Source organism: Bos taurus, chromosome 10 (assembly GCF_002263795.3).
Source record: "Bos taurus isolate L1 Dominette 01449 registration number 42190680 breed Hereford chromosome 10, ARS-UCD2.0, whole genome shotgun sequence".
Taxonomy (NCBI): Eukaryota; Metazoa; Chordata; class Mammalia; order Artiodactyla; family Bovidae; genus Bos; species Bos taurus.
Window position 1 is genome coordinate 16873633 of NC_037337.1, and position 142752 is coordinate 17016384.

General features: G+C 51.3%; 1 protein-coding gene across 12 annotated transcripts; it reads right to left on the minus strand.

The window, feature by feature from the left end:
* Positions 1 to 49089: 49089 nt before the first annotated feature.
* On the minus strand, positions 49090 to 98252 carry TLE3 (TLE family member 3, transcriptional corepressor). Of its 12 annotated transcripts, none has more exons than NM_001193206.2 (20): positions 97127 to 97150; positions 96460 to 96560; positions 95853 to 95916; positions 94884 to 94928; positions 74597 to 74659; positions 73019 to 73093; positions 65550 to 65754; positions 63959 to 63975; positions 59987 to 60106; positions 59026 to 59076; positions 58273 to 58425; positions 57745 to 57877; positions 56983 to 57182; positions 56331 to 56407; positions 55302 to 55551; positions 54694 to 54941; positions 54033 to 54180; positions 53031 to 53181; positions 52103 to 52179; positions 49090 to 51111 (listed from the first exon to the last, which is right to left on the minus strand). In NM_001193206.2, the coding sequence occupies exons 1-20, from the start codon at positions 97148 to 97150 to the stop codon at positions 51004 to 51006; spliced, it is 2310 nt and encodes a 769-aa protein (NP_001180135.2). In that variant the 3' UTR covers positions 49090 to 51003. The 12 variants fall into 12 exon arrangements, with proteins under 12 accessions (NP_001180135.2, XP_005211374.1, XP_010807220.1 ...); XM_005211317.5 differs by having other exon boundaries at positions 49091 to 51111; positions 56998 to 57182; positions 97127 to 98252; XM_010808918.4 differs by having other exon boundaries at positions 49091 to 51111; positions 56998 to 57182; positions 57736 to 57877; positions 97127 to 98252.
* Between the last annotated feature and the right edge of the window lie 44500 nt (positions 98253 to 142752).

Sequence of the window (142752 nt, forward strand, 5' to 3'; positions counted from 1 at the left end):
AATGCTAAAGGAAATCAATCCAGAACATTCATTAGAAGGACTGATGCTGAACCTGAAGCTCCAATACTTTGGCCACCTGATGCGAAGAGCCGACTCATTGGAAAAGACCCTGATGCTGGGAAAGATTGAAGGCAAAAGGAGAAGGGGGCGACAGAGGATGAGATGGTTAGGTGGCATCACTGATTCAGTGGACGTGAATTTGAGCAAACTCTGGGATATAGCAGAGGACAGAGGAGCCTATGTGCTGCAGTCCATGGGGTCACAAAGAGTTGGACGTGATTGAGCAACTGGACAACAACCCCACCAAGCATCAGCCTCCTTGTGAGAGCTGAAGGATACGGAGTGAGGAAAGGAACCAATTCCTCTCCATCCCTGGTCCCTGCTCCTCCTGCTACCCGTGAGTGACGGTCTGAAATGTTCGATTTCACCTCACCAAAAGTCTTCTTCTCACAGGGAGTCCTTCAGGGCCCCCAATAACTTTACAACAAAACAAACCCAGCCAGGGTGGGTGCAAACTAGTTCTATTGATTTGCAATTAGAAGAATCAATTCGGAAAAATATTACAGCAGTATCTAATCCCTGCCATTAAAAAAAATCACTCCACTTGGAAGGTTCTGAGTGGTCACAACCTTCCCTGGGCTTCAGAACTACTCTGTGTGCGGCTGTACTCAGAGACACTGCCTGGGAGACCTCAGCTTCCCCCTGGAGCACTTCCTCTGGTCATCTAGAACGATAATAAAAGCTCAGAGACACTGCCTGGGAGACCTCAGCTTCCCCCTGGAGCACTTCCTCTGGTCATCTAGAACGATAATAAAAGCCCGACTGTCTAGGTCTTGCTCCCACCTGGTCCTCAGGCATGTCCCTTCATGCTTGCAAGGTGCCTGCTACAGCTCCAAGCATGAGAGGTGTCCTGAACAATTCTTGCATTCTCAGAACACTCTGGGCCAGAGTGTCCAGAGGCAGGAAGCAAGAAGCCACTTCTTGGCACAGGTTTTTACCAACAAGGTATCCACTTTCAGAAGGCTCCGCAGAGTCTCTGCCCTGTGGCCAGAACTATCACAGGGCCCCTTCTTATCCACCACTGGCAGTGGGCTTGAGCAAAGCTCTCTACTCTGTGGGCCCGAGAGGGACCCATACCACCCCTCAGGGCAGAGGCTCCCACTTGGCTCTGCCAGCAAGGACTGAGCAGAAGGGATGGGTACCGGTAGGCCACTGGTGGGTGGTCCTCTGACTTCTGTGCCCCAGTGGGAAGAGCCTGTGACTGTTTATTTTCCCCAGGCCAAAAGTTGCTTGGGGAAGCCCACAGTCACACCCAGAGGCAGGCCAGAGTGGGCTCTTGGTCTCTGATCAGATCTCCTTCTCTTACATGATGGAGCACAGCACTTTCAGGGTATAAGAGCAGGGGCAGGAAGTAAGCAATCCCCCACCCCCGCCACTGCCCATCACACCTGACCCCCTGGATGGCAGGAACCATAAAGTAGAGAGGGTTACCCCAGATACGAACACACTTCACCCAGACACCGTTGACAGGTGGAAAATACTTTTTTGAGGAGCACTGAAAATTCCTATTGTCCTAATGAAACAGCCTAACTTCCTTGCATGGATGCCCTGCCCACCCTGCCTCCAGGCTCCGCCCACCCTGCTTCCAGGCCCCACCCACCCTGCATCCAGTCCTCTCATGCCCTCCCAGGGAATGTGTCTCTGCTTTGGCTCCAGCAAGCCGGACAGTGCAAACTGTCCCCTGGTACATTAACGTCCGCCCAAGCAGTCATTAACAGAGTCACAATCAATTTCTCCAGAATGATTGCTACTGCACAGGGAACTTAATGGAATCTCAGGGTCATTTGTCACTTAAGAAAAAAAAGATGGGGAGGCGGGGTGGGTAAAGGGAAAGGAAGGAAAGCACGCCCATAGCCAGCACAGGGCTGCTCCAACCACCCCTCCCATGGCGATCTCCAAGAACCTGTGACGGGAGTGCATGGTATTCTAGCTGGTTAATCACCCAGCAGAATGGAGACAGAGGCTTATTAGGCAAATGAAGCATGATGGATGTTTTATTTCTACAGTGGAATTGGGAGAAGAAGGGAGGCAAGGGGGGTTCCTGCAGCAACAGCTGGATAAAGTGAGTCAGGAGGGCCCAGGTTCCAGTGTCTGGGCAAAGGGAGGGGGCACTGGGGACCCTAGCACCTGGGAACAGCAGAATTGGGAAGGTGTAAACAGCAGGAATTCTAGGTCCAGCTCACAGCAGTACCAGATCTTCTTTACTGAACAGGAAACCTTCCAGTGATACTTTGGGCCCATTATATACCTGTCCCAGGAGGTAAGACCTAAACCAGACCAGGGACAACACATGCTGAATACCCCTTGTTCCCCAAGAAAACCCCAATGGAGTTATCCCCTCCAAGGAAGGAGCCCTGCCCTGCCAGAGAACCCTTCTCTTCAGGAAGTGGGACAGCTCTGGGTTGCAGTGAGCTGCGGGGCAGACATGGAGGTTGTGGCCGTGGTCTTGGGCCAGCCAGGCTCCCCGCCAACTGCCTGGACTGCGGTGACTGAAGTCTGCGAGAGGCGAGCCCTCAGTAGCATCTTGGGATGGCCTCTACTGGGTGCTGGGGGTTGCTCACAGATGGCTGGAGGAGCCTGTTTCCCAAGGGCGCAGAGAGGCTGGCAGGAAGTCCTCTGGGGAAGGAAGCAGGTCAGTTCCAGCTGTCCCTGAGCACCAATCAGGCCCTATGTCACCTCACTGAGTATGCCCCAACCCCCTGCCAAGTACCATGGCCATCTGAAAGATATCATTATCCTCATTGCACAGATGAGGAAACCAGGGCTCTGAAAGGTCAAGGGACTTGCTCAGAGTTCCTTGGCAAGTGAGTCTGGGCAGAGGCAGTCATGGGCCCATGACTCTATCCTGGGCACAGATGGCAGGGCAACCTTAGCAAGCCCCTGGCAGCAGTTCTTAATGAGTTCATCTTTTCCTTCCATGTCTCCTTTGGGAGATGTTGGCCCATCCAAGAGAAGGATCCTGTGGCTTCTGCTCTCGTGCGTCTTTGTTCATTCAGTAAACTTGAACTGGCCGAGTCCAAATGCCTGGAGTGTGCACTTAAAGTTGAATCAGACACAGGCTCTCAGGGGCCTCTGGGGTCTGACAGCCTAGGAGGGCTTCAGAGGGGACTGGTGTGGGATCTTCGATCGGAGGCGAGGACTTGAGGCTTGGCTCTGCCACTGAAGATCTGTGGCATCCAGGACAAATTCTCTAACTCCTTGGAACCTCGATCCCTCTGTCTGTACAATGGGAATAAAGTTCACCTACTTCCCAGGACTATTGGAAGAATTGGAAAAGAGCTCAGGGCCACAATCCCTTATCTGAATTCCTTGGGGCCAGATGTATTTCTGGATCCAGAATATTCTTTTTGGAATTTAAAAAGGGAAGATGGTGGAAGTATCACATACTTCATATCACTCCAGCATGATCTGGGACAAGGCTCCGTAATCAAATGCATTAGCATTTCTTCAGGAAAGCTAATGAATATTCACAGTCCATAGGTAAATAAAGACTAAAAATAGTTGCCAGATGAATCTTTAAAAAGCTTTTGGTGTTCAGAGTGTTTGGGATCTTAGGCCCGTGGATGAAGGGTCTGGATAGTAATGATAGTAATAGTTATTATTTACTGAGCATTTTCTGATTAACATGGATTAACTCATTGAATCCTCACAGAACTCCATGAGAGAAGGGACCATGATTATCCCTGTTTTGCGGTCAAGTCTGACAGACCAGATAGGTTGAATCACTTGCTGTTAAATACACAGATGTGAAAGGGTAGGGCCAAGTTGGACCCAGGCAGTCAGGCTTCTGCATCTGTGTCTTTGCTCAGGTTAGAAATGAGCAACTAATTACAACGGATTACTAAGGGTAATCCACCAGGAATTCCTTGGCAGTCTAGTGGTTCAGACTCTGAGCTTTCACTGCAGAGGATGTGGGTTCAATCCCTGCTCAGGGAACTAACATGGCACAAGCCATGTAGCATGGCCAAAAAATATAAATAAATAATTGTTTTTTTAATTGAGAACTGTGGAGGAGCTGCTGGAGGACTTCAGACAGCACCTGACTGATCTCCCTGATGTAACAGGCTCTCCTGCCCTCCTTCTATCTGAGCTGGGAATAGACCCATGTTTCCAGAGCACCTGTCCACTGTGCTTCACGCACGTACACACACGCTCCCTCTCTCGCGCCCTCTTTCTCTGTCTCTGTCTCTCTCTCTGATCCCATTCTTTCAGTCTCCACGTTTCCAACAACCACGCCCCGTGCTCCCCCCCAGCGCCCCCGCAAAACATGCTCACCCAGACTAAGGTGTTAGGAAGGTAAGCAAGCATGTGACATGCACAGCACCTGACCTCCTTTCTGCCTCTTCTCTCCCCCTCTGTGACACGCCGCTGTCTCCTGAGACACCCACCTGCATTCCCCAGGGATCAAAAGCGGGCGTTGGCTATAAGGTGACCCCAGGCAGCAAAGGCCTCCCTGGCTCCTGACCCATGCAGCCTCACTTCCGCCAAACCACATATACACAGATTGAGGTGCTGGAGGCCCAAAGATCAGACCTTGACTCACACAGGCCTGAGTTTAAGTGATAGCTCCTCTCACAAGGCTGCTGACTGCTGACAGCCCCCTGAGGCCTTGAAAGAGTGACAAATACCTCTCGGAAGTTGGAGCACATTCATGAGGTGGTGCTTGTGGTAAAGAACTCTCCTGCCAATGCAAGAGACCTAAGAGATACGAGTTTGATCCCTGGGTTGGGAGGATCTCCTGAAGGAGGGCATGACAACCCACTCCAGTATTCTTGCCTGGACAATCCCATGGACAGAGGAGCCTGGCAAGCTACAGTCCCAGGAGTCACAAAGAGTTGGACATAACTGAGCATACACACACACACACACACACACACACACACACACACACACACACAGAAGTTAACACGGTCAGCTGGAGCCTCAGTGTCCAGATTTTTCCCCAAGGAGACTTCCTGCCAGCTCCTGTGAGTGCTGGGGAAACAGGCTCCCCTAGCCTGAGCAACCCTTGGAGCTCAGCCCAGGTCTTCACAGGATGTTGCTCAGGCTCCCCTCTCAAAGCCTCAATCACTGTTGTCCCCCAGCCTGCAGGGGGTGCCTAGCCAGCCACAGTCCCCTTCCCTTCCAGCTCACTGCCACCCAGAGCTGTCCCTCCTCCTGAAGTGAAGGCCACCACAGGAAGGCAGGGCTCCCCGCCCCTGGAGGAAATAACCCCAGGGGGGATTTCTCTGGGGAATGAGGGGTGTCATTCAGCAGGTGATGTCCCAATTTGGTCTGTATCATCCAAGTGATGGTTTTCTCCAGTAATTATGTACAGATGTGACAGATGGACCGTAAAAAAGGCTGAGCACCAAAGAATTGATGCTTTTGAACTGTGGTGCTGGAGAAGACTCTTGAGAGTCCCCTTGGACTGCAAGGAGATCCAATCAGTCAATCCTAAAGGAAATCAACCCAGAATATTCATTAGAAGGACCGATGCTGAAGCTGAAGCTCCAATACTTTGGCCACCTGATATGAAGAGCCGACTCATTGGAAAACACCCTGGTGCTGGGAAAGATTGAAGGCAGGAGGAGAAGGGGGTGACAGAGAATGAGATGGTTGGATGGCATCACTGATTCAATGGACATGAGTCTGAGCAAACTCTGGAGATAGTGAAGAATAGGGAAGCCTGGCATACTACAGTCTGTGGGGTCATAGAGTCGGACACAACTTAGCGACTGAACAACCAGCACCACCTGAGACACGTACGAGGTAGGCTCGGTGGTTCCCCAAGTCCGTGACCTGTCAGCCCAGGGCCTCTTGGTCATTGGCTCAGTGGTGCTCCTCAGAAAGCTGTGAGGCTGGCTTTGGGGACCAGCCCTCACCCTCTCAAGTATGGTGGAGTGAGCGCAGGGCCGTGAGCCTGAGAGCTGTGGTCCCAGCCTTCTGTCTGCCACAGGAAATAGCTCTCTGGCAGGATGGTTGATGGTTCACAGTCCACAGTCAGGAGCCTGAGTGTGAACTCCAGTTCCACCACTTCCTTGCTGCATAACCTCGTTCCTCGCTCTGAACCTCTGTTTCTTATCTGTAAAATGGGGATGATGAGTTCTCTTACTTCAAAGAGCTATTGTGAGGATTAAACAAGATCAACGATTGAACAGCAAAGATACATTGAGCCGCTACCATGTGTCAGCGCTGAATGTTTTGAGTGGAGGGTTCAGCAAACAGACACGGCTCTGGCCTCCCGTGAAGCTTTTAGCCTGGTCAGTGAGTGGATAGTCAGGGTGCAGTATAACAAAATATGATGAAAAGAACTTGGCTTCATAAGTAAGAGCTCGTATTATCTGCCTTTGGGGGTGTGGCTGTGCTTATTTCACATTCATTTATTAAAAGCATTGCTATATATCAGTATTCATTATTTATTTGTGGGCTGTTAGGAAAGTTAAATGAATCCAAGGTGGCCCTAGTGATAAAGAACCCCTGCCTGCCAATGCAGGAGATGTAAGAGATGCAGGTTCAATCCCTGGGTTGGGAAGATGCCCTGGCAGAGGGCATGGCAATCCACCCCAGGATTCTTGCCTGGAGAATTCCATAGACAGAGGAACCTGGCAGGCTACAGTCCATGAGGTCACAGAAAGTTGGACACGACTGAAGTGACTTAGCATTCATGAGAGTAAAATGAGATTTTATATATAAATACATAACCATGTATTTTGTGTATGCAGAATCTCAATGAACCTTCATAAAAACCTCATGCATTAATATTTTCTCCATATCTCAGGTAAGGACACTGAAGCTTAGAGAGGTAGAGAGACTTTAGGAAGGTCACACAGCATGTAAAGAGTGGGACAGAGACTCCAGCCCAGGTCAAAAGTGTGCCCCAGAGTTCGTGTTATTAGTCTGTAGGGATGCTGCCTCCTCTTAGCTCCAAGGCCATGATGATGTGAAAGGGTTCTCTGCAAATTACAGAGTCTTGGACAAGTGTAAGGGGTTGTTATGGCTTCATTCCCTGAGTCACATCTGATCCCTTGAACACCAGGCAGATGAGCCCAGGGTGGGAGCCAGGAAGATGAGTCACATGGGGATTCTAGTGGAGGCATTGGTTTCTCTTGCCAGTGGGGGTCACTTGGCATATAGAGGTGCCACCCTCCTAGCTGGAGCTTCTTTAGGGTTCCTTAAAGCTGCTCAGCCTCAGAAGAGCCATCCCCAGAGAAATTCATGTTGTCCACTGAATAGCCTTCAGTTGGTCACTCTCTCCATCATTGCAAAGCCAGTTCCAATCCCAAAGAAGTCCCTAAACCCTAACTCTGCCATCTGGGAGGATGTGTGAGCTTTAGTGAGAGACCCACCTGGTTCTGAATCCCTGCTTAGCATTTCCCAGCTCTGTGACCTCAGGCAAGTCACCTAACCTCTCTGAGCGTCAGCTTCCTGGTCTGCCAGGTGGTGAAAATGTTGTGTCTGCAGGGCTGTTGTCAGGATTGAAGGTTATGTCCCCCAAGCACCCAGGATGGTACCTCGCACCATCAAGACTCAATAGATGGTAGGAGATAAAGTGGCTTGTGGTGGGGTGCCACCAGATAGAAGCAGTGCCCCTCCTGGCTTATCTGCTATGCATACTTGGAAGAGATGGGGATGACATTGAATCCAGCCAATTAGGAGGATTTCTCATAAAATTTTAATTCTTCAATAAAAAAAGTGCAAAATGACATAGGTGAAGTATTTTTAAACTGTAAATTAATGATCTATGGTTATAGCCATAATAATAATAATAATAGCTACCAATTATGGAATACAGAATCTGGACCAGGAGCTACATACACAGTGCCCAGACCCACCCTCCTTCCGACACAGGGACTCAGGCATTTTGTAGGCCAGGGGAGCAGAGCTTAGTGAGGTCAGTGGTTTGCCCACCACCCCACTGACACCCTATGGCAAAGCTTCTCTCTCTCTCCAATGACCAGGCATCTTCAAATACACTTACAACAAAAATCCAAAGAGCAAATAGAACAAGAACCATCTCTCATTCAGTTTAACTCTCTCCAGTCTCAGTTTAAATGGAATTGAATCTTTCCTCTCCAGACCTCTCTTTCCTCAAATCAGTCCTGCTTCTGTAGCCTCAGGCTCCTCCCTGCAGCCCCTGAAGAAGGTCAGTAAAAGCTGTTGAGGTTTTTCTCCTGCATCTTTGTGAAGTCAGAAATCAATAGCCCAACTTCGCATGTATTCCCCTCAAGATCCCCCCTGACCCAGATAAATGTGCTCTCAGGGCACCCTTTAGAGTCTTCTCCAGTCTCTTGTCCTCATGACTCCTCTTCAGGGTCTAAAACAGACAGGACACTGCAGCTGGGAAGCACCTGAATTCATGCATGCTGGAGACAGGCTAGAGGTTCACTCTTTGACTTGGTACTTACTGTGTGACTGCAGGAGGGTTACTCAGGCTCTTTGTGCCTCTGCATCTCATCTCATCTATAATATGAGGTTGATAATAATAGCACTACCTCCCTGGATTTTTGTGAGATTAAACAAATGCAAAGCACATAGAACAGCGCCTGGCACTTAGGAAGCACTTAATTATTTCCCACACCTTAAGTGTTTATTGTCACCCATGGCTACAGTGATTTCCTTCCAATACCAAAGATGAGAGGCCGGAGAGCTCCCCTTGACAAAGCCAAGGACTTCCATGGTGGCCTAGTGGATAGAAATCCACCTGCCAGTGCAGGGGCCATGGGTTCGATCCCTGGTCCAGGAGGACTCCACACACCACAGAGCAACTAAGCCCATGCCCCATAACTGCTGAAGCCCACACACCTAGAGCCCACGCTCTGCAACGAGAGGCCACTGCAATGAGAAGCCTGCGTGCCACAGCTAGAGAGTATCCCCCATTCCCCACAACTAGAGAAAGCCTGCATGTAGCAATGAAGACCCGGTGCAGCCAAACATGTTTTTTAAAAGCTCAAATCTAAAAAAAATATAAAAAGCCAGACACATTACAAAGCTCTTTAAATGCATCAGCTCCTAAACGTGCCAAGCACAGTGAATGGGCTGTTGTAGGTTCTCAGTAAATGTCAGGCTCTCTGAGACCCAAGTTACTTTCTCACTCAATTAACTTAGAGCCCTTTTCCTTTTTTAAAAAAAACATAATTCAATTAGAAACAGATTATATCCTAGAAGAGAACATAGACAAAACATCCTCTGACATAAATCGTACCAATGTTTTCTTGGGTCAGTCCCCCATGGCAATAGAAATAAAAGCAAAAGTAAACAAACTTATAAGCTTTTGCACAGAAAAAAAAAAAAAAAATGAAAAGACAACCTATGGACTAGGAGAAATACTTGCAATTGATGCAACTGACAAGGGATTAATTTACAAAATATATAAACAGTTCATACCACTTAATAACAAAAAAACAAATAATCCAACCAAAAAATAAAAAATGAGCAGAAGACCTGGATAGACATTTCTTCAAAGAAGACCTATAGATGGTCAAGAGGCACATGAAAAGATACTCAATGTCTCTAGTTATTGCTGCTGCTACTGCTAAGTCGCTTCAGTCATGTCCGACTCTGTGCGACCCCAGAGACAGCAGCCCACCAGGCTCCCCCGTCCCTGGGATTCTCCAGGCAAGAACACTGGAGTGGGCTGCCATTTCCTTCTCCAATGCATGAAAGTGAAAAGTGAAAAGTGAAAGTGAAGTCGCTCAGTCGTGTGACTCTTAGCGACCCCATGGACTACAGCCTACCAGGCTCCTCCATCCATGGGATTTTCCAGGCAAGAGTACTGGAGTGGGGTGCCATTGCCTTCTCCCTATAGTTATTAGAGAAATACAAATCAAAACTACAAAGAGATGCCATCTCACACCAGTCAGAAGGGCCAACATTTAAAAAAATCTATGAATAAAAAATGCCAGAGAGGGTGTGGAGAAAAAAAGAGCCCTCCTGCACCACTGGTGGGAATGTAAATTGGTGCAGCCACTATGGAAAACAGTATGGAGGTTCCTCAAAAAACTAAAAGCAGAATTGCCATAGGATCCAGCAATCCCACTTCTGGCCATATGTCCAGATAAAACTATAGTTCTAAAAGATGCATGTACCTCTATGTTCATAGTAGTACTGTGGAAGCAACCTAAATGACCATCCAGAGATGAATGGATAAGAAGATGTGGTGCATATATGTGGTGCACATATGTGGTGCAGCTGTGGATGGAAGCAACCACCCAGAGATGAATGGATAAGAAGATGTGGTGCATATATACAGTGGGGTATTACTCAGCCATGAAAAAGAACAGAGCAATGCCATATGCAGCAACATGGATGGACCCAGAGATTATGACACTAAGTGCAGTCAAAAAGAGAAAGACAAATACCATATGGTACTACTTATATGTGGAGTCTGAAATGCACCACAAATAAGCCTATCCATGAAGCAGAAACAAACACACACACAGGGAGCAGACTTGCGGTTGCCAAGCGGACTTGAGGTTGTTGGGGAGAGATGGAGCGGGGGTTTTGGATTAGCAGATGCAAACGATTATACACATGTATAACTGAATCACCCTGCTGTGTACCAGAAATTAACAAAACACTGTAAATCAACTGTACTTCAATAAAATATTTTTTAAAAAGAAGCAAATTACTCAATGTTTGAATCACAGTCTTTTGTTATCACCAAATCCTTCTCCTGGAACTTCAACAAGGTCTTTTTGCTCTGCACAGCTTTGAGACTATTTAGCTGGTAAGATTTAGATCACATTTGCTATGTGCGTCCAGCTATTTTTCTTTACAGCTTGTTTCTTGAATTTACCCTTCGGATGCATCTTTATCTACAGTGACTTCTGTTCAGGAATTGAGTGTTATGAATTTCAAGGATATGATTAAAGAAATTCTTCCTTAAAAATAGGTCATTTTTTAAAAAGCAAATTACATTTTGATTGCCTTCAACAATGTGTTTCTTAAAGAAAACAAAACTTTACATTTTGGGGGATGTATTTTTAAATGGATAGAATCATTTTACAAGTCATCCAACGACTGACTCACCCAATGATCTCCCAGGGTAGCCTTTCTTTGGGGGACTTCCTTTCTCCTAAATGTTGCTGCCCACAAATCCAGTATCCAGCCAGCTTCCAAGGCCTATTGATTTCTCTTTAAATGTCCCTCCTTCCCAGGTTTTGTCCAGGCTTCCCCTTATCTTGAACTGTGACAAGTCCCTCCAGGACTTCCCCTTCCCAACTGACCCCACATAATCAGTCTCCCGTGTCTGGGGATCAGTTCCCTCCACAGAAACCATGGGTGGCTCTCCAGCCTGCTCCACCCCATCCTTAGCCCTCTAAGGTCTGTTTTCTGCGCAATCTCATTCTGGGTAGTTCTTCTTGCTTTCCCGAGCCCGCTGAAAACTCATGGAGGTGCCACTGTGTTTTAGGTGCCACGTGGACCCTCCAGCTCCGGCAACCAGCACAGGGTGAGCACACTCCTGGTGATCCACAGAGCGATGGAGTCCAGGCTTCCAGATTCAGTTCAGCTGGCTCTGTTTCTAGTTTGAGAAATATTCTGGGACCTGAGTTGCCAGTGTGAGTAACTAGGTGTGGTACCAAATGTCAGCAGCTAATTACTTTTAACCATTATTAATGGGTCTGCACTAATTATCCCCTGCATCTAGGCAAGATTTTACAGATGAGACTGAGCGCGAAGGAGGCGCGAAGGACTGTGCTTGAGGCCACAAGGTGAGTGGGTTGTCAGAATGGGGCTGAAACCCCTGGGGTCTTATGCAGGGACCTTGCCCCCAGAAGAGGGAATGGGGCAGAGAGACGTGGCATTCAGACTGCAGGGCTGAGAAAACGGGACACGGTTCCGCCTGGGGAGATGGAACCACTGTCTCGCCTGTCTCCTCCCCCACTCCCAGAATGCAATCTACCGAAACCTCTTATTAAAAGTATTCTGGAGGTGATAAAAGTGTCACCAAAGATTTGCTCATTTTCTAAACTGTCATTAAAACAAAATTTATTGTCAGGGGAAATATAGGCAGTGGAGGAGGAAGGGTGGGCAGGGAGAGGGGGAGGATGATTTAAAATCAGTCCCCTAATAAATTAAAGACATTCACTCGCAAGACGGGGGCTTGGAGAGGGAAATTGCTAAAAGGTCATTGCTTTCTCCATGCCAGCTGGCCGGGTCCTCACAGGCTGTCATATCCTGCAGTCTCTTCATCCCTCCCTATGCTCCATCCTGCTCCTAACCCATCTACAGGGCCAAATCCTCGCTCCCTTCAGGCCTGCCCCATCCCTCTCTCTCCTACAGGGGTCTTCTCCAACACCCCACCGCAGAGCTTCCATTGCTCGACTATCTGACTACTAACTGGAACCCAAATTGGCCTGGAAGTTTACATGGCTGCTTCTCACCCACACTGGACTGTAAGGTCTTTGAAGGCAGGAGATTGGCCTCTAAGTGTCACTAGATTCTGATTCCTCGGGATGTCCTCAGGGGGAGGGGAGAGAGGGGTGTGACCTAATTCCCTTAGAATGAGGACATGTCAGCCGCGAAAGGGAACACAGAACCCAAAGAGTTCAAACCCTCATTATAGAGACCAGGAGCCCACACCTCAGGGGGAGATGGGACTCACCCAAGGTCACATAGAGAGGTCGCCAGCCACTTCTCTGGCTTCCAACTCAGGGGCCCAGGAGCCTGCTCAAGAGCTGGGACCCTGGTTATAGTCCACCTGAATCCAACGGAAGCCCCCTGCACTCGCTAGTGGGGTGACCTCGAACCAGTCCCTGAGCTCCAGTGCCCCAGGCACCTGTCTGGGTTGTTATCAAGACCAGTTGGGAGAATGTATGTGCTTTGCTCAGTGATGTTGGCATTTATCATCTTCTTTGTCATCATCACTCTCATGATGAGGGGAGGGCAGAGCACTTCCAAGCTGTCAGGGTTTCTGCCTTTTGTCTGGGTCCATGCCACCTGCTCAACAAGTACCCCTGCATCCACTGTGCCAGCATTTCAGGGAGATAAATAGGCATGGCCCCAGCCCTGAAGATCCTTCAGCCTGTCAGGGGGAGATCGAGGCTCTGAACGTGGCAGTCACTGGGGCTGCTCAGAGATGTCCAGCCCTTGCTGCTTCGGGCCGGTGGCCGGCTTGCACTGCCCCACCCTCTGAAGTCAAATGGCCATGTGTCTTGCTTCGGCCAAGCAGGACCAGCCCAGAAGGAGGTCTCTGGGGAAAGGAAGAGGGTGTGGCTGGCAAGGGTGGGAGCGAGGGTGTGGGGTGCGCCGCAGGTGCTGACCCACTGAGAAAGGGAAGTGAGAGCAGGTCAGGGCCAAGTTGCAGGCCCTGGGATGCGCTTTTGGGTCTGGGCCAGGCCAGGAGGGGCCGTGCCCCCGTACCCCTTCCCATCCCCACCCCCCGCAATGAGGCCCCTCAGCACTTGTCTGGAGCGAGGCTCAGGAAGAGGAGCTCGGGGCAGGGGAGAGCCTGTGGTGTAAACGCGTTCTAGGACTGGATGCGCTCGCTGCACACCAGCTCCGGGAGCTTGGCACACTGTCAGCCTGAGCCTCCACTCCCCTCTGCCCACGGTCACGCTGTCCTCTGATTCCGGCGCTCCACACTGAGGACCAAGTGCCAGCATCCACAGGAAAATAGCCAGCGCAGCAGGAATCCAAGTATAATAGCATACATTTCAGAACCTCTGGGGCATCTCTCTGTGCACACGCCCGGGTGGGAAGAGGGGAGGAGATGATGGGGAAGAGGATTTTCACATCCAGGAGGGATGGGAATAGAGAATTTACATGCAGGGCAGGCCAAACAAGTCCAGAGAATCCCCTGGGGCTGTTGACTCCTGTGGGCTTCTTGGAGGAAGAGGAGCCTGGCTTGGGCTTTGAAGCCATGGTGAGCACAGGATGAGCGGAGAAAGGAAAGTGGGGGTGGGGTGCAGGAGGAGCCTGGGCACATGGGGACCGTGGCCTCTGCAGGCTGAACTTGCCCTCTCTGAGGCCTGAGGAACAGACCCTGCGGGCCTCCCAGCCTGGGGAGCCCCCTCCAGCCTCAGTGGGGGCTTGGTTCTCAGCCTCTGCAGGAAGAGTCCTTTCCCTCCAAAGACCACAGCTGAGGAAGAGAACAGCAGGGCCAGCAGGCTGGGCACTTCATCTAGAAAGCGGGTCAGCGTCCACATGGAGAGAAGGAGGCCAGGTCAAGGGGCCGTGCCAGCTCCACAGGGGGTCCTGCCCCAGTGCCAGACCCTTAGTGGCGGTCCTGCTACTCCAGGCTCTCCCTGTGCCCCCCTCATTCTCTGTTTCGGCGTCTGTTCCCTGTCGACACTCTCTTTGCACGCCTCAGTGCCTCTCTACCTCCTAGGGCTCTGTCTTTGTTTTGCTTTCTGTTGTTGTTTTTATCTCTGTTTCTCTCTCTCTGTCTCTCTCTATCTCCTCTCTCTCTCTGTGTCTCTGCCCTGCCTGCCTCTCTGGATCTTGCTCCCTCTGCCCCTCTCTTCACTGTCAGCCCTTCTCTTTACCTCTTTCAGACTCCCCTGCCCTGCTCCACATGTCTCTGTCCAACTGTCTGTCTCTGATTCACTCTCTGTCCCACAGCTCTCTATCTGAAAGACACTGGGATTCCCAGCTACAGAGCTTTGCCGAGGTTGGGCAGGCCTCCTGCAGACTCCCACCTGCGGGGAGCTGGCTCCTCTTGCTTTAATCCAGGGCTGATCTGACTTTGGCTTCTTTTACCTCCTTTGCTTTTGATCTTTATCTTTCTTTGAAACCCTATGTTGTGTTAGAAACCTCTTGACTTCAGATGTCCTCGTCCTTTCCGGGTAGCCGCCGAGGAGACACTGAGGGAGGGGATCTGACTGGGTTATTCCCCAGAAATCACGAGGGAGAATCCTTTCAGAGCTTGTGTTGCAGCTGGATGCCTCCACCAGATTGAATGAGAGGTGGCTCAGGAAGCCTGCAGCCCTGGGGTCCTGGAAGACTGTGTGGTTGGTGGAGGTAGATGGAGTGCTACGCTGGGGACAAGATGAGAGAGGGCGACAGCATGGGACAGAGGGGTTTGCATGATCTGGGGAGCTGGAGGGTACAAGGGGCACAGAGGGGGGTTAGAGGAGCACTGTGGCATCAGAAGACAGACCTCCCTGAGCTCTGCCATCCCTTCCTGAGTGCCTTTGGATAGATCATAACTCTGGGTTTCTGTTCTTTCTTCTGGAGTTTTCATCGCTCTCCTCTCTTGGGGATAACACCGAGTATGAGAATTCTGCATAGCAATATGTGTGAGATACATGTACCCAGTGGATTACTTGGTGCATAGCAAGTGCTGTGCTTGGCTTCTATCTTGCCCTCCCTAAGCAGGCCTTCATGCAGGACCAGGCTCATGGCTGCCACATGACATCCCCGCCACAAAGACAAGGACTCACTCACTGCCCCACTGAAGAGATGAGCCGACTGGGCACAAGGATGGTAATGTTCGCAGGCTCATCCCCACACCCCTGCCCTATGCATGGGGACCTCAAGACTGTTCTCCCAGCTGCTCCAGGGCTCTCACATCTGCAGGTTTATTAACCAGAGGCACCAGCAGAAGTAAAGGACAAGTACAAAAGCAACAAGCACCATAATCACCACCACCTCTACCTCGTGGAGAGCCTTGGAGCCGCTCCTGGACATCCCTGTGCTCACTTCCCATGAGACCCTCAAGGTGAGAAGGTCCCAGATGAGCGGCCAGACTGACTCAGGTGACCTAGCAGGTCAGGACCAGAGCTGGGTCTGAACCCTGGTCTGTTGAAGCACGGACCAGCCCCCGGTGGGTATACCAGGAGACCCCAAGCACAATCCTCAGAGACTGGGACTCAGCTTGGGGGGCTGGCGCCTGGGACTCTGAATATCAGTAAGCCCCGGGGTGCTGTGACACAGGTGGGTTCCCCCAGTCTGAGAACACCCTTCCCCAACATCTGCATGGAAGGCAGTAACCCTCGCTCAGCTATCTCCCCAAAGAGGCAGAAGCTTGGTTAACAGTTACTCACCCTGCCACTTACTGGGGGCAATTTGGGGTCAAGAGCTTATTAGACAAGCTAGAGGGAGACCAGATGGGCCTGGAAACATGGGCTGTGTATCTGATGCTGGGGTGCCCCCTGTAATTCACTCTGGGGCTTCCTTGCGTGGTGATGAAATGAACTGAGAGCTACTAGTTGTCAATCCTGAGTGTACACTGAAGTAATCTGGGGACTGTTAAAAATATGATGCCTAGAAGGACTTCTGACAGTCCAGTGGTTAAGACTCCACAATTCCTCTGCAAAGGATGTGGGTTTGATCCCTGGTCAGGGAGCTAAGATCTCACGTGTGGCACAGTGCAGCCAAAAAATTGGAGGGGAAAAAAAAAATTACGCCTGGAGCCAGCCTGCAGAGAAGGCGATGTGATTCTTCTAGGGTGTGGCCATGGCTCTTGGCATTTGTTAAAAGCTCCCCAGAGGATTCTAATGTGCAGCTAAGTTTGAGAAGCAGGCCACGGGGGTCAGCTCTATAAGGTCAGAGCCTGGAACTGAGGGGAGAGCAGGTGTGATGCAAGAAGTATTGTTTGTATGTGGGTGAGTCTATGTTTGTGAATGTGAGTCTGTGCGTGGGCTGGGGTGTGTCCATGTTTCAGTGCATGCATGCACGCTAAGTTGTTCAGCTGTGTTCGACTCTTTGCGACCCTATGGACTGGCTTCTCTGCCCATGGGATCCTCCAGGCAAGATTACTGGAGTGGGCTGCCCTGCCCTCCTCCAGGGGATCTTCCTGACCCACAGATCTGAACCTGTGTCTCTTAGGTCTCCGGCAGGTTCTTTACCATGGGCCACCTGGGAAGCCTGTGTCCCTGTTTATGTGTTTGTAAACCCACGTGTGCGTGTCTATGTACCTGCATCTGTGTGCATGTCTGTGTTGACGTGTGTCTTGTGTGTGTGTGTCTACGTTTCTGTGTGTCAAGTGGGCAGCTCGTGGGGGAACAGGAGGGGCTGTAGAAGTAAGGAAGGATCCCTGGGATATGTTTCCTCACGTTACAGACAGGACCTAGTGAGAATAAATGGCTATTCCAGGTCACAGGCCCAGGCCTCCACACCACCATATCCACACCCCCAGACTGAAAGACGAGGAAAATTCAATCTGGTCTGTGGCTCCATGTCTTGGCTCAAGCGAACCTTTGTGTTGCTTCTTTACCTGCTGCAAATCGCTAGGCCCAACCTAACAGAGCCTGTTTGGCTGACCTGGGAGGGCTGGACCAGCCTTTCTCAGAACTCTGCAGCTGCTTCGCCACCAGCGACTGCTTCCCACCGCCCACGCCCAGCAAGACTCCCAGGCCAGCCAGGGCCTCCTCCTCCCCTCTGGGTATTTCGTCATGTGCAGGATTCAAGCGTGAGGAGCAAGCATAGCCCCCCACATTCCAGGTGACCTCCCCAACATCTTGGCGCTGAGGGTTGAGATCCAGAGCTCACCCCATGGTTACCTGGAGAGACCCTGGGAGCTGAGAGTGCTCTGGGTCAGGGCCTGGAGGCACTGCCTCTTGCCAGCTGTGCCAACGGGGCACAGGTGAGCCCTGCTTTCCTCATCTGGCAAATGGGCCGGCAGGACCTGCCACGCCTCGGGGAGCAGGTTGGCTGGAGCACAGACAGAAATGCAGGTGAAAGTACTCAGCAGTCGACAGCATTGGCACCCAAGCCAGATGATTCGGGCACCATGGGAGGCGGGTTCAACCCCTCCCGCCCCCAGATGTCTTCCACACTCGCCGCAGATACTGTTGTTGCCACCATTGGGTCCTACCTCCTGTGTGAGGGGTATTCAGAAGGTTTCTGCTTGGAGGGGCAGGGGCATGACACACCCACGGTCCATCCTCCACACCCGTGTGACTGGCTGTTGGTGCTGCAGCAGCAAGTGACGCCTAGGAGGCAGTGGCTCCTGCAGGCACAGGGACCTGGAGGCCTCGGGAGCAAAGGCCAAGGGAGGGGGCGGCTGGTCTCCCGGAGGCTTTCTGGACAGCAGGGGTGGGGTGCTGGCTTGAGTGCCCTAGGCACCTGGGAGTGACTGGTGGGGAAAGGAATCTTGAGGGATCAGATTCCTTTCTGGGGGGACCCTGTGAGTCCAGGGCTTGCTTGACCTATGGCAGCTGTCTCAGTGGAAATAATCCAGGATCTGGAGCCTGACAGATCAGCACACACTTCTTAACCTCTCTGAACATCATGTTGTCATTAGTAAAAGGGAGATAAAGAACAATTTGATTTTGGAATCATTTAAGGATTAAAATTCTTCCCACGTTGCTCAGTGGTAAATGAATCTGCCTGCCAATGCAGGAGGCGTAAATTCTATCCCTGGGTCAGGAAAATCCCCTGTAGAAGGGAATGGCAATCCACTCCTGTATTCTTGCCTGGAGAACCTCATGAACAGAGGAGCCTGGTTGGCTACAGTCCATACGGTTGCAAACAGTTGGACACAACTGAAGCAACTTAGCATGCACGCACAATTTTGTTGGGGCCTTCGCACAGGCAGACTATATATTCTCCCCCATATTGGGGTATTCACTGCATCCTTGCTGTGTTATCTCCTCCAGATTGGAATGCAGTGCGGCAGACGGGATGTGGGGTTGGTGGTCAGAAGATCTGGATTCAAATTCCGCCCTTGTGCTTGCTGGCTAAAGGACCTTGAACAAGTCCTCTGGCCACTCAGAGCCTCACTTGTAAAATGAAGGTAAGGAATGGGACAATAGTCACTAATTCATTAAGTTGTTGTTGAGAATGACACATAAAACAATATATCAACAATAGTACCCACCTGTCCAGCACTTACAGATGTGCCAGACATTAGTTCAATGGACCCTTGCTACAATCTTATAATTATCTCTGCATCTATGGGTGAAAAAAACTGAGGCTCAGTGTGACTAAGCAACATGGCCAAGGTCACCCAACTTGCAAATGAAGGAGCTTGAACTTGAACCCAGGCAGCCGCTACTTCCCTACTTTACCAGGCACAGGGTCTAAGCACATTCGAGCTGGAAGAAACCTTAAAGCACACACGGCCAAACCACATGTTTATTGCCTAGGAATTGCCCCTTGACCTTGACGTGCATCATAACATCACTGATGAGTCCCTGTATCTGACAGGTCTTTATCAGCCTTACGGCATCTACAAAGCAAGTTATGGTTCCCTTTCGAGGGCATTGAAACCCAGAGAAACCAAGTGACCCGCCCAGGGCACATAGCATGTGTGAGGCCAAGCCAGGGGTCTCACACCTTCTGCAGGCTCTGGCTGCAATGCATTATGCCGTGTGTTCTTGGTGGTCTTTGGGGCTTTTGATGCTGGGCGAGGGGTGGTTAGTGTTTCTGAGACCTCTCTGCCTTTCTAAAAGCATGACACTTTGTGGTCTATGTTCTGATGAGATGTGGGCAGGACTTCACCCTCCTCTTTCAAGAGCTGGCCCGATGTGGGGCTCTGCATAATAACGGCAGCATTCCTGCTGCGTCCATCCCAGTGCTACACACAGCCAAGATAGCACAGGGGTATAGCACACACTGTTGATTGCCCACTCAATACTCATTCAGATTTGTGCTCAGATATAGGCATCCCCAGCCCCAAGTGGCAAATCAGTTATGGTAATCCTTTCCTTCTGCCAGTGATTGGCTGGGCAGTGGCAAATGACCCACTTCCAACCAACACAAAGGAAGGGAAAATCTACTGGGAAATTTCCCTCCCTAAATAAGGAGGGAACCTAAGCAAAGAGCCCTTCTGCTCTCCCTGTCTCAGCTTCACCTCCCTTTCCGCTGACAATGCTCTTGGATGAATATATGATGCCTGGAACCATGGTAACTCTTTTGTGACTATGAGGCAGCATCTGCTGAAGGTGGTAGCGCAGGCGGATAAAGAGAACCCAGATGCACTGATGACGCCATTACCTGATACCTTGTTACTTGCAACCAGGATCATCCCAACTGCAGACAAGCAAGCTGGCCAGGGGCATACAGGAAGACAGAGATACATCCTGACTGATGATAATGATAATGGTAACAATAGGATCCAGTGTGTGACATGGACACTCTGAGATCTGTTTTATAGGTGAGGAAGCTGAAGTTTAGAGAAAACACTGAGTTTTCCCACTGTATATAACCACCACTACTCGCAAGTAGAAGAAACAGGATTCAGACCAAGGTTCATCTGACGCCTACACCCGTGCACCAAATCACCTCACAATCCTACCTCAGAAAGAACTGGGTTCCACGGGAAGGACGTCAGAGAAAAAGGTGATATCTACTCCTCTCCTAGAGCTGTCTCTAAATAGCCCCATTTCCAAGGATTCAGTGAGCACTCATGTTGAAATGTGGCCTGTCAGACCAACGACGTGTTTCAGAGCTGGAAAGAATTGAGACAGTGGAATTGGGTGTCTGTAGAATGAAACCACGGAGAAGGCGATGGCACCCCACTCCAGTACTCTTGCCTGGAGAATCTCAGGGACAGAGGAGCCTGGTGGGCTGCCATCTATGGGGTTGCACAGAGTCGGACATGACTGAAGCAACTTAGCAGCAGCAGCAGAATGTAACCAAGCAGGCCCTTCAAAGACTTGTGTTGTCTTTAAAGATCTGGGATGGTCATCCCATCCCATGAAAAAGAACACATCTTCTGCTTCTTCCAGTTGGGGTCCTTCAAGGCCAGTTCAAGTGCCCCTTCATCCAGGAAGCCTGCTCTGACTGTCCTGAGCAGACCTGTGAGATAGTGAGGGACAGGGAAGGCTTCCTGTTGTTGTTCAGTCACTATGTCGTGTCCGACTCTTTGCGACCCTACATAGACTGTAGCACACTAGGCTCCCCTGTCCCTCACTATCTCCCAGAGTTTGCCCAGATTCACATCCACTGAGTTGATGATACTATCTAACCATCTCATCCTCTGCCACCTTCTTCTCCTTTTGCCTTGTTTGCCCAATTCTTGTTATGAGCAAAGTTTCCAAAGCTAATTATGTATACACATACCCTTCCTGCCAACTGAATATGAGCACTTGGGGAGCAAGACTGCATCTTACACACAGGTGACCACCCTGTGCCTAACACAGTCTGGAGTGCCCAGGAGGCGTTGAGGAAAGGCTTGCTGGATTGACATGACTTCATTTAGTGCCAACTACCTGCTCTGTAAGGACAGCCCCCCAGGTCAGTTTCCCACATGGTTGCAAACCCACTCCACGCTCAGCTAAGTCTTTGTCCACCAAAGGGAGCTTCTTTCACCAAAATCTGGGGTATTCACTGTGGGGCGCGCCAAGGAGTGTGATGGTCATGTGACCCTCAGCGGGACCCCACAACATCAAACAGTCCAAAAAAGTCTGCCTGGAGGGACAGGGACTTGACCTTGCCTGGAAGGGTGGGCAAGGGCATTCCTTGAAGGGAGCCCTGCATGAACAAAGGTGCAGAAGTGACCCCATAAGGAGAGCATAAGGGACCATCGGGGTGGGTCCAGAGAGCTGCCAGGCACGTAGAAATGGCAGCTTTCTTCTCTACTCCTGCCGGGTGACACCACCTTGTTGATCCAGGCCTGAGGAATGTTCTAGAAGCTGACAATGTCTGTTCCCTCTGGCCTCACTACTCCCTGGAACATAATGGCTTGTGCTTGAAGAGCTTTGCAGGGGTGGGGTGGGTTAGTGGGCAGGGGGGTTGGGGTGGAGGGGGTTGGATTTCTTAAGTCAGCTGAGAATCAAGAGCTTCTGGGGGCTGCCCTGAAGCGGCCCCTCTCCATGGGTATTTTTAGTCACATTTAATTTGGCAGCACTGAGCACTTTTGATTTCACAATGATTAGTTAGAGCTTGTGTGTGCGCTGTTTTTCTTCTTCCCGCCCGCCTGTCTCCCCCAAGGGGACTGGGTGTTGTTTTGACTTTTATGTGCTACAATAAAAACTTTCATTGTAGCAAAATGTTTGCTCGTCAAAATTAGCTTGGTTAATTCCAAGGAATTGTTTCATCTTGGCTCCATAGGCACCGGGGATCTTTTTTACAAGACGAATTGGCCACCAGCCAGCTATCTCCGGGACAATTCCTCTGTAGTGTTCTTCCCCCTGGAATTTACCTTTAAAGAGGAAAAACCTGCCTTTGCTTTCCAGCAGCTCCTGCGAACACGTTACCAAGTTCATGTGCTAGGCACCAGGGCAGGGAAAGGAGGCCAGGAGTGTGGGTTGGGTGGTGTTGATTTTAAAGTCACGGACAAGAAAGAAAACACATCCCCCACACCACCATCCCACCCCGACCCGGGCACAGAGACAGACACTCATGGGTGTAATCCAGGCATGAATGCATGTACAGACACACACACACACACACACACACACACACACACACACACACACTCAGATATGCCAGGTCCAAGCCTCCACCCAGAGATGTTACATGCTGGGCACACTCACAAATGTACAGACACACCAGGCACAGACACTGCAGACAAGCAAGCTGGCTAGGGGCACACAGGAAGACAGAGATGCAGAGAGACGCACAGACCCCACTCGGTGGGTCCAGATGGGGGACTCTGGAGCCATCCTCTCTACACGCTGGCAGGGGTCAGCAGGCAGGCTGGGCCCAGAGATGACCTGCATCAGGGAGGGGACTGTAGGTGCCACCTCTACACGGCGATGGTTATCCTGGGCCCGGGGTCAAGGCCCTCCTCCTTCTGGAGGAGATGAAGTCCTGCACCAGAGAAAAACGGCTCTCTTGAACCGAGAACCCAGGTCAAGCCAACTCCCTGGGGCAGCTCTCCCACCCACCTCTCCCCTGCTCCCATTGAAGTCTGTTAGCAGAGGGGGTGGAGGCCTGTGAGGTCAGCTGCCCACCGTTAGGCAGGAATCTGCTCAAATTGTCAGGAAAACAAACTCCTGAGAGGTAATGGGAGAGGTGAATGTGCAGTCTGAGCAGGGAAGAGGGAAGGGGACAAGAGCTGGTGGGTGGGAAGGTGATTCTGGAAGACCCTCTGCAAATGGACCATTTCACCTTGGCTGACCTTAGGATGGTTATTAAATGACACAGCCCCTTCCTCCCCTCTCCTCTCTACACTGATTGGGTTTACAGACAAACAGTTCTGGGAGACAGGCAAAGTTACTATTATCTGAACACCCCCATGTGCCAGGCCCTGTGCCTGGCATTTTGAACAGTTGAGCTTCATTTACTCCTTCAACAATCCTACAAGGTTGGCATCTTTATCCCCATTTTGCAGAGTCAGGGTAATGAGGATGGGGCTCAGTGTGGGCTCGGAGATAACTGCTGTCTCGCTCCTGCACTGGATGGGTGAACCGTGAAGCTCAGAGAGGTTCAGAGACTTGCCCAAGGCCACCAAGCTGGTACTGAACAAGCAGGATTTGAGCTCAGGGCTGACTCCAAAGCCAGTTTGGGGATAGGCCTTTAGGATCTGCTGCCCTGGAAACAAGATGGCATGGTCAGGGCCCCAGATGGCAAGCGCTGGCCACTGTGTGGGTGGCAGACTATAGGGGAAGATTCACTGGGCTTCGGGGTGACCTGGTCTGAGAGCCTGACCTAGCGACACAGCGGCAGCAAGGCGGGTAGGAGGGGCAGGGAGGGTGGCATTCAGTTAGTAAGTTGGAGAAGCTGCGTCTACATGGATTAGACACAAAGGGCGCCCAGACAGGAGCAGCTGCCATGGCCAACAGAGCCCCTGATAATGCCGCTCTGTCACTCTCCCCTTTCTGCCCGAGCCTCCTCTCCACCCTCCCCGTCACATCCTCTCCGTGGAGAAATGACACAGCTGACATCTTAAGCGGAAAGTGGCCTTCAGGCCATGCATTCATTCCATAAATTTTTATCAGCTGCCCATCCTGTTCCAGGCACCGGGACTGCAGCAGAGAACAGAACAGCTTCTGCCATCCAGTGCTTGCAGGGGAGACAGACAACCATGTAACGTCCAGCAAGGAAGGAGATAACAAAGAAGCAGCAAGAGCCAGAAGTGGTGATGAGTGCTGAGGGGAGGGTGGGACCAAGGGGAGAGATGGGGGGCTGAGCCCAGAAGCTGTCTGGGAAGAGCAATTCCAGCCCTGGGATCAGAGCAGATAGTACCACCAAGGCAGGAGCAGACTTGCTCACTGCACTCTATGGAGGCCAGTGAGGCAGAGCGAAGTGAGCAAAGAGAAGAGTGGGGGAAATGAGGCTGGAGAAGCGGCCAGAGGCAGGGCTCATAGGACAGTGTGGGGCACGGTCTGGGCTCTTGAGATCAGCCTTCACCTGTAGGCACCAGGCGCCACCCGGAAGGCGGCTGACAGCATCCCGCGGGGAATCTGGCCTCCTCTGCAGCTGCTGGTGCTCTTCAACCTGGAGTCTCTGTAGCCAGAACTTTGGGTTCCGTTTGGCTTAGAGATTAAGTTCTCCTTCTCGGTCCCCATTGGAGAAGGGGTTTGCAGAAGCTGGCTGGGAAATTCTTGCTACACTGGGGCTTCCCTAGTAGCTCAGTGATAAAGAATCTGCCTGCCAAGGCAGGAGATATGAGTTTGATCCCTGGTCCAGGAAGATCCCACACGCCTCGGAGCAACTAAGCCCATGCGCCACAACTATTGAGCCTGTGCTGTAGAGCCTAGGGGCTGCGACTGCTGAACCCATGCGGGACACCTACTAAAGCTGGCACCCTAGGGCCCATGCTCCTCACCAAAAGAAGCCCCTCAATGAGAAGCTCTGGCATGGAAACTCAAGAGTAGCCCCCACTCACTGCAACTAGAGAAAATCTCACTCAACAACAAAAGCTCAGTGCAGCCAAAAATAAATTAATAAAAAATGTAAAAATTCTTGCTACACTGCTGGATGCCAGCCAGGCCTGAGGACATGGACAGGCATCTGGCCCCAGGACCTAGCTGGGTAGGGAGATAAGAAGAGCAAGACCTAGAGTAAAGTCTGCTGGCGTCCCCTGGCCAGCTGTGTGGCCTCGAGGAAATCACTTACCCTCTCTGAGTCCCAGGTTCCTCCATTGTCGAATAGACAGACATTCCACCCCAGAGCTGTGCAAATCAAGTAAGCAACAGTAGTCAAAGGACACTGCAAAATGTAAGAATTCTGCACACATGGAAGTTTTTACTTAAAATTATTTCTTGCCTGTGTGGGGACAGGGTGGTGACAGCCATGGAAAGGAAGAAGAAGGCTTTGCTGGGAGGGGCTTGGGCCCTCCTCCCTGTCGACCTCGCCATTCTCCCCACCCTCTGGCCAGGCCACTTCCAGAGTCTCTCATCCTGAAAAATGGAGAGGCCTCACCTAGACCTTGAGGCCCAGCTCACATGCAGATTTCTCACCCAGGATTTCTGATCAGGCGGGTCCTTCTTGCTCTCTCCAGAGAGGAAGCTGCAGTCTGAAGAACAAACCCGCCCCAGGAGCCCAGGCCCCTCCTGTGACCAGGATTCAGAGATGGGAGGATCTGCTGACAGGACCCACCAGGGTTCTCCCCAAATGCGCCAAAGCCTGCCTCCACCCCACACCCTGATTTCAGCTTTGGGCCATCTCCTCTCTGCATTCATCAGTTACTTTTTAATAAGTCTGGGAGGAAGCCTCTTATTCTCCAAGTCTCTCCACCTGCCTCACTTACCTGGGCTTGGCCGACCCTGGCATTCACCTGCCCTCCAAGCCTTTTGGTCAGATGTCAGCCCCTATTAGACCCCTGAGTAGTCATATCTCTGGCCAAGGAGCCATCTGCTTTTCAGTGTGAGGACACCCTGGACCCTTTGCATGGGTGCTCAAGGTGGAACTGGGGTTCTTTCTGGGGCTGGTTTTGCACTCTTGCCTTCCTGAGAAAAGAGTTCTTGTCTTCCGGGCCCAGTTCTCCTTTGCTTCTGGACCACCTTTCTCTAGACCCATGCCCACTTTCCTTCACCCACCAGTTTCTCCTAGAGGGTCACCATCATGGCACCCTGGCCTGCCACCGAGTGAAGCTGCCTGTGACACCCAGCAGGCCTGGACAGGCTGTGTGAGATGATGGCCGTCACATCTGCACCGCTGGGCCCAGGCCAGGTGGACCCAGAACAGCACAGCGGCTGAGCTGAGCCCTGCCAGCCAAGGGCACCTGTCGGGGCCAGGAGAGATGAGCTTCCCAGAATCCTTCAGAAGCAGCACAAAGGAGGGACCAGGCAAAGCACTCACTTGGAGTCTTGCTCAGACCCTGCTCTATGACCTGGGATACCTGGTAAATCTGCCAGCCTCAAACGGGAGCGCAGCAGACACCTCCAGGGCAGCCATGCGGATGAAGCCGACACTTAGCAGGGGTAAGGGAATCTCAGAGGTTCCTTTTCAGCTCCAGCAGCGGATGATTCTGTGAAAACCAGGCAGGGAGTCAGGCTGCAGCACATCTCCTGAAAAATCCACAGATTTCTAGTGATCACTCAGCATGTGTCACGAGGCTCTCTTAAAGAGGACTCTCTGACTCCATCCCCAAGCCCCCTCCCCTGTGCAGGAGCCACGGTGCTGGAAATGCCACCATCACAGAGCACCCCTGGGACTTAAGTACTGCCTTCTTTAAGCATCTCTTTTTATTTTTTTAATTAAAAAATTTTTTAAATTTATTTTTAATTGGAGGATAATGGAGGCTTTTAATTTTTAATAGGAGGCTTTACAATGTTGTATTGGTTTCCACCATACAACAACATGCATCAGCCTTAAGTATACATATATCCCCTCCTTCCTGAACCTCCCTTCCACCCCTCACTCCATCAGTGGTTGTCCCGAAGTACAGGGTTGAACTCCATGTGTTATACAACGACTTCCCATTAGCTATCCACTGTACATATGATAACACATGTTTCAATGCTACTCTCTCAGTTTGTCCCACCCTCTCCTTCCCCAACTGTCTGCAAGTCTTTTCTCTGTCTGCATCTCTATTCTTGCCCTGCAAATAGGTTCATCAGCACTATTTTTCTAGATTCCATATATTTGCGTTACTATATGATATTTGTTTTTCTCTTTCTGACTTAATTCACCCTGTAGAACAGGCTCCAGGTTCATCCACCTCACTAGAACTGAATCAAATTCAGTTCTCTTTATGGCTGAGTAATATTTCATTGTACATATGTACCACATCTTCTTTATCTATTCATCTGTCGATGGACACTTAGGTTGCTTCCATGTCCTGCCTGTTGTAAATCGTGCTGCAGTGAACTCCGGGTTACATCTGTCTTTTTCAATTACAGTTTTCTCAGGGTGTATAAGCATCTCTTTTTAAAAGAAAAAGTTTCCAGCTGAGCATCTTCTCTTACAAAAGGCAGCCCCACAGCATCTTGGTCCCTGGGTGGGAGGAAGGCACAGACCTGAAAGCTAAGATGAGATGCAAAAAAGAACCAAGTTCAGAAGACAAACCTCACCAACTACCATTAGCATCGGCAGGTCAGCTTGGGGCGGCTACACACCTTGGAACCTAGGAAGGTTCACAAAGCACTTTTTAGGTACTCTTCTCAAACCTCTTAACCTAGAGAGGTAGGTCTATTTAGACCCACGCCACAGATGAGGAAACCGAGGACCAGAGATACGGACTTCTCCAATGTCTCCAGCGTATCAGCGGCAGGTCTAGGGTCGACCCAGCTCTGGCTCCAAGCCTAGTGCTCTGCCCGTTCCACCACCACCTGAAGCACCAGGAATAAGCCATGGTGAGCAGCCCAGCCCCACCAGTGCCATTGCATCCACTATGGGAAACTTCAGGGGGCTCAAAGCCTAGGCCAGCAACTATCTGGCTAAGTCACAGTAGGTAGGATTCTAACAGGTCCAGGTAAAAGCCCTGATCCCTGGCAGAAGTCTTTGGTACCCAAAGTGAAGGAGCAAAGTCCCCTTTGGGTCAGGACAAAGGGAGGGCAGGCTAGGCCCCCAGAGAGCAGAACCCACCCCTAGCCCTGGAGCAAGCAGCAGAGTCGCTGGTGGGCAGGCCCCAGACCGGGATGGAAGGGGGCCCATCAAGCACTTTGACTGCAGGCAGAGGTCTGTGCAGGCCCCAGGAAGGAGCAGCATCAGAGCAGCTGCCAGCTGAGCATCAGCGGCTCCTATGGGTCACCCGTGTTTTGGGGATGTCTTAGTCCCCAGGAGCCCCACAGCTCAGGGATCCACACGGTCTTCCTAACGAGACAGGAGAATCGCTCCGCTTCAGCTCAGAGGCCTCGCCAGTGAGGTCCAGATGAGCAAGCCCGTCACAAGGCAGTGGGCTTGGAGACGGGGCTGCTATGCTGCCGGGTGGAGAGTGTGTTCACCCATGTGTGCACGTGCAAGGGGGGAGTGTCTGAGGGAGAGATGAGTGGAGAGAGTCCAGCTGTCCATGGGAGCCCTGAGGTATGTCAAGTGTCCGGGCCTGCGGCTGTTCCTGAAAGGCAGAAACTGTGTGTCTCGCTCACCCTGCCCCGTGTCTGTCACAGAGCACCATCACCCAGCTGTGCAGCCCTAGGCAAGATGCTTAACCTCTCTGTGCTTCAGATGCCTCTTCTGTAAGATGGAGCTGGTACCAGGCTGCGGGAAGGACTTAGCATGACAGTGAAAGAGCCTGGTACGCTCCCCGTGCTGGCATCCTTGGTGGCCCCCGAGCCCAGAGCATCTGAGCTCCTCCTGGTTCATCAGCTGTTGGGAGAAGGAACTTCTGATCCTAGAAACTGGAACCACCCTCCAAAGAGAAGGTTTAAGGAGTGGAAAAGGTGAAGCCTGGGGAATGTTGTTTACAGAGCACACTTCACGAAAGTCATCATTGTTTTCTCTGAGAAGCCGTTTTCTAAAGGGCCCTTGAAATACCTTACCAAGAAATACTCCAAGAACAATCCCTGCGACTCACTTGGAGGGCTGCTTCAGACAAGGAGACTCACAAACCTCATTCATCCAGATCCAGAGTGAAGGTGAGTCCAAGAGCAAGGACGAGGCCGGCTCCTTTCCCAGAGCTTGGCTTTAAAGCACAGGGTTTGAGACACCAAGGCATCTGTTTGTGAATGAATTGTATTTTGTCCGTGTAGAAATGTGCCATGCTCAGTCACACACAAAACAAACTAAGCCCAAAGCACAGTGCTTAGCACATGCCAAGTCTCCATAGTGGCAGCTATAGGCATTTGATCACGATTTATGTGTGATAAATATTATTCGTGTGTCGATGCTGCTGCTGTTGCTTAGTTGCTTCACTTGCGTTTGTGCGACCCCATGAACTGCAGCTGACAGGCTCCTCCATCCCTGGGATTCTCTAGGCAAGAGTACTAGAGTGGGTTGCCATGCCCTCCTCCAGGGAATCTTCCCTACCCAGGGACTGAACATAGGTCTCCGGCATTGGCAGGCAGATTTTTTACTGCTGAGCCACCAGGGAAGCCCATATGTGTGTAAATGCATAGATGTAAGTAATATATTTATTTTAATAATAATATTATCATGCAGTAAAAAAAAATGAAAGATGCTACCTGGAAGAGTGGGAGAAGCAATCAGGTGACACCCAAATTCATCACTTGGGAGGTGCTTGGAGGGGAACTTTGGCACAGCTAGACCTGCCAAAGCTATGCAGAAATTCAAGGACAGGTCTAGAGTAAGCTCCTACTTCCAGGGGCTTGTCCGTCACACTCCAGCCCTGCCCACCCCCACTGTGGGGACAGAGCCCTCTGGGGTGGGGGCGGAGCTCAGAAGGACCACTACCCCCATCCTCTGACCTATGCTGTCTCTGAGCTGGTGACCACTAGCAGTCTCACCAGAGCCTATCCTGGCTCAGGGCAGGATACCTGAGAGCGCTGGGAGCCAGGAGACCCCAGGGTCACATCAGCTGCCCACCACCCATCCTGCAGAGAGGGACCCAGAGACCACTTGCCAGAACCAGCAGAACACCCCTGGGAATTCTCCCTTCCCTGCTCACTTACACGTGGGGGCCACGATTTACCTATGGCCTTGGCCTCCAACTTGGAAGAGAGAGCCGTGCACAGGGCCCTGTGAATCTGGGAGGTCACAGGTCCCAAGTGACCCCCACCCGCCCATCGAGGGGCGTGGCGGCTGTTTTTCCAGAAGACGTCTGGTTCCAGCACTCGCTTTCCCCTGCTGAATGCCGTCATGTGGGAATAAGAAAGAGCTTTAAAGTTCCAGAGCCAGTTTTGCTTTTCTCTTGGGCCCCAGGGGTTAGGGAAAGTGTAGAGAGAGGGATGTTTAAAATCCATTCATTTAATTTGCCAGGGATTCCCTGGTAGCTCAGCTGGTAAAGAATCTGCCTGCAATGCAGGAGACCTTGGTTCAATCCCTGGGTCGGGAAGATTTGCTGGAGAAGGGATAGGCTACTCACTCCAGTATCCTGGCCAGGAGAATGCCATGGACTGTATAGCCCATGGAGTCACAAAGAGTGGGACACAACTGAGTGACTTCATTTTATTTGCATATTTAGCAGGGTGCCAACAGAATCAGCCGCACCAGGGTTTGAAACAAGGCAGGCCACTTACTAGCTCCTCGCGTTTGGGAAGTTCTTTGAGTTGTCTGAGCCTCAGCTGCCTCCTCTGTGAAACGGGGTAATAAGGCACTGCCTCTGGGAGCTGCTGGTAGAGGTGAGTGAGGCCAGACTCATAAGGAATCACTCAGCACAGATGTCAACAGCACTGTGATGGGGGAAGCAGGCCACAGCTGTAACTGCTGCTGCTGCTAAGTCACTTCAGTCGTGTCCGACTCTGTGTGACCCCACAGACGGCAGCCCACTAAGCTCCCCCGTCCTTGGGCTTCTCCAGGCAAGAACACTGGAGTGGGTTGCCACTTCCTTCTCCAGTGGATGAAAGTGAAAAGTGAAAAGGGACGCGACTCAGCGACCCCGTGGACTGCAGCCTACCAGGCTCCTCCATCCATGGGATTTTCCAGGCAGGAGTACTGGAGTGGGGTGCCATTGCTTTCTCCAACAGCTGTAACTACTTGCCTGTAAAAGCCTGAAAGAATCTTCACCAAAATTTAAGTGGAGGTAGGGGTGGGGAGGAGAAGGCAATGGCACCCCACTCCAGTATTCTTGCCTGGAAAATCCCAGGGACGGGGGAGCCTGGTGGGCTGCCGTCTATGGGGTTGCACAGAGTCGGACACGACTGAAGTGACTTAGCAGCAGCAGCAGCAGCAGCAGCAGGAGTGGGGAGGTGGAGAGGGGAATGGACTGGGTGCGGCAGGGGAGGTTATCACTGAGGGGCAGGATTTCAGCGACTCCTTTTCTTTCTTTACTTTTCTTCTGGCTTATCCAAGTTTTCCAAATATTCCACAGTGTTTCCTGAATTCATTGTCATTCGAAAATAATAGAGTGAAAAATCAACCTGCTCCCCGCTGTGATGCGTGGCCGCCTCCATGCTAGGGATGGGGGTGGGAGTGCGGTGTGGGAAGGGAGCCCCCGGCAGCGGAGGGGCGAGGTCCCCCCCTCCCCTGTCAGGGAGGAACCCCCCTACCCCGGCAGGCCGGCCCCACGCTTCTGCTCGCTTGGGTTGCGCCTGGCTCAGACAATGCGAACACACAATCATTCATTATAACTCAATTACAGTGATTAAAGCTGGTGGCATGCAGAGGCAGGAGGGAGTGTTGCCAACAGAATTTACACTCCGTGTCATCAGCGAGAGATAACAGCAGCTGACGCGGCCGCTCGCCTCCCCTGCCATCTGCTCGGCGCGGGGGCCGCCCGAGGGGCGAGGTGCTGCCGGCGGACCACGCGGCGGGGCGGCGGCGAACTGCTGACTTGGGCTGCCCCCGGGCTGGGGCCGCGACCGCACCGCGATCGCTGAGGAAGCTGCCCTCCCCGCAGACAACGCGGCCCAGAAAGCCAACATCTGGAATGGGGGATGTGGGGAGGCGACGGTACCGGCTCTTCTGGGTTTGTGCCCGCCCATGGCGGAGGGTGATACTGGAACATCTCACTTTTGCCCCCGTGCTCCTGATGGGTAAACTGAGGCCCAGACCCATGAGAGATGACACACAGGAAGGCAAACCTCATCTGTTTCGCTCTCCTAGGAACTGTGCAGAGAGGAAAGCTGGAAAGTTGGGCCCCTAGCCCTCTGGACTCCGGGGAGGGGGAGAGGCCAGACTTAGGCTTGAGACCTGAAATGGTCAAAGGTGGTGACAGGAGGGGCCCCAGGGGCAATGCAGGGGACACCAGCCACAGGGCAAGGACGCTAGGGGCATGAGGTGGGGCAGTGAAATGGCCATCGGTCAGCAGGCAGAGGATCAGACAGTGGTGGGCTCTGGGCAGGGTGACTCAGAGGGACTAGGAGGATGAGACAGGCCATGGCCTGGGCATGTGTTGCCATAAGGCGGGGGAGGGGGACAGGACAGGGCTGCCTTTTTAGGGGCAGCAGTGTCACCCCAGAACACCAGGCCTCCAGGTCTGTCAGCACCAGGAAACAGGAACCTGTTTATTGGACTTGCAGATGAGTGAGTCCCCTATCTGGAAAAGTCTCCATTCTGAGCCCCTGTGGAGTAGGGGTGGGGTGGGGGAAAGAGAGCTCAGGGCTCTCATGTCCCAGTTACTCTGTTACTTGTTCAGCACGTTTTCCAGCTATGCTAAGCTCTAAGGCCATGGTCACCATGGGTACCACAATACCACAGCTAGAGCTCATGCCTGAATCCCACCACAAGTCTCATTTGCTAAACTGTCAGCAGCTCCTTGGGGGCTTCCCAGATGTCTCAGTGGTAAGGAACCTGCCTGCCATGCAGGGGACACAGGAGGCAGCAGGTTTGATCCCTGGGTCGGGAAGATCCCCTGGAAGAGGGCATGGCAACCCATGTCAGTAATATTGCCTGGAATATTCCATGGACAAAGGAGCCTGGTGGGCTATAGTCCATGGGGTTGCAAAGAGTCGGACATGACTGACTGAGCATGCACATACACAGTGGTTCCTTGCTTCCTCCAGGATACGTCTGACACCCCGAAGGTGTTCTCCCTTGAGCCTCATCTTTCTCCACTGCCCCAGGGCCTTTGTACGTGCTGTTCCACATCTCTGCCCCCTTCCTTTGGCCTTCCTCATCCCACTGGTGCCTCAGAGCCCAGCATAGGCCTCCCAACCTCCAGGAGGCCATCCTGACCTCGGAGCCAGCTGAGTGCCCCTCCTCTGGATTCTCATCCCCCCCCAAGCCCTGTGTTAGTCCCCTTGGAGCACTGACCAGGGAATGCTGGGGTCACCTGGGGACAGGTCTGTTTCCCACCTGCAATCCCAGTAGCAACTGGTGAGCAATGGCCGGGTCCTGTACCTTTCCGGAGTCTCAGGGCTGACTGGATAGAAGCTTGAATGTGGATGAGGGGCCCAAACAGGAGCTGACACGGTGGCTGCCTCACAAAGACTGGCTCAGGAGAGCACACAACCAAGCCCACAGGCTGGGACAGAGGTCACTGTGAGAGTGAAGAGGGAGGGAGGGGAGCTGAAGGGGTAGGAACCCCGCTTCTGCCAGTCCAGACTTCTCCTGCAGCCATGAGGGCCACTCAGTCCATGGCTGACAAGCCCGCTCTGTGCTGCCTCTCTGGCTCCCAGGCGGGTCAGACAGGGCAGGGCTGATGGCCCAGGGTGAGGCTTGAAGCTGCTGACTGCTGAGGCCAGAGACAGAGAAGATGGGGCTGCCGCCTTCCCTCTCCACGTCCCATGTCAGGCCACCTCGACCCTGAGTGGTCAGCCACCAGGGAACCTTGGCGACATGGTACAAGAGCGAGGTCCAGGCAGGACCACATCACCCTACCCGGAAAGCAGTCCCTGGAATTCCCCAAGTAGAACCAAAAGAGGAAGCTGAGGAGAGGTGTTGGAGGTGGGGCACGTGGTCGGGGAGCCTGCGATACAAAAGACACGCAGAGTCAAGAAACCTAGGTTTTAGTTTCAGTCTTGACTGGGGCTGCGTGAGGGACACAGAGAGTCCAGTGTTCTGTGGAACTTCCATTCCAAGTCACTTGTGCTCTTGGGGCCTCAGTTTTTCCATCTGTCATGGGAGTCATGGACTTGATCTGGTTGGGGGAGGATTCTTTTTAAGCAAGGTGAAGACGCATTGAAATTCATTGCCAACGATAGGCAATCTCCTGGCATAAACCATAATGAAAAAGAATATAAAGAAGGAATGTATATATGTGTATAATTGAGTCACTTTGCTGTATAGCAGAAATTAGCACAACATTGTAAGTCAGCTATACTTCAATCAAAAGAAAAAGAAAATCATTGCCCACAGAGCAAGAAAGTTTTTCTCTTTCTAATTCTCGAGGATGCTGATGAGTCCTTAGCACCTCTCAAACACTGCCCCACGTCCCTTTCAAGTAACAAAGAGGGAGTCAGGAGGACTAGAAGAGAGGTGTGGTTAGATTTATTGACATTACACTTAGTAGTATGGAGACCTTTTTAAAAAGATGAGTGATACCCATTTGCTGCTGCTGCTGCTGCTAAGTCACTTCAGTCGTGTCCGACTCTGTGTGACTTTAAAAACAGCAGCCCACCAGGCTCCGCCGTCCCTGGGATTCTCCAGGCAAGAACACTGGAGTGGGTTGTCTTTTCCTCCTCCAATGCATGAAAGTGAAAAGTGAAAGGGAAATCACTCAGTCATGTCCGACTCTTCGTGACCCCATGGACTGCAGCCCACCAGGCTCCTCTGTCCCATTTAGGAGAATGATATAAAGCTTCTTTCTTAAATGCTTATATTTAAGCTTTAAAAGTGAATTTTTTTAAAGAATAACTACGAAGTAACTCCCTGCCTGGTGAGTTTTAGTAAACCAGGGCACCAATCACCAGATGATAATTTACAAATGACTGCAATTCCTTGACCCTTGGGTTCAGAGGGTGCTGCATCAGCAGTGTAGCTCTGCCCATGTTGGGGCAGGGCTCGGAGGCCTGACAGCTGTAGGTCCTGGAACCAGGCCAGCAGGGTCAGAGGCAGGTATTACACCCTGATAAAAGTGAGCCAACTGGTAACATCGGTCCTTGAGGCTTCCCAGGGACTAGGGAGTATGTCCCCAAACAAGCTTAAATGCAAATAACTTTCATTGACACGCTGATCTACATCATGCATGCACAGCACTTGGCGCTGGTTTCCAAATAGTGCTCTGCAGAAGGGCCGCCTCTCTGCTGTGCTCTCCAAAGTGACTCAGGCCTGTGGGCTCCCTCTCTTCCTCCTTCCTCCCTCATACTTTGTGCCTGCCCTCCTATAGCCCCCTCATGGGAGATACTGAGGGTCCTCCCGGCAGCGGTCGCCAACCTCTGGGACCTAATGCCGGATCATCTGAGATGGAGCTGATGTAATAGAAATAAAGTGCACAATAAATGTACGTGCTTGGATCATCTGGAAACCACCACAACCCCAGGGTGGGGAAAACTTGTCCCTGGTGCCAAAAAGGTTGGGGACCATTGCTCCAAAGAGTAGCCTCCAGCCCCAGCATAAGGGATCTGTAAAACCTTTAGCCATCCAGGAGCAAACTAGCTCATCACTACAGAGGGGCAGGCCATTCAAGGGCCAGTGTGTCTAAAATGCCTTGCTTTCTCTCAACCCACAACTCCTGTTCATCCTTAAATACTTGGGACAAATGTGATCTCCTTTATGGATATCCCGTTCTGACCCTCTTAGAGCTGCCTGATCCTCCTCACGCCCATAATATGCTGTCCATACTACTTATTAATAACACGGTTTTATAACTGCTCTAATTGTTCAAGTTTGGTTTCCCCACTGATGAGTGCACTGCTTCAAGCATGAACAATTCTCTTTGTACTCCATGTCAGTCCCTAGCCTCTGACACTGGCTATGCTCTGTCTGTGTATCTATTCAATCAGTCGGTGGGTGGATTGGCTTGGCTTAAAGTTCTGAGCTAGTTTTCAGTTTCCATTCACTCTACTTCTCTATTTAAGGAGAGGGAACTTTATGTTGAAAGCATGGTTCCTTCAGGCATTCGGTAACTATTTACTAAGCACGTATCATGGGACATGTACTCTGTTAGGAGCCAGGAGTATAGAGCAAACCAGATTTGATCTGTACCCTCAGAAAGTTGACAGTCAGGTTGGAGAATGAGGCAAGCGACACATGGAGAACAAGAGAAGGATTTCAACATCATAATTACTTAGATGTAAACCACTCAGAATTTAATCTACTTTGAAAGGAAATTCAGGTAGAAGATCAATGAGGTTAAGTAAAAACCTACAACCCTGAATTTGAAGTATCAGTAGATAGGGAATCATATCAATATCTTGTAATAACTTGTATTGGAAAAGAATCTGAGAAAAAATATATAATACATATTATATATCTATATCAGTTTAGTTCAGTTCACTCAGTCATGTCCGACTCTTTGTGACCCCATGGACTGCAGCACGCCAGGCCTTCCTGTCCATCACCAACTCCTGGAATTTACTCAAACTCATGTCCATAGAGTCAGTGATGCCATCCAATTGTCTCATCCTCTGTCGCCCCCTTCTTCTCCTGCCTTCAATCTTTCCCAGCATCAGGGTCTTTTCAAATGAGTCAGTTCTTTGCATCAGGTGGCCAAAGTATTGGAGTTTCAGCTTCAACATCAGTCCTTCCAATGAACACCCAGGACTAATCTCCTTTAGGATGGACTGGTTGGATCTCCTTGCAGTCCAAGGGACTCTCAAGAGTCTTCTCCAAAACCATAGTTCAAAAGCATCAATTCTTTGGTGCTCAGCTTTCTTTATAGTCCAGCTTTCACATCCATACATGACTACTGGAAAAACCATAGCCTCGACTAGACGGACCTTTGTTGGCAAAGTAATGTCTCTGCTTTTTAATATGCTGTCTAGGTTGGTCATAACTTTTCTTTCAAGGAGCAAGTGTCTTTTAATTTCATGGCTGCAATCACCATCTGCAGTGATTTTGGACCCCCCCCGCCCCCGCAAAAAAAAGTCAGCCACTGTTTCCACTGTTTCCCCATCTACTTACCATGAAGTGATGGGACCAGATGCCGTGATCTTAGTTTTCTGAATGTTGAGCTTTAAGCCAACTTTTTCACTCTCCGCTTTCACTTTCATCAAGAGACTCTTTAGTTCTTCTTTGCTTTCTGTAATAAAGATGGTGTCATCTGCATATCTGAGGTTATTGATATCTCTCCTGGCAATCTTAATTCCAGCTTGTGCTTCATCCAACCCAGCGTTTCTCATGATGTACTCTGCATATGAGTTAAATAAGCAGTGTGACAATATACAGCCTTGACATACTCTTTTTCCTATTTGGAACCAGTCTGTTTTTCCATGTCCAGTTCTAACTGTTGCTTCCTGACCTGCATACGGATTTCTCAAGAGGCAGGTCAGGTGTTCGTTTCCAAGGCAAACCATTCAATATCACAGTAATCCAAGTCTATGTCCCAAACTGTAATGCTGAAGAAGCTGAAGTTGAATGGTTCTATGAAGACCTACAAGACCTTCTAGAACTAACACCCCAAAAAGATGTTCTTTTCATTATAGGGGACTGGAATGCAAAAGTAGGAAGTCAAGAAACACCTGGAGTAACAAGCAAATTTGGCCTTGGAATACAGAATGAAGCAGGGAAAGGGTGACAGAGTTTTGCCAAGAGAACACACTGGTCATAGCAACACCCTCTTCCAACAACACAAGAGAAAACTCTACACATGGACATCACCAGATGGTCAACACTGAAATCAGATTGATTATATTCTTTGCAGCCAAAAGTGGAGAAGCTCTATACAGTCAGCAAACACAAGACCAGGAGCTGACTGTGGCTCAGATCATGAACTCCTTATTGCCAAATTCAGACTTAAATTGAAGAAAGTAGGGAAAACCACTAGACCATTCAGGTATGACCTAAATCAAATCCCTCATGATTATACAGTGGAAGTGAGAAGTAGATTTAAGGGACTAGATCTGATTGATTGTCTGATGAACTATGGACAGAAGTTCATGACATTGTACAGGAGACAGGGGTCAAGACCATCCCCAAGAAAAAGAAATGCAAAAAAGCAAACTGGCTGTCTGAGGAGGCCTTACAAATAGCTGTGAAAAGAAGAGATGTGAAGAGCAAAGGAGAAAAGGAAAGATATACCCATTTGAATGCAGAATTCCAAAGAATAGCAAGGAGAGATAAGAAAGTCTTCCTCGGTGATCAGTGCAAAGAAATAGAGGAAAACAATAGAATGGGAAAGACTAGAGATCTCTTCAAGAAAATTAGAGATACCAAGAGAACATTTCATGCAAAGATGGGCTTGATAAAGGACAGAAATGGTATGGACCTAACAGAAGCAGAAGATATTAAGAAGAGATGGCAAGAATATACAGAAGAACTGTACAAAAAAGATCTTCATGACCCAGATAATCACGATGGTGTGATTACTCACCTAGAGCCAGATATCCTGGAATGCGAAGTCAAGTGGACCTTAGGAAGCATCACTATGAACAAAGCTATTGGAGGTTATATATATATATATATATATATATATATATATATATATAAAATACATGTATATAGCTGAGTCATTTTCCTATACACTTGAATGGTACAACATTGTAAATTAACTATACTTGAAAAGCTATCAGTAGATTTCATGATGTATTTTATCTTTAACAAATATACAAACACACACATATCCTATCTCTGCTACGGGAAGGAGCTAAGTACAGTGACCAATCCATTAGCATCAAGCTAACTCCCAGTATGGCTTCTAAATACTACTTCCCACTAAAAGGAACTAGGGCTTCTTGGAGAAATGGCTGACTCCAGATTTCGGACAGAAAATGTACAAGATGAGAATGTTGTACCAGTAAGCAATGAAGCTATCAAAGACTACCACTGCTGCTGCTGCTAAGTCACTTCAGTCGTGTCCGACTCTGTGCGACCCCATAGACGGCAGCCCACCAGGCTCCCCCGTCCCTGGGATTCTCCAGGCAAGAACACTGGGGTGGGTTGCCATTTCCTTCTCCAATGCATGAAAGTGAAAAGTGAAAGTGAAGTCGTTCAGTCGTGTCCGATTCTTAGTGACCTCATGGACTACAGCCTACCAGGCTCCTCCATCCATGGGATTTTCCAGGCAAGAGTACTGGAGTGGGGTGCCATCGCCTTCTCCAAAAGACTACCACAGGCATATCGAAAAGACTCAGAAGGTATCTTCAAGAAGTTGTCTAAAATAGGATGATTTGAGAAGCAATAAGGATAGCTCAGTTGATAATGAATCCGCCTGCAATGCAGGAGACCTTGTTTTGATCCCTGGGTAGGGAAGATCCCCTGGAGAAGGGAAAGGCTACCCAGTCCAGTATTCTGGCCTGAAGAATTCCATGGACTATATAGTCCATGGGGTTGCAAAGAGTCAGACATGACTGAGCAACTTTCACTTTCAAGGATAACTCCATTTGACTGAAATGTATCAAATATTTACAAATCCACAAGTTAAAAGTGATATTTTAAAAGAAGAAAATCTTTGAGAATACTAGGGAACTAGCTTATTACTTTGAAAACTGAAAAATAAAGTAAAATAAGTAGGCATTTATCTTGCATTTAAACTCTACCTTAAGATAACCAAATGGTTCATGAGGGGTGGTTTCTTTTTATAGCAGTATCCAAGCAAATAGATGAAGGAGTAATAAAATACCACATTTTGTACCCCCTAATGAATTCATGCATCTAGACAATGATCATCCATGCCTGCTGTCATACAGAAAGAGAAACATCTAGATAGTATGTGCCTCCTAATGGGTCAATGAGATACTCTTGCTGTTCCTCGGCCCCCCCAACTCCCAGTGAAATCTGGATCTAATCAGGCTCCAAGATCTAACTACAATTTAGTGATCAGCACAATTCAGACTATGAGAAGCTTTGGGGACAAATAATTTTGTTTCTTCAATACATTAATGTGTGTATGTATGTGCAGGAATGTCAGAGAGAGAGAGAGAGACACTGAAATATGAAGAAGGAGCCTATAAGACATATCAATTATAATCACTTTGTATGGACTTTATTTGGGATCCTAATTCATATATACAATGTTTTAAAAAAAATCATGAGGCAGTTGAGGAAATTCAAATACAGAGTGGGCCTTTGATGACATTGAATATTACTGTTAATTTTTGGGGTGGCTTAGTGGTATGAATATCACAGCTATATTTTTAAAATAGATTTTACTTTTTGGAGATATTGAAATGTTTACTAGTTAAATGATGAACTGTCTGGGATTTGCTGCATAATATTCCAGTGGTCATGTATAAATAGAAGGAGTATAGGGATAAAACAAGGTTAACCCTGAGCTGATAACTGTTGATGCTGGATGATAAGTATATGGAGATTCATGATACTGTTTTCTCTATTTTTGTATGTTTGGCATGTTTCCTAATAAAAAGCCAAATGGATTCAATCCATGATGTCTCTGCATGAGATAGTTGCCCATGCAATCTACAGAATCATTAGAATCACAAAAAATCTAGGCTGGAGAAGATCCAGGGATTGCTCACCCAGCCTTCAAGCATGACTGCATAGATAAGACCAAGATCTGGGAGAGTCTGGTGACATAGCCAAGGTGACATGGTGAGCTTGGGGCTGTGCTCCTCTGCCTCTGGGTATGTGCACCTATCCCCCCACACCCAAAGTTCCCCTCCTAGTCACCAGAAACGATGGTGATCCTTATCAAGGCCTGATTTTTCTGGCTTTCTTTCTTTAGTCTTCAATTATGAAATATTTCAAACATATAGAAGATATTCAGTTCAGTTCAGTCGCTCATTCGTGTCCGACTCTTTGTGACCCCATGACTCACAGCACGCCAGGCCTCCCTGTTCATCACCAACTCCCGGAGTTCACCCAAACCCATGCGCATTGAGTCGGTGATGCCATCCAGCCATCTCATCCTCTGTTGTCCCCTTCTCCTCCTGCCCCCAATCCCTCCCAGCATCAGGGTCTTTTCCAATTGATACTACTAAAACTACCACATAGATTTTTAAAAATGGCTATGTACCAGTTGTGGTGAGCAGGGGACGCTTTTTGCCGTGGTGCAAGGTCTTCTCACTGCGGTGGCTTCTCTTATTGCGAAGCACAGGATCTAGGACATGTGGCTTCAGTAGCTACAATCCCGGTCTCTACAGCACAGGCTCAGTAGGTGTGGTGCATGGGCTTAGCTGCTTGTGGAATCTTCCTGGACCAGGGATCAAATCCACGGCTCCTTCATTGGTAGGTGGATTCTTATCTACTGCACCGCCAGAGAAGTCCAACCACATAGATTTTTTAAATGTGAATATTTTGAGATTTTCTTCGGATTTTTTTTTAAAGGTAACAGAATGTGATGATGGATAGAGCCAAACTCCCACCTTCCTCTCCCTTCCTTTCCTCCTCACAGATACCAACATCTTGGTGGCAGGCTGTGTTCTTTCCACTTGCGTTTGATGTGTATACTCAAATTTAGAATTGTTTTGTGTGGATTTATATTTGACATAAATAGTATCATATCATATATTTCCTTTTGCAACTTGCTCTTTTCACACAACATTGTGTTTTTGAAATTTATCCAAGTTGATGCATGCAGATCTAGCTCATACATTTTAAAGCCTCCATACAATTTCTTTATACAAAAATGTATAGATTTTTCTTTATTCATCCCTCCAATAATGTGTTATTGCATTACTGGTTATTTACAGTTACTTTTGCTGCTTCGAACAATGGGGCCATGAAAAATACTCTGCATGTATCTCTTTGTGTAAGAGCTTCTCCAGCGTGTGTACTTGGAAGCAGAATTATCAGGTCATAGAGTTGTGTTGCTTCTACTTTGCTGTTGCCAAATGCTCTGTGAAGTGGGTGACCCAGTTATGCTCCCACAGTGTCTGACGATACTAGTCATTCCACATCCTCATGGAAGCTGCATGTTCCTAAACGCAAAACTTGCCAATCCAACGGGAACAAGTTGTTCTCTTTTGCTTTGGCTTTTGGGTTTGCATTTCCCTGAGGACTAGTGAGGCTGGGGCATTTTCACCTGCTTCCTGGCCATTTGTGCTTCTCCTGTGCATCGTCTGTGTTCTTCCCGTTTTTCTGGGTTGTTTACTTCTATGTGCCAATTTGGAAGAATTCTTTACCTATTCCAGTTACTATTTCTGTGGCAGTTATTGGTGTCACATTTGTAGTTTTCCGTGCTTTGCAACTTGATGGCATCTTTTGTGGTACAGGTGTTTTAAATTTTAATACAGTCAAATTGACCTCCAATTTTTTCTTTATAGCTCTCAATTTCTGTATTTTGTTCAATGATCCTTTCCCTACTCAGATTTCTAAACGTTTAAGGATTTTAATCCCGCTTGAATTTCTTTGTGTACGCTGAGTAAGGCAGAGGTCCACTTCCCCTCCATAAAGATGGTCTATTTGTCCATTGTCCCAGAGCTGTTTGCTAAAAGCCCTTTTCTTCAGTGATACATAGTGGCGCCTAGGCCATAGTCACCTTTCATTTCTGTGGAGACTTACTTATAGACTCTGTTTTGTTCCATTGGCCCATTTGTCTATGCGTGCACCAAGAGCATATTTGCCTGCCGACTGTAGCCTTGAGTCCCTAATAAGTCTTGCTATCTGGAGGACAAGCTCTCCTTTCTTTTTCCTCTCCACAATTATAGTTGCTATTTTGAGTCCTTTATTCTTCAGATAAATATGAGTATTAGCTTTTCAAATTACATAGAAATCATTCTCTTTGGGTTTTGTTTGATATTGCATTATAAATTGATTGCTGGGAAAGAGAGCTTTAAAAATGATACTGAATTTCCTTATCAATGAATATGGTATAGCTTATGATCTGCACAGGTCTTTTAAAAAAGACCTGCAACATTTTTCTGTAACATTTAATGTTTTTCTTCAAAAACGTCTTGTGTAGTTTGACTTAGTTTTACTCATAGGTCATATTTGTTGCTATTTGGAAAAGCATTTTTATTTCTTTACATTATGCTTTGAAATTGGTTATTGCTTATGAATAGGAATGCTATTGATTAATGAATATTGATTTCAGATCTAGCAATGTGGTTAAGCTCTCTTATTTAATTGCATATTTTCTACATATATACTCATACTATCCATAAATAATCATAGTTTTTCTTCCATTTCACTCATTGCATTCATTTTTTTTTTTTATTGTTTTATTTTGTCCAGCTGGAGGCTGGTAGAGCCTCCAGCCCAATGCTGAATAGAAACAGTAATAAGAGGATTCTTGTTATGTTGCTGACTTTGAAATCATGGTTCTAAAACTTAATTTTTATCTATCATTGGGTTGCTGCTCATCTGGTTTAGCTGTCCATCATAGGATTAAAGATATTTTCTTTTATTCCTTGTTTGGTACATTAAGGAAAATCATGAATGTTGAATTTTGTGAAATATCTTTATTTCTTTTGACTGATGAAACTAGATCTTCTAGCTGTGTTCTTCAATAGTTGGTTGTAGGGTTCTGTGATTCAATTATGTTGTTCAACTCTTCCAGATTCATATTAATTTCTCTCTCAGCTTGATCTACCAATTTCTCTTAGCGGTTTGTTAAAACCTCCCATTCCTCTTTATAAAATTCTGTCCACTTTTTAGAATTTATGTAGTGTTCTGAACTTGGGAGCTCCCACTCTACCTTTAAAGTCTTTTATCTATGACATTAAATGAGTCCCCTTTTTTTCATGATAGGCTATCAAAATTGTTTTATTTGCTTTTTATTTTTGGCTGCACCTTACAGCTTGCTTAGTTCCCTGAGCAGAGAGTATTGAACCTGGGCCCTGGCTGTGAAAGTGCTGATTCCTAACCACTGGAGCTCCAGGGAATTCCCTATTTTACTTCGATTTTATCCAACATGGCTGTCTGTCCACATGGTTAAAGGGAATCCTAATTAGCTTGCTGTTTCATTTGCCAGTATTGGACATTCCAGACCTGCTTTTTCTGAGTCTTGTCAGCTATTGCCAGCAAACACTTGCATGGGTAGCTTCCCTCTGTGATATCCAGGAGAGACAAGACCACAGCCCCATCTCACTCTTGCTCCTGGCCTCAGTAGTACAGGAGACCTCCAGGGCCTGCTTCTGAGCCATCAGCCCTGTGCTGGTTGATCTGCTTGGGAGGGGAGTTCGGAGTCAGGGTCAGAGTGAGCACGCTGTGGAGCTTTCTAGGCATTGACAGACATGCCGTAATGGATGTGAGGAAGGCCTAAGCTAGGCAGTGGACATTTCTGTCTTCCATCTCTCCTTCCTATGTTCTTCATCTCGAGATCACTCATCCCCTGCTCTACCTGTGGGGTCAGTTCTTTCCAAGTTTCTGAATCAATCCTAATGGTCCACCACCCAACCCACCCATTCATCCATCTACTCGTTCATTTGTCCAGCCAGCATCAGTATTGTACAAATACTACAAGCTGTGTGATCTTGGAACTTCAGCGACATCATCTATAAAATGAATATAGTAATAGCATTGACCTCTTAGGACAGTTATGAGTTTGGAATTACACAATGCTTAAAAAGAAGTGGCAGACACATACTAAGTCCTCTATTAGGAATAGCTATTATCTTCATCCCACACTCACTGATTCAGTCAACTAACATTTCCTGAGCATGTACTACTGAGTACCAGAGATACGAGACACAGTCCCCGCTCACTTCCAGGTGGACGTCAGGAGAGGGTGATACCATTCAATTAACAGCCACGACTCGCCATGCGTAGTACGTTCCCCAGAGAGCTGGCAGAAGACGCTCCAGCAGCACAAGGAGACACAGCCAGTTTAGACTAAAGGCGGTGGGGGCTAGGGAAGGGCTCCCTTGAAGTGAAACTAAAGTTGAATCCTAAAGAAGGAACAGGGCTTCAAAGAAAGATGCAGGGCATTCCTGGCTGGAAGAGAAACACATAAGTAACCTAAAATCCGAGTGGCCTCTCAGGGCATTGGAGGCGTGTGTGACTGGTGTGAAAAGGTGACTCCAGAGGTACAGGGCTGCACCTGGAAACCAGTTAAGGAGTTCAGACACAGTGCTGTGCACAGGGCTCCAAGCAGGGGACTGGTGGGGACAGATGTGCAGCTTAACGTCCTACATGACTGTATGCACCAGATAAGCGACCCAGGTCATGTCCAGTGCTCCAGTGCACAGAACCCCGGTCTCTGCACGTCAGTTGAGGTGGGGACCTAGAGCCTGGGGCTCAACACAGGCAGTCTCAACCCTCTGAACTGCAGCTCACCCCCTAATATTTCCTCCTCCTGGCTCAGGTCAGAACCCTGGCCTCTGCAGGTCTCTCCTCCTGAGTTTCACCAGCCTGCTTGGCCTGAATCTGAGCCTGGTTTCTGCACAGGAGGCGACTGGCCAACGAGAGGCTGCAGGAACGGGGACTTCAACAAGCTGGAGTGTAGCTAGATCAGGGTAAAAGGGAGAACTAGACGGGTTGGGGGAGGGAGATGGAGGAGGATGTGCCTCTTACTCTGGGCCTTGGCACATGCTGTTCCTTCTACCTGGAACACTCTGCTCCCCACCTCCCTTGGGCATGGCACCTCTTTGTTCTTTGGGCCTTGGTTCGGCTCACTCCTTCCAAGAAGCCTTGCTCTGACTCCACTCCCTGGGTAACATCTCTACTGTGTGCTGTGGCATCTTCCGGTTTGTGCCTTCTCACCCAAGTTATGGGCATTAGCATTAACCTGCTGGTATCTGCCTTCCTTTTGGGCTTCCCTGGTGGTTCAGACAGTAAAAGAAGCTGCCTGCAATGTGGGAGAGCTGGGTTTGATCCTGGGTCGGGAAGATACCCTCTAGACAGAACTGGCAACCCATTCCAGTATTTTTGCCTGAGGAATCCCATGGACAGAGGAGCCTGATGGACTACAGTCCATGGGATTACAGAGTTGGACAGGACTGAGTGACTCACACACACACACACACACACGCATCTCACCAAGTGGCAGTTGTCACTTTACGTGACTGTTTCTCCCGGCTGGCTGAGCACACTGTGGAGAGGGCAGGCATCATGTCTTACTGATCTTTGCATCCTAACACCTAGAACCATGCCTGGCATATGTTGGGGTCTCTCCATAGAAATGTTGGTGGGATGGATGGGTAGATGGAAGGATGATTGGAGAGATGAGAGGATGAGTGGGTGGGTGGATGGATGGATGGATGAATGAGTGACTGGTGAATGGATGGAAACATGGGTAAGGTGGGTGGGTGTGTTCTAGAATGTTCTCAAGGCAGGATACTAGTTTCCACGACTCTTGTTGGCCATGGCTCTTCCATGAGAAATTTCCTCACCAGTCCTCTTAAAGAAGAGGCAGGAATCCTCATGCCCTAGATACTAATCCTTGAGACAGTACCGCTCAGTCCTGCCCACTAAGCGGCTCCTTCACGGAGGCTGTGGTATGGGTTTAGGGGAAGGGGAGGTGTGAGTCACAATGTCGGCTCAGGCCGTGTGACTCATGGTGAGTTATGTAGCCTTTATGGGCCTTCACTGTCCCATCTATCAAACGAGGGGCCAAGGACAGACGTCTCTCCAAGTACAAAAGTTCCAATTTTGGTGTAATATTTAAAAATACTTCACGAGTATGGTACATTTTATAGAGTACATTTCCTACTGTTGTCACAAAAACATCAAATGATGCCCAACCGTGCAAATAAAATAAGGCTCATCATGTTTGTTTGTTATACTTTATATTAAAAATAGTTCATTCTCCAACACTGTGTTCTTATAAAAATGTACACCCCATCTCCATGGGAGAGTCCATGGCCAGTTTTTAACATTTAAGTCTTGCCGATCACACTTCCACCTCTAGCTCTCTGTATCTGTTCCTTGGTGCAGACCCTATGATTTAGGACGGTCACTGCCTCTGCTGGGGTCGGGGCTGCCTAGGGGTGGGGAATAGGGATGGGCAGTGACTCAGAGAGGCCTGAGAGTGAATGGCTCTGCCATTGCTACAAATGGCCTGGACACTTGCACATCATCTGATGTGACCTGAAACCACGAACTTGGTTTCTGGCCAGAAACTCTGGCTTCTGACGACCATGCCCTCTCTGTTTCAAAGATCTTGCTTTGAGCAAAGGCAGAGTGACCAAGCTGGAAGACCCTCAAAAGCCAACCTTTTCTCTGGGCTTCAGGGACAAGCCTCAGGACAGTGCACTTGCCCTGAGAATCAGGATAACCTCAAGCCAGGGAAAGCTCAGCCTTTATTCACTGGTGCTGCCCCGAGTCTATGAGGTCCTGGGCACTATCTTCAGTCAGCGAAACCAGTCTAGCTGTGTGGACAAGCAAACAGGAGCACTGAAGAGTTGCAAATGCTATGATCAGTATGAGCCTGGATTTTTGCAGGAATGGTTAAGGGGTGACTTTGAAAAAGGCTTGGAAAATGGGACATCCCTCGTAGCTCAGTTGGGAAAGAATCGGCCTGCAGTGCAGGAGTCCCCCTGCAATGCAGGAGTCCTGGGTTCGATTCTTGAGTTGGGAAGATCCCCTAGAGAAGGAAATGGCAACCCCACTCCAGTATTCGTGCCTGTGAAATCCCATGGACAGAGGAACCTGGCAGGCTACAGTCCATGGGGTTGCAACTGTCAGACACAACTTAGCAACTAAACCACCACAGGAAAATGGTATCAAGGTTTTCTGCTACTTTGTTGATGAGGAGGTAGGGGCAATCTTGGGGGATTAGAGACGGAAATTGGAGTGTGTACAGTATTTGGGTTCCTCCCCAAAGACTCGAAGAGGCCTCCCAAGCCTTCAAGTGCAGAGGAATCATCTGCAGAGTCGCGAGAGGTGGATACGGCAGTGGATATGGCTTTCGTAGGGCTGAGTCAGGGCTGAGGTTCCGTAAAGTGGAAAGTGCGGGAGGGGAGCGGTGGTGGGGTGGGAGGCAGTAGCGAGGCAAAGACAAGCATGCGCAGTGAGAGGCTCGGGGTGGAGAGGCTTGTGAGCTTCTTTCTGTCAGGACAGCCGCAGCGCGGACAGGCAGGGTGGAGGCACCAGCACTCAGAGCCGAAGGATGTGTTCCCAACTGCACTTTCACAGGTCAGGTGTCTCTCCCTGGCCTCCACTGGGAGCTTCCGGGCCCGAAGTGAGTCTTGGTCGTCTCCCCATGCTCAATTGTGCCCAGAACCTCTTGGTAGAAGAGCCTTTCTGAGATGGTCTCCCCTTCTCAGCAATGGGCCTCACATTGGCCTTCACTCCCAGGAGCCAAGAGTGGAGGGGAGCATTCTGAGACATTCTTCCTTTCTACCCACTGGGACCTGCAACCCTCAGGCACAGAGAGAATGTTCTGGCCAAAGACTCCCCCATTTGGCCCCGCTAGCCCTCTGCTGTGATGATCAGACTTTGACAAGCAAGGAAAGCATGGTTCAAAGGGGTGTTCCTTTACTCAAGTTTGTGCCACCAGTACAAGACAGAGATGTCAGCCAAACATAGCCGCAGACGGGCCTTCTTCCTACATGCTGGAAGCTTCTCTTCTGCAAGCCTGACAGGAAGCCCAGCTCCAGCTAAGTGACCCTGGTACGTGCAGTCCAGCTGTCCTTTCGAAGCTTAGAATAAAGGCTGCTCTATCTGGATGGTCACTCCTTTTTTCAAATGTTCAATCCTCTTTCTTGAATGAAATAACAGCAGGCAATCATTTTTATGTGCTCATTTGCAGTGACTTTGGCAGGACTTGGAAACCACATTAGCCCCACATTCTGGAAATTTAGCTCATGGCTGCGTGATGCCCAGGAACCTGGGAACCACCACCCCAGGCCAGTCCTGCACCCTCAAGGGCACTGCCCCCATTTCCTCTCTGTAAACCCCTCCTAAGTGGGGTTGCCCCACAGCATCTGAAGTTAAGCTTAAAAAAAAGAGGGTAGAGGTTTTCAGGGTCCTGATGGTCATAGACACTTTGCAATTTCTCTGCAAGTTCATCCCATTTCATCTTTTTCCGCAAAGAGTTGGGCAGTGGCAGCTACACAGGACATGGGTGTTAACTGTGGACTTCCCCTCTGGGAACTGCCCTGAGGAGACCCCCCCACCCCACCCTGCCTTAAACTGGGGAGACAGCACAGGGCTGGGGTCATGAAAACACTCCCTTTTTAACTGTTCCACGTGATCACTTTCTAGGGGTGTGGGGGCAGTATGGGAACGCTTTAAAAAAAGAAGCGCTCACATTTATGGATGACAAAGGAGATCACCCAGGACGTGGGGTAGACAGCACCCCACCCCTCTTCTTGGGAGCGTGAGGGGAGGGAGAATGGAGATAAACTACTGGGGTGGGGCAGGGGGAGGAGGAAGAATTAAAACGCAACAATCAAACCTTTAAATAGTAACTTTTAAAAATATAAAAACAGGTCATTACAATGACTTTTCATTTTCTTTTTTTCTTCAGGAATCAATTTGTCTTCTACCCTCGCCTTCCCTTGTGGCAAGAGCCTTAACAACAGGTGGTGGCTAAGCATCCGAGACCCAGAGAGAGAGAGACTGAGAGAGGAAGAGAGACACAGACAGACTCTGGACACCCCTCCCCAGCCTCAGAAAGGTTAGGGCACCCACCTTGCCCTTCTCTTCCGCCTCCAGAGCCAGGTATGTGGAGGGGCTCACCTGGGAGCAAGAACATTGGAGAGGGGTTCACTGGGAACCCCACTTCCTTCTAACCAGACAGGATCACACATTAGAAAATAACCCATAAAAATGCAGTATAAAAATTATCTTCCATATGCTACATCCACGGAGAGCCCACCACCAGGACTCATAACGGCCTTTAGCTTTTCCTTAAGAAAAAAAAAAAAAAAAGACCAAAGGAAAACCAAAACAAAAAACAAAATTCTAATACCTCAGAACATTTTGGTACCAAAAAGTGGCACCCACAGGAGCTGATATTCTACCTGTAAGCTGTTTGGGCTCCTAAGAGAGACAGGAAGCCAGGAGAAGTCAGCACGGTGCACCCCCAGCCCAACCCCAAGTCCCCTCTCCCTGCTGCCCTGCCTGGGGTGGGGGGGCAGGGAGATCAACCTTAGACTCCGTCCTGCAGGCTAAATACACATTTTCCCTCTAAGGAGAGAGTAAGGGGTCAGAGGCAGGAAAGTGGGGAGAAGGCATTTTATGAAAGGACATCACTTCTAATTCCTTTTATTCAAATTAAAAAAAAAAGCACCCACATCAGTTGCTATTTTCCTCTGGTAGCTCCCTGAGCTGAGTTGCTATGCGTTCTTCTACCTTTGTGTCCTTTTCAGGTTGTGTCCGAAGATTAAGTAGGGCTGGAGACAGAGTGCCTTTGAACTTCCATTTCTCATCACGACAACCAAGTGTGCACCAAAGAGAGATGGAGGCGGGGGTGGGGTGGGGGAGACAGACAGACAGACAGCTTCAGACACCCGAGAGGGGAGCCAAAGGGCTAAGAGGCAGGTGGAACTCAGGAGGCCACAGAAAAATTCACTGTGTTTCTGCTGCCGTCAGCCTGGGTGGGCACCCGTCTCGAGCTCTGCCTGTCCGTCAGTCTGTCTGGAGCTGGGTCCTGACATGCCTTAAGACGATTTCCAGGTCCACATGGAGACACACTCACCCAGGGATACCTGATGGCTGACCTGGCCGCCAGCTATACTGCCCCTCCTCCACCCAGGAGTCTTCTTCCTCTCCCACTCCCCTCTCCATTCTGCCCCCCTCCCTGCCTCCCCTTCCCAGATGGGAACTTCTGTTTAAAAAAAAAAAAAAGCCACCACCACGAGTGGATTACGAATACAGCAGGCGAAATACACGGCTGGCATTGCCGGTGGGAAGGGGCCTCCTCCCCCGCTGACCAGTCCGAGATAGGAGTCTGTTATTTACACTTTTCACAAACCTTGTGCGCTGCACAATCGGGGACGTGAAACCCTCCCCCACTCCCTGGTACAAACGTGTGGTCCACACTCCAGTGTCCCCGGGCTGGGGAAGGAGGACACATCAAAAGAAAGGGGAAGGAAAGAGATTCATGAGGGTGTATGTGGAGAGCCGGAGCCATGAGCCTCCAAATCTACGTGCAGCCTCTGCCAGCATCGTTATGGGAGGAGGAGGGGAGAAATCCATGGGAGTCCGTGAGACACAGGAGTCCCGACGTGACGGGCGTGTCCTCTCAGCCCGCCGGAGCGCGGGGCTGGGCCGCTCGCTGCCCGTCCTCCGTGTCTGCGGGGTCTCCCTGGCACAGCCGAGTCGGGGTCTCCCCGAGCTTGACAGCCCCGTCACAGTCCTTGCTCAGTAGATGACCTCATAAACCGTGGCCTTCTTGTCACCAGAGCCTGTTACGATATATTTGTCATCCGCCGAAATGTCACAGCTCAAGACTGACGAGGATTCCTTAGACTGGAGGAGGAGAGAAAGGACAGAAATTCACTCTCTGGGGGTACTCAGCGCTTTCTTGGTACTCGTGGGATTCACCCGCCCTCTGCCCACCCTGGAGAGCATGCTGTGAGGCCTTCAAACACAGCCCTTCCCATCAGTGGGGCCCCTTCTGCCTGCTTCCGCATAAGGAAAAGCTCATTAACTGGGCCAGATGTGATCTTTACAGTCAGCTCCGAGCAGCAAAACACAACACTTGAGTGTGAGCTTTGCATCCTGAGTTTACAAATAGGAAGAAGCGTTTCTGAGCTGAGAGCAGGTGTATCCAGTGTAACTAGAGACTCTTGAAAGTTACATGTGTGATGCACCAGATGCCAGACTTCCAAACTGCATCAAGAGAATGTCTTACTGGCTCTGAAAGAGAGTGTGTGTGACTGTGTAAGTGTGCAAGACTGTGTGTGTGTCTCTCTCTCTGTGTGAGTGTATATGAGTGAGCGAGGGAGAGTGCAGCGTCAGGCCCCAGGCTTTGAAAACCCACACACAAAAAAAGCCTCTTCCCTCTCTCATACCTCTTTCTGGATCCTTCTCTGGCCCCATACCTCTCTCCTTATATTGAAGTGTTGAGATGGAAAATGAACTTACTTTAATACCAGACAACACTGCTCAGAAAAAAAAAGCTGCCCAGTTTGCTCATACGCCCGGTGCGCCTCCTGTGAGGGCTCAGTGTGCAGGCCAGAGCCAAGAGCATGTTTTCATTCCTCCTTGCTCTAGAAATCCTACAAGAGCCCCTGCTAAAAGCCCTCGCCCCAATTGGTCAGATGCCACTAGCAGCAGAGTATGGGTCCCACTGATGTGCCCAAGTCCAAACCCTCGCCGCTGGAGAAGCCGTCTTGGACTCCCAGTAGGTAGGGGTCAGGGCAAGTCCTGCTCTGCCTCCCCCATCCCTGCCCCATCACCGTGGCCAGGCCCAGACTCTCAGCAGAATCAAGAGGGGCACTTGGAGGGCAGGTAGTACCTGGAATATGCTGGCTCCATACGGAGTCCTCCAGGCGTTGAGAAGGTTATCTTTCCCAGTGCTCACAAACCACTTGCCTGCAGGCAAAGGAAACATCAGGTTGTGGGCTGCTGCCCTCTAAAGCAAGACCCGCCCCACATGGCCAGCTACCATGGAAACGCGGTGTGACCCGCTAACTAGTGCTGGGCTGACTCTTCCCTTGTGAGAAGCGTTTTGTAATCAAGACATACCACACACACACGGACACACACGGACACTCAGATACTGCCTTTCTCTGCAATCAAGGGGAGGGGTGGACAGGCTGGTACAGAGAGAGGCAGGATCTGCAGTTAATCACAGGGATTACACTTCGCCAGAAGATTCTTTTTAAAGCCACTAAGCTCAACTGACCCATCTCGATTCTACTATTGAAAGATGGCAGGAAGTACTGGGGATGGCGAAGCTCCAAGCAGCTAGAGATCCAGCCAAAGGTGGTGGGTCTCTGCAGGCACGCCACCAGAGCTTTGCCTGCGTTAAAGCTCCAGGGTTCCCAAAGCCCTGGGGGGGTGCCTGCTATTCCTGGTCCATAAAGACCTGTTGGGGTTCAGAGAGGCTGGGACTGTCCTAAGCTGCATGGCTAGTCAGTGGGCCGGCACATACTCCAGTCCAGAGCTGTGGCCACCAAAGCCCATGGTCCAAATCACCTGTAGGCAGGTGCTCTGCTCCTGCCCCAGGCCAGCAAGGTCTGGCTCTGGCCTGGTGTCACAGGTGCTTGGTACCCTGTGGCAGTACCTGCATCCTCAGATGCGGGGCGGGATGGGGGTACTGGTCTGGGTCAGGAGGCTAGTTCTGAGACCATGCTCACTTAGGGGGGCTCTGGCCCTTCTCCAAGCTCCGAGCGGCATCCCTGCACAGAGGGCTGGCCAGGTTCCCGCTCCCCTAGGCTCACCGCAGTAGGCGAACTTGAGGGACAGCACGCAGCTCTCGTGCAGGTGCAGCTGGTACTTGTCGGGCTTGGTGTGGTGCAGCACCTCCACGTTGCTGCTCTCCATGCCCACGGCCAGCCACTCCCCGGTGGGGCAGTAACCCAGCGAGAAGATCTGCAGGGGAGGGGAGGACAGAGATCAGCATCCTCCAAAACCACGGCAGCGGGGTGCCGGGGGCAGTGCGGCGGGGACAGGAGGAGGGAGAAGAGGGGCGCTCCTCCACCGCCCTGCTCAGGAACCCTGTGGGCTCAGTCTTACCGACTCCCTCCCCTAGCACCTCCCCACCTGCCATGTGCAATGTAAAGTCCCCCTCTCTCCCCCTCAAGGGAATAGGATCTCATGTTTTATCCCCAATCAACTTCCCAGGTGAGGAAGCTGAGGCTCAGAGAGGTTGCTGACTCTAAAAAGTAAAGCAGCAGAGCCAGGATTCAAACTCAGAGGTGACACAGACATTTCACTTTCAAAGTTATTCTCTGTCTCAGTGACTTTCACCTTTCCTTAAGAAAAATATGAGTAAATAAAACACTAATGTATTAAACGTGCAAGATTAAAATATTAACACAAATAATACAATAACAAAAAGTAATAATACTTAGCATTTATGGAATGCTTTCTATAGCCAGGCTTACAGCCAAGGCTTTCAGAGGGACCATTGCAGGTACTCACATCAGACCCATGAAGTAGCTATGACTATTCCCATCCCATGAATGAGAAAACTGAGGCCAAATGCTCAATGGCAGAGGAGCTGGGAATCAAGGGGCAAGTGCGACCAACTCCAAAGCCTTGTGGATTCTGCTTCACGGCCACTTCCTCCAGGAAGCCTTCCTAGATGACTCAGCTTGGTCTCAGGTCCATTTGTAATGACTGCGTGTGAGGACCCCTTGGTCCCCTGAACCAGCCCCTGAGACCCAGGGAGGGAAGGCCCCATGCTGCCCCAGTGGACGGGGAGGGTCCCAGGCGCACACCTGGGAGGTGAAGTCGTGCTGCTGCAGCTGCCGGCCCTCCCGCAGGTCCCAGGAGCGCACGGTGTTGTCCAGGCCCCCCGTCCACAGCTTGGTGCCGTCGTGGGAGATGTCTATGCAGCTGGCCCCGTCCGTGTGGCCCTGGAACTGCCTAGGAAGGTCAGGCAGGGGTGAGGGTGAGCCCCAGGGAAGCACTGACTGCTATGTTGACAGCTGTCCCAGGAAGACGCCAACTCTGCCCCAGCACAACGGGAAGCTCGAGGGCCATGGTCCCTCAGGGCTCCTCTCCCACTCGAGCGTCTCGGCCAGGGCCAGTACTTGCATGAGGTCACAGGGAGGGAGGACTCAGACCCAGCAGCTTAAGCTCCTCCAAACCGGTCTCAACGCCGCCTCTTCTCCCCACATCTCTGCGTGTCTCAACTTATCTGAGTTCTGCCCTGCCAGGTCTGCCCCAGGCCCCCTCTCCCTGGAGCCTGGTGCAAGCTCCTGGTCCACAGAGCCCTCCTGCCTCTGTGGGCACCTGGTACAAGCCATCCTTTCACCTGGGTGCCCTCACCTGTGCCACCCCGGCCACCCCACAACACCTCAGACCAGCTGGTCGCAGCCACGATACCAGCACGGCCTCCCCAGGGCGAGGACATCCCCGCTCCCCCCCGTGCCTCACCTGACCAGCGTCTGGTTGTGCAGGTCCCACACGGCAATGTTCCCATCACTGCAGCAGGAGAAGCAGACTTTGGCGTCAGGGCTGATGGCCAGGGCGTAGCAGGCCGGAGCCGAGGACGTCAACTCAGCCTTGATGCGGGGCGTGGGCGAGGCCAGGTCCCAGATGGTGAGCGTGCTGGCCTCGCCGCCCACGATGAGCGTGCGCCCATCAGGGAGCAGCTTGCAGGAGCGGATGTAGTTGTCCCTGTTCTGAAGGGGGAGGGGACAATGCTCAGCGCCACCCACCTCTCCTCCCGGGGACCGGGAGAGTCACATCCAGCAACACTGAGCACCCTTGCCACATCTGCTCTCTTCCTGCCCTTAATCGCGGCTGCCAGGCTGACCCCACTGCTCACTCGTGACTTTTTAAACTTTCACTTCTTCACAGACCCCTGGAGACCAGCATCATCTCCCCAGACAACGAAAGCAGGGTTCAGAGAAGTTTGCCAGGTTGCCCAGAGTCGCTCAGTCGATACAGGGCTGCGCCTGGCCAGGTCAGTGGGGCACTGCCCCAGGCCCCAGCTCTCCTGTAACAGCTAGAAGGGATGCCCGCAGCCCTAGGATCCTCACCAGGCAGTCCAGCTGGGAGATAGGGCTCTTGCTCCCCGGCTGGCTGATGTCCCAGATCTTCACGCAGCCCTTGCCTCCTGTGTAGACGTGGCGCGTGGGGTTGCTGATGGTCACCGCACACACCACCTCCCCGTGGCTGAGAGTGTTGATCTGCCGGGCGTGCCTGGGGATGCCAGGGCCTGCCAGGGCGTCGTGGGGGAAGGGCACGGGCTGCATCTGCCCATCAGCGCTCACATGGAAAGAGTAGGCTCTGAAAGGGGGAGAACCACGTTTCTGCCATCTCCAGTCCTCTAACAGTTTCTCCTAACTGGCCCTAACCCCTGCCTGGCCTGCCTGCCTCCAAGGTGTCCCCTGCCCTCATCTTAGGAAACCTGGTAACCCTAACCTCCTTGACCTGGTTCCACCAGGACGGAGACAGCTTCATAGTCCTGCCTTGACTTCTGCCCCTGCTTATAGATCCTCGCTCCGAACCACGTCACTGACCCCTCGTTGCCTTGGAACACCCTCTCCCGCCATCTATACAATCTCTAGCACTCTGACCCTGGAAAGGGCCCAGCTTGAATGCCACCCCTCCTCTAGGAGCCAGTAGTATTAGGGAAGAAAATCTGCTTGCCCCCCATCCCTGAATGAATCACAGAGTACACATCAGAGCCAGGGGTGAGCCAGTGTAGTCTGCCCGCTGGTTCAGGTCATAGGAGTGCCAGCTGCGGCTAGAACCCACAGGAACCCCCAGGGCAGGGAAGATCCGTGGCATCTGGTTGGGAAGCCCAACATGTGAAATGTTCCTCCCCTCTCAAGTCCAGGGATCACAACCTCAACCCCAAACCTTCTTCCCCTTTCAGAGGGAGCCTGGGGGCGATCAGGAGTGCAGCCAGGCAGCCATCCGTGGGATTGCAACCTGCCCCAGGGGCACCCCTAGAGAGGCAGACACCTTTCCCCAGGAGAGGCCCATCAGGGCAGGGGATGGGTGAGTGGGTGGTGTGCTCTCTGCCCTCCCCAACAAGCAGAAAATAAGTAGTCAAGGCTTACGGTTTTCCACCAGGAATGGAGGCGAGGCTTGAGGGCAGGCCTGTGGCCCGCATGGGAGGGTGAGGGTCAAAGCCAACCTGTAAGGCAAGACAAGGCCAGCCCTTAGTGAGGGGTGCCGCCCTCCGTCCCCCTACTATACAACGCCGCCACCCCAGCTTCCTCCTCCACCACGTCCTGTCCCACCAGCACCACGCTGCCTCTTCAGAGCCCAAGATGGCTGAGCAGAGCAAAGCCCCTGTTCCAGCGACAACACAGGCCGGGGCCCTCTCAGTAACAGCAGACACGCCTTGGTATAACACGTGGGCAGCCCCACGGGCCGAGGCCCTGCCTCGTGAAATCTCCTGACTCACCATGGGAGTCCCACCCCAGAGCGCCCAGAGAGACGGGTGCCAGCCCCGCTTCCCAGATGGAAGGGCAGCCCAGGGCGGCTGCTGGTGGAGGTCACGTGGTGACCAAAGGGCAGGGGTGGGAACCAGGCCTGTGACCCCAAGAGTGTTCCCTTCTGCTTCCTCATGAACACTCTCCCCCAAGGAGCTGCCTGTCACTGGACCCAGAGGCGCCCCCTGCATGCAGGACGGGTCTCTCTAACCCCCTCCACTCCCCTCCCACTCCTTGCCCAGCCCCCCAAAAAGGAGCCAAAAGGTCTACGTACAGCTCCAAAGCTCACCATTGGCGATCGGCCGTAGGCGGCAGCAGCGGCGGCTGCAGCCGCGCTCATCTGGGGCGGGATGTTGTGGAGGCCTGCGTAGGCGCTGGGGCTGGTGAGGGAGCCATTCATCTCGTGGTGGCTCATCATGGCAAAGGGCGCGGCGTAGGAGCTGGTGATGGAGATGGGCGTGCGCAGGGCCGAGGCTGCAAGGAGGCGGAGGTAAGCCCGGACGCACCGCCAAGGGGAGAGGGTCCCACCCCCTCCATCCAGGAAAAGCGCAGGCCACCAGGCTGCCTCTGGCCCAGAAGCAATCTTTCCTGTCTTCTCAAGCTATCCACTCCAGGCAGTCCTCCTGGGCTGAGCTCACCTACCAGAGATCCCCATGTTCACAGCCCAAGAAGGTTTGAGGTGAGAGATGTGCCCACCTTTTTTTTATAGAACAAGATTCAGAGGCCCAGAGAAGAGCATTTTTCAGAATCTCACAGAACTAACAACAAAGGCAGACAGACACTGATGGTGTCCCGAGCTGTCTAAAGCTCCGTCCACACGCTGAGCTCAACAGTGGCCTCAGTAAGCCCTGACATGAGTGCTGAAGCAGCAGGCGTTCACCTCGGTGTCAAACCTGACCAAGTCCCGCAGAGACAGGCCCTCACTCCGACTCCCTGCCTGGTGCTCTGGCCCATCTGTGAGGCTCCAGCCCTGGCCCGGGGCAGACCCTCCCCTCAAGCACAGTCAGCTCAGCCCCATTGTGCCTACCCATTATACCTAGCGGGTCCATGCCTGGAGGTTTGCCTGGCATCGACCGGAGCCCTGGGGTCGTGCTGGTGCCAGGAGTTGGGGCATCATTCCGCGGGGTTGGTGTGTTGGACTTGAGTCCAGGGGTGGAGGATTTGTCATTCTGCAAGGGGGAAACACAGACACCAAGGGAGGCTATGAAGATTCCTTTCTCCAAGAGCTAGACACCACATGAGGCCTAGTTCTCAATCTTCTGCCACACAACCCCTTCATTCTTGCCCAATCTTGTTTGGCAGGGACTGTGTTCATTGTTCCCATTTTACAGATGCAGCAACCGAGGCTCAGAAAGAGTAACTAAGCACAGGGTTCAGCCTGTACGTGGTAAAGCCAGGATGTGAACCCAGGCCAAGCCCCAATCCATGTGCTTTCTGCTCCACCCCTCCACCTTCTAATCAGCAGCACTCCAGGTGCAGCCCCTTTTCCAGAAACTTTTTCTCTCTGCCCCAACCCTCCCTAGCCCTCTCCTAGTCTGCGGTGTCAGGAGCAGACCCCACATACATGACCAAGGTCTTTGGTCTTGGAGGAGGGCGTGCTGCTGGAGGAGGCCACCGAGGCGGGGCTGGTGGGGGCATCCTTCTTCAGGCCACGGGCCTTGTCCAGCCCATTTTCAGGAGGGGAGTGTGCCGGGCTGACCCGGGGTGTCGCAGGGTCCTAAGGACACAAGTGAGGCAGAGATGTGCTAAGAGCTACGATGAGCCTGAGTCTTCTCTGGTCCCAAGGGGAGGCCACCAGCTCTTAACAACCTAGTCTGACCCTTCCTCATCCCAGAGACGGGGAGACTGAGGACAGAGCGGGTGGGTGGACGGGATCTGCTCAAGATCAAACATGAGTTCAGGCCTCCATGCTGGGGAGCTGGCCCTCTTGACTTCGTGTAGATCCCTTCTAGCTCCTCATTCCCAGCTGAGGCTGACCCACGGGGCTCACCACCCTAAAACCCTAGGGATGGTGCGGAGAATAGAGCTGACCTAGAGGACCAGGGGAGCCGGCCCCCCACTGGGATCTTCAGGGGTCTCTCTCTCTGGAGACCCATCCTAGGAAGCCAGCATGCTGAATGACTCCCCAGCCACTAAGCAGCCAAGTCCTGTCTTCCTCCTCCTGACCAGCCTGATGCCCCCAACCCAAAGGCCTCAAACCCAGCTGGGGCTGCCGGTAAGGGTGCAATAGCCGAGACCCAACAGCTCCCACCTGGGACAGGAACCATCTCCAACTCCCCACGCAGAAAGCCACCCTGCGACCGGGAACTGCCCTCACCTCATTGGAAACGTCCACCACTAGATCATCACTCTTGTCCCCGTCACTATCCTGCATGGAGAGAGAAGCCAATGAGAGGCCACACCCACCCCAGACTGAGCCCAAACCATCCCATTTCCACCAGCCAGGAGCTGAACCTCAGCCAAACCCCAAAGTGCACACTGTCCCCACTCAGCCCCACCAGCGGCGGCCTCCTCTTTGCTGCTTACTAGTGCAGCCTCCCGGACCCAGGGTCTTTCGGCTCCCACAGCCACCGGCAGCGTCACCCACAACTGCCCCCATTATATTTCTAAGCTTCCTTTAACTTGTCCCTCTGGAGCCAAACACCTCTCTCCAGTTGGCCTGACATCCGCCATCACTTGTACATACACTGGTCTCGTTCCATCATTTCCATCACAGTGTGGGAAGGGTGATTAGCCTCATCTCCCAGAAACGCAGCTGAGGCTTTGGCTGCGCGATACGCCCAAAGCCCCAGAGCAGCCAAGGAGCTGGACAGGGAGGGCTGGGCCCAAGGGCACTGGCTCCCACACCGCATTGCCCCCTGCCCTCTGCCCCAGCTCTCAGCCCTGCCCAGCCTGGCACAGAGCAGAAACCATGACCACCTGTAGGGTCAAAGTATGAGGGCACCAGGGATGGCACCTGGAGCAGACCACAGATTCTGAGGGGGCGGTGATGGTAGCACGGGGTTGTGGGTCCATCTGGGGGGGCCCCTAACTCTCCCCAGACTCCACAGGGCCCAGGGGGACCTCTCTGCTCACTCCCTCCTGGCTGTGGCCCATATGCTCACAGCGCACTGATCTATGCAGGCTTCCCATGCCCAGGCCACCTGCCCTCCTCAGCAGGCCACCTCTCCTCCCCAACCTGTACCTGACTCTTCCACGACCAGGCCCTGGGGCGGGGGAGGGCTCCTCCTTCAGCCCGGCCGACCCAACACAAACCCCAGCAGAGCCCCCAGACGTACGTATCGGCTCAAACTGTCCTTCTCTTCTGCTTTCCGCTTCTTGGCTTCCATGCTGTAGTCTGCAGATCCCCGGTGCTTCTCACTAGCTCGCAGGCTTTCCGAGGGCGACACTGAGTTATTCTGGAAGCAAGGAGGAGACTCAGTGTGAACATTTCATTCGTGCATCGATATAGCTCAGTGGGGTGACCCAGAAGGTCAGTTGAGGTGTCGTGTGTGCCCTGTAGGTCTTGGCTCCATCAGAGCCTCACCAGGGAGGGACGCCCTCCCAACTCCCCAGATTTGGTTCCTCTGGGAGAGGCCCTGAGAGCATGACAATTCTCTTTTGTAGCAATGTCGCTGCTGTTAGATAATTAACCTTGCACGAGCCACTGGCCTCTGGCCTATTAGCCTGTGCGCTTCATGAAGGCGGGGGTCGCACCTATCTCCTTTTCCACCCCTCTGTGCTCAAAGAATGGATAAACTGAATTTGTACAGAGTCTTGAAGACGGATCTGAGCCGACAAACTGGGGCTATGCACAATACCTCATCTGCTAAACCTGACAGGAAGAGGGACTGACAGGCAGGGGAGCTGCCAGGTGCCAACAGGTCTCCCAGTGTAAGTACGCAACGGGCCATTTTGTGTGAATGCCCCTCCATGACGGCTTGGCCTCCCGCAATTTTAGAGAGAAACACCAGGGTTGCAATGATGCAGAAAACACAATGTCATGAAGCCTCTCCCTCTGAAGATGGGAAAAGGCATAGAGGGCAGGTGGAATTCCCCTCCACTCTGTGATGATGGCCAAATCCAGGTCCCGAGACGACGGGAAACGTGCCCAAGGTCCCCCAGCAGGAGGCCACTTGAAGAAAACCCGAGGCTTTTATGCCTGGAAAGAACTAATGAGTTCTCCCTTCAACTACAAAGCAAGTGAGGATGAGAAGAGTTTGGAATGTAAGGCCTGGGAAGAGGGAAGGTGGGCTAACAAGGTGAGGCAGGAGAAACAATGACAGTGGGTCTGAGGATGGAGCAGTCTTGGAAGTTGAGAGCTTCTCTCAGAGAAGGACTCCAGCTGGTGGTGCGATGGGTGAGTAGGGAACAACAGGCGTCACGTGGCCTCCAACACCAGGCTGGGAGCAGACAGGGAGGTGCGATGGGCAGGGGTACCTGCCAGCAAACCTCTGTGCCAAGGGAAAGATACCACAACCCCCTCTAGGGGACCACTGAGGTTTGTTCCTTCCTAAGAGACTACACTGGTGGCTCAGTGGTAAAGAATCCACCTGCCAATGCAGGAGACACAGGTTCATCCCCTGGGTCAGAAAGATCCCCTGGAGAAGGGAATGGCAACCTATTCCAGTATTCTTGCCTGTAGAATCCCATGAAGGGGAGGAGCCAGGCAGCTACAGTCCGTGGGGTCGCAGAAGAGTGGGACACGACTGAATGACCAAACAATAACACGACAAGAGACCGCACTGCACCTTCCCCTGCAGCCCTCGGCACCTTCTTCTGTGCACCTGCCTTGGATCAGGCTTGAGGCTAGATGCAGGTGTGGAGGAATGAACAAGATGCAGTCCCTGCCCTCCAGCAGCTGACCGCCCAGCTGGGGCAGGGCGGGGAGCAAAGTCCAGTCCATCCTCGTCCCCGTGCCCAGGGGTGTGTGACAAGCCTACGTGGGGACCTGCAGAGATGTCTCCTCAAAGGCGGAGGCCTTCCAGAGGCAGATGGAAAGTCTCCCCACTTCCCCCAGAGGCAGGGTCTGGCGTTCTGCGGGGAGCTGTGCGGGAAGGAGCCACAGAACCTCATTTCCTCCCCTAAGCCGGTTTCTGGGCAGCCCTTCCCTGCCAAGCTTCTGCCTGAAGCAAATTAAAATGGCAGAGTTATCAAGCCTTGAAGAAAATATGGAGGTTATAATGGAAGTGCAGCTTCAACCTTCCCCGCAGCTGGGCAGGCGCGGCAGCGATGCGCGCATAGCCGCAATTCAATTAGCCGCGGCGAGCGCCGGCAGAAAAATCACTGTCATTTCATTTCATTTCCTCCGACGGCGACCACCCCGTGCTAAGGAGAAACGCTCCCAGCCCCTCTGCTCTTGCGCGGGTAGCAAGGAGAGGGGGGCGTGCGGCCGCTCCTGTTTCTCCCCGCGACCCAGGCCGCGGCTCCGAGAACAGCGGGCTCTTTCTTTTGCAGTCAGCTGCAAAGCCTCGCTGCTACCGGAGGAGAGTCATGTCAGGCGTTTAGCGGCATCGATCCAGCCCGCCTCTGGCTGGCAGGCGGCCAAAAAACTAAGTATTTTTTATTGCTTCGGCTAGGCAAGGAAATATGAATGAAGCTACCTCTAATTGGACTCCAGACTAACCCCTCCGGGACAGCTTCCAGCCCGGCCAGTCGGCCCCCCTCCCACTCCGACACGGCCCTGTCTTTCCTGCCGGGGCCTCATCTGTTGACAGCCTGGTTTCCAAAGGGCTGATTACGTTCGTTTCCACTTCCCGCGACACCATGGCTGCGTGCACACGTGTGAGCCCCTACCGCCTACCCCCAGGGCCGGCCCACAGCCCTCTGGGGCAAGGACGGTGACCCCATTCATTTCCATTGAACTCTCCAGGGGCCCCTCTGCCCTGTCTCAACATCGGCGAGCACTGTAAAGAGCCCCGATCTTGGGGGCTCCTCGTGGGATTCTTTAGCAGAAAGCATTCACAGAGAGGGCGCAAAGCCAAGGCCAAGAGAGATGAGGATGAGGACGTGTGAAGGCAGTGAAGGGATTGAGCAGCCACTGCTCTCTGTGGCAAGTCCGTGGTAAGCAGGTAAGCTGGGTCCTGGGTCCTGTGCTAAGTGGGGTCTTCCTAACTAAGGAGAGAGGCTGGCTGAGCAGGAATATTCCCATATTACAGATGGAGAAACTGAGGCTGGGAGAGGCCAAGAGGGCTACCCAATGCCCCATGAAGCTGGGACCAGGCTGAGCCTTGAGGTGTCTAGCCCAGCCCTCTTCCTGTCTAGGTAAACTACCTCTCCAAAAATGTCACCTCCTGGGATCAACACGAAAGCAATCAAAATGGATTTGCAGCTTCAGCTGTTCCTTTCTTATGCACCTAGCCATTCCTGGGCCCAAATGACCTGGATTTCTGAGCACACAGGCGAGAGCCTCGGGGACGGATGTGAGCACTGCTGCTGATGCGAGGTTCAGAATCAGCCCAGTGGAGGACTGGGGAGGGGACATGGGTCGAGATGGAGAAGCCACCCGAGGAAGCTGCTGTTTAGATGGTTAGTTAACTGCCTGACCTTCCAAGTCCTACTTAACACGAGGTAATAACCAAAGCCATCCTAACAGATTAGATGGCCCCAGATATAAGGACAGTGATGAGGAATAAAATAGCTTTGCTAATCGCTGGAGGATTTTTTTATCCAGACTCCACTGCGCTCATTCAGAAGGCTTATTCACTTGAAACAGAACCTCTGAGCCTCAGTGTGATCAGAAAGATTTACGGCAAATCTCAGAGCTGGCAGACACGCAGGCAGCCTGGCCTTAATGCTCGCTTGTGAGCACTTCTTAAACCAAGTTAAAGCCTGCAACAGGGAGAAACCTCAGGTGTTGGGAGGAAATAAAGACGATACAGGATCATATAGGAGACAGCCAACCTAGGGGACAGGGAGGGAACTCCGGCCCCAAATGAGGGAAGGACACCAGGGTCCCGAGCTCTGGGGTCAGCCCCGTGACTCCACAACCCCCCTTGTACGACCCAGGGCTGGCCGGCTGACCTCTCCAGTAATCACCTCTTATATAAAAAGGGGGTTAGTTACAGCTCACTTAGCCCAAATCTTCATTTGACAAACGATGGCCCTAAAGCCTGGAGAGGTAAAAGCTTGCCCAAGTGAAGGTCAATCAACAGGTGATAACAGCTCTTATTTCATGACAATACCCGGCCACCCCCAGGAGCCCACACAGGGTACCCCAAGTACCCTGCACCCCAAACGCACCCCACAGGCCCCAGAGTGCCAGCACTTACCGCACTGGATTCTCTCTCTTCAGGGACAGAAGGCCAGGAAAGGAGGAGGGTCAGGTCCCACAACACAGAAAAACAAAAAGAAAGCAAGGTCAGTCTCGTCCATCTGGCTTTTATGCTTTGCTAGTTCACGGGTTTTAAAATGGGCAGTGGCCTCGCTCTCTGAGTCACCCCGGGTCAGCCAAGGCAGAGCCATTAGGTGACGTCTCTCAGTTTGGAAATTAACCGCCCCAATTCCATCGCTTCGCCGGGCCACCAGGCCTGGGTGGGGCTGCAGGGGGCTCTGTGGCCTAGCTCTCCCTGCCATGCTGAGAAGGGTGCCAAGATTACTGGTCAGCAGTTTTTAAAGCCACGAGCCTGGGAAGGATCGTGCTATGTAAAATATCCATAGGATCTGAGAGTTGAGAACATTACTGTTATTTCTTTTTAATTAATTATAGGAGTGGTTTTTTGGTATGGTGGTGTTTTTATCACCCTTCTCTGTTTCTTTGCCAAGAGCCCCTGGAAGCAGAGGCCTCTGATTATCTGCCTAGTCAAGCACTAGCTCCCTGGTCCTCCTGTCTGCTGCAGAGAGGCCCTCTTCCTCTGTCGGGAGGATCATCCTAAGGCAGAGACAAAAATCTTAGTCTCAGTTCCCAGGACCTGCTACCACTCCCCAGCCCCGGCCTGGGCAGGATGGTGACGCTCCAAGGCCCTCATGCCCATAAGGCATTGGCATGTGCCCCAGTGAAATCTAAGCATAAATCAAACCATCACATGGTACACCTTGAATGTGATGTTATGTGTCAATTACGTATCAAAGCTAGAAAAAAACATCTGAGGGCAGACCACACAAAGTGGTCCTGTTTGCAAAGGGTCCGCTAGGAAGCCAGGCCCTTTCCCATCCCGATAAAACGAAGCCCTCCTGATGCCCTCCAGCTTCCTTGCGGGAAGGGCTGAGTAAAGGATGGGGGGCATTCTCATTCCCCATCTTCCCAGTCCTCTCCCTGTAGCGGCACCAGCACTGTCTCTATGTAGCGTACAGCCCCCTAACACGTCTTTACTTGAAAGTCAACTGGGTACCTTTTCCAAGGATCCTTGATGGGTTAAACACCTGGGAACTTGGCCTCTGTTCTCAGAGGGCTAATGATCTCTGTGAGGATGAAACGTTTTCCAGGGAAGGATAGAAGATGATGGCAACAGAGGTCTTGGGACCCCGACTCTTAAACTCCCCTGGGAATTTGGAAAAACCCTCAGCTTGGCCAGGAGGCCCGCCTGAAGGAATGGGACTGGGGCTGACCCTTGGAGAGTGGGCAGGGTGTAGCTAGGAAGATGGGAGGGTACTCTAGGATGAAAGGACCAGATGTCTTCCAGGGCAGAGCAGAGTGGGTACACTTAGGGCAGAGCAGAGTGGGTACACTCAGGGCCTGGGGATGGGTCTGGGGGTGGGCCTGGTCTCCAGGCACCAGGAGCTTCACTGATGGACAGCTCCAAGGCTTGCTAACTCCTGGTCCTCGGGTGGCAGCGTCCGCGGTGTCCACTCACAGCAGGGCCCCTAGAGCCTCTGCCCACACCCCACCCCCGCCCTTGCCCCTGCCCCGGCCCCGGGTCGCACCTCTGTGGTCCAGCTCATGGTGGTTCTTCTCGTCCTTCACTGACAGGTGGGCCTGGCTGCCCAGTGCACCAAGCGCCAGCAGCCCTGAGCTGCTCCCCGTCACTGGGGGGATCCCTGGAGGCTGGAGGCCTGACGGGTGGGGTGGCAGCTGGACCGGGGGGCCGTGTGTGGCATGGGAGAGGTGCTGCGCCTGGAGCTGCTGTTGCTGCAATGAAGTGGGTGGTGAGCACGGCCGAGCCAGCAGGGCGGCAGAGGCCTGGGCCGCCCTCTCGCTCCTCCAGGAGGCAGCAGGGGAACGCGCACCCCCCAAAGCTTCATCCCCAGCTCAGGCCACATGCTGTCATGCTGGAGGAAGTCTGTTAATGGACTGCAATTTAGACACAAGATTTATGATGGCAAACACCACCTCCTCCCCAACCAGGACAGAATTTCTCAATGTATGATTCCCAGCCCAAGATAAATAAAGCATGCATTTAAAAACCACAGTCATCAGGGCTCCCTCTCTGTGGAGGGCGATCCACTTTTAAGCTCCCAGCGGTCACAGTTTTGCTCATGCTTACATGCCTGCCAACGTCAGCAGCCAGCGTCTCCCACCCTTAACCCCAACCCTGGGGAAGACTCCCTAATTCTGAAGAACTCCACGCCTGTCTTACAGAGCAAGAGCAGCACACAGCAGAAGAGTCCTGGGATCAAGAAGAGTTTGGGGCCAGAGGAATGAGAACCAATGTCACTGAACAGGAGAGTGGAGAACAGGGTGAAAAGGGGGGCTTTGGAATTAAGACAGATCTGGATCCAAATCCCAGCCCTGGCACTTACTAGCTGGGTGACCTCAGGTGGGTCACTAAGTGATCTCTTAACAATAGCTAACATTTACCAGAGGGCTTTTCATGGCCCCCCTTCTCCCCTACTTTCCCCAAATCTAGACAGGTATTAATGCAGTTATTATCATCAATAGATGGAGAAGGAAATGGCAACCCACGCCAGTATTCTTGCCTGGAAAATCCCATGGACTGAGGAGCCTGGAGGGCTACAGTCCACGGGGTCCCAGAGTTGGACAGGACTGAGCATGCATGACAACGACGACCATCAACAGCAAGGACAACAATCCCTAGTCAAGGATTCTGCTCTGTGGATGTCTCGAACACCTCAACCTAGCACTGGTCTCAGGGTCTTCTCTTCCCCTCGTCCCCTTGTTCTCCCCCAGCAGCCGAGACAAAACACCCTTTATCAATCTTAAGATTGTGTCAAGAACCATGGGCACTGTGCCGCTGACTACACCATGACCAAATATTTCATAGAGATTGAAACATTTCTTGGGAATGACTGGGGCCTCGGGTTATACATACATCTTTCCTTTCAACAAGCACGAGGGGAGGGAATGGAAATTTACTGAATGCCTGAATGAATGCCTGGGCCCTTTCCAAAGCTTATCTCTGACCCTTTCAACTACCTGGCAGAAGGGTTGTGCCCACTTTAAAGACGGCAAACTGGTACTCAGGGGCTGGAATACGGTCAACTACCAACATCATCCAAAGAATGTTCCGAAGGAGACCCCCTGCCCCAGAGCAAGAAGAGTTTATGGGGGTGACAGAGAGCCAAAGCCTGACAAGCTCACCTGTCAATGTGAACCGTGGCTCTCTGGCCACTGCTGACAGACGACAAAATACAGAGAAGGCCCACAGCTCTGGATGCACATGCGGCTCCAAGAGGCAGTAAGTGTATCTGAGATCAGGGATTAAAAGCTTCCCAAACAGCTTACCAAGTAAAGAAACTGCCTGCAATGCCAGAGATGCAGGAGACTTAGGTTTAGTCCCTGGGTTAGGAAGATCCCCTGGTGGAGGAAATGGTACCCCGCTCCAGTATTCTCACCAGGAGAGCCCCCTGGACAGAGAAGCCTGGTGGGCTAGAGCTCATGGGATTGCAGAGAGTTGGACACGACTGAGTGTCTGAGCACAGAGCACACATTAAGAGACCTGCTCTTCCTCAACTAAACCACAAACTGCCAACCTCATGCACCCCCAAATTCATGATCCCCACTTTGCAAATGAGGAAACTGAGGTACTACACTCCTAGCCCTGCAGGGCTCATTTTTCAGCATAGGGGGAAAAGGCTGGGATTACAGCCATCGCTCAAGACCTGGGACGTCTCTTGGAGGGAAGTTTATGGAAGCTGCTGGTGGCCACTGGTCCGGGTTGTCTGCCCTGAGACGCCAGAGCAGACACAAAGTGGAGGTGTCTATCCTAAAGCCATCCACCCCCCAGAGGCAAGGCCCATGGAGGTGCAGCTCAAATGGTTAGTTGGGACGAGGAGTGTCAGTGGGGCAGCCTGCTTCCTGAAAGGTGAACCAGTGAACCAGCACCAGAGTCTTGCAACAGAGTCTATATCTGCAGTTGCAGTGTCTGTATGGAAGACACTGGCTTTCAAAGCTGTTTAGCCTCCAAGAGGGAGATGGTGGTTTTCTGGAGTGGCCCATGAAGCAGGTATGTCTTTTTTGCAACAGAGGAAAGGCAGCTTCCGCGTACTTCTCATCTTCAAGCACAAAAGAGCAGGACCCCCTGCACAGCCAGAAATTCCCCCGAGGTCTGCTCTGGATGGATGGAAGGCAGGGTCAGGAGCAGTCCAGCAGGCTCCAGGAGGCAAGGACAGCCAGCCGACCTCCAAGGCTTCTGTCTCAGGGCGAGGACAGATGCCAGGGCTCGTCAGGTCAAGGGTCTGCTGACAAGCATCCTGGTTGTGACAGTGAGTGAGAAAAAAATCTCCGCAGCGGGGCGGCTGGCAGTGTTCCACCTGTCTCTCCATCCCAGTGTCACAGGCAGGGCACAGCCATCCTCAGGCTGCTTTCCTGTCCCCATGACACATCTCTGACTTCAGAGGACGAGGGGAGGAAACACAGAGACATCCAAGTGGGAGGGTGACGGGGTTTTCAACCGGGGAGAAATGGGATCGAGGCCCCCATCCAAGGAGGCACTGGGCTCAATTCTGCAGCAGCCTGTCTCCAGCTTCCACTGTCCCCTCTAAGACCAGGATCTCTCTGTCCATGAAGTGAAAGGAAGTCAACAAACCCCCTCAAACCCCCAACCAGGGGGCAAGGCCCCTCGCGAGCGCCCCCTCCTCTTGCCTTTCACATTTCATGCCAGAACAGCAGCCTGTCAGAGAAGACATCCTGGGGGCAGGCGTGTGTCCCTGCCTTCCTCATGGGGCCAAGTGCCAGGTCCTGGGCTCAGAACACAGGGCCACTCATTCACAGGGGACACTGACGGGAAGCCCTTGCTGGCCAAGTCTGTGTGACTGGATGATGCACATCATGCTTCACGCCTCTACCTGATTTAATGCTTCGCTTCTCCGGTTCATGATATGGGTTAAACCTAGTGAAGTGGTCTAAGCCTTTCCAGGGCTGAGACCCACTGAGGACGTCCCAGTTGTATGAGATGGAGACTTCTCACCTCCCGGGGGAGGGGAGAGCAGCCCCGACCTCTGCCTGGTCCTTCTACTTCTTGCCCACAGAAGAGGCCCCCCAGCTCCAGGTGAATTGTGCATCTGTGCTCTACTGCAGCTTGGAGGGCTCACAACAATGCTATTACTCCATTTCAGAGACAGGGACAGGCTCAGGGGCAGTGAGATGACTCTGCTAAGCCAAAGAGACCAGAGCCAGAACGCAAGCCCAGCGTGACTTTTCTCTACCATGGCCCCCGGCTGAGAGAAAAGGATGCGTTCATTCTAAGGCTCCCTTTCTGCACCATCCATCCCCCTGTCAACCGAACCCAGCTCATCAGCACTGTGGAGGGAATGCGAGAACCTCAGGACTGGCTTCAGCACACCCTGTGCAATTTGTGACAAGCTACAACCTCCCTCTCCCTCTTCCTCACCCCACCCCTACCTAACCTGAAAAAAAAGTAACCACCACCAAGGACCCATTGTGTAGCACAGGGATCGCTGCTCAATATTCTATAATAACCTAAACGGGAAAAGAATTTGAACAAGAAGAAATACACGTGTATGTATAACCGAATCACTGCTATACACTCGAAACTAACATAACACTGTAAATCAACTATACTCCAGTACAACTACACTCCAGAAAAAAAGCTACCAACACTTTAAATCTCTTCCACTAACAATTTTCAAGGGGACACAGCCCAAATTGTCAGTGGACAAGTGGGGTGAGTTGGCCACTTGACACGAAGAGCCGACTCATTGGAAAAGACCCTGATGCTGAGAAAGATTGAGGGCAAGATAAGGGGGTGGCAGAGGATGAGATATATAGGTAACATCACTGACTCAATGGACATGAGTCTGAGCAAACTCCAGGAGATAGTGAAGCACAGGGAAGCCTGGTGTGCTGCAATCCATGGGTTCTCAAAGAGTCGGACGTGACTGAGCAACTGAACAGCAGCAGCAAGTGGGGTGAGAACCCCTCCACCTGCCAGGTTCAGTGACCTGGAGCCAGCGTGGAGCAAACTGAAACGTGAGCTCTGGAAGTGGTGGGTACCATCAGCTCACTGTGTCTACTCTGCCTAGAGAAACCTTTTGCAAGTTGCTGACCAAGGGACAATACTCTGCCCCCGCCCCCATGCTCAGGAACCTTTTGACTGTCTAAGGTTCCCTTAATAACCTGGATCCAAGAAGAGAGGGTGTGGATCAGGTCTGCAGTAACCGGGTTTTGTAGGCCCTCCACGAGCACACACACGCCTTCAGGCCTGCTTTCCCCAGATGGACATAAGTTCCCCGCAGACCAGCAAGCCTGGGCCTCCGTCAGTCCCTCCATCCCCTATCACCTGGAGGGAAGACCCTAGAAATCCTCTAACTCGTGTGATAAACATGCCCCTCACTGCAGGCACGCCAGTGACCAGGCTTGCCAGATACCCGATCTCTCACCTCTCTCTGACATAAGCCAAGGCACGAAGGCAGAATCCTTCCACCCCATGCCCAAGAGAGCCCCAGATGACTGACTGAAGTGGGCACATCATTCGACACTTGCCCAGCCCTTCACCTTTCCACAGATGAAGAAACAGGCCTGGAGGAACTAGGTGACTTGCCCAAGGCCCCTCAGCTCCCAGACCAGGAGGCCAGGCCACTCCTCCCCGCAGAGGGGCAAATCCAGCTGTGCCATGGGGCAGGTACCAGCTGCTGTTGCGGCCTCGTGGGCCCTCCCTTCCCTGCCCTTTACTGCTGGGGCAGGACTCCAGGCCCCTCACCACCTTCCTCCCATCACTCTCCTGAGTCAGCCGGCCACAAGCCCGTTCTCCCTCTCCCTCCTTCGCGGGATGCCCCAGCTCGAGAGCCTGTCCGTAATTCCTGCCTTGTGAGGCTCTGGCAGGCGCAGCGATTAGACGGCTGCCTGCTTAATGACAGGGCGATGGCTGCGTTCACTCAGAGCTGGAGAAGCAATTACCTCGAAAATGGGGGTCACAGGCCCCACTCGTTGGCTTTAATTGAATTCCAATATCTGCCTCGAGCTGCCTTGACCTAACGCGTAGCTTCCTAAATACTCCTTGAAGGAAGCAGAGCTAATCCAAGCAGTGCTTCTTCTCCTCAATTCCACTCTTTCTTAGAACTTTTTTTTTCAAAAACTATTTTCATAAGAGGATTTTAATTCCAAAGGGGGAGGCGGTCGGGGGAAGAGGGGACCCCACTGTGGCCATGGCAGGGGTGGGAGGGCTGGGCCTATAGTATGGATGGGGGCGAGGGGCTGGGAGAGGAGAAACTTCAGAGAAGGCACTTCCCACCTTGAGCCCTTGCCTACCACTCTCAGCACGGCCATCCAGCTGTGAACTGCCACTGAGGAGGAGGACACTGGCCCCACACCAGGGCCGGACCGGGCAGGAGGTGGCAGGGGAGGAGCCCTGAGCTGAAAGCCAGCCTGGGGCGTCTGGCCTGACTTTGCTCCTGAATGCTGTGTGACTGGCTGTCACTCCCAGCCTCTATAAAGCAAGGGTCAGTTGAATCAGTCGCTCTCCACCTCGGGCGCTTTCATGCACTGCCCCCGGCCCCTCACCAGGACATTTTGCAATGTCTGGAGACATTGTGGGGTGTCACAACTGTGTGTGGAGGTCACCGGCATCCAGTGGGTGGGGACCAGGGCTGCTGCTGAACACCCTCCCGTGCATCCTCACAAAGCACCCGGCCTCAAAATTCATGAGCCTAGAGGCTGCACGACCCTGGGCTGGGTGGTCTCTGAGGAGACCTCAAACTGTACAATATGGTTTCCCTGCGGGGGGCTCTGCCTCCCAGATCACTGGCTAGAAGCAGTTACCACCCACTCATGTTCTCCTTCCCGGCCTCCTCTCCACTCCTCCTGCACAGCAGGTGAGGGTCTCCCCTTTCCTCACCACTCCCAGGATTCAGACCAGGCTAACACTCCCCTGCCCAGCCCCCCGCAGGCAACTCAGACCAGAAGGACAGAAGCCCATAACCATCACAGGTGCCACTGACATGATGAAGGGTGAGGATCCACCAGCATCACTCTGTCACTCCAACCCTGCCCTCCCAGCAGTCCTGGCCCAAAGAGATGAGCTGGTCCACCCCTCTTCTGTAACAGATGCAGACACTAGGGTGCGAGGAAAAGACGGGATCTGCCTGAGGTCACACGGGGAAAAAGTGGAACTAGAACAGAGGGCCCCAGGTTTCTCCCCAGAATCAAGAGCCCAGTGACATCATTCACCCCACCAAGCCAGAACATTCTGCACCTTTAATTCCACCTGGAAATAATGACTGCACTTAAGGACAAGGAGAAGAGTGAAGACCAATCAAAGGGCTGGAGAGACCCTGGCCAACCCGTCTACTGCTTCCCAAGCCAGACTACGGTTCAGAATGATCTGGAAAAACACAAAAACACAGAGGCCCAGTCCCATCCCAGACTGATGGAAAAGAATTCTGAGGGGGGTGCCCTGGAATGTATATTGTTCAGAAGTCCCTTTGGGGACCCACACTCAGGAAGACGTGGCCAGGGGTCCTGGCTGGACTTCACACAGGTCCATGATGGATGCTCAGCCAGGCAGCTCAGCGCACGGGACAGCAAGGCCCAGACCTGAATGCCACAGCACGCTTCACAGCACAGAACAACAGAGACAGTTCTGACCTCAGGAGGCCAAAGAAGGGCGGATCTTTGCCAGGGAAGGGACAGGCCCCCAGGGAGGTGGGAGAAATCAGGCTGGCCTCCAAGGTGATCCCAGAGCCCACCCCTTCTCTGTTGGAGATGCCAAAAGCCAGGGTAGGATGGGGCTGATGAATTTAGAGGTGGATTAGGGTTGGGTCAGATACCCCTTTAATCTGGGGACTGGGAGGCAACTGGGGAGCCACTGGGGAAGATATCTAGGTGGGTCCAAGCCCGTGAGATGCTGGGGGCACTGGAGCCCTGGGGCCGCACTCTTTGAGGCCAGCTGAGGTCAGGGTCTGTCTCTGGTTACGGTAAATGGGAGGAATAAAAGGGCTATACACACGGTGAGAGGCAGACTGGGGAGTCCACGTACCCCGATGATGGCGTTCAGCTCTGTCATGGTGACCTGCTTGGCTCGCTCCACCGCCTGCGCCACCTGCTGCTGGTGCTGGAGGAACGAGGTCCGGGTCAGAGGTGGCGGCTTCCCTGCCCGAGGAGGCATGGGGTGCGGGGACCACGCGGGACGGGCAGGGTCACCGTCCTAACAGGAGGCAGACCAGGGCCACGAACCCAAACAGGACTTGGGGGACGGGGAACCCTTTAAACCCTTTTCAATGAGCATGTATTACTTTTGTAATGAAAACGTCCCATAATTTTAAGCCAAAAGATGGCTATTTGTCAACTGTCGCCCTCTACCACAGGAAAAAAAATCTTTATTTGAGGCCTCTGAGAAAGAGCCAACATCAGACGATGCTGCTGCATGATTATTCCCCTTCTAAATGCAGTGACAGTGTTGTTGTCCATAAAACAGGAAGGTGTCCTGTTTTTAGGAGAGGCAGCCTGAGTACGGAGAATGCTGTGAGTTTTCAGGATGTTTGCAACTACATTCGAAGGGTTCAGAAGAAAAGTACATGTATCTATACTCAACCTGTATCTATGTAAACAGAAAACAAACCAAAAAAGCATGTGTCTATAAACGTGGGCAAACATGGCACAATGAACCCTGATCTAAGCTATGGACTCGGGTGCTGACGCTGAGATGCTGGGATGCTGATGGCGTGTGAGGCAGGTTCATCCGTTACTCCAGGGTGGGGTGCTGATGGTGGGGAGGCTAGGGGACAGCTCTGTACTGTCCATTCAGCTTTGCTATGAACCTCAAAGCACTCTAAAAAATTAAGTCTTTTTTTTTTTTTTAATCTTTTTTAGAGCATTCATTCCCTTCAGCCTTGGGGTTGACTGGCTGCAAGACCCGAGGGCATCACTTACATCCTGCTTTTACAGGAATTCAATCAGGTAAGGGTCAGTACTCTCGCTCAAGACACCTAGCACCTAGGAGGGAGTGCAGGTGGAGGGGGCCTGGAGGGCAGGCCTGTCCGAGCTGCAGTAAGCTCTACGGGCCCCTCTCGGGCAGCCCACCCGTCTGCCCTGCACCAAGGGGCCTCCTTGGAGAGGGTTTTCTCCTACTGCCCTCCAGTCCAGCCCTGTCTCAGGTAGGGGCCAGGGGGGAGTCTCCTGGAAAAAGTGCTTAAAGATGACGTGACTGACTCGGTTGTCCCTGATGAGTCAGAACCTTTGGGTAAGTGGTTCCCCGCAGAGGGTCTGGCTCCTGGCACTGACTGGGCAGGCTTCCTTGCTCTTAGATGTCTCCAGGCGTGGATGCTGGGGCATGGGGAAGCTGAGGCTGGGAATGCTGGCTTGGACGGGCTGAAGGGTGGAAACGGGAAGAGGCAGAGATACCCACTGCCCATTGTGGCTCCGTCACAGGCCGGGACCCTCCTCTTGGGGCTCAGCAGAAGCAGGGAACAGCTTCCACCGGAAGAAGGAGCAAACGGCCCCTCTGATTTGCCAGAGAAGGTTGTAAAGCCCCAGGCTGTCAACTTCTGTCCACGTGAACGGATGGACAGGGGCCACTCTGGCAAGGCACAGAAGACAAAGCGAAAGAAGGTCTTACCTCTTGTGACAGGAAAGGCATGATCTGTGCTAAAATCGTGTTCAGCCTCTTCGCAATCTCTGTCTGCAAAGGGAAAGAGACTGCGTGAGGCTAAGGCAAATAAATCAAGTCGCCAAAATGTCAGACTGTGGAAGGGCAACCCCCCGCCAAACCACAGGCCCTCGACAGGCTCCGTCCTTCCACCCTCTATGGACCTCCTGCCAGGAGGCCTCGCTGAATCCACAGCGTGAAGCAATTCCTTCCCACTCCCTCCAACCAACCCAATTTCCAGGAGCTCCAATTTCCTATCAGAGGTGGTCTCCGTGTTTGGTTCAGAGCATACAGTTCACCTCCTCTGGAATGGAAGCCCTAACCAAAACAATGCAAAGCTAAACAAGAACAACCCCCATACCACCCACTGCGGTGAAACCTTTCATAAGAGCGGACGCAGCGCGGTGAGAAGGAACTGCTTTGCCCGGTGGCCCCACGGGCAACTGCAATTCAGACTCTCAGACGCCCAGACACATCAGGAGGTGGTGGAAGACCCCCGGATGCATGTGCCAAGTGCTCCCTGGTGCTAGCCTCATGCCCACTGATGTGCAGTTGAGAGGGTTTCCCTCACTCCCACTTCCCACTGCTGCCTCTCCCCCTGCAGACCAATCCCTCGCCCTTCTAGTGCTGTCCAGCCGGAAATCCCACCATTGATGCTTCCTTCTGGAGAGGGCAAGCCTTGCCTTCTCTAAGATGCTGCTCAGAACGTAACTATCAGAACCCTAGCCCTTCATCTAAGCTGATCACAGAAAGGCAGATCAATTCTCTGCCCCACCCCTAACACCCCAGAAAAGATCACACTCAGAAAAACATCAGCTGGGGGCTTCCCTTGTGGTCCAGTGGCTAAGACTGCGCTCAAAATACAAGGGGCCTGAGTTCAGTCTCTGGTCAGGGAACTAGATCCCACATGCCGCAATGAAGACTGAGGATCCTGCATGTTGCAATTAACACCCAAATAAATCACAGCCAAATAAATATTAAAAAAATTAAAAAGAGGAAAGAAAAAATCAACTGTTTTTGCCATCCATCTATGTGAGCCATCTCAAATGAAGAATGGTTTAAAAAAAAGAAAAAAGAGTGGGGCTAAATGGTTAACAGTCCAGGCAGGAAGGCTGAGGACCACTGACAGACAAGTCTCAGAATCGCCTCTCTTATCCCATTCTGAATCCCAAGGCTGCCGGGACTGAGGTCCCAGAGCTGGCTTCAGAGCTCTCATCAGCACATAGCAATCTTTGAGAGACAAAACCATGACAACAGCCTTTAAAAATCTGTGATCATCTGCATGTCAAATGACTCCGGATGAGAAATGCTTGTGCATTTAAAGTAAAAGCAATGCTGTCTGAAGGCTTACAAGCAGACCCGGGCCCTAAGGAGAATTCGTGGGGCCAGCACTCCTACTACCCCAACCCCCCACCACAACCCGTCCCCAGCCATGATGAAGATGCCTCTGGTTGGTGAAGAGATGGGTCTCAGGCTAGGAATCTGTGGGCTTTTGTGGGCCCACATCCCGGGGCTGCTGGCTGCAGTGCAGGTTCCAACACAGACCCCTCCTTGTCCAGAGCAGCAGGGGCTCCTGGGTGGGGATCACAGATCACAGCTCTCTCCCGGAACACTCTAGATTGGGCACTGGGGGTAAAGCAAGTCTTTGGTGCGAAAGACTGTCCCTCATATCCTGGACCAACCAGTGCCAATAATGGTCCCATTTCCAAACGCATCCTTGGCTGAGTTCCAAGGGAGGGACCACAGCCATATCTGTACTTTTGGGGTTTACTTCAGCAAGGACACTGTACAGGAGGGTTTGTCACAGCATCCGTGCTAGCCACATATGTGCTCAGTCATGTCTGGCTCTTCGTGACCCCATGGACAACAGCCTGCCAGGCTCCTCTTGTTCACAAGATTTCCCAGGCAAGAATACTGGACTGGGTTGCCATTTCCTCCTCCAGGGGATCTTCCCGACCCAGGGATCGAGCCTGAGTCTCCTGCATTGCAGGTGGATTCTTCACCACTGAGCCGCCTGAGACGCCACGCTACACACATTTGGGGCCAGAGAAAACTCTGTTGGGTGGGGCTGCTCCGGGCACTGTAGAGTTTTTAGCAGCAGCCCTGGCCTCTGCCCACTAGATGCCCATCATTAATACTTATAAGGCTCCTGGGACTATTACTAACTATTGTATAAATTATTAATCTAGGTAAGTGGAAAGAGTTCTAGTCCAAAACAGGGCCCCTTCTCATTTCTTTTCACTTTTTCTTCTCCCACATTGATTGATAGTGGGAAAGGGAGATGAAATTATAAGAGTCAGAATTGTATACGTCAGGAATTCTGGAAACAATCAGCTCAGTCCAAACCTGTATAGAACAACATAATCACTCACCTGTCACATGTTTATGCGCCAAATAAGACTAGAAAGTTTTATTTAAAACACAAAGCAAAGAGAAATAAAATAAATCATCCTTACCAATGAGCTTAGGGAGCTCACTGGTCCAATGTCTCTTACCTCAAATGACTGGCATAGCAGAGACTAGTACATGATAGATGCCCAGTAAAATCTAGAGACAAAAGAATCTCACTGGTTTCCCTGCATGTGTGTTTCAAGACTTCATATTACAGTGTCCCCTGGCTGGGGATGTGGGCCTGCCTCAGTGTGGGCAGCATTAGGGAGAGGGACAGTGGTGGACAAAGTGCTGACCTACAACAGGGAGATGGAGCAGGCAGCCCCTCAAGTAGTGGTTAAGCCAGACCAGTCCAGTTAAGCGGGTCCCTAGCTATTGCCCGCTTCTCAGCCAGGAAGGCAGGCGGCAGGCTCTGAACCTTCCCTGTCACTTTGGCCCACTCAGTAACTATAGGTCTTACCATCTTTAAGGTGGGTGGTTATCAAGGAGTCCTGTGTGTGCATGCTAAGTCACTTTAGTCGTGCCTGGCTCTTTTTGACACTTTGGATTGAAGCCCACCAGGCTCCTCTCTGTCCATTGGATTCTCCAGGCAAGAATACTGGAGTGGGTTGCCATGCCTTCCCCCCAGGGGATCTTCCCCGACCCAGGGATTGAACCTAGGTCTCCTCCATCTCCTGCATCAGCAGGCAGGTGCTTTACACTATCGCCACCTTGGAAGCCCATAAAGGAGTCCTAGCTTTTGCTTACTTCCTCTAGCAAACAGGTCAAGTGTCAAGATTTTGTTAGGTGAAGGGACAAAATAAGAAGTAGCCAGCCAGCCTTGCCCTTCCCCGCATCTTTTAGCAAACGTGTGGCCATAGGCTGCCTCCAGGTGGAATCTTCCCCTGCAGGGCCTGGTCCAGAGCCCAGCATCCTCTGGTTATGAGGAACAACCTACTGGGATTCATGGAGCTCCAACTGGTTCCAGGCTTGGCATCCACGCTACAAGATGACCACAGCTGGGTCGCTCAGAGCAAGTCCCCTCTCATCTCTCCTTTCCACCACGGGGAACAGTTCTTGCCTCCCAACCCCACAAGTCAACCAAGAGTCAGCAGAACAAGATACAGAATATTCCAGAGGCTTGGGATATCAACCTTCAGGCTCTCCCCTGGGGCCCAGACTCAGTGAAGACCAGCTTCTCTGAGAGGCCGTGAGGCCTCTGGCCCATCATGGGTCAGGATCCATAGGGCTGAGGGGCCGTAAGGCCTCTGGCCCATCATGGGTCGGGGCTCATAGGGCTGAGGGGCCATAAGGCCTCTGGCCCATCACGGGTCAGGACCCATAGGGCTGAGGGGCCGTGAGGCCTCTGGCCCATCATGGGTCAGGACCCATAGGGCTGAGGGGCCGTGAGGCCTCTGGCCCATCATGGGTCAGGGCTCATAGGGCTGAGGGGCCGTGAGGCCTCTGGCCCATCATGGGTCAGGATCCATAGGGCTGAGGGGCCGTGAGGCCTCTGGCCCATCATGGGTCAGGATCCATAGGGCTGAGGGGCCGTGAGGCCTCTGGCCCATCATGGGTCAGGGCTCATAGGGCTGAGGGGCCGTGAGGCCTCTGGCCCATCATGGGTCAGGGCTCATAGGGCTGAGGGGCCGTAAGGCCTCTGGCCCACCATGGGTCAGGATCCATAGGGCTGAGGGGCCGTGAGGCCTCTGGCCCATCATGGGTCAGGGCTCATAGGGCTGAGGGGCCGTAAGGCCTCTGGCCCACCATGGGTCAGGATCCATAGGGCTGAGGGGCCGTGAGGCCTCTGGCCCATCATGGGTCAGGGCTCATAGGGCTGAGGGGCCGTGAGGCCTCTGGCCCATCATGGGTCAGGATCCATAGGGCTGAGGGGCCGTGAGGCCTCTGGCCCATCATGGGTCAGGATCCATAGGGCTGAGGGGCCGTGAGGCCTCTGGCCCATCATGGGTCAGGGCTCATAGGGCTGAGGGGCCGTGAGGCCTCTGGCCCATCATGGGTCAGGATCCATAGGGCTGAGGGGCCGTGAGGCCTCTGGCCCATCATGGGTCAGGATCCATAGGGCTGAGGGGCCGTGAGGCCTCTGGCCCATCATGGGTCAGGATCCATAGAGCTGAGGGGCCGTGAGGCCTCTGGCCCATCATGGGTCAGGATCCATAGGGCTGAGGGGTGGGGAGGGGGCGGTGTCACCCTTGGTCCCTGTTCTTGGGTCTGGGGACTTCTTTCTGGGGGGAAGTGGGGGTGGAGAAAGTATGCAAACCCCATCCCTCCCAGCTGGGACTGTCCCCTGCCATGGGCAGCACCGCCCTCCTGGTCTCCCCACCACATGGAAGCAGGAATTGAGCCTTGGTCATCTCTAAACCCGTGGCTCGGTGGTAAAGAATCCTCCTGCAATGCAGGAGACAAGGGAGAAGTGGGTTCCATTCCTTGGTTGGGAAGATCCCCAGGAGAAGGAAATGGCAACCCACTCCAGTCTTCTTGCCTGGGAAATCCCATGGACAGAGGAGCCTGGCAGCTACAATCCACGGGGTTGCAAAGAGTCAGACACGACAGGGCAACTAAGCACACAGGCCAATCCAAACCTGAGTTCAGCATACAGCAGAGGGCCAGAGAATGAACAGGAAAATTGTTCCCTAAATGACTTTAATTCTTTAATGTTTATTTTTTTGAGGGTGGTAACTGAGGACGGGAAGCTCTGCAAATACAAAGTTGGCCTAACAGAACCACTCTTAACAACAATAATAATGGCTAACATCCCCAGATCCAGCTGTTCTGAGCATTTTAACATGGGTGAGCTCACAAGAACCCTATAGGAAAGGCACTTCCTATAAATCTCCAGTTTTCAGATGGAGAAACTGACGCCTGGTAATTAAGCAACTTCACTAAACGACTTCCTACCAAGAAGCCAAATTTCGACATTTTGAGAGAGCTCAGAGAAGCATTTTTGAAAGAAAAACTACTGTCAGGGTTAATAATTGACAGCATTTCCGATTAGAACAGCTGTTAAAACAGCATTTGATCCAATTCAAACAAGCTCTAAACATTCACTTCCAAGAAAGGAAAGAAAAAAAGAATCAAGACGTGTGGCTTTAACAATCAGGACAGGTCACAAATCACAAATTGGATCTAGAGCCTATTTGTGGCATGCCGGGCATCCCGTTATCAATATGGCAGCTGGGGCTCGCGGGGTAGACCTCCACCCTCCCCTCCATCTCGGCCTCAGCAAAGCCTCTGCCTTCGAGTCAGAGCCTTGGAGGGGAACCTGGGAGGAGGCGAGTGCCAGGCAGCTGGAGGATGGCTTCCTTTGGAAATAGGTGTTTGGGGAGCCTGGTACTGCCTTTCAAGGTTTCTTTTCAAGTGTGGTTCAAAGAAGGCAGCTTTGCTGGTGGAAAAACATCATTCCTCAGAAGGAACTAATCTACTCAACACAGAGAGGCGTGCACAGAGATCCTGCGAAATCCGGAGTCTGCGCTCCCAACTGGCTCTGGCTGCAGGAGGAACATCTGTCCCACGTCTCCATCGAGACTGTTAAGCAAATAAATGTCGGAACACAGGATAGTAGGGGGCGAGTGTAATTTCCCCAAGAGCTGCCTGCTCAGTGTGCCTTAGGAACTCCCATTCACGCAATCATCTCCTCACTGTAGCAGGATCTCGGAGCATCCTGCTATAAAGAGAGGGCTTTCTCAAAGTACACTGCTCCAGTCACAGCCGGCCACTCACATTTGCTGCAGTTCCCATCCTTCTGACCTTTGACCCAGGACACTTAAGGGAGATGGAACCTACTCTTGCCCCACACCCTCAGCAGCCTCTTGCTCCTGGCCTGCAGCCTTTAGCCAGTCTTTGGCTTTTCTTTTAATTTAAATGCCTGCTCAAGAAACAGCTGACAGCCACTTCCCTGAGACTCTCTCTCTGGTACTTAAACTGCCAGGTACTGATCAGGTCTAGAAAATGCAGACTTCATTCTAACCTCAGCCAAATACAAACAAGGAGAGAGAGGAACCTGACTGCTTTAGAGTTCTGAACCCTGAGCCACACAGAAATGACCTGCATGGCTTTGGGCAAATCCCTTTCCTCATCTGGGCTTCAATTTTATTGTCTGCAAAACAGGGGGACGATAATAAGATCCAAGAGCCATCGTTTAGAGTTTGAGAATACTAAATGCTCCCAAGTTGCTCTGTGACACAGGGATTCCTCCAGAAAGCTCAGAAAAGTAGAGCCGAGCATGAGTTTAAAGGACGAGCAAAGAGGCAAGCCACCTTGAAATGTGGATGGACCTCGAAATGTGGATGGATGCTGAGTGGTGTGGGCGAGACTGGGGCTGGCTGGGGCTTGGTCCTCAGGACCAGTCTTCATGGCACGCGAACCATTCGAGTGTGTCCATCAGCCAAACTGCCCACAACAGTCACAGAGCGGGCAAAAGCAGGGATGTCCTATCCTATCTGTGAGTGTCCAGCTGCTCCTGTCTGGGTTCTTTGCATGATTCACAAGGAGCTGCAGCCAGCCAGGAAAGGGCTCAAGGTGTTTCATTCAGCAGGAAGAAACCACTGCCTCCCTGTGAGGCAGCCAAGGGGCGGCTCCTAGGTCCCTGCTTTCGCTTCTAAAACAAGGACTTCTTCACCTGACAACCATGCAGGCTCTTGGAAAGAGCTGTGTGATTCTGGAGATGCGTTTGTGGATGTGTGTGAGAAAGATGAGCTGAGGAAAAGATACCTACGTGAGACCCTGAGTTATATTCCAAGCCATGTGGAATGCTGGCTTTCTCACCAGCTCCCTGTCTGACAAGCCATGTGACCTCTGAAAAGTCACACCCTGGTTGGCTGGGCCTCTTGAAGCATGTACGTTTGAGGTGGCCACTTCAGTCTGCTCTGAGGTTCTTGAATTTGAATCGGGTTTTACCTAGCTCTCTGACATATGTCCTGGAGTGTTTAAAGTTAGTCTATCTCACCTTGAAGTAACATCACAAGGGCAGAGGGAGAGGTTGGAGGCTGCGCAGAAGGCCTTGGAAGCGCCAGCGGCCAGGTGCCACAGTCACCCAGCAATCAAATATTAGAAGATTCCAGAACAATGCATCCGAGCAGTTTTACCTTAAAATATCCCATTGCATTTCCTAGGCAATTCTAAATTGATAGGCCCTCGATTATTGGACTACAAGATGAAATTCCTTGCCAGGCAGTTTCTCCTCGAACCAAACTCAGAGAGCACGGAAATAAAATAAGTGGGTGTTTTATCACCAGAGAAAAGGAAGTCCAGGGAGGGATGAGGCCTCCAGCAAAAGCTGGGGCGGGGCTCCCAGGCCCCACTCCATCCCTACCATGTACAGGCTCAACAAGAGAACAGTTCCACAGTACCTTTAAGAAGGGGGTGAATAAATGACCCACTTAGCAGCCAGGGAGATAATGACCCCTGCTCCTGGAGGGGCCGGGGAGGTTTACATCACAGATCACTCAATGATAGGTGAGCCTCCTTAAAGGCCCTTTTAGCACTGACATATTGATCAAATTATATATAACTACAACGCCATTAAATATTTATGCTTCCGAGGAAGCCTGCTGAATTCTTTATGCCGGGAGGGCTTGGAACAAGAAAAGGCCCAGCCCTGGCATGACCCTGAGGATCTGTCTCCTGGGGGAGGGCAGGGACGCTGCCGGGGGCTGGCCTCTGACACTGGCCCCCACGCCCTTCACACAGAGAAAGGATGGCAGCCCTCATCTGGCAAGGGCAGATGAAAGGCGAGGGAGTCTGGGGGCCTAGGCGTGACGTGACCCTGCCACGTGCTCCGCTGAAAGGAGTCTCACCTTCCTTTTCTGTGCTCACCAGAAACCTTAGACATTTTCTGCCAAGAGTCCAGGGAGGAAGGGAATTGGGAATGGTGATGCTAAGTGAGGAAGTGAGGGAGTGGTGCGGGGTGGTGGGTGGCGGGGGTGGAAGGGACAGAGTTAGTGTCTAGGCCACTAACCCTGGAAAGAGCTGGCGATGCAATGTCCAGAGACCTGCATGCCTGCCCCAGGTGTGTCCTGTGCTAGGACCTCAGCTTCCATTGCATAAATGAGGCAGATTTAGGTTCAGGATAATAGTCAGTGCTCTCAAAACCAAATTCAGTGCTGTATGCAAGTGAGTACCCTGTCCTGGACAGCATTCAACTCCAACCCTACAGACACACGGGGGTGGACACCACTCCATGGGAGGGACCTGGAAATCTGACAGCCAAGTCCCTCTCTGCCTCTAAGGCTTTCATTTCTCAGACTCTCAGTTTCCATCCACCGGGCTTCCTGTTAACAAGATCCAATAATCTTTAAATATTTGTTCACTTTAATTTCTTGGTTTCTAAAACACATTAAACTCTGCCTGCCTCCCACCCCCACTCCAGGGAATGGTCCTCAAAGAGCCTGCTTGTGTAGATGAACAGGGAAAGTCTTTTCAAATTACAGCTTCTCCCAACACTGTCCATTCATCCCAGGCACGACCAACCGACCAACCCACCAACCCCCTCCCCATCTCTCCCTCCCCTCCCCATCTCTCCCTCCCTCCCCTCAGATAACCCCCAGCCTCCCTCCCCCACCTTCCCAGACTCCATTGGCCAACTCCTGCCAGGAGGAAAAATTCTCAATTCATCCCTGTGGGGTTGCCATGGCAACCCCCAGCCACCTAATCCCCCTTGGAACATTATGCAAATCTCCCTTTGCCCCTCAACAGGCTGTAAAAGTCACATTACCCTTGCAGAGGCAGCTCGTTAAATTTTGGGGGTCTCCCTGTAAGGTCAGTGCTACAAATGAAGCATTGGCTATTGGCTATGAATTTTAAGGATGGGCCTCTCTGGGAAACCTGGGGGGCAGGAAGGGGAAAGCAGGATGTCACAGTATTCCTTAACAGACTGACCGTGGGCAGAAACAGCCCCATTTTACCCTCACCACCAAGTTCAAAACCCAAGAGCACGTCCTTTTCCTAGTTTAAAAGTGTCAGAGGGGCCTCGCTTCCCCAGACAAAGATGGCAGAAGTGGTGGCATTTCATAGGCCTTAAAAATCAAGATCAGGTATTTAAGAACTTGTTTATATCATCGGCTCGCTCTCAGGCTGGCCTCCTCCCAAACCACCAGCACATTCACCGTCTCATTTCACAGATGAAGAAAACAAAGCCCAGAGAGGGCCTGGCTGCCCAAGGTCACACAGCAAGGCAGTGGCCCTAGAGCCAGACTTCCTCCTCCTCCATCATGGGTTCTCAAGCACAGCAGCTTTGGCTCCCCCGGGGACATTTTGGGGTGTCACAACTGAAGTGGTGCCACTGGAATTAGGAGGTAGAGCAATGCTGCTAAACACCCCAGGGCAACCCCACCACGAAGAATTATCCGGCCCCCAAATGCCAACACGGCCAGGGTGGGAAACCCTGGTCTATGCATCACTGACACTTACATTTCACTGAATTCTTAAAATCTCTGAGGACTTCCCAGCACTGGAACTGAAGCCCTGACGCACAGGTGGGTCTGGAGGTGGGCCAGTGGGCAGACCACAAAAGACCACACCTTGATGTGGCCTCTGGATAAAGATCATTGGTCCAAATGAAACAAGCCTAGTTCTCACTTCTGAACCCACCCCTAGTCGACCGTGAGACCGCAATCCAGCCACTTAAACTCTTGAAACATCCGTGTTCCTACTGTGAGGTGGGGCTTAAGGTGTCTACACGGTAGGGCTGGCATGATGGAGCCAACCAGTCACAAATGAGAAAGGGCTCTGGGAAGTCTTACAACATCAGCAACACCAAGGAGCTGGTCCTCGCTCTCTGAGGCCTTGGCAGCTTTGGGGACTGTCCTGTTTTGAGAAGCCCTTGTGAGATCTCCCCACACACAGAGGAGTCAATATACATCATCTCACATCATCCTCAAAACACTCTATAAATGCACAGGCCCATATATGATGCCTCCGGCCACACATGGCTAGTGAATGTTCACTAAAGTTCAACTTGACACTCAGTTCCTCGGTCACAACAGACACATTCCAAGGCTCAAGAGCCCCATGGGGCTGGTGGCCACCATACAGGCATTTCCATGACTGCAGAAAGTTCTATCAGACAACATTGCTCTAAAGGGAGGCAGGCATCCTCATCACCTCTGTTACAAATTCAAGTTCACAGAGGACAAACGGGCCGCCAAGTTGCACAGCCAGTAGACCCTGATTGAGGACTCAAACCTAAGTTTGTCTCACTCCAAAGCCTGTCTCTCAGCCACCAGGTCAGGCCAGCTCCCAGATCCTGGTCCTTTGCCCCTAACTTCCCAGGATCCCCCCTTTGAGAACCAACTGACTTCTAATGAAGAAATTCTGATTCCACTGGCACCTTTGTGAAAAAGGGTTTATCAATGACGCATCACCTGGAGGCCTGGGAAATGCCCAATATTCCTGCAAAACCAGAGGACTGAGAAAGGGATGTGGTCCGAGGGACAGAGAGGGAGAGCCAGGGAAAGGTGGTCCTTTGAGAAGGGTGGGTAGGAATCAGGTAAGAGATGAGAAACCAAAAAATGGCTAACAGAGGGATTTCCCTGGTAGTCCAGTGGCTAAGACTCCAAGCTCCAATGCAGGGAGCCTCAGTTCCATCTCTGGTGAGGGACCTAGATCCCGCAGGCCACAACTAGGTCCCAGCACAAATAAATAAATTAAAAAAAAAAAAAAAAAGGCTAAGAGAGACGATCACACACACACACACATGCCACCACCTTAAGGAATTCCTGCAGACTGAGCTCCATGGTGCCACACACACTTCCTAAGTGACACGGCCAGAGGCAAGCCGACAGGGGGAGGACCCTGGCAAGGGCAGGTGCCTCTCTGGGGCTCTAATGCTCCTCATTTCTGGCTGGCTTCGTGGAGAGCTGTTTCCCTGGGATGAAGTGTGAGGCCCTGGGAGACAGGGTCCCTGGACCTCAGTCCCTCCAGAGTCATGCCCTCGGACTCCTGCTTTTAGGCCAAGCAAGACTCTCCATGGGTGACGGAGCTCTGAGGAAGAGTCCCTGTCTCTTCTCAGAGGAAGGGTTTAAGGAGATGCTAAAGCACCCACTGACCGATCAGGCCCTGGCCAGCTCACCGCCTCCATCTGCCGCATCTCATCTGTTTGTCTTCCCACCAGACCATTCAGCCCCTCACTCTAGACCATGTGGTATCACCTGCAGCTTCTCCACAGGGCCACACAGAGTTGGACATGACTGAAGTGACTTTAGCAGATGCACACAGCTTCTCCCAGGCCCGTGAGTCTGCCCAACGTCTTCCTGGGCAGGAAGTCTGACAGAGCCTGTACCCGGCCCCACCCCAGCTGGAGGACGGACTCCTGTCCTGGTTCCCCAGTCCACGCTAAACTGCCTTGCTCCTCCCCAGCAGATATCACCACTGATTCCCAAAGCATCTGCCAGGATGTTCAGTTTCAAACCAGGAGGAGAACAGATCTGTTAACTGCTCTCCTTTAAGAAGCCCTGGAGACTGGGTAGGGGCCCCTCCTCCAACCCTTCATCACACCGTCCTCACCTGGGTGGGTGGTGAAGGCGTTTAAAACCAAAGAAAGCCTCCCCAGCTGACCAGGCAGGAAGAATCACCTCCCCTGCCCCTTGTTGCAAAGAGTTGGAAAGAACTCTCTGCGTTTGATGGAAGACGCAGCCTTCCAGTGCAAACTAAGAAGCTCTCATTTGGAATTAAAAGAAAAAAAAAAGTTGAAGAGCTGTGAACAATGGTTATCAAGGATTTAAAAGGGCAATGAGATAAGGCCCTGGCACTTGGAACTCCAGGCCCATATAGATAGCTAAGGCATGACAAGCATCATTGACTAAGTTACCTCCAAGCCATTAACCCTTGCTTCCTGCTGCTCAGGTCCTCCTATAATCTAAATGCAGCATGCTTTCCTGGCTCTTCCCCATTCCTTATCCCCTCATACCTCTGCTTTATCATCCTTCCCAAGTATCTGGTTCTTCACCCCTCTCCTTTCTTCCCCTCACACTGTCCTGTCATGTGAAAGGAGGGGGGGGAAGCGCTTAAGCCTATTAAAGACACGTTAAAATACAGGTTTATGACATATTTCTTTCTACAATCACGACTTTCGCAGCCACAGGCCTCTCTCAGTAACCTGAGAAAGCCTGCAACATTCCCAGAACGATGTTACACAGGGTCAGCGAGCCCCTCCAAAAAAAAACTGGAATGTAACAGTCCTGGTCTGTGCATGCTTGTGCGTGCTCAGTCGCTAAGTCATGCCTGACTCTTTGCGACCCCATGGACTGCAGCCCGTCAAGTGAAAGTTGCTGTCGTGTCCAACTTTGCGACCCCATGGACTACACAGTCTATGGAATTCCCCAGACCAGAATGTGAGAGTGGGTAGCCATTCCCTTCTCCAGGGGATACTCCGTACCCAGGAATCGAACCAGGGTCTCCTACACTGCAGGCGGATTCTTTACCAACTGAGCTACCAGGGAAGCCCTATAGCCCACCAGGCCCGTTCTCTAGCCACAGGATTTCCCAGGCAAGAATACTGGAGTGGGTTGCCATTTCCTCCTCCAGGGGACCTTTCTAACCCAGGGATCGAACCAGGGTCTCCTGTGTTGCAGGCGGATTCTTTTCCTGGCCTGAGCCGCCATGGAAGCCCAACAGTCCGAGTCCCCCACAAAATGCACACTGTGCACCCACGACGGGCTCAGGAGCCTCTGTGATACAAAGTGGTCTTGTCCCTCGCGGCGCTCACAGCTCACTGCTGCTCCACACGCTCCCCTCCCACCCCAGCCCCAGTTTAGGAACACAGCCTGGTGGCACCCTGAGCATACAGGTCATCTTCACACCCCAGGCCTTTCCTGACACGCTCTGACGCTTTCCTCCTGGTGTGTTTGTCCTGGACCCACATGGCTGTGAGTTTAGGTTTCTAAGACAAAAATGTCTTATCCACTTTGCAAACAAGTGCTCCACAAATGTGAACGCCTGTATTATTATAGTCTCTAACTATAGATCAGAATTTTCACTCTGTCTTCATAAAGGCTTTCTCTTGGCAGTGTCTAGAGGTGGCGGCAGCTGCCCCAGGATCCCACCTGTGTCCCTCGCATGGCAGGTGAACAAAATGGGGCCCCTCTAAGGAGCCAAGGCCAGACTCAACCCCAACAGGGCTCCCCGGTCATCTCAGCCCCACTGCTAGGAACTTTGTTCTTCCTTCACCCTGTAATGGGTCAGGGAAGGTTTTGGCTACAGCAGTGAAGGGAACCCCTTCTCAAAAAGATATTGCACCATTAAAGTCATGATGTCGTGGGGTGAAGTGGAGGGAGGTATTTGTTCTTGGGCAGAATCTTCAAAGCTGAGTCAGTGGGTCCCCCTGTTAATCCCCGAAGCTGGGATGAACGTCCCCTGCAGAAGGCAGGTCCCTGCCCTACTCATCCTCATGATTTTCAGAGGAACCTCTGTACAGAAGGGCCTCCTAAAATCTGCTTTCAAGGGCTTAGAGGGTTGTAATCTGACTCCCCAAAGGCTGACCCCTTTCTCCCTCAGGTGGTCTCTGCCTGCTCATCCACGGTGACAAGGTAACATCTTGGAAGCCTGCCCCCCTCTACCCTCACGCTCACCAGGCAACATCCTTACCCACGGAAGAACTCTACATCACTGCTGGGGAAAACAGCAACTCCCCCGGTAACCTCCTCCAGAAGACCCTCAGGGGAGGCACCCCACCCCCACCGCATACCCCACAGGCTGCCTGCAGTGGATGGTACCCAGACCTTACTTCTGTGGCAGCAGGAAATCCCCCCTTCCCTAAGTTTCTCCTTAGCCTCAACTTGAGAGGGAACATTTCTTTTGAAAGGCAAGAGGAAAAACACAAAAGCCAAGGGAAAAAAGCAAAGAGAGAAGGGGAGAGAGCACATCTTGGCTGTGAGTCTCAGAGAGCATTTGTTGAAAACAAGATATTGTCCCTTTAAGCATATAAAAACAAGGCCCTTGAGCGCGCAGTTCTCACTCTGGTACACAATTATGGGTGCTTTCAGCTGTCTAGCACTACTTCAAGTGCTCTCTTAAACCAGACTGTCAATGGCATGTTGAAAGCTATTTTGCTGGCTTGCTATCATTAATAGCAAAGTGGAGAGCTGGGCTGATGAGAATTAAATATGGGGGAGGGGGTGGGTCATAACCAGTCATTACAGAATTACCAATATGAGCGAGAAGACAATGCCACTTTGGGGGATAAAGTTCAAACCAGCAGATGATGGTGGGGTAGCCAGCAGGGGAGGGAGACAGACTGCAGAGAGCAGCCCCCACCCCACCCCCCAGCCCGGCAGATGGACGCGGGCCAGCCTTAGAGAGCCATCTGGGGACGGAGGAGCCACAGAGCAGCGAGTGTGAGCGCCGAGAGGCCTTGGAGATCACTTCGCTGCAACATGTCACCACCTCGCCTCCCACCCCAAGTGGAGTCCCTCCTCCCCTCCCCCCCCACTGCCAGTTCCCAAGACTTGTGGACTTGTGGCTTCCGGGACACATAGCCCCGTGTTTCCAAGGGCTGCTGCCACCCCAGAGGAGCCTCCGGGGGTGCCTGCCTAATGAACCCTCGCTTTAAGACTCGGCTCAGGTAACAGCCCTTCGGTGTAGTCTTCGCTGGTGTAGTCTTCTCTGACCTGACTCCCCTTTCCCAGGAAGAATGAGCAGCTCTGTCCCAGGGTGCTCCTCCCGTGACACTGGCCCTGTTAGCACTTACCTCACTGCATTGCAATGACTCATTTAGATGCCCAACTCCCCCTGAGGAGGGAAGGGTGTCTGTGAAACCAGCCCCAGCCCACACCCAGCACATCCCAAGCCCCTAATACCCGTTTTGGGAATCAGTCCAACCCCCTCATTTGACTGATGAAGAAACTGGATGCTGAGCCAGAGGAGGAAGTAGCAGGAAGCCCCGCAAGAGCAACTCCCCCTCTCCTACTCACAAGGCTGGGGGAATGGGAATTCCACCCTCTGACAGTAATCCTGAGCAAAGAAAAAGCAATGTGTTTACTGAGCACCTATTATGTGCAAAGCACACACAGGAGACCTCAAAAGAGGGGCTCCCCACAGACACTGAGACTTTCTGCATGCGGATCAGTGGGACACCCCACTGAGGTCTGGCCTGGGCTACCTTTCCCTGGTATCCCAGGATTTTGTACAAACAAGATGAAAAACATCTTGCCCACACAGGAAGAAAAAGGGAATCCCTCCCTTGACTGACTTCAACAACAAAAAGGAAAAAAAGGACCTCTGACACAGACTAGGCCTTCCTGTACGAGGGGGAGGAGGAAGCCACAGACAGAAAGAGGAGCTCTGTGCCCCTCCAGGAGCTCCTGGTCCGGCAGGATTCATGAAGAGTCTTCAATAAGGTCCCCACCCAGGACCAGTACCCATGATCGGTAGGGACCACGTGCCCATCTCCCAGATCATTTCAATAATAGCGTGGATAAGAAGGAAAAGAGCCAGAAAGCACACAGACCCTCACTCTGACAGCTCCATAAACAAGAAGCAATGGGCTCCAGAGAAGGCTGGAATGGACGGCAGCCTTGAGGGTCCAGGGGGCAGATTCTTCCTAGGTGGTCAGGACAAGGTGAAGGGAGCTTTCAACTTGGTGGACCCCAAAGTGGAGTGAGGCAGATACCCTCCTCCACTGCCGAAGAGAATGAGAGCAGAGACAGCTCTGGAGAAGAGCAACAAGGCAAAAACACCAGAAGGAAACTGAGGCTTTAGAGGGGTTCCCGGATCCCGGTATTCTGACCAAAATAAATGATACTCAAAGGTATTTTTTCTTAGCTCAATTCAGATGCCACAAAAACAGGGACTGCCCTAGTATGAAGAAATACATCCCCTTCAATTTGAGGGTCCCAGCTTCTCCCTACCCAGACTGACTCGACTCCTGGGCAGGGTTTTGGTAACTTCATCACTTGCTGGTCCCCTCTCGCTCCTCACACCTTTACAGTGGCCACAGAACTTCAAGATGTTATACCTGAAGATCTTCCAGCCCAAGCCCCTTTTTATGTGGGTGTGAGGGCCCAGAGAGGGGAAGTAATAAATGAAAATGTTCCATCTTCCTTTTCAGCCACGTCCATGGCCACCCCCATGGCCATGCCCATCCTCAGGTGAAAGACTCACAGGTTCTGTCACCTTTCCCTACCTGTGAACCTTATCTCCGGGATTGCTAGTTATACACTGTGTTTATTACCAGGCGCAATGAATCATTAGTTGTGCAAATAGCTGGCGGTTCAGAAGAGGACCCTGGGCAGGCAGAGAGATTCAGCTGATATGGTTATACAACCCGAAATGGGGGACTTTGGACTTCGGTGTCACCAGGTCTGTAGCCTTAACCTCCTGAGATAATAATGCAGAAAGCAGCAATGGTAATTAAAGACACAGAGTGCTATTAGTTAATACACGAGCACTCTCCATTTCTTGAGTTTTGCTAAGAGAGCTGGGTCGGGAGGAAAAGCGGCAACAGCAGCTCCTCTGGTAACTTACTGGACTGGATGGATCTGGAAACCTCAGCTCCCCCTGCCTGGGCCTTAGTTCCTTCATCTGGACCGTGAAAGGTGTGCAGTAGAGGCCAAAGGGCTCTCCCAGTTAGAACAGAAGGTCAGAGGAAGGGCTGCTTGGTGATGGGAAAGTGGGGGCATGACACATTCCCCAAATCAATAGGCCTCCAGTGTTCTTCCAAAACCTCAGTGATCACCAGCAAGGGGTGAAGAGGCAGCCTGACCCAGCTTTTCAGAGCATCAGTGCCTCAAACCCTATGCACTACAATCGCTCTGGAATGCCTGTTTCTACGCTGGCTTTGTGATTTGTGGCTGACACTGGAGAGTGTCAGCCTCTGTGGGAACAAGATGGGAACTGATGAGCTGGCCAGCCATCATCACCTCCCTGGCCTTGCTGAATCACCCTTGACATCCTGCCTAGAAGCAGAGGCTTGGAGGAGGTGGGTGACCTCTTGAAATCTCAGGCCAGGCCCATGATTCTGTAATCTCTGCTTTGCCACAATTAGGGAGGGAAACCGAGAAGGGGAGGAGAAACCATCGACTATGTTCTCTGGGATTCATTCGACAGCTTGGAGAAAGAACACAGAGGGAGACAGAGAAAGGGCCAGGAAAGGAACCAGCCACAGTAAGTGTAACCTCTCAGTAAAATAAAGACTGGCTGCATGTACCTCATCAGCTGCCCTCTGTCAATACTCAGGCCCATCTGGCAGAACCTGAGGTTCCGAACTAACAGGCATTTCCCATTGAGCCAGCAAAGAAGGGCTTTTGAAAAAAAATATGTGGTGGTGTTGGTAAGAGGGGTGCGTGTGTGCACGCATGTGTGTATGTGTGCATGTGTGTGTGAGCTGGCTGAGGGCTGCCACACTTCCCAAGGTGCTAGCTCTGGAGATCATCTATTATATAAAAGTACAGACAGTCCCCACCCCCACCCCTGAGCTTCAAGATGAAGAATCCAGCCTGTTTGTTCCAGGCAGATGTAATCACACGAACAGTCAAGTCTAGAGGGCAGGACACTGCATGAATAATTCAAGCACTCCAGTCACTTGATTGTGTGTGCAGATAAAACACCAGTCAACCGCTAAACAGGTCAGCTGATAAACTTGTTTGCTCAGGCCTAACCACCATCCGCCAAATGCACCCAAGACCCACACTACAATTAGTGGCCGGTTTTCTTCTGCAGAACCCTAGCAAGCCTAGGGAGGTGGCCAGCCTCAGGAGGTCAGGACTGCATTTCTTAGTGCAGGGTTTCTTCACCTCCTTGCCTCTTTGTTCCTACACAGCCACAGGGCGATTTCACCCAACTCAGAGGTTGCTGTAAATCCAGCAAAGGCACTGTGCTCAGAGCACAGACAGTCCTGCTGGGAAGCAAGTGGGAGCTGAGGCTCCAAGGCAAAGGTGAGTGGCAAACAAGGTAAAGTGCTCGGTCTGGAAGCCAGAGGCCCACGTTTAAGTCCCACCTCTGCCCTCCTGGCTTCCCTAAAGCCTCGGTATCCTCGCCTATAAAAAGGGGGCAAAGAAGACATCTATCTCCCTCTGGCAGCTCAGAGGATTAAATGAGATCATGTCGCCAAACCTCAGGCATTCTCCTCCTAAGAACCCAGGGTCTGGGGACGGGCCAGAAGCCCCAGATGCACACAGCTGCTTCTTATGTAAACCCCACCACTGAATGCACTAGGAAGGTGAATAACTCTTCCTGGGTTCAGAGTGGCCCAGGACTCCAGGAGCAGCTTCGCTCCAACAGCCAAGGTGGATTCTTTGTGCCAAAGAACCATCCACTTACAGACACAGGGAACACCACCCATGCAGACCTCAACATGCAACGACATATTACACCTTAATTACGAAGCTTTTAGAAGAACGGCTGCTATAAATTTTAAACCTGGGTGCAATTACCCTCTCTAAACACACCCAAGATACCAAGCACTGAGGACAAAAAAAGAGGGGTGGAGAATGGGAGGCGGTGGCATCTTGCATAACAGCCCAAAGTCCTCGAACACCTGGGACCCCCGTTTCACTTCACACATTCTTAATGGACCAGTCGGATCCAGCCAGTTCCACTTCAAGTTAGGCAGTCTCTAGCCCATACTCCCGGGAGCAAACATCTTTACTTACAAACTGGTGTCTGTTTATGATTCTTGTGGGTCAAGAAGTAAAAGCCTGGTAGCCTTTTCCTGTGTCTCCCTAAAAAGCTAATCCCTGACTGCCTCCCCACATTCCTCAACAAAATCAGGCCCCTTTCTGGCTGCCCTTCACCCAACACTGGGGTTCCCTCCAGAAAGGGGAAGGAACCTGGATTCCAAAGGCTCTCTGTGAAACCACTGGAGCGGGCAGGCAGGAATCTACAAGCATTCCAGAGGTCACCTGCCCTTCTCACCTGCCCTGGGTCCTGCCCTCTTAAAGAGCAAAATTTAAACCTTGTAAACCACTGTTCATTTAGAGCAGAAAATCCATTCAAGTCACGGTCACCAAAGGCTAGAATGAGTCAACAGCCTTCTGAGATTTCAAGAACACCAATTGTTAAAAAGAACCATCGGCCCGCGCCATTTCTCCATGCCAAGTCAACGCTAATCGCTGGCCAAGCCAAACTATAGGCGGCCTCTCCTCGGAATACAAATATACAAACAGGCCTCTCCCACAGCCCTGCCCAGTGCCCAGGACAGAGTTACTGATATGCACTGAGATAAAGGTGTTTGTATTTGCCCAGTTTGAGGTATACTGTTATTAGAAGAGTGACGATACAGAGTAGTTTACATATCCATCACACACCAGCTAAACTGGTTTGACTTCAGGATTTCAAAGCTGAGCTCAACCCCCAGCCATCTCAGAAGTCCTAGCTAGGCTGCCCCTGGGCTTGTTACTTCACCTCTCAGCTTCCCCCTGGAAAATGGGAATGACCGAGGCAGCCTTTACATTACGATGGAGATGAGAAAGTTGCCTCATATACGTAAGGTACGGGGCTGTAACTCATCCTGGATTTATATTTTTAAGCGGTAGGTAGCCTGTTCCCTTAAATTTTGACAGCTCAGCCTGGCTTTTAAGACTCTTGAAGTTTAATCTTATCAAGGTAGAACATCACATTTTTGCACATGCGCACACACACACACGCATGCACATACAAACACACACACACATACACCCTCCTGCCCTTCCTTTTGTAAATTTTACATTAAAACAGATTAAAGCATCCAGCCACCTCTGGGTTACAGGAGTTTGTAAAGCGGATGCTGAACGGGCAACTTGCCTTTTGCTCCTTACCCCTCCACCAAGATCCAAGACCAGGACAAACTTCATAAGCTCGGATTGCTAAAAGCTCAACATGTCTGAGAACTCAACCAAGCCTCAGACCCTGCCTGTCAAGAGCTGGATCTGTAATTAGATATATATCCTAAAGCACTTACCTGTTTGTGCATCTCAATGTTCAAACCGTAGGACATCTCGTAGTACTAAAAGTAAAAAGAACTGCCGTTAACTCACAACACCAAAATCTGTGTTCCAGAATCGGCTTTGGCCAAATGGTACTTTTAGGATACATTTGCTAAAGAAGTTTAAGTCAAACCCCAAAGCCAGCTAACAAAGGGGCTGAAGAGATGAAGGACTCAGGAGTGTTGTTCTCATCTTACAGAATACCCTATGTGTAAGAAGAGTTGGGCCCTCCCTCCCACCAGCCCTGCCTGTGCCATATATCCTGTTTATACAACGTTCGGGTTCAACAGGGAATCAATCCTGTGAACACTGGGGCCGCTTGCCCTATCAGAGTTCTTTAGCAATGTGTCCAAGGTCTCTTATGTGGACAGCAGTGCAGGGAGTCCCACATATGGACCTCCAGTGCCCTCCTCACCATCAGAAGATTAAAACTTGCTGGAAGAGACACTGGGAAAAGGGAGGACACGTCTACACACTGCCCCAGGGTCCATGAGATTCTCAGTGGGGTGATCCCTGAGTGAGCGTGGAGGCAAAAGGCTCCTCCACTCTCAGGAACCCCTGGGGAGAGAGAGGGAAGGGGAGAGGTCTTATGTCCCACTCTGGCTAAATCCCAGGGCTGCAGAGCAGAGAAGTTTCTACACACTCCCAGGAGGTCTCTAAGAACGACTTTTATCCAACCCCGAGACAGGACAACCAGCCCTCAGGGAAACCTTCAGAACACAAATCAAAGGCGCACAAAGGTAGTGTACAGGGAGAGGGGTTGGGTTTCTCTTTCTGCCCCTCCTCTCACCCACCCTCCTCCAAGTGGCCCGGGCTGACAGAGGCTGGTGAAAAAGGGTCGGATGGCACACCCGGACTACACCCGCTGCGGGGGCCGCCCCGCGGAGGCTGGGCAGGGCTCCCCAGGCCCCCGCAACCCTGGCCGAGTCCCAGCCGCCTCTCACCATCACATAATGGCGCTGCATCTCCGTCTTCTCGTTCGCCAGCTTGTCGTACTCCACTTTGAGGCTACGAGGGCAGGAGGAGCCGGCTCAGGCCTGGGGCCTGCACAGCCTCCTCTGGGACCCCAACCCCTAGGGCGTCTCAGAGCCACTTGGCCACTTTCCTGACACCCACCCCCGGGGGTACTCCCCTCATCCCGCAGCCTCGGGCGGAGGGGGACGTGGGTCCCCGACACAGGGAGGGGGAGTGTAACAACTTGAAACTTCCCGCGGCCAAACGAATGAACTTATCCCGGGCTCGGGGTGGGGTGGGGGCCGGGACCCTGACGTTGGCTCGCGACCCCTCGAGACCCCCAGAACCCGGAGCGAGCCGGCTCGCGCCCGGATCCCTCAACTTCCCTCACCCCCGGAGCGGCACGGGGAGCCGAGAGGCTGCCGGCAGCAAAGGGTTAAGGCGCCGCGCTCGGAAAGGGGAAACAAAAGGAGGAGGCCCGGGCTGCCCCGCCGCCCCGGGGTCGAGAGCCCGCTCAGTCCCCGAGGGGTGGTGGCAGGAGCCGCGGCGGGGACGCCCCCGCCCTGCCAGCCCCGGGGCGGCCCCCACAGGCCTTACCTGTGATATTGAGCTTGAAGGAACTGGAATTCGTCTTTGATCCTGTCACAAGACTCAGCCACCGTGAATTTAAATCCTGGCTGCCCTGGTTGATGGGGAGCCTGAAGCCGGCCAGGACAAGACAGGGGAGGGGCGGGGGCGTCAGACCCGGCTCCAAGCTGCCCAGGCCCCTCAGCGGCTTTCCCCGGTCTCCCCCCGCCCCCACCTCTGCCAAAGGGGCCTCCCACAAAGCCCAGAACCTTCCCAACAAGTTTCTCCGGTCCCTGACGGGGAGGGGGGCGCCCTAATCTCTCCCTCTCGGCCGCGGGGCTCCTATCCCTTTTACGAAGGGGCTCCTATTCCCAAGTAAGACGGGGACAGAGGAGACACAACGAATGAGTTGGGAGACTTAGGTGAGGGGGCGGGAGACAGCATGAAAACAAACAGTTCCCCAGGAACACTGGGAGCCCCTCACGCCATTAGGGCGGAATTAACCTCCTCTCTCTACGGCGCCCCCCCATCCCCATCCTTTGTGTGAGCGCGCGCGCGCGCGCACACACACACACACACACACACACACACACACATACCATAAAGGTAGCAACAAGCAAAATGGAGGTGCCAGATAAACTGCCTCGTTTACCCTGCCACGATAGATGCTTAAATAAACCGAGTTGCAATTACTCACCGGATGTCTGCCTTGCGGATACATGGCAGGGAGGGGTCGTGATTCCGAGAGCGTGGAAGCGCAGAGAGCCCGGGCCGGGGAGGTGCGGGGGAGGGGGGAGCCAAACCCGAGCGGGGGGCGGCCGGGAAACCGAGAGCTCGCCCCCGGCCCCCCCAGCCCGATCTCGCACCGAAATCCCAGAGTCCGGCGCCCGCACCAAGCGGAGACAAAGAGCCGAGGAGCAGGCGGCAAAGTCGTCGGCGGGCGCGGGCTTTGTGCACCTAGGGCTCCGCGAGCTGCGGCCGGCCGCCTTCCCCCCGCTGCGTGGAGCGCGTCAGAGCCGGGGACTGCGCGGACATCGTCGTCTCCCCGGCGGGTCCGGCGCGGGGTCCCGACTCTGGGGGCCCCTCTTGGGGCAAGCGCGGGCGCCCTCCGGTTCACTCAGCGCGTCGCGCCGGGAGTGGGGGCGCGCCAGGGCAGCCCCAGCATCCGGGGCGCACGGGTCCGATCCCAGGGGCGGCTCTCGGCGAGAAGAGGAAGGAGGCAGGCACCGAGGTGGCGGCTTGGGGCCGCAGGAGCGCCGGAGGGTGAGGGCGGGAGCCCGGCGCTGGCGCTTCGACGCCCCCCCTCGGAGAGGAAAGCCTGCTGTTCCGTCTGCTACTGCCGCCGCCGCCGCCGCCGCCGCCACTGCAAGCCCTTCCCAGGGCCGAGGAGGAAACTCCGGGTTCAGTGGGTGGGAATCAACCGCCCTGGCATTCTAACTCCAGTAGGCACTAGAAGCCGCCGCAAGGGTGTCCTCGCTGCTCCCAGTTCGAGCGCCGAGTCCCCAGCGAGGAGCGCTCGGTGCCGCCACCGCCGCCTCGGAGCGCGCAGGCAGAAGAGCGCTGGAGGGGAGACGCAGCTCGAGACCCGGGAGCTCTGCGGCTTCCTTCCTTCGCCTCGGCCCGGCTCTCCTCTCCGCGCCCCGACACTCCCCCCCACCCCCAACACACACCCAACGCGCGCGCGCACGCACACACACACACACACACACACACACACACACACACCAAAAAAGTACCCCGAACCTGCGGATACCACACACAGACAGGCGAGTGGGACGAGCACGAGGTCTGAACTGCCGCGAGAGCAGTTCCAAATAGGGACTGAAAAGTAACAAAATAATGTGGCAGCTTCGCCCAGCGCTGGCCAATGGGAGCTCGGGGCCCCCACGTGGGGCAGCCGGACTCGGCCTGCGACTGGGCGCCGCCGGGCGCAACGTCACAATGCCCTCTTGTGTCTAAAACTATGCATGAAAAGTAGCAATCAGGCCCTACCCGCTGGTGACTTTCGCATGGGAGTGAAAAACAGCGCTCCTCAGATCAGGAATTAACCGAAAGACATATAATAAATAGATATATATTATAGTCCAGGGCTGCTGGGGTTTTTTTCCCCCCCTCTTCTTCTTTTTTTTTTTTTTTTCCCACGATATACTAGTAAATAATCATTTGGCGGGAGGGGAAAAGAGGAAAGACAGAATAACAACAAAAGAAAAAAAGACAAGCTGTACAGTCCTCAAAACCTGTGGCTGGTAGCAATGTATCAGTTTATTCTGCAGTGGCGGCGAACGATTCCTCCCTCTAATCTCATTAGGTCTGCAAAGCAGCCCAATTAGATACTATAAAACAAACAGAATCACTTTGTCACTTTAATGTTTTCACTTCACAAGATTTAGGACCGATAAAATGGTGGCTCCCAAAGTTGCCTCCCACCTTAATTTTGCTGGGAACTGAGAGTGTCCCTTTCTTTGCCCCTTCTTCTGCTCACCCACCCCCACCCCCGCCCCCGCGGCCCCCAGCTTTTCTTCTTTGTTCATTTGTCCTTTACGGAAAGCCAAATAAACAGCGTCTTTGATGTGCGGCGGCTGCCCGCGAGGACATGTCGGAGGAACTCTTGCTTGGCGGGCTGCGCAGATAGAAGGGCCCGTCTGTCCGCGGACACCCTGCACAGTCCGCGCTGTCCCCACTCGGGGACTCTTTCTCGGTGTAGACCGCTACGCCTTCGCCGCAGCTACCCAGTGAGCGCCGAGGCCAGGGAAGCGGAGTCGGGAATGCGGTGGCGGCCTTACCCCACCAGCCCGGGAGCTTCGAGTTCCGACCCGGTTTTCTCAGCCTGCCCCCGGCAGTGTCACGGCGTCGGCGGAAGCCTGCAGAGGGGCGCGCGTGCGAGCCTGTGGGCGTCTCGGCCGCCAGCCTCGACGCCCCGGGAGGCGCAGACGCTCACCCGCCCCCGTTCGCTCCTCTCCCACCCCCACCTCCGCGCCTCCGGGACTCCCCGCGCGGTCGCACAGGCCACTCGACTCCGGGGGCCAGTTTGCCCGCAAACCCATAGCCTATATCTACTGAGCTCGGGGTTACGTCAGGGCAGACGGGCCGGGGGGACGCGGCCCTCGAGCGTCGGGGGGCTGGGGGCCGCGCCCTGGGCCGCAGGGGCACCTACGGGCGGGGGGCCCACTTGGGCCCCCCTCCCCAACATCTCCGCGAACCCGCACGCACCCGGGGGCCGGCGATGGGCCCGGGATCTATATTTTCCCCTCATTAGGAGCTGGAGTTCGCTTTTGCATTTTAATGAGGAGCTGAGAGCGAGCGGGCGCTCGGAGGCCGGTGCGCTGGGAGTTACACGTGAGCGCCCGCCTCGGAGTTGAGCCTCCCCGCGTCCCCTCCGGCCGCCAGTCCCGAACCGCGCTCCTCTCTTCATTTATTTATTTTCCTAAATAAAAACATAAATCGTGTGCGCCACGCACTGAAGAGGGGGGTGGGGAGAAGCCCGACTCGACAGATGCGAGCATCTGGCCGCAGCATTCATTAGACACAAAATGGCTCCTCTTTGGAGCTTCCTTCCCCCCTCCCCCTTCTCTGCCCTCCCCCTTACGTCACGGGTGGGCGCACCCGCTTCCCACCCGCCCCGCCCCTTTCTCGCCCCTGCCCCCACGTGGGGGCCGCAGACCCCGCCCCCTAGCGAGGCTCAGAAGACCAATCAGAGACGGTTGATGAGAGTCTCAGTTACTGATTGGTTAAATTGCCGAGCCCTGTCAGTCGGCGACCAAGGCTGTCAGTCAAAACCACGCGGGGTGGGGGAGCGCTGACAAATGCCGAGGCTTCTGAGCCTCCCGCTTGCAAATAGTGCTTGGAATGGCTGCTTAATTAGCTTTGAATGGCTTTTCCTTCCAGCTCAAACAATCTGTCACTACCATGTGGTATAAAGGAGCCATGCATAAAAAAGTAAGCAGAGGCTAAATATCAATTTGATTTTGTGTATCAAAGGAATATTTTATTTTTCTCCCTAGTAATGAAACGTATCAATTTAAATAATAAAAGGTAAAAACACACACACAAACCAAAAAAAGAAAAAAAGAAGGGGGGGCTGGGCAGAAAGAAAGAAGGGGAAAAAACCAAACTCTACGGTTCTCCGACTCCTGTGCAAGCCTTAAACAGGTAATTTCTACGGCTCACGTTCAGGAGGAAGCCTAAAGAGTACACCCATCCTCACCTCTTTCAAACTTGCATTGTGTGTTCTGTTGTCGTCCAGAGGTCTAGGAGGAGTGATGGGGGAGGGGTGGCCCGTAAAAGGGGAGGTGGGGGCGAGGAAGGGGGCAAACTTTAAAGGGAGCTCTTTGAAGCTGCTAATCAAAGTGGAGGGGGGTTTTAAAACCCCATAAACTCGGGATCCCGCAGCAGGTCTCGATTTGGGAGCTGAGAGGGAGTGAGGGGTCGGGGGAGAGAGTGGGTGTGCGTCTCGCCGGGATTTATTAAACACAATGCCTTCAAGATGCCCGGGATGCGGCGCCTGGTCCGGCCTTCCCTCTCTCCGTTCTCACTTAAGACTGGCTCCATTGGCGTCCGCCCGCAGTTGGCCAACAAACCTAGCCCCTAGGTCGGGTCCACTTGGATCGGGGCCAGAAGAGCGGTCTGGGGTTTGGTGTCGCTCCTAGCCGGACGACCACTCTCCGGGTCGTTGAGCCAGTGCCCTCCTGCCTGGTAGACTCACGTCGAGTTCACCTGTGAGCCTCAGCGCCAGCCCTGGAACCTTGGAGCCCTCGTGCAGAGAGTCGCCTTCTCGGCAGGATTCCACTGGAGGACCCCACCACCAAGTCTGAAATAATAGCGGCGCCAAAGCCCTTTCTGTGTACAAGGCAGGACACTGCTACCCAGGCACTCCCGAAGGAAGCGGCCTGACTGGTAGCCTTGTTTTATAGAGTAAAAGAGAAGACCTAGAAAGTCCAGTAATTTACCCCAAGCTGGGCATAGGTGTCAGGATTCGAGTCCAGGGCAACCGGTTCAACAGCCAACTTCAGCGTCCTCTTTGATAGCAGGAGCTGGACCCCTGCGAATATGTGCTAAAGGAAAGGCATTCACTCATTCATCTTCATTCATTCATTCATACTGAGGGTCTGGCGATGAGGTCACAGGCCCAGCTCCCCAGCGCTGGGCTTCCACTGGCTCCTCACAGAGCATCATTCCCAGGTCTGCTGGGTGTCTGGCCTCCAGCATGTAGAGGAGCAGAGAGGTAAAAGCAACTAGCCCAGCTCTCCTTTCAGATGGCCACTGCTTTACCCCCCACCTTGCCACACCACAAATTAGGAAAAACAGGGAGAAAAATAATTCTTTATGCTCGAGGTAGAAAAGAAAAAAACATGTATAGGACACCCCGCCCAAAGTGCTTGACAATTATTTTTCAAGAAGGAGGGGAGTGGAGAGAGAGTTCAAACGTCTCTGTCTCCAGTTCTAATTGGAAACGTTTCAACTGTTTATGTTACAAGAAGTGTCAGGGTCATTTGCTACTGGAGAGCTGACTTTTCATTGGCTGCTTAATTGAGTACCTCGGAGTCCACCCCACGTGGGAGAGGAATTCCTGGCACACACACATACACACACACACACACACACACATACAAAAGTCACCCGGTGAGACAGAAAGCCTGGCCTGGATTTGCAGAGTGGAGGTTCCCCAGCCCTTCATTGGGGGGTGAGAGGTGGTTGGTGGGCAGTTGTTCACCAGCTCCAAGAGCTGCTTTTCTGGCTTTTAAAAATTAACTGTCAAGCACGTTAGATAGAGTGTTAATAAATGGTTTCTCCTTTTCCCAGGAATCAAAGGGCTTGACTCAGGTCAGCCACAGGGCTGTGGCCTCCAATTTGAGGAAGAACTCAGTACCTTGCAGCTTAGATGGTAAAGAATCTGCCTGCAATTCAGGAGACTAGGGATCCATCCCTGAGTCAGGAAGATCCCCTGGAGAAGGAAATGGTAACCCACTCCAGTATTCTCGCTGGGAAATCGTATGGACAGAGGAGCCTGGCGGGCTACAGTCCGTGGGGTCGCAAAGAGTCAGACACCACTGAGTGACTACACTTGTACTTTCAGTACCTTGGGTGGGTTTCAGATCACTCCGTGTTATCCCTTCCCCCACAGCCTCCACTGGCTTTGATTTTCTCAAGGTCTGTCATTGGGACTGCACAAAGGGAAGAGAAATCTTTCTCTGTCCTCTCCCATTTGGTTGATTCTGTAAGTCTCCTCTGATGGTTGGCCCTTGACTCCATTGCTAGGGCAGTTCTGTCCCCTCACCATCACCACCCCTATCCACCAGTCATCCCCAGCCTTCCTCCACAAGTGAGCACCTCACCACAAAGTAAAAGGAAAGGGAATTTTTATTTATCTAACAAACTCTTACATAGTGCTTAACTCTGTCCCAGACACTGTTCTAAGCACTTGACAAATATTAACACACTTAATCCTCTCACAGTGAATGAAGTGGGTACTATCAGTATCACCCCTGTTATACAGGGGGTTGGGGGTGGGGGGCAATTGACATGCTATGTACAATGACTTGCCCAAAGTCACTTCAGTGGCTGATGGACTTGAACCCAGGCAGTATGGCTCCAGAGTCTTCACCCCCACACTCCACTGTCTCCAAAAGCTTGACTTTCCTGGGAATGCAGATTAGGGCCACAGGACAGACCACAGGAAACAGGAAGGCCCCTAGGAAGTCCCAGACAGAGCCCCTGTAGAGCTCATTCTGCAACCACCTTATTTCAGGGACAGGAACTGAGCTCTAGGAGGGCGGGGAACTTCCCAGGGTCTCCTTATCCCCACTTCCAATTCTCTGGCTGGTCCCAGCTATGTGACCTGGAGGGATGTATTTGATCTTGCTAAGCCTCCATTTCCTCATCTGTAAAGTGGAGATAACAGTCCTGTCCACCTCAGAGAGTTGTTCCAAGGATGGATGGAGATAATGCATGCAATGTACTTAGTGCAGAGCCTGGTTCATTAAGTGATCAATAATAGCCATGTTGGCCATGATGATGATGCAGAACCATCCTTACACATTCTTCAACTCCTTACACATTTCCTGAGTGCCTGCAGAGATGAGGGAGGTCTAATGCCCCAACCCTTGAGGGGAATAATTCAGGCAGTAGCCAAGCCCACGTGGGAACATTGAGCTCACTGAAGCTCACCCGCCCCCGACCCCACCCTGGCCCCACGCCTCATCCCCCACAGAGGTCATCAGGCCTTCCCCTCACTCTCTGGAATTCCCGTTCTTTATCATGGTCCTATGATGTCCTTGGATATCCCTACTGCCCAAGGACCCTTGAGATATGTGTGGGAGGGGGAGGGCCAAAGGCAATTCAAAGCTAAGCTTTGGGGGGTTGGTGGGTGGGGAATTCTGGAGGCAGAGAAATTTGATACACAGCAGTGGAGTCCGTAGCATTTCTGAGAAGGCCAGCCACAACAATGAAGTATGTGAGGATAAAGTAGTCCGGCTCTGAGGGAGAACAGGAGTTGTGAAAGGGGCTTCTGGGAGGGCTGCCTGGGAGAGTGGAGCTTGAGCTTAGCCCAGAAGGATGGACAGAAGTTCCAGTGGGTAAAGGGGACCAGGATGAGCAAATGCTGCTGACAGGGACCCGTCCCCTTTAGCCTGTGCCTGGGTGCTTTCTGCTTCCCTGAATCCTTTCTGTGTTTTGCCACCTGAAAGAGGCCTTTGGCTCCCTTCCCTAAGGCCCCTGCCATCATCCCCACTTGTAGTTCGGGCTCCAGTGAAATGTCTCTAAAGTCTCCTAAGGTCAGAAGAGAGGAATCCACTCAGTACTGCCTGGCAGCCCCAGCCTGAATCAAGAGGCCTGAGGAGCTGCCAGATTCTGGGGAAGACCCGGAAACTCCTAGGGTCTCAGTTTCCAGATCTGTAGAATGGGAATAGTGACCCTTAATTGCTTACCTGGCAGGAGTTTACAGAAAGTCTACTCTAAGACCTTTTTGGAGGTACCAAAGTCTAAGGGAAACCTTTGGAACATACACAAGCACAGACAGCCTCTAATTCCAGGCTGTATGTGGGCCCTAAGAACTAAATAGGGTCTATGCAGGGGAGCAGTTTTGGGTAGAAGGGATAGATAGAAGTAAAATCAGGGAAGCTGCGTGTAGAGGGTGGTGCTTAGTGTGGCTAAGTGCAGAGGAAGGGGAAGAGTTCCAGACAGGGACAAAGGTGGTCAGCCAAGACATTCTAGAGAATGCTGGGGATGGTTTGCTTTGCTTGATGGTGCAACTGGCAGAGGAGGCCACCACATCTCTCCAGAAATCTAAGGAAGCCAGGCAATAATTTAATGAGCCCCTGGTGTCCACCTGGGACTCTGTACAGAGGAGGCATGGAATGTGTTTGTTTACCTCTCTTTAGGAGAAGTGTAAGACTGGAAACATTCTCCCAGCATTCCATCCAAAGCCGAATTCCCCCGCATCCTGCTGTTCCCAAGGCGCACTTTGCTGACCTCCATTGACTAAGGGGGCAGGGTTTCTGTGCCTCATGCCGGAACTGGGTAAATATTTATCGAAGTGATTGGGCGTCCTAATTAAGAGATTTGTGCCATTTCTTTCTTTCCTTTTTAAGGATTCAAAGTGGAGGCTTAGGAGATTAAGAAATATTTTGCTGGTATTATGCATCCAACTTCACAAGGGTGAGGCTCATGCCGCAAGAATTATACGGGCCAGCAGAGCCAGCAGTGGGGAGTGCTCTGGGTCAGGCTGAAGGGTTGAGAGAGGGGACTGTCGCCACCTGGTCTGTGATGGTGGGTGCAGATGTGAGGAGGTCTGTATTTGCCTCAGAGCTTTGATGTTCACTTCCAAATCTGGTCTCAGCTTTCTATCCTTTTAGTAAATGAATTGATAAAAGTGGGCTTGTCACATACAGGCCATAACAGTGAAGAGTTTGTTTATACAGTGTATTCATGTATATCAGTGGTCCTCAACCAGGAGGGATTTTGCTCCTAAGAGGATGTTGGCAATATCTGGGGACACTTTTGGTCGTCAAAATTGAGGGTAGTCATGCTACTGACATCTACTGAGTACAGGCCAAGGATGACTCTAAACATCCTGCAGTGCACAGAGCAGCCCCCACAGCAAAGAATGACCGAGTCCCAGATGCCCATCACACTGAGGTCGAGGAGCCCTGCAAACCTGTCTCATCTAACTTTAACGAGCAAAGGAGCGCTCTCTGCTCCTCTTTGGCAGATGAGCAAACAGAGATACACAAAGGTATCACGTGTGTAGGACATGAAGAAGCAGTTGTTGAACTCAGACCCTCTATCTTCAAACACTGGATCAAGGTCTTTAGACCCCCTTTCTACTCTTTTCTCTATTCTTAGTGCTGTCTCTACCAGAAAGTAATTAGAACCAACTAGCTCTGGCATCCTCCCTTGTGTAGAGTTTAAGCCATTTTAAAGGTTGCCCTACAAATCAGTAATCATGTAGTAGTTCTAATAAAGTCTCTCTATGAAGGGCTGGCTCTCAACAAGGTCCTGGGATTTCCTGGTAGCTCCTCCAAGTGGGGACATTAAGCCTGGCCCCTCTGGCCAACTGTGTTACACTGGGAAGTAGTCAGGAAAGTAGATGTTGGCTCAGCTCTGAAAGAAATCCAAGTGAAAGGCTAAATAGGATGAGATTGTGTGGAGTTCAACGAGGGAGGGGTGGGCCAGTAATGATGTATGTATGTATTCTTTGGCTTTGGAGGTTCCCTTCCCGGAATGAAGGTCCTGCAGGAGGGAGCCTGGAGCAACTTAAAAAGGGTGGGCTGGGGCAAAACTAAGGGTATAGAGGAAAGAGAGCTGGAGACTCTGACGGTCCAGACTGCTGGTAGACCCAGAATTCTGGAAACATGGAGATGGGGGCAGGAGAAAAGGGAGGGGGCTCCTGAGGTAAGAAAGAAGGAAATAAGGCAGAAAGACCATTTCAGATTTTGAGGTTGGAGTAGAACTGTAAAAAAACTCATTTTGAAAGTCTGAAGGACCAACAATGTTTGACTCCTGAACCCCTACAAAACATCTGTAGGAAGAGGTAAGGTACAAACAAAACCAAAGCTGTGTTTTCAGCTTACAGTACTGTCATATATATGGACCTGTAGGCAAGATACAACTTGTAGAGCAGGGAAATAGCCCCATTTGGCAGATGAGAAAACTGAGGATCAAAGAGAGAAAGTGGCTTGCCCGCTACCATACAAGTTGATAAATGTGAGTTTGCTCAGAATTAGGCCTTCTGGCATTGGAATAAACCAGTCAGGGTTTTCAACTGTGCTCTAGGGTGGTCCTGGGATATGTGTAAGTCCCAGGGTGGGAAGAAGATGGGGAAGTGGAGAGGGTGGTGACAGGGATCCCCTTCCCCACTTCCATTGGAAGAGCTCCAATTTTTATCTGTTTAATACATTAGGTTCTACAAAATACTTTGAGGAAATAAAGAAGAGGTTCTGGGGCTAAAAAATAAGTTTTAGAATCGCTAAACTACATGATATCTTTCCAGACATTCTCAGCTGTGACTACAGAATTTTTTCCAGCTCAGTGGGAAGGGCTCTGGAAGCCTGGGAGGGGCATTGCCAATGCCTCACAGCAGAAGGCACCTAGGGAGCCCTTAGTGCTAATTTGGTCTCCCATTTGCTCTTGGAAAATGGCCTAAGAGGACATGGAGACTCTGGGAGGCTAAGGGCCACACTCACACCCTCAGAGCAGATTGAATGGCTCAAATTCTGAGGCTGAAATTCTGGGCCACCTCCTTCCCCACCACCCACATCTGCCCTTTTACAAAGAATGGAAGGGAAACCCAGAGAGACCCGTGATCTGCTTAAGTCACTCAGCTCAGTCATGGAAGACCTGGGGTTGCACACCAGCCCTGTCCAGCTGCAGAGTTAGCATCCATGAGCACTGAACTCCTCCACCCAGGACCACCCTGCTTCATCAACCCACCATTCTTCTGTTCTTGGAAAGTCACAGTGAACTAATGCTCCACTGTTGGCTAAGCTGGGGTCTGGAACTAATATATCATCTACTGTATTACCTTGGTCCCCCCACCCCCACCCCACCCTGCCCAGTGCTCATCATTCATTCCAACTTACTTACTGGCCACCTTTCTATACTGCAGAGACTGACAGCTAAACATCACACTTCTAGACTCCTTCACTGCAAGGGCCGTGAACAAAAATACAGTTTCACAATTAGATGCTCTTGAGCAAGACTGGAAAGCAGCAGTAAGGCAGAGTCCCATCGCTGGCTACCCCAGTCATCTCTGACTGGGGATGTGTTTGTGGAGATGGTGGTTTTTTCTGCACTCATGTTCCAGTGTCTAATCACTAGCTTCATAAATGTCAAGAGTAAGTTGGTGGGGTGCGGGTGGGGGTACAGATTTCTGAGCTCTGACTCTTGGTAACAGCAGGTATTCACCAAGTCAAAGATACTAGAGGTGGATGTCTATTTCCCCATCTTCCTGACTGTGCCAAGCAGCTCTCCCCACGAGACTCCTAGAGGAAAGCATGGGGGAAAAACCTTCATAACATTGGATTTAGCAATGATTTATTGGAGATGACACCAAAAGAACAGGCAATAAACACAAAAATAGACAAATGGAACTATATAAAACTTAAAACTTCTGTGTGTCAAAGGAAACAACCAACACAGTGAAAAGGCAGCCTATGGAGTGACAGAAAATATCTGCAAATCATTTATCTGAAGAGGGGATAATATTAAGATTTTCCAGGAACTTGCACAACTAAACAACAACAACAAAACAAATAACTGAATTTAAAAATGGGCAAAGAACATAATAGGCATTTCTCCAAAGAAGATATACAGAAGGCCAACAAGCACAGGAAAAGATATTCGACATCATTAGTCTTTAGAGAAATGCAAACCGAAACCACAACAGTATATCTCAACCTCATTAAGATGACCATTGTGTTAAAAAACAACGACAACAACAAATGTTAGTGATGATGTGGTAAAAGTTGAACACTTGTACACTATTGGGAGTGTTAAATGGTATAGCCACTATTGGAAATAGTGTGGAGGCTCTTCAAAAAATTAAAAATAGAATTGCCATCAGATCAGATCAGATCAGTCGCTCAGTCGTGTCCGACTCTTTGCGACCCCCTGAATCGCAGCACGCCAGGCCTCCCTGTCCATCACCAACTCCCGGAGTCCACTCAGACTCACGTCCATCGAGTCAGTGATGCCATCCAGCCATCTCATCCTCTGTCGTCCCCTTCTCCTCTTGCCCCCAATCCCTCCCAGCATCAGAGTCTTTTCCAATGAGTCAACTCTTCACATGAGGTGGCCAAAGTACTGGAGTTTAATTCCACTTCTGGGTATATATCTAAAAACCATTGAAAGCAGTATCTTGAAAAGACATTTGCACACCTATGTTTATTGCAGCATTATTCACAATAGCCAAGAGGTGGAAGCAACCCGACTGTCTACGGATGAATGGATAAACAGAATGTGATATATATGCACAATGGAATATTACTCACTTATAAGAAAGAAGGAAATCCTGTCACGTGCTACAATATGGATAAAACTTGACATTAATGCTAAGCAGAGTAAGCCAGTCACGTAAAGACACATATTGTATGATCCCACTAAACTGACGTATGTAAACTAGTCAATTTCATAGAAACAGAAAGTAGAATGGTGGTTGCCAGGAGGTGGGGGGAGGGGAGCGGGTACTGAGTTTCAGTTTTGCAAGACGAAAATAATTCTAGAGATCTGTTGCACAACCATGTGCATTTAGTTAACACTCTCAAACTGCACACTTAAAAATGATTAAGATGGTAAATCTCATGTGGTTTTTACGACAGCTGAAAGAGATAGCTGCCTGGCAGACACGTTCTGTGGAGCTGGAGGTGCGCTTCCCAGAGGGCCAGTCCCAGCCCTCCGCTCTAGCCCTTCAGTGGTGTGTCAGATACCAGCTCCTCCCACTGGGTGCTGTAGGGGCTTCTATTCCCTGCACCTGACTGCTGGCGGGTACCCTACTGCTTTTTTCTGCCAGCCTCCTGACGTGCCAGTCACAGCCTGACCTGGGCTTTGGGGCTGTTTCATCTTTTTTTGCTGTTTACCTGTTCACAAGAATAATGATATTGAAAATAACAATGACTCAGGGCCACTGAGCCTGAACAGAAACAGATGAATCTGTGCAACCTATCAGAGGGTACGTTCTCCTATTCAGAGCCCAAGTGCTATTGGCAGACAGATGTGGGTTGGAATTCTGACTCTTCTGCTGCTGCTTTTCTTTTTTTGCTGTGGAACCTTGGGCAAGACACTTGTTTTGCTAAGCCTCAGTTTCCTCATCTGTAGAACAGGGATAGTAATGGTGCCTTCCTGACAGGGGGCTGTGAGAATTAAGTGGGATAACGTTGGCTGGCAGCAAGCTTTCGGTGACTGTTAGTGATTCTGAATGAATGAGGGCATGTCAACTGCTTTGTCTCAATATGTTCAGACCCCTTAGCCTCTTTATCTAAATCCAAACTTAGATGCTTTTCTACTAGAGCTAGATTCTCCGCTCCCAGAACCTAAATATATCTCACATTAGTGGGAGACCTGGAAAGAGGGGAAGCTGGGGGCTCAGAAGCCCAGATGCTAGAGGGCAGTCTTAATCAGAGGGCCCTGGGAGTCCTTGCAAAGGGAAAATGCAATGGTGGTGGGTTTTTGGTGGGTAATGGATGTGTGCGAGTGGGTAGGTGAGATGGGGTTGGGGACTTGCTCACCCAGAGCTAGCAAGAGCCAGACATGGATGCAGTCCCTGCCCTCCTGCCTGCAGCCTCCTACCCTACAAAGACCAAATCCAGGAACTAGAGCCAAGTGTTCCCCACAATTACAATTCAGGGATCCCCTTTAGCCAATGAGGAGTATTACCATCCCAGGCCAATTAACGGCAGGCTCATAACTCCTAGGGCTTTCCAGGTCGTGCTAGTGGTAAATAACCTGCCTGCCGATGCAAGAGATGAAAGAGAAGTGGGTTCAATCCCTGGGTCAGGAAGATCCCTTGGAGGAGAGCCTGGCAACCCACTCCAGGATTCTTGCCTGGAGTTGCCTGGAGAATCCCCGTAGACAGAGGAGCCTGGCAGGCTACGTTCCAGAGGGCCACAGAGAATCGGACATAACTGAGCAACTGAGCACATACATCATAACTCCTCCTAACCAAGATGAGAATGCGGCTAGAGCCAAACGGAGGAAGACCGAAGCCCCCATGACTATGACCAGGAGACTAGGCAGGAGACAGACTCTTGAGACCCATGTTACGCTATTGGTTGAGATCTCCAGAATCGAAGGTTAGAGCGGATCTGGTTATCAACACAGAGGGGACACTGTGAACAGAGTCTCCCTCTCCCTCAATCAACAGGACTGACTTTGGAAAGGGTTCTCAGAAAGGAGCTGAGGGGAACTGGAAGAGCATGTAACTTGCAACTGGATAATTGATAGCCTTGACGGCCAGGCCACGTGACCTGGCCTTTATTTGGGAGATGCTAAAATCATTGACTACTAGGTGTCAGGTCTGTGCTAAGCTGTTTTCATAATCATCTCGTCAAACTGTGTAACCACTGGGTCATGGTTGCAGGGTGGGCCGGGCCCAGACTCCCCTGGGACCAAAGCCCCATGCCTTAGCTGTGGGGAGTTTGGGGAGCTCCCAGAACTGCCTTCAGCAGAGGACAACCCCCTTGCCCAAGCTCACACCCCATCAGGCCCCACCCTGCCAGGGAAAGCCAGAATCCAATGCGGGTGGGCTATAGGAGTATAAAACCCAGTGCCCTAGTCTCAGCTTGGACAACTCTGAAGGCCACGCAGCTCCAGCTCCCAAGCGTCCCTGCAGGTCGACTGAGACCGCTGTGTGATGTTGTCCCAGCGCTAAGGCTTCTCTCTCTGCCCCTTCTTCCTCCCCTTGCTTAGGTATCACCCTTCAGTAAACCCCTCGAACATTCTCCACTTTACAGCTGTGGGAGGTCATGAGTAAAAACACAGGATACTCACTGAAATTTGAATTTTGGCTAAACAAATAATTTCTTTTTAGTCTAAGTATATCCACAGTGTTGCACAGCATATACTTATACTAAACAAAATCCTTCATTTATCCAAAAATCAAATTTTACTGAGCATCCTGTATTTATTTGACAACCTGCTCCACCTGAGTCCGTCCTTGGGTGAATCTGACCTGTAACAAAGCCTGTGAAGCGGTACTCTCATTGCCCCAATTTAGAAACAAAACTGAGCCTGAAAAGAATTACAGTCACATATGTGACCCCAGTTATTACCTGAGGGTGAAACCACATAAGCAGTAGGCTTGGGAGCTGGAGCCACTGGAGTGGGTTGGGGTGGCGGGGCAGAAACTCCTGGGTCATTTTTGAAGCCCCACCACTCACTGGGCCCGCAGCTCTGGAGGAGATGGTTCCTCCCCGGGTTTTCCAGCGAGCCTTCCCAGGGCAGAGCTGAACAACCCGGGAAGAACATTTTAATCAGCCACCCTGGTCTCTGCCTCTCTTGGCCTTTGCTTTCATTGTCAGAGTCTGTGTCAATAGCTGGAAATCCAGGCAGCAGCGCAAGTAGACAGCTTGCTCCTTCCTAAGCAGAAATCTCACAAAGGGCAGGGCTCCCCTTTTTACAAGGAAAACAAACAGGCCTCTAGGCTCCCAGGGGGTGGGGGCGGACTTGGGGGAGGGGCTGAGGCCAGGCAGCTGGCTCAGCCCGGCCCAGGCTTCCCGCTTCCATCTGGCGGGGGAGCCTCGGCGGCTTCCCCTCTCCTCTGGAGATTGTGGCTGGCTCAAGCCTCTGACTCGCTCAACTGAACCACAGTGACTTCACTCTGTCCCTCTCTAGGAGCTGGTGTGACCTCTAAGACAGATAGCCAGTGCGAGTTTGATATATGATGCAGAGCACAGAAGCTGGCGCTCTGTGACAACCTGGAGGGGTGGGGTGGGGAGGGAGGTGGGGGAGGTATCTGGATGGAGGGGACATAAGTATGCCTATGGCTGATTCATACTGATATATGGCCAAAAAAAAAAAAATCACAATATTTAATTATCCTCCAATAAAAATTAAAAGACAAATCTGGTCTGTCCTTCCCCTGCTCAAAACCCTCGCATGGCTCCCCATAACCATAGGCAGTGTAGATCAGGGGTCCCCAACCTCTGGGATCTAAGACCTGCTGATCTGAGTTGGAGCTGATGTAATAATAATAGAAATAAAGTACACAATAAATGTAATGCGCTTGAATCATCCCGAAACCATCCCCTCACTTCCATCCGTGGAAAAATTATCTTCCATGAAACCGGCCCCTGGTGCCAAAAGGGTTGGGGACCACTGGTGTAGATCACACCTCTAGCCTCTGCCCATGTGTTCCCTCTGCCTAAATGCCCTTTCTTCTGTGTTTGAGCTCATGGAATTCCATCATTCTTTAAGGCCCCCTCCCCCTTGGTCAGAATGAATCACTCCTCTGGGGCTCCAAAGCATCCTTAGGTCGTGTCTTATGTCCGAAACTCAGGATGCCCTGCCTTGCGGTTAGCTGAGCGTGTGGGTCTCTATCCCTCCTGGGCTGTGAGCATCACCTGACCTTTGTACAGTGATGTCCAGTATATAAGGTCATTTTCACATTCCTGCTCCCTTGCAGCTCCCTTGGTTAGATATCACAGTCCCCATTCTAAAGATGATGCAGTAGGGGCCTGGAAGGTTTCCTGGTGTGCCTGTGACTGCTGGCTAATTACGGAACAGAAGTCAGCTACCCAGATCATCTTGGTCGCATGCCAGTGCCATTTCCGTTAAAGGCTGGACTTATGATCTTAGATGCTAATGACACCTATTCCATGGGTAGGCACATAGTAGGAGCTCATTAAATGCTGAATGAAATGCAGCAAGGCAGAGATTTTACAAAAATATCAAGGAGGGAGTCATTTGGAGATGTCTAATGGCTTTCAATAACGCTGAGAGAAACACCTTCCTCTGCTGTCTCTCCCCACCCCCACACCTGCCGGCTCCCAGTAGACTGTGGGGTTGCTAGGGCAGAAGTCCCACTTCCCGTTCTGCCCCCTTCCTCTTTAACTGGAATGCTGGGGCTGGGTGATCCGGAGGTCAGCCTCCGGGCGTGCAGTAGGAAGCTACCATCAATGTGCCACCGACGGTAACAACAAGAGGAACTGGGACTGGGGCCCATACAGGCCAGGGGAGGGGGACATGAGGGTGCTTTCCACTAATGGGGAGGCCCCAGCATCACCAGCCTACCTGGGAAAGAGGCAGACCTGGAATCTCCCACCTCCTGTGGGCTGCTTGCTCAGCTGCCCCTGAAGACAGGGCCTGGGGAAAGGGCTTCTACCCCCAAATCTTTCCCGTGAACAGCTCCCTTGGGGAATCATGATGGTGCCACCTGCCAAGGACACCCTCCACTGTCATCTCTGCCTCTTCCAGGCTCAGGTGGAGTTGGTGGTAGAGGAGGGAAGGTGCCCCAGGCAGAAGAGTAGTGTGGACCAAGTCCTGGAGGCTCGAGAAGGAGTAGATGCAGGTGATCTGGCTCAGGGGAGGTCAGGTGTGAAGGTCATGGGTGAGGCTGCAGAGGCAGAAAGCAGGATGATCCCTCTAGAAGTCACAGAAGGATGGCTGGGGGGAAGGGGAAAGCAAGCTAACAGTTATAGCAGCAAGCTGGCCCCAGGGTGATTTTTCTGGGGTCACTCCAAGAAGAGGGAAGAGTTGGACTATGGAGTCTGACAGCACACGGTGTGAATCCTTGGAAAGTGGCTTGTCCAAGTTCACACACTGGCTGGCTGTGTGACTTGGAGCAAGCCACTTAACCTCTCAGTTTCAATGTGTTCTTCGGTAAGGATGTCTATCTCTCAGGGAGATCCTAACGTTAAAAATAAGTGATAAAAATTAAGAGGATCTGGGGTAGGAGAGACATGAACTGTACTTAAGCCTCTAAGGGAGGTTCAAGATGAAAACAGTACCATCTATAATTGCCCAGTTTGGAACAAGGACTCTTTGACACAGACAGTGCTAGGTTTGAATACTGGTTCCACTTCTTAGTAGTGTGCAATGTGGATCTAGCCACTGCATTTCTCTGAGTCTCCTCTTTAGCATCTGTAAAATGGGCATAATAATATCGGCTCTGCAAGGTCTGGGGTGGGATCACGTGAGATGATTGTCAGCACCTGGAACACTGGGAGTGTTCCAAAGATGAGAACACTTATCAATATCATCATTATTAATAATATCCTTAGAGGAGTGGAATGAAGAATATTTTTTCTCTTGATTTTCATTATCAATTTGCTGCATATACAGTAATTATTTTAATAATGAAAAAATTAACTCATCAACAAAACAAGAAGACAAGCCACAGAGTGGGAGAACATATTTGCTAAAGACAATCTGATAAACGAATGGTATCCAAAATATACAAAGAATTCTTAAAAGTCAACAATAAGACAATTAACAGCCAAATTAAAAAATGGACAAGGGGTTTGAACAGACAGTTCACTAAAGAAGATGTTCAAATTGCAAGTAAGCATATAAAAAGATACTCCACATCATGCTGCTGCTGCTGCTGCTAAGTTGCTTCAGTCGTGTCCGACTCTGTGCGACCCCATAGACGGCAGCCCGCCAGGCTCCCCCGTCCCTGAGATTCTCCAGGCAAGAACACTGGAATGGGTTGCCATTTCCTTCTCCAATGCATGAAAGTGAAAAGTGAAAGTGAATCGCTCAGTCGTGTCCGACTCCTAGTGACCCCATGGACTGCAGCCCACCAGGTTCCTCCGTCCATGGGATTTTCCAGGCAAGAGTACTGGAGTGGGGTGCCATTGCCTTCTCCGACTCCACATCATAGGGAAATGCAAATTAAAACAACAATAAGAACACTGTCTACCTATTAAGAATGGCCAAATTGTAAATGCTGATGACACCAAATGCTGGCGAGAATAAGGAGGAACACGAATTCTCATTCATTGCTGGTGGGAATGTAAAATGACATAGCCACTATAGAAAACACTTTGGTTTGGAAAACCAAACATATTCTTACCATACAACCCAGCAGTTGCACTCCACGTTGTTTACTCGAATGAGATGAAAATGTATGCCCATACGAACACCTTCATGTGGATGTTTGTAGCAGTCTTATTCACAATTGCCGAAACTTGGAAGCAGCCAAGATGGCCTTCAGTAAGTGAGAGGATAAAGAAACTCCCATACGTTCAGACAATGAGATATTTTTCGGCACTAAAAAGAAATGAGCTATCAAGCCAAGAAAAGACATAGAGGAAACTTACAGCTGATCACTGAGCAACAGAGGCCAATCTGAAGAGGCTACATACTATATGTTTCCAACTATATGACGTTCTAGGAAAAGGCGAAAAAGGAGACAGTGGCAAGCTCAGTGATTGCCAAGGACGAGGCGGTTTGACTAGGTGGAGTACCGATGATTTTTAGGGCAGGTTTGAACTGGGAAAATTAGACGGTTTAGGTGCAGGCGCCTTGTCTGGGGTGATGGGTTGGGTGGGAAGTGAAGGTCCCCCGACCTCAAGGCCCCGTCACCTAGTCCTGCCCTTTTCAAGCCTCCCCCTCCTCCTTCCTATGAGTGGTTGATTCCCCTGGGTGCCTGAAGCCTGGGCAGCTCTCTACCTACCATTGTCACTTGGTCCTTCTCTGCTCTGCTCTAGCCTTTAAAAAGGGAGTGGAAGGACTTCCTAGGGGGTCCAGTGGCTAAGACTTGGTGCTGTCAATGCAGGGGGCCCAGGTTTGATCCCTAGTTAGGGAACTAGATCCCACATGCTGCAAGTAAGAGTTTGCACAGCATAACTAAAATGTGGCACAGCCAAATAAATAAATAATTATTCTTTGGGAAAAAATAAAATGGGAATGGAGAGATGCTCCGTAATCTCAGAGCTCCTGGGACTAGGCCTTTGGAGAGGCACAAATGGCATCTCACCTCTCCACCTGGTGTGCCGCCCACCTTCAAGCGTAGCTGTCTGGCTGGACCTCCTCAGGCAGAAGGGATGTTGAACCCACCATTTGGGTCTTGTCAGCGACGGGAGGGGACAGGTACTTCCAGGGGCATCCCACCCATGGCTAAAAGAGTGCTGGCTCCTCTTACCTGATGAAAAGGTCCTGTGAGGAGCTAATGAATTACCTCTCTTTTTGCTACTTAACTCCAGGAACTCCAGGCCCAGGCACAGCTCCGAGGGGGACAGGAATATGATGCAGAGACCTGCAGTCACAGTGTATACAAACTACTTGCTGGCCAACACCCACACCCCCTCCGAGGCCAGCAACCTGCTTGGGTTCCCCAGTTGGGCGCCCCTTCTTTCAACCAACCAAGTACCTGCCCACCTGCCTGAGACCACACACACCAGTCAGGGGCTGCAGCTAGCTCCCCCTGGCTTGTGATCATCCACATCTTGCTGTGAGAAGAACGTGTACATCATGAAAATCAGCAAACACCGCCAGTCAACAGCCCCCTCCAGTTATTATTATTACTATTACTATTATTAGCCAATAATTAAATTTCTAGCACATACTACACGTACTGCTCCTTTTGCCAGAAACAAGCTCCCCTCCCCTTTCATACCTCAGGTCTCAGTGCAAATGGGACTCCCCAGAAGAGGCCCTCTCTGCTTCCCGACTAGAGTGTGGGGTGCATATCAGGGACATTTGAAGGATGTGGAGGGGCGCATGGGACCAGCCAAGTCAGGACAACTGTGAGAAGGGAAGGACCTGCATTATAGCCTGCACCCCCTCCGCCTCCCCACAACCCCGCTCTCCTTAGGAATGGTGTCTTCTTCCTGAACCCAGCTTCCCAGGGACAGATCATTTCCATTTTTCTCCCTGGATAGCCTCGAACTGCCGGCTGTCTCTGGAAGGGCTCAGAGGGCTTCCTTCTCACCAATGAGAGCTTCTCCCAGAGCCCCCAAGCCTGCCTTTCTGGTTTTAGCAAAGCCCTTAAAAGTTACAACTCACATCCTAACCTCTGCAAGGCCCCTCGGCCTTTCTAAACCTTCTCCTTCTCTACATCATTCTTCCTTTCTGCTTCCAGGGCCTCCACACTGCCCTCAGATACCCTCTGCCCTTCTATTTACACATCTTGCTTGCAGTCTGGGTTCCACAGTCAATCAATTATTATACTTTAGTGAAAATTAAGACATAAGGCAGCTGGGAGCCATGGAAAGGCACTGGCTTTCTGTCACCTGTTATCTTTCAGGACTCAGCCCAGATCTTAGTGAAGTCTTCTCGGAGCAACCTCCTCTTTAGTTTTTAGATTTGTTTTTTTTTTTTTTTTTTTTAGTTAGTTATTTGGCTGCTCCAGGTCTTAGTTGTGACTTACAGGATCTTTAGTTGCAGAATACAAATTCTCAGTTGTAGCACATGGGATCTAGTCCCAGGGATCAAACCCAGGTCCCCTGCATTGGGTGTGCGGAGTCAGCCATTAGACCACCAGGGAAGTCCCCCCTCCTCTTTAGTTTTTATCATAGAATCCTGCTTATTTTCTTCACAGCCTTTACTACAAGCTGCGATCTTTATTCATTTACTCACCTTTTCCTGGCTCATTGTGTAAGAGGTGTTAGCTCTAGAAGAACAGGTCTCTCTCGTGTCCTTAGGGCCTGGCCCACCCATGCTCAGCACACATTTCTCGACTGCACACATGATTTCTCATCCGTATTCAAATCTATGCTCTGCCTTGCCTAGCTGGATCACCTAGACAACTCCCTTGTTCTTTGTGATTCAGTGTTCTCATCTGTAAATGGGGGGAGCAGGACTTGTGTTTTTGGATTTCAGCTTTGTTGTAAGGATCACATGTAAAGCTGATGGGGAGTTCTGAACACCTGTAATGTGCTGTTGTGCTGGCAGGGCTTATTTTTAAGTCACAGTGTCTGTCTAAATTTATCTGCCATCCCAGTCTGCCCCGCCTTGTGTGGTGAAAGGGTTAAAGGAATTCTAGGAGGCAGCAAACAAGTGAAGAGAACAATAACTGTGTAACTAATGCTGATGGTAATTAATAGCCAGTTAATAATAAAAGTCATAATAAATGACAAAGTACTTTCTATATGTCAGATGCTGTTCTCAGCTCTATAGGAATTAACTTGTATCACTTAAGAACAACTTTATGGGGTAGATCCTGTCACTTTCCCTGTTTTACAGATGAGGAAACTGAGGCAAGGAGCGGTTAAGTGATTGGTTCAGATATGGAAATGGGATCAAGTTTTAATTTTTGGTGAGACTTCTCCAAAATCTCTTCTATCTAGTAACTCCACATGTTCAATTTTATGGTTACTGGATTGCAAACACCAAGACTTTATGTTGGAGTGTGACTTCACCCCTGTGGCAGGCACTGGAGGTCCAGAGCAGAGTGGGGCCCACCCCTGCCTTCAGGGAGCCCCCTAGAGAGGTCCTGCTTCTGAGGGGGCTTCCTTCAGAGCTGACCCCAGGGCTTTTCCAGTCAGGGAATGACTGGAGGGCACAGCCTGGTTACCTGGGACCTACAGACTACCTAAATGAGAACCCTAGAAAGTCAGCACCAGAAAGGCCCTTAGAGTCAACAGTTACTGATGACTTGTGCTGTGCCGGGAACCTGGCTCCACGTGGCCAGCCACCCTCAGGGGCCAGGTATGTGGGGTGGGGTGGAGATCCTGCAGGTCAATTCAGAAAGCAAACCTCAGGGCAGGACCTGCAGAGCGAGGCCCAGAAACCTGCACTGTTCCCTGCCACTCTGACCATCTGCAGATCCTGGCCCTCCACCCCTACCCCAAGCCAGGGGCCGCTGGGGAAGTCTGGTTCTCCCTTCCTCCAGCATCTCAGGTTGCTGGCATGGACAGCTGCCTGCGGTGATGAAAAAGGCCTCCCAGCCTGAGGCTGACCCAGGTCACACACTGTTAGCTCAAGGCAGCTAGGGTCTGCGAAGTGGAGGTGCGAGGGACCCGCCCCTCATCCTCACCCTGGCCTCCCTTTATCACCTTGTTAAAAGATTTTTACTCTCCATTTGGAAGCTGGAATTTCCTTATCCCACCTCTAAAGCTTAAGGATAACAGGTTGCTCCTGGAAGGCTACCTTTCAGCTTCAAAGCCACCCCCTCTTCCCCCAACTCCTCCCCTCTCCCCCAGCAGACTGTTAATTAGTCCTCTCTTGCCCGCCTGCCCCTGTGACAGACAGAAGTGTTCTTGGGCCTGGAGGGTAACCCAGAGCAGGCTGAGGGACTTCCCTGAGCAAACAGCTGAGGAGGACAAGGAGGAGCCCTGACTTCTGGAATCTTCTACTCCTGGATTCCAAGCTCCCGGGCTCCTCCTCCCCTCTTAGGACAGCAGCGTAACTGAGGGTGGGGACCGGGGCAGAGTCCTCCGCAGGAATGCAGCAGCAAGAGGCTTCAGGGCCAGGCAGTGCTGACCTGGAGTCCCAGCCCCCACCAACAGCAGACCTGGATCATTAATGCCTCCAAGCCTCTGTTTTCTCCTCTGTGAAATGGGGATAATAATAAAGCCTGTGGCCAGCTGTTGGATTGCGTGAGCTATCCCTCTGAGCGAGGGTGGTGCTCACTATGAGAGTGAATGAGTGAATGAATGGGACTATTGGTGGGTTGGGGTGGGGAAAGATGAGAGGTACAGAGAGCCGAGTTGGGGGTCTAGATAGGAGGGAGGGGCTCCTTTTCTTCCTTTGCCCCTCCTTTTCCTTACCCCCATGACCAAGGGCTCTATTATGGCCAAGACCCCCATGGGGCCTCACAAAGTTAGTCAAAGAAGAAGTGGGGGCCTTTGACATTCACAGCAATGGAGAGCTCTACCTAGGAGTTAGCAGGTGAGGATACCTCCATCTGCTTGGCCTACCCAACCAGGCTGGTGTGAAGGCCGAACCAGACAGCTGGTACCACAGCCCTGGCTTCAGGGTCTCCCAGACCTGGGCTCAAACTGCTGCTCCACTCTGCTGGACACAACATTCCAGCTCAAGTGGGGAAATCAGCCCTACCACTCGGGACGGCTGAGTGAGGCTCTGAGGGCTGTATGTGAGCCCCAAGCAGCTCAGTGCATGGTAAGTGATGGCCAGAGCTCTCTCCGCACAGAGTGTGGGATGAGGGGTATAAAGCATGAATGCACTGACAGGTGGTGGCCACAACAGGACAGGGAGTGAGGCTGCCGCAGCCAGTTGGTCACCTCTGCATCCTCGCCATGGATGTGCACAGGGTGAGACAGGAGGGCTGAGAGATGTGTGCAGTCTGGAAAAATCATTTCTTAGCATTCTGGTGCCCTCTACATTTCTGTGCCAGGGACCCCTGTCCCCTTCTTGCTCACCCTACTTAGGGTTCCCATGGAAGTTACTTAATGATGGATTTATCCTTCCTGCCTTCTCTCCAAACCCACAAAAGTGGGGCCTATATTTGAGGTGTGTCTGGGCCCCAGTGTCTTTGTTGGTGACAATGATAAAAGATGGGGTTTGGAAGGTCGGGGATCAGAAGGACATCATTTCACAAGGACTCAGAAACACTGATCCTGCTTCCTGTCTGGGGTCAGAGGGTGAAAGCATATTGAAAGAGGACCAAGAAAGACACCCATGGGAGAAGTTGGTACAACCTGGCTGATGCTGCTGCCACCTGCCAAGCCCTCTTGACATAGGGGAGGGGTTGCAGGGGAGTACAGAGGGGCTTCCAGACAGATAACAACCGTGGCTGGAAAAAGCACGCCCCTCCCTTGATCGAAATCCCCACCGGCTCCCCGGGGCCTGCGCCAGGAGTCCCTGTAGTTGTGGAGGCGGTTATGTGGGTATTCTGTAGGTACTTTCCATTCCTTCAAAAAGTTTGATACCAGATATGAATGGTCCTTTTTCCTGCGATATTGCTCTATGGGTTGACCTGAAATGGCACATCAGATTCACTCACTGAATGGCCTGCTCATTACTCAACCTCTAATGAGCACCACTGTCTTCCATGGTGCTGGCCACTAAGGGGTTTGGATATGAAATCCCTGCCCCCAGGGGTTCACAGCCTCCCAAGAGAGACAGACAAGCCCACGGAGCATGCCCACACAGTGTGATCGGAACTCAGCAACTAACCTTTATGTGGGGTCAAACAACTCTGCCTGGAGGAAGCATTAAGGTTTGAAAAGCCAGAAGATAGGGAAGTGGGCAAGAATCAGAGGCATCCATGTAGAGCAGCAGCATACTCAGAAGTCTGAGGGGGAAATATCAGGTCTGAAGAACCACGGGTCATCTGGTAAAACCCTGTAGAGAGGTGAGAGGCCGGAAAGCCAATGACTTTGCATGTTGACCTTTGTCCTGAGAGCAATAGGGAGCCATTGAGGAGTCTAGAGCTCTAGAGTGAGATGTTCAGAAAACTTTTCTTTTTCCTTTCACTATATAATCTCAACTGAACCTACATTGGTTATACTGTGAGAAAACATGTAGGTTACTGTTTAATAGCAGGGTTGTATTCAGCAGGGCAGGCCTCCTAAAGATAGGATCCTTTGAGAAAGCTGAACAAAAAGTCTTCAGTGGGGATAACTTTGGTGGCGTCAGGCCAGCAGGGTCATGTCAAACCTCACCCCACCTCACCCTGGCTTTGCCTCCACTGCGTCAGCAGACCCTTGCTCCAGCTGGGACACGCGTGTGTGGTTTGTGCCTATGACGTGGCTTAGGGGTCACCCTGTCTGTTTGTGCCACAGGCCTCTCCTCCTTCCTCCTTCTTCCCTACCACGTCATCTTTCTAAAACCTCAGTCTTGCCACCTCCTCTAGGAAGCCTGCCCTGGTGTCTATGAGCCCCTGAGATTATTAGCCCTTTCCACTTTGGAAGGATTGTAGTAGGGTTTTCTAAGGCATTGTATCCTTGGGTAGTGTGGTAGAGCCACCTGTATCCAAACTGAATTTCCAGGACTTCCCTGGCATTCCAGTGGTTAAGAATCTGCTTGCCAACACAGGGGACACGGGTTCGATCCCTGGTCTGGAAACTAAGATCTCACATGCTGTGAGGCAGCTGGTCCTGCGAACCACAGCTGCTGAAGCCCATATGCCCTAGGGCCCATGCTCGGCAAAAGAGAGGCCACCGCAGTGGGAAGCCCATGCACCACAACTAGAGCGCGATCCCACTTGCCGCAACTAGAGAAAGCCTACCCACCACAGTGAAGACTCAGCCAAAAATAGATTAATTAATTAAAAAAATTTTTTTTAAGACTGAATCTCCATGGTTGGAACATCAGCAATCCAGGGGCAGGGCTTTGTCTTGTTTCTCTCTCTATCCCTCTGTCATCTAGCTCTGTGCCAGGCAAGTAACCCATCCATGGTAAAATGTCTGTTCACTGGAATCTTTCTGAATTGTGTGCATTCCAAACTTGCCCAGAAATGTTGGGGAGTAAGTGTAGGATCCCCTCCAAGTTTCGGCAGGTCGATTTTCTGCAGTGCCTGGTAGCCCTGGTTTTGCCTTTCTGAGCTGTCCTGTCTTACAGGTGTAGTTAACCACCCTTTTTCAGGGCTCCCCAAGGCCTTCTGTGCTTTCCTCTATTATTCTCCTTTATGCTCCTTACGACACTGGGTCAAAGTCATTTTTCAAAGTGTCCACTCTCCCCACCTTTCTGCCCCTACACACAGTAGGAGATCAATACATGTTTGTCAAATGAAAAAAAAAAAATGCCCTGGCAAGAGTTCAGAGTCACTCCTTAGGCATATTAATGGGAACACAATCACCGATTGAATTTGTTTCCTTCAAAAGAGCCATATATCCTGGAAGCTCTAGTCCAGACTCCCAGATGCCAAGGCCTAGGAGAATTCAGAATTATTCCTATTGAAACGGTTTCCTCCAGAAGGTCCAGAGTTCAAAAGGGAGGCATTTGCCATGAACAATTGGGCCAGTGTGAGAGGATGTGGGTGGCATGGTTCCAAGGCTTTGGTGGGACTTTGAGCAGTTCCCAATGCAAATATAAGAGAAAGACTTTCCCCTGGGGGGCAAATGTGATCACCCAGAAATGGAGCCTTTGGCAACAAGAAGGAGAAAAAAAAACCAGGCCAGCCACTGTGTGGGGCTGTGGAGAGGCCTCTGGACTAGGAGCTAGGAGGCCTAGGTTCTCAGCTGGGATTTGGGTTTCAGATCAAGGTTTCTGATAATCTAGGCCCAACCTTATTCCCCTGAGACAGTTTCCAAGCCAAGAATGAGATGCAGGACACATCAAAGGAAAGTTCCTGATTTGCGAAGTGTTGTGGTTAACACAGGCTTCAGAATGAAGCCCCCTTTCTTATTCTTTGAGGGGACACCCCTGTTGAATATAGGACTCTCCCTGCAAAACTCGACTCCCGTGAAGTTCATCTCAGCCTTCTCCGTACACATCTTACTCCCCAGCCTCACTTCCTTTGTTCATGCCTCTCCTCCTCTCAAGTGTCATCTCTTGATATTGTAGCATCCCCTAAACTGGGTTTGACTGTTGTTTTTCCTTTGAAGGCTTTCTTTGGTCACCACAACTTACAGAGATCCAGTTCTAAGTGACTACACAGGGTTCCGCTGGAATCTCCAGTTAGCATGTACTGAGAACCTACTGAGTGGTTAACACCGGCTGAGCACTGGCCATGGGCCAGGCACTGTGCTAAGCTCCCTATAAGCTGGATCACACTTAACTCTTCCAACAAACTAGGAGGGAGATCATTCTTGTTGTTGTTGTTCAGAAGCTAAGTCATGTCTGACTCTTTGAGACCCCGTGGACTATATCACGCCAGGTTCCCCTATCCTTCACTCTCTCCTGGAGTTTGCTCAGATTCATGTCCATTGAGCCCATGATGCTATATAGCTATCTCATCCTCTGTTGCTCTCTTCTCCTTTTACCCTCAATCTTCCCCAGCATCAGGGTCTTTGCCAATGAATCGGTTCTTTGCATCAGGTGGGCAAATGATTGGATCTTCAGCTTCAGCATCAGTCCTTTCAATGACTATTCAGGGCTGATTTCCTTTAGGATTGACTTGTTTGATCTCCTTGCAGTCCAAGGGACTCTCAAGAGTCTTCTTGTACCTTGTTTCAAATCCATATTCGTGGTAGTCATTAGACCTGTCATCATATACTTCTGGCTCTCCTCTTTCTGAGTACCAAAAAGAATTTCACTTCCTCAGCCCCTTGTGACAGAGTAAGGCCATGGGAACAGTCTGACCAATGCCGTGTGAGAGGAAGGAATCCCTCATTCCAGGTTGGAAAACATTTCATTTTCCTTCCAACATGGTGATGGGCCTGCCAACAAGGTGGTGGCTTCATCAGCCTGCTTTTTATTGAGAAAGGACAAGAGCAGATACTCTGGCTGAACCAGGATGGCATGGAGCATGAACAAAAAGTAGATGTTGATTGTTTTAAGCCATTGAGATACTGGACTTGCTTGTTAGTGCTGCATAATCTAGCCTATGATGACTAAGACACTGTTTCACAGATGAAGCAATCAAACTTGTATATGGAAGCATGGATGAGCCTGGGAAAGAGGTAGCTGGAGCCCTCATTGTGCCCAGAGCCCTGACTGACTGACTGTGAAAGGCCCAGAGGGCCTGGCAAACAGCTGGACTTTACATTGCTATCTCTGGAGTGAGAGGGAAGGGTTTGAAAACAGGAACCACACAGCCGTCATACTAGGGCTTCAGAGGATCATGTGACAGCTGCTCCAGGCTGAGAGCTCACTCTTTATTTGTCCACCTGGAAACATCAGTCCTGAATCCCATTGAAAGCCCAGCTCCACCAAGCATCCATCATGACACCCACAGGGACCTCCCTGGTGCTGCAGTGGCTTGAACTCAGAACTCCTAGTCCAGGGGGCCTGGGTTCAATCCCTGGTCAGGGAGCTAGATCCCACATGCCACAACTAAGAGTTTGCATGCTGCACCTAAAGACCCACATGCTGCAACCAAGACCTGGTGCAGCCAAATTAATTAATTGATTGATTAATTTAAAAAGACATCCAGGGCCAGTCTGCAGAGTGACTGTGTTTCTCCAGGACCCAGTGTGGACCACCCATCCCTCTCCAGAAGGAGCCAGGCGGGGTGGAGGAGAGAACTCCCAGGAGGGCCTTCTCCCCACTGAGGGAGGCCTGTCTGCTCGGCTGTCTTTTTAAATGACCATAAAACAGCACAGAAATGAATGCCAGCTAACAAGGTTAAAGGATCCTTAAAAAACAAATGACGCCATTTTTTCCCCCAACTCACTGCTGAGTAAAAATTTGTCACTTCAGTAAGCATTTTATTGGTAATTACAGAGTTACTTTATTTGCATATTACAGAGCTGCTAGCAGCCCTGGTGAAAATGCTTAATGTCGTTGAGCATCTTGGAAGGAATTACTCAACCCAGGGAGGGAGAATTCACTAATTATTTCCTTAAAACTGGAGTTTGCTAATAACTTTGCAGTCGATCACTTTGTGCTCCCCAATAAGGCAATTAAATAATAAGCAATTAAGTGCCAAAGTGACTCAGTCATAGGACATACCCCCTCCCTCTCCACTCCCATAGGGCCTCTGCTTCATTTTCTTTGAAAGGGGAGTCAGGTCAAAGTTAACCCTTTGACTCCAGAACCACAGGGGAATAGAGTCCTCTTAGTCCAGTACTCTTGCCTGGAAAATCCCATGGACAGAGGAGCCTGGTAGGCTGCAGTCCATGGGGTCGCTAAGAGTTGGACACGATGAGCGACTTCACTTTGACTTTTCACTTTCATGCATTGGAGAAGGAAATGGCAACACACTCCAGTGTTCTTGCCTGGAGAATCCCAGGGACGGGGAAGCCTGGTGGGCTGCCATCTATGGGTTCGCACAGAGTCGGATACGACTAAAGCGACTTAGCAGCAGCAGCAGCAGAGCCAGTTAGGGCTGGAGCCCAGTCATCTCTTCATCTTCAGAGTGGTATCTGGGAACCCAAAGAATGCACGGGGACCCCATGTGAGGTGAGGGGTGGCTGGGATCCTGGGACAGAAGTGAAGTGTGGGGATGCTGAAATCAAACAGATCGAGTCTGTACATGGGGCTCAGTGCTCACCCTCTGGGTATCTGGGACAGATTACTCGCCCTCCCTCAGTCTCAGTTTCTCAACAGTAGAGTGGTATCTCATCATGGTATCTACTTTAAAAATTTTTAATTTATTTTTGGCTGTGCTGGGTCTTTGTTGCTGCGCTCAGGCTTTCTCTGACTGCAGCGAGTGGCGGCTGCTCTCCAGTTGTGCATGGTCTTCTCATTGCAGTGGCTTCTCTTTTTGCAGAGCACAGGCTCTAGAACTTGCAGGCTTCAGCAGTCGTGGAGCACTGGCTTAGTTGCCCCACGTCATGTGGAATCTTCCTGGATTAGGGATCAAACTCACGTCCCCTGCATTGGCAGGTATATTCTCAACCACTGGACCACAAGGGAAATCCCATGGTGTCTCCTTGACTGATGGTTGTGCCAATAGAAAGCTACATGCATCAGAACAATGTAAACTCAGTAAACACTCAGGGTGTGTGAATTGCCTTGGCTTTGCCCAGAGCCCAGGGCTCTGCCTGCTATGTCAGGGGATGGGATTTGAAAGTAAAGTCAAGCATGATCACAGGCCAGGTCTCTCTAAATCCCTCTGCCTGCACTTGTGAGATGCAACAGTGGGGGTGGGGCCAGTGTTTCCCGTGTAGATGAAATCCTGCCCCCCACCTCCTCGACATGCATACTCAGTAGCCATGTGACCTCGGGGCACTGGCACAGCCTTTGAGAGCTCCAGGTCCTTGCTGGTAAACTAAGGAGAGCGATACCCATCAGAGTGGCGAGGGCACCAGGGGTCTCATGTTTAATCATGTGCTTTAGCCACTTAGCTTCCTGCCACGCAGGTTAAAAAAATCAAGTGGACATGGCCTGTCCTTAAAAAGGATCATTACAATTTTTTGACTTGCTCTGTCTTAATTCCTGATTGATACTTAATCAGCAGTAGCTTGGAACGCTTTGGCTTTTAGTCTCTCCTCTGTTAAGTATTTAATGATCTGAAAACAAACACTGGAGAGGATGCTACCTGCAGAGGCCCTCCATCTTCCTGCAACCCGAGGGATCCCTCTTGAAGAGGCTGAGTGTACCCTCTATTTCATCTGTCTGGAAGATCTGCTTAGGTGTGGTTTTCTGTTGAATAATGTAAAATGCATTATTGTAGAATGCAGAAATGTATATTTTCAAATATTCACCTCTGGCGTCCATGCCCAGGCTTTCTCTGATGCCAGGTAGGTTTATTGGGAATATCTAGTGACCTTCTGAGAAGGAGGATGAAATGAGCTAGTGAAGTCTAGCCCCCAGCACAGGACCTGCCACTGAGGCCTGTAAATTCTAGCTCCCACGTCCACCTTGGCAGTGCCTGATAGTACATCTTGTAAGTCTTCTCTTTAGCTTCAGCCACTGGTCTAGATTAACATCTCTTCCCAGCCTAAGATGCTGAGAGGGTCTCACAGTTATTGGTTATTTACATCTCAGCCAGCGTTTTTTGGAGACCATGCTTCAGAGATGTCTATGCATCTCAGGGCCAGGAGGAGGAAGCTTGGCTGGGTTCTAACATCAGAGGAGATAAACCCACAGGAAATGCCACCTTTTGATTTCTTCCTGGGGGGTAGAGTAGTGGGTGGAATGGGGGGCTCTGGCCCATGTGTTGGTGGTGGAAATTTAAAAACATGGCTGTCTTTGACCAGCGCGACCTTGTTTTTGTCAACTTCAGAGGCCTGGACAAATGGCCTGGGCAGCTCTAAAAAAGCCAGGGCACCTTGTCAAAGCTGTGTCTGCCTCATGGATACTCTCGGTTTGGCTAAGTTCTGCTCTCCTTGACACACAGACGATGAATTCCATGTCCATGTAGTGACTGTTCAACTTCCAGAGTATGCTCCTGGGCTCAGAACCTCACCAGACCCAAGGATACCTAGTCCCTAAGCCTTCACCCTCCATCCTGTGGCCTGGCTTTGGTGTGTAGCTGGTTCACTGCTCTTGGACCTACTCTAGTTTATTCGTGCTGCCCCTGAAAATTGGGCTAGTTTTTTTCTCCTGTGCAAGTGGACCCAAGTGGAAGCTGGTTAGAGCCGACTGGGGAGGTCATCCACTGCTGCCTGGCTGGGGATTTGTGAGGAAAGAGGCTTTGCTGGTCAAAGCTACATGTGAATGGGAGATAGAGAGGGGAGGTCTGGTAGGGCTCATGGAGGAGGCTGGCTCTCTCCTGGGTCTCTCACAAGAATGTCCCCAAAGGCCCAGCAGGGGCATTTGGCTGGGGCTCCAGGGAAATGCAAAAAGGGCCCAGAGGACCAGAAGCATAAATCCACACAGAAATGTCTGTAGGGCCATAAAATAATATGGAACCCAGTCCTCCCCTAGTGAGATGACCGTGGGTGACTGGCAGTTGGCAGGTTGATAGCTGCCGGCCTGTGTGGAGCCCCGTGTGTGTGGCTGGCACACCATAGGACAACCTGGGCTCTGAGGTTCCCTCATTTCTGCTCACGGGCACCCCTGTCTTCCATGGTCACCTAGCTCTCTGCCCTTGGCTTCTCTCCAGGGGCTGGGGTCCTCCAGAGCCAACACCTGAATTATAGCCCCTGTGGTCCCTCAAGGGCCCCAGAGACCAGAGGCTGGCCAGGGCAGGCTGCTATAGGTGGCAGGTGATGGAGGCAGGAAAGCCACTCAGATAGACAGAGAGCACAAAGGTCTAGGGCAAAGGGACGGAGATCTTCTCCAGCCTGGACACAAGGAGCCTTGGAGCAGAGCCTGTCCTGGGATAGGAGACATATGGATGAAAACTCTGCCCTAAAATGGCAGCCAGACCAGAAGACAGCAGTGTTCTGGTAGACATTGCATGCTTGGCTTTGGTTGGGGTGGGGGTTGATCTATATCCTAATGCATGCCCACTTCTGTGGTATACATCTCACCACAGCTAATTTTGAAATCAATGTGAGGCACTGAGCAGAGTCAGGAAGAGATGCCTACAAGTAGCCCTCCAGAGCCCGCCAAGCTGGCCCCAGCCCACCACTGCCTGACGACCTCTAAGCACCACCCCCCTTACCCTCCCTGCAGTGCCTGACACCTTTCCTGGCTCTAGAGGCTGCGAGGGTCTCCCGCTCCTTCTCACAGCTGCCCTGCACTCCTCCGGGGACCTGTCACAGCTCTGCCCCACAAAGCCATGGTTCTCAGTCCTGACTCTGAATCAGACTCCCTTAGGGAGCGCTGGAAACTCCTAAAGCCCAGATCTTTCTCCAAACCAATGAATTAAATCAGGATGTCTAGACGTGCCACGGGCCATCAGTAATTTTTGAAGCTGCCCAGGTGATTCCAATATGCAGCCAAGTTTGAGAACGACTGTTTCAAAAAAGATAGCAGTGCTGAGTCCCACTACAACCCAGTCCAATCAGGCTCCTTCAGAAGGGGCCTTGGCTTATTTTTGTGACTGCCAAGCTATCCAGATGAAGCCCAGGTGTGGCTGTCTTGGAGGACCCCTACATATGGGATAGATTCTTCCTCAGAAAGAACCAGTCTTGCTAACACCTTGATTTCAAGACTTGTGAGACTACACATTTCTGTTGTTTAAAACCAATCAGGTTGTGGTACTTTGTTACAGGAGCCAGAGCCAACTAATATAGTAGGTAACTCGTGTATCCTAGTGGGATTCATCTTCCCACTTTGCTGTCCTTGAACTTCTTTTCCAGTTGGGGAGACAGGCATTAAATAAACAAAAAGTCAATGACGAAAGTGCAAAGGGTCCTGGGATCCTTCTTTTCATGCTCTTCTCCTTATTTAGGTCGTGGAAACTCACTGATAAATGTTCCATTTCCGAGTTTTGCTTCCATGGGGTCCTTAAGAGAAAAATGAGATTTTAATAATCAAAGCATCTTTTGTTTTCCCTCTCTGCCCTCTGGTTAAAAATGGGCTAATAGAACAAATGAAACAAATCCTTTATTTTTATTCATGATAAAAAAACCATTAAACATATTCACGTGGAGCCATGCGCTCTGCAGGATGTGTGGTAAGAGTGATTCTCCCAACCTATCAGGATGTGGTCATTGGATGTGGGAGAAGAGAATACTCACTGTTTGATGCGGAAATGGGCTAAAAGGCCTCGGGGAGCTGAGACAAATGAGGGGCGGGCATGTCACTCTGGCTGGCTGGAGCTCGAAACAAAAATCTTCCCATGAGGCCAGGGAGCCCTTCCCTTCTAGAAACAAGGTTTCAGCAGGGCCTAACTGCTGCCTAAGGAGCCTGGGCAACGAGGGGGTGCTTCAAATCCAAGCCTCTGGTTAATTTTTTTTTTCTGGGTGAAGAATCATAAAGACTCTAATTTGAGAATCTATAGAATCGTAACACCTCATTTAGCCAGTGTCATTAGGGAGTGAGGAGTTCCACATAAGTGAGTTTTCCAGATAATTGAACTTTATTCCCTTAAGAGCCAAAGCTTAAAAGAAATTAACCATTTTGAAAGCGTTCTAGAATATGTCCCTCTGCTTTCAGATCCTGGGTACCCAGATATTTAGCCCCTTCTTGGTAACTCTTGGGGCTTCCCTGATAACTCAGTTGGTAAAGAATCCGCCTGCAATGTGAGAAACCTGGGTTCGATCCCTGGGTTGGGAAGATCCCCTGAAGAAGGGAATGGCTACCCACTCCAGTATTCTGGCCTGGAGAATTCCACAGACTGTAGAGTCCATGGGGTCACAAAGAGTCAGACACGACTGAGTGACTTTCACTTCACAGACTTGGTAACTCTGATGATGTGACCCTGAATGCCTATTTCTGGATGGGGTTGGGTTACAGTTGCCTCCAGAACAGGGGTTCTCAGGCCTAGCTTTATTAGAATCATTTGGAGAGCTTAACACTTGGTCCAACCACAGGCCATTTAATTCCAAGTCTCTGGGAGGTGAAGCCAGGCATGAGTATTTATTAAAGCTCCTCGGATGATTCCAGCCTGTGCAGACAAGTTCGAGAACTACTGCTCTAGGATGGGTTGAGTTTCCTCCAATAATTAAAAAAAAAAAAAAAATGACATCAGGACTTCACTGGTGGTCCAGCGGTTAAGAATCCACCTTCCAATATAGAAAACGTGGGTTAGATGCCTGGTCGGGGAACTAAGATCCTACGTGCCTGGGGGCAACTACGCACAGGCGCCACAACTAGAGAACCTACATGCTCCACTAGAGAAAGTCAGCATGCTGCAACAGAGACCCATGCAGTCCAAATAAATGAATGAAATGCCGTCAAGCACAGTGATCATGAAACAAGTGTCAGACACTCAGCTGGTGACCCACATACCCTCCTTTCCTTCCTGTCGGTGGCCTCAGGCCTGCTTTTCGATGGTGATATGGAGTCTCAGAGTAGCAGCAAGTTTTCTGCCCTCCCAGCAGAGTCCAGAGGCTCAGCTCTCTCTCTGCCAAAGCTGGCCTCTGTGAGACAGCCCTCACCAGCTTCACAGCTGGAGCACTTCTGTGCACCTTGCTGTGGTGGTTCCGGCCCCTTCTTCGTGGTTGTTTTTAGCAGCCCCTCCTCGTGGTGTGTATGTTTGTCTTTAATCCTTGCCGCAACTGAACCAGAATTTCTAGGCCACCTGGGGATGGGATTCCAGGTCACTCAGGGTCAGCTGACTCCAAGTGGAGGCCTGACAAGAGGTCCCTTTCTGTGGGAGATATATGAGCCCTAGGACATCAGCTTTGGACTGTCTGCATTGTGGGAGATCCAGCCTTCCCTGGTGGCTCAGACAGTAAAGAATCCGCCTGTGATGCGGGAGACCTGGGTTCGATCCCTGGGTTGGGAAGATCCCCTGGAGGAGGGCATAGTAACCCACTCCAGTATTCTTGTCTGGAGAATCCCCATGGACAGAGGAGCCTGGCAGGCTTCAGTTCATTGGGTCACAAGGAGTCGCACATGGCTGAGCAACTAACACTTTCACTTTTTCAGGAAATGGCTGTATGAATAAACCAGTTCCCTTCTCTGCCTTTCTCATCGGGGGACACTCAGGCACTGGCACACTCAAGGCGCTCAGCCATTATTTGCTACTATTTGCTGCTCCTCAGCGGAGAAGGAAATGGCACCCCACTCCAGTACTCTTGCCTGGAAAATCCCATGGACAGCGGAGCCTGGTAGGCTGTAGTCCATGGGGTCGCTAGGAGTTGAATACGACTGAGCGACTTCACTTTGACTTTTCACTTTCATGCATTGGAGAAGAAAATGGCAACCCACTCCAGTGTTCTTGCCTGGAGAATCCCAGGGACAGGGGAGCCTGGTGGGCTGCCGTCTCTGGGGTCACACAGAGTCGGACACGACTGAAGCGACTTAGCAGCAGCAGCAGCGGCAGCAGCAGCAGCAGCAGCTACTTCTCAGACAGGGAACCCTGGCAGGAGAGGTGGAGGCCCTTCTTCGGTCAACTCCTGCCTCTGTTCTGTCCTCGCCTCCCCAGTCTCCTTTCTCTCCTGCCAAACTGGGCTTCTCACAGCCTCTGAATTCGTCCCAAACATCTTGCCTTGATTTTCTTGGGCCGGCTTCCTCCACATTCCCTTTTCTGTGAGCCTTTCCCCCACTTCCTTTCAGCCTGCACTTCCCAGAGCCACTGCCTGTAAGGGAGGCCACAGGGCCCTGTCCTCGGAGCCCCTTCCAGGGTCCTGGTCCTTAGACAAGGATCCCAATCTGTTGGAGCATCAGTCTCCTTGTCTGTGGCACGGGGATGACACCACCTCTCACCCAGTTTAAAGTAAACAAGGCGTGTAAAAACACTCGGCCCAAGTGACCACCCAGGATATGGTAGTTCGTCTGTCCCCCTAGAGGACCAGGTCCACCCATGCCGTTCACAGCAAGTCAGCCTTGCCTCTCTCACTGGCCCCTTCTACCTCTGCTGCTGGACAAAATGGCTACTTCTTAGAGCCTTGCAGCTCAAATAAACATCCATTCCTCTCAAACTAGCTCTTGGCCAGCCTAGAATATATATTATATATTATATAATATATATTATATATTTGTGTGGGTGAAGAGGTGGGGACAGGGGGATGGAAGGGGGGAGGGGCTGGAGGAAGCTAGATGGGTGGGGTGGGGGTGCGGACCAGTGGTATTTCTGCAGATGGGGCTGCAGGAGGCTCACTTTTCACTCCAAGTCTTGCTCTGAACCTTAGCCTTATTCTGTCCTTGCATTTACGCTTTGGTCTCTGAGTGTCTTTGCCTGCTCTCCCCACGCAGCACGAGGACCCCCCAGGAGGGTGGGGCTCCCCATTCCACCCTGGGACCTGGGGCCCGCTGCCCTCCTGCACTGTGCTGCCCAAATCTGGGACCACACAGCCCCTCCAGCCTCTCTAAAACAGGCCTTGGGGGACCCGAGCATGGACAGACTTCCGAAGGCAAACAAGCAGTGAAGTATTTCAAGACCTGGTATTTCACCAGAAACAGCCCTTCAGAGGGGCCCAAAACACACAGCTCAGTGTTTGCACTTAAAGAGTGGGAGGCCCAGCCCAAAGCTCAGCGGCCAGGTCTTCCCCGAGTCAACAAGGGAAAGGAAAACAGCCTGGCTATGTCTGGGGCCACCTGACAAAGGGGTTTTCCGACTGGGGCTGGAGGAGAAGGGAGGGGAGGGGGGCTGCCAGCTCTCCTGAGCACTTCCTGCAAGGAGTGTGGAGACCCTGGGGCTTTCTTGTGAGCTCAGGGAATAACCTCCCAGGGAATTCCCTAATAATAATAATAATAGTTCCCAGTTACTGTGATGCACTTTCCATGGTTTGCTGCTGCTGCTGCTGCTGCTGCTAAGTCGCTTCAGTCGTGTCCGACTCTGTGCGACCCATAGACGGTAGCCCACCAGGCTTCCCATCCCTGGGATTCTCCAGGCAAGAACACTGGAGTGGGTTCCATGGTTTAGCCCCCCTAATCCTGATGAGGTCATTGTTCCCATTCTGTAGATCAGAAAACTGAGGCTTGGAGAAGCTCCCACGTTGATGAATTGTGTCGTTGATTGCAGTGAGGGTGGGTCTGGCTCCCAGACCTGTGCTCCAAGCAGTGTGTAAAGTTTGCCTGCCCTCCCTCCAAGGTCGCTGAGCCCCACCATGGTCCAGGCACTGAAAATACTGAGAGGAGTGAAATACAGCCTCACAGAGCTGCCAGTTTAAAGGACAGCTCTGTGGACAGGGCAAGGCCATGTGAGAGCATGAGGGGCTCTCCCCAAGGTTTATTTCATGTCGTGGGAGTGGAGAGGGAGGAGCTCGCCTCTGCAGGGCCATGTGTGGAATTGGGATTGGGGCTGAGAAGAGCTGGCATTGCCAGGCTGATAGGTAGAGGTGGGCACTGCAGGCCTGTGCCCGTCTGGCCAGCAGGGTGGGTGTCGGGGGAGAGATGGAATGAACCGCTTCCTTCGGGGGTCTGGAAGTGGATGAATTCCGTGGGGCTGGGCATCGGTAGAAATCGGAGGACTTGGAGGAGCCCAGAGGATGAGCTGGGCTGCTGCCGTCCTGGATGGCCAGGGAGATGTTGAGGGTGACAGAGCACTGACCAGCCTGTTGTGAGCTCTCTTAACACATCAGCCCCCAAGAGGACCCTAGTGACAATGTCTCCAGGCCCCATGCAGGTGGTATGGGTAGTGATGACACAATGGTATGTCCCATATGTGTTACGAGTGTCACCTTTTGACAGACCCGTCCTTAGCACAGGCTGAGATGCAGGGGTTCTCACTTCCCAGGTACCCATGAGAAGAAGAGTGGGGTGGGCTGGCCCTGGGTGAGGTGCCAGGAGACAGGGGCACTTTACAGTGTGCTCTTGGGAAGGTCCTTTCACTTCCCCCCTCAGTTTTTCCAACAGAAAATGAAGTGGATGGGATGACCCCTGAGTTCTGGCTTGAATGGAAGCTCCTGTGTGGTGATGAAGGGAGTGGGTGGCTGGCATCAGAGAGTCTGCTCTGTCTGCATCAGGAGGTGGGACAAGCCTGGACCAGGAGACCAGACATGAAGGAGGCTCAAGTCTGTCCCATGCAGGATGCATAACTGGGGGCAAGTCATTTCCCTGCTATAAACTAGAGCTAATAGTCCCTCTCCCGGCTCATGCATGGGATTCTTGTGAACATCAAATGAAGTAACAAGCAGGGAAGTGTTGTTTAAGCTGTAAGGTGTGACATAATGTTGAGTCACCTTCTGGTTTGGGAACCATAAGGACCACTTAACCCAATTCTCTTATATTCCAGAAGAGGAAACGGAAGTTCAGAGCGGCTGTGACTTGTCCAGAGTCCTCAGGGCAGAAGTGAGACCTGTTTCCTAGATACAGTCTTTTCCCTTTAACCCCTGCTGATGCTACTGTGATTCATTGTGCCATCAAAACAAATGTTACCACCACCCTACTGACCACTGGTGTGGAACATCTCAAAAGGAAAGAAGAAAAAAAAGGATTTCAATTCCAATAACCAGAGAGCAATTTCTTCTCGGGGAAAGCCACTAGGTATGTGACACAGTAGAAACGGCCTCACTGCCTGCCACCAGACAAGTGTGGCCTGTTCCGATGGCTCTGTGGCTGTGTCTTGCTGTCACCAAGCTCCTCCACGTCGCTGGGGGAGGTTGTTTGGATATTTGATTAGCCACAGAGAGTAACTTGTGAGTGCTTGAGTGAGCCAGCTCCAAAGCCCATCACCGCGTTGAGTGCTGTAGCCTGTTAGAGATACCACCGTATCAGAGAACGTAATGGTGGGCAAGGCTCCAAGAGGAAAGATAAGTGGGCTGTTGGGAGAAATTAATACGAAGAAAGGAAGTGGTGAATGAAGTCGGATGAAAACAGGGTCCTGTGATATCCATGACTCATAAATTTCACTGATACTCGGGCTGCGAGTTCCCAGCTCTCCCCTAAGTTAGCAAGCTGCTTGTCCTCGGGGCGACCCTTGGGGAAGAATCACAGTGGGGGTAGGCTGCGAGGTGGGAAGGGGTCAGCCCTGTGAAACCTGGGTAACTTAGAGGCCAAGCTCACATAATGTTTCTCTTTTCCCGCAGGGGCAATCTGGCCTAGGAAGGTCCGTCCTAGGTAGGAAAGGGAGGTCAGCCCAGGACAGGATTCAGGGGGGGGAAAGGCGCTAAGAAGAGAAGAAGGGAGGTGATGATGGTGGGGGTGGGAAGGGAGGTGGAAGAAGTATGGCTGAATCCCAATTTCTTAGCCAAGTTGTTCAGACTCACCTACTGTAAGCTGTTTATTGCAAAAAGCTCCTTTTCTTATTTTTAACTATTTTGTTATTTTTAACATGATGTGAAAGATTGTGTCAGCCAAATGGATTCATTTTTCCACTTTTTAATTTTTTTCTTCCAATCAGAAATCTCTCTAAACCCCTGCTCAGAAAAATCTGACCAGGTCTCAAATCCTTGGTTGTCTGAGGAATGAGGTGGTCTCAGCCAAGGTTTAGTCCTTAGAGTTCAGTAAGCCCTGCTGTCAAGCTTAGGTCTTCGTGGGATTCCCAATAGAGGTTTGGAAATGTTGGAAATCACTTGGGCACCCCTTGCTTTCTGCAAGGCTTAACTCAGATTGGCAGCTGTGGGTGCTGTGCCATCACCCCCACTCCCACGGCCCAGTACCACATGGCCCCGGAGTCACACTGGGAGGACCCGGCTCCGGGATGGAGGAAGAGCTGTGAAGTAGATGGGGAATAAGAGAGGGCTGGCCTTGGAGGCTGGGAGAGGTCCCGGGACACAAGCGGGGAGGAGTGGGCTGGGTGTCGCCCGAGGGGACTTCCTGGAACCCTGGGTTTGCTGATGCTGTCCCGTTGTCCTCGCAGGCCAGGTGTGTGGTGTACTGTGGCCTTCCTATGTCGGTTAAGCCCTGCGGCCAACGAGAAAGGTTGTTTCCCTGCTGAGGAAGACCCCTGTTTCAGTGTGCAGGGCCCCACGTCAGAGTCCTCAGGCACGTACCCCTGATAAGGGCGATGGAGGAACACCAGGACCAGATGGGAAGAGCCCAGAGATCCTGGACAATGGGGCCTTTCTTGAACCCCAGAGGCAGGAGCTGCCATCGCGTTGCCCAAGCCCACCTTCCAAACATAACTCGGCAGGGCGACACCTCCCATTCGTCCACCTCAGGGCTGGCCTTCCAGAGCTGACTGAGTTGGGTGTCTTAGTGCCAATTTACAGGCAAAGAAACTGAGGTTCCCGGAGGTGAAGTCATTTGTCCAGCATCACACTCAGGGCCTGAGTCCAGGTTTGCTGGACTCCCAGCTGGGCTCGTCAAAGCCACCCCAGGTGCCGCATGGGGCTTTAGTGCCCTGCAGGCTGTCGTCCCAGTGAGGCGGGAAGCACTTAGAAGGCAGAGCAAGATTTTTTTTGGTTCACCTCATTTTGACACACATTGATGGAGGGCTCGCTTCATGTAGGCACCGTGCTAGGCAGGATCTGCTATGCCAGACATGGAGCCTGTGTTCCAGAACATCAAGATGGCGACTGCAGAGTGTTACCCCAAGCACAGGCCTTCCTGAGTGAAGCCCGTGAAGCCAGTCCAGGCCCTGAGAGAGCAGAGAGGAAACAAAACCAGAAGCCACTGTAGTGGACAGTGGTGAGCATGGGGCTACAGGAGAGCCAGGGAGGGTGCTGGGCCCAGTGGGCCCTTGGCTCAGGGCCTGTGCTGCACATTTGTAGATTCTCAGCAAAAGTTTCAAGAAAAGCCCCTTGGCTCACATCATCTCACAGTGATGCCACAAGGCAGATATCATTTATGTAACAGAAGGCCATGGCATATAGTGTGCACAGATGTCTTCCTGAGCACTTTGCTTTTAACAATCTTATGACGGAGTTGCTTTGTTCTCCCCAATTTCTAGATAAGGAAGCTGAAGTTCACAGATGTTAAGTGACTTGGCAAAACTCAGCTAGGAAATAGGAGTCAACCCTAGATCGGTCTGCTTCTAAAATGAGAAGTTTCCTGGAACATATGTACAAAGGAATATTACTTAGCCACAAAAAGGAACAAACTCAGGTCACATATAGAGATGTGTGTGGAGAGTGTCATAGAGAGTGCAGTAAGCCAGAAAGAGAGAAACATCATATATTAATGCTTATATGTGGAATCTAGAAAAATGGTACAGTGAACTTATTTGTAAAGCAGAAATAGAGACACAGGGGCTGGGAGAATTCTTAGAAGAAAAAGGAGAAAAACAAAGACATTTCTCACTAGACTTTTTTCACTGTATAATCTTCTAACCAACTCCCTTGCTGTATACTCCGTGCTTTGCAGGCCACCCCAGCCTGGCAGTGAGAATGGGATCATGGTCACACAGTACATGGCAAACCTCCAATGCCAGCCCCTGGCAGAGTTCAGCCTGGGAGTCAGCCTGCCACTCATTCTCTTCCTCTGCTTCCAAAGCCTTTGTGGTCTGCCCAAACCAGAGTCCCATTGTTGAAACTGAAGGTGCCATCCCCAGCCATCCTCAAAGATGAGGGAACCCGATGGAGCCTGATGGGGTCCACACCTGGTATCCAGTTTCTGCTTGCGTGGGCTGAATGAAGGCATGCCAACCTGGCCCCATTCCTTGCCTCTGCTGGGGATTCAGAGTCCCAGGAGAGAGTCTCACTGGTCAAGTGTCCATCCTCAGGCTGAACCAGGGCGGTGGGAGGGGTTCCAGCCAAAGAGCCTCTGGAGTTCTGTTCCCCACCAACCCCAGAGAAACACAGTTCTCCTGTGTTTCCTGTAAACTGAGGCTGTGCTCTGTGAGCTGGGAGGGAGGCTGGGAATGCCCCCGAAAGGAAACTGGGGGCTGCTGAGGGAGGGGAATAGGTGCTGGAGTGTCAAAAAAATCAAATTTCTTCTTTTCACTAACCCCACCCCCATGTAGAATTTAGGAAAATAGGCTGGTTTTACTTAACATGCTTTTGGTTTTAAGTGACAGAAACCAACTCAAACTAGCTTTATCAGCAAAGAAAGCTTTCTCCTAAGGAAACCAAGGAGCAGGAAGAATTTAAGACCTTAGGGAAGACCTTTCGAGGACCTGGCTTCTCTCTTGGCTTGTCTTTCTACTTGAGAATACATGCTCTCTTGAGTTGGCTTCCTCCTGCATGTCTTTCCCACTCCAGACTGACTGTCTCCCCTTCATGCCCATGGAGTTGGAAGCTTTCCAGCCCACAGCGCCTACATTTATATTTACATCTGCTACTCAGGAGAGCATCCAGCTGTCTGACTCTCCGTCTCAATTATAAATTTCCCAGGGAGAATGGGATTGGCTCTGCTCGGGTCATGGGGTCACCCTTGCTCCAATCAGCTGGGGCTAGTGGGCAGGCTCGAGGGATGTAGATGCGATGCTGGGGTCTTCACCCCAGGCAATGGGAGCCAAGGGAAGAAATGGAAGGAAAAACCTTAATAGAAGCACTGAATCCAGCAAACCAAGAGCATCTCTGCTAAGTCATTTCAGTTGTGTCCAACTCTGTGCGACCCCATAGACGGCAGCCCACCAGACTCCCCCGTCCCTGGGATTCTCCAGGCAAGAACACTGGAGAGGGTTACCATTTCCTTCTCCAATGCAGGAAAGTGAAAAGTGAAAGGGAAGTTGCTCAGTCGTGTCCGACCCTCAGCGACCCCATGGACTGTAGCCTTCCAGGCTCCTCCATCCATGGGATTTTCCAGGCAAGAGTACTGGAGTGGGGTGCCATTGCCTTCTCCGAGAGCATCTCTAAATCCACCTATAGTCAAAAAAAAGAAAAAGAAAAAACCAGCAAATAGCCATCCTATATGGAGCTGGGGGTATGGGGTGAGGGATCGAAAGTGGGAGAATCAGGTTGGGAACAAGCAGGTAGCCAGAGTCTTGGGAATGACCAGAAAGCACCCACGGTCTTGTAGAGGGCATGATATGGGACTGGGTTAGCTTGGCTTCAAGAACTGACAGTTGTGATCTACCTGGGGATACAGTTTTGAAAAATTAATTTTACTTTTCCCAAAGTAATATATGGACATAGCTCTAAAAATCCAAGTAACTAAAGGCCAAATGTGAAAAGTATCTGTTTCCCCAAGTGTTCCTCACCCCTCCCCCACTCCCATGAGGAAATGCTTCTATTATTAATTTCCATATACTTCTAAATAATTTGTTATATTGCCATTTTCTTCCCCTTATCTATTGATTTCTTGTTCTGGCAGTTGATAATTGAGCTACTCTACAAGCCCTACCTTCCCGCCACCTTTTCTTCTTCTCTCTTTACCATACTGTGTTATATCAGTTTGGGTCTGTGCTTACATTATCATGGCTGTCAAAATACTGTTTGCCATGACTCAAGTCAGGCATTATGATCATATTTCCCTTTTTGTATAACGTTTTTTTTTTTTTCTTGGTATTAATGCCTTTGTTTTTTCATTGGCTCAGTTCTCTGTGCTTCAAGAGAGCTAGCAAATGTCTATCACTATTGCTTCCTAAAAATTTGAAATGGGGCTTCCCTGGTGGCTCTGTGATAAAGAATCCACCTGCTGATACAGGAGACATGTGTTCAATCCCTGGTCCAGGAAGATCCCACATGCCTTGGAGCAGTGAACTCCTTGTGGTACAGCTGTTGAGCCAGTGCTAGAGCCCAGGGACCATGAATACTGAGCCTGCTCACCCCAGAGCTTGTGTTGCACAAGAGACGCTGCAATGAGAAGCCTGACCACTGAAACTAGAGAGTAACCCCCTGCTCCTTGCAACTAGGGAAAAGCCCAAGCAGCAATGAAGACCTGGCACAGCCAAAATAAATAAAATTATTTAAAAAAATAAAATAAAAAATTGAAACGATTTAATCTCCATGCTCCTCCCTCTCTTACCCCTCATTTCGACTGGCTGCTGTCTGGACCTCTCTGGGGGTTCTGGGCCCTGTGCTTGGTAGTTATTGGAAATTGTACCAGTTTCTTGGGTGAGATCCCCTCTTTCCTATATCCCATGTGTTACTATTTATTGGTTTATTCTCCTGTTTGGCTGAAGCACATGCTTAGTAACTTCCTAAGAAAAGGTGCAAAGGAGGTTAGTTTTTGCATGTCTGAAGGGTATGTATTCATCGTCACACCTGAATTATAATCAGGCTACATATTGAATAGTGTCAGAAATGGTGTCCCTCTCTTCTTTCTGCAGACATGTGTTTCCATTGCCTTTCCTTTCTCAAGTTCTGGCTGAGGTCTGATACCAGGAGGGTACCGTGGAGCGTGGAGAGGGGTCTGGGAGCACAATGGCTCCAGAACCACTGTGGCCTTTCACAGACTTGGACTGGCAAGCGCTGAGCCTCTCAGGAATTCAGGACAAATCCATCTGCTGCTCGTTGGTCTCCTTCTGCAAGTGCTTTCTGTCTTAGCTTTCTCCACTCTGCAGAGTCATTACCACCCAGAATGACTTTCCAGAGCTGGACATTTGCTGAAATCTCATATCTCCTGATGTCACAGACCGCTTTGGGCTTAGGATTTTATACGCCTCCCCCTCTATGTCAGTTTAGTGAGATGCTGAATGTGAGAGAAGACCAAGTGCATTTAATCCACATGTTCAATCAGATTTAAATCTTGATTCCACCCCCCCCCATAGTTAGAACATACTTACTTTTCCATGTTACCCTAAGTGTTATGGACTTGTTTTGTAATTGCTGTATAGTATGTTGTATCCCATCAAGAAGATGTGAGATGGTTTACTTCACTCACCCCTTACTGCTGGGTGTTTAATTTGCTTTACTTTTTCTTTCTTTCTAATATTTATTTATTTATCTGTCTGCAACGGGTCTTAGTTGTGGCATGTGGAATCTAGTTCTTTGACAAGGGATCAAACCCTGGGCCCCTGCATTGAGTGCAGAGTCTTACCCGCTGGATCACCAGGAAAGTCCTGAATTTGCGTTTTCACATCATGAATATGCCTATGGTTCTTTCTATACTTGGGATTATTTCTTTAGGATATATTCTAAAAGATACATATCTTAAAAAATCCAGATTAATTTTGTCAAACTTTCCAATTCTGTTCTCTTGGCTCTTGGTTTGTCCCTGGTTTGCCTGCGGTCAGGAGAGGGAGGCAGGCTGCTGTAACTGCCCGGCTAGTCTTCTACGGCTGTGAGCATTATACTGAAGCTCAGGTCTCCACAGGTTTCCCCAACACCAAGTTCCAGTGAATCTGTGTAAGCTGACAAAGGCATTCATTCTTGCTAGGAAATGTCCACTTGCTTGTTTCAACCAACTAAAAAAAACCAAAACAGTGCTGGTGAGGGAAGAAAAGAATGTAGATTCCTTTATTTTTTTCCTTAGTCTTTCTTCTGAGGAAGGGAGGGAAAGTACAGGAAAAGAAAAAATACGTGTTTCAAAAGCTATTTAAAAAATAGCATGAATTGAAATCAGCCAGGATGATTAGTAACTGTAAATTGAGAATCTCACTACTTCACCTTATTTCTTCTGGAGCAAAGGTGTTTGAGTGAACCAGTTGAGTCACCTTCTGAAATCTGCTTATACAGACCTGTGGACCTTCGGTGATGGAGAAACTGGCAAGGTCCTTAATTCAGGGTCCCG

Excerpts from the sequence above, each read along its gene's own strand:
- TLE3 (XM_010808914.4), bottom strand. The coding sequence starts at position 97,150 with ATGTATCCGCAAGGCAGACATCCG. Across the intron at positions 73,094-74,596 it reads TGCCTTTCCTGTCACAAGAG|CACCAGCAGCAGGTGGCGCA; the intron begins GTAAGACCTTCT and ends TCGTTCCTCCAG. Across the intron at positions 54,942-55,301 it reads TCTCCCAGCTGGACTGCCTG|AACAGGGACAACTACATCCG; the intron begins GTGAGGATCCTA and ends CTCCCCCTTCAG.